General features: G+C 43.3%; 1 protein-coding gene across 1 annotated transcript; it reads right to left on the bottom strand.

Annotated features, from left to right (window-relative positions):
* Window positions 1–5720: 5720 nt before the first annotated feature.
* On the bottom strand, window positions 5721–65977 carry SFRP1 (secreted frizzled related protein 1). The gene is made up of 3 exons (XM_058194152.1): window positions 65089–65977; window positions 49315–49392; window positions 5721–17226 (listed from the first exon to the last, which is right to left on the bottom strand). The coding sequence occupies exons 1-3, from the start codon at window positions 65654–65656 to the stop codon at window positions 16904–16906; spliced, it is 969 nt and encodes a 322-aa protein (XP_058050135.1). The 5' UTR covers window positions 65657–65977; the 3' UTR covers window positions 5721–16903.
* Between the last annotated feature and the right edge of the window lie 51523 nt (window positions 65978–117500).

Below are 117500 nucleotides of genomic sequence, written 5' to 3'. Positions count from 1 at the left end.
TATATATTATATATATATACACACATATATATATACATATACATATATATACATATATATATACACACACATATATATAAAGGTAAAGGTTCCTCTTGCATATATAGGTGCTTTGAACTGCTAGGTTGGCAGAAGCTGGGACAAGTAACGGAGCTCACCCTACGTGCACTAGGGATTCGAACCACTGAACTGCCGACCTTTCGATCGACATATACATATACATATATACATATATTTGTTTTCTGAGGTTTGTGATTGCAGCTGTTTCTTCCTTTTAACTGCTAGTGGGGGTTGAACTGATTGGGTGGGAGCTTGGCTGTGCTCTGATTGGATGGGGTTTTTGTGCTCTGATTGGCTGGGGATATGTCCTGTTTGGGTGGTGAAGCCTGAAGATGACGAATGAGACTTCATCAAACATCGCCAAGACACTTCCAAGTTTACGCGGAGAAAACCCAATAACCAAAGACAGACAGACAGACAGACAGACAGACAGACAGACAGACAGACAGACAGACATACATACATACACATATACATATATGGGGTTTTTTAATGACCCCATAATCCCTTACATCGGGGTGGAGTTGGGGCAACTCAATGCAGCTGAGTGTTTAGTGGCTGGATGCCCTTCCTGTTGCCAATGCAGAGTTCAGCGCAGCTAAGTACCCATTGTGCCCAGAGAGAGAAATAATATCTGCTGCTATCATCATCTTTTTATTTTTAGAATAGAATTTTATTGGCCAAGTGTGATTGGACACACAAGGAATTTGTCTTGGTGCATATGCTCTCAGTGTACATAAAAGAAAAGATACGTTCATCAAGGTACAACATTTACAACACAATTGATGATCAATATATCAATATAAATCATAAGGATTGCCAGCAACAAGTTATAGTCATACAGTCATAAGTGGAAAGAGATTGGTGATGGGAACTATGAAACGATTAATAGTAGTGCTATTAAATTATTAAATGCACAAAACACAAGATCCGTATTCAGGATTAAAAATGGGAACCAATTACAAGATTAAAAATATGGGAACCCATAAAAAAAATACTAAGCAAAAGGGAGTCAGAAAAGCTTCACAGAAATGTGTGTGTGGTTGCACATACGTATGACTGCTTCTGTGATCTTAAAGAAATATACAAGTATTTCCAATATCCAGCTGAGGCTACGAAGGTCATGATGATCGCAATTGCCCAAAAGGAAGATTGCTTTGAATTTAAGACACTCTCCCATTTAAAAACATCTAAAACATCTAACCTAACATTTAGGTTAGACATCTAAAAAATGTCTCTGCTTTGTATCTCATTCTTCACCTAGAATTTGTTTAGGCAGGATCACTTTGAAAAGAGAAAAGGGGTTGGAGAGAGAAAGATTTATTGTGCTACAACTTTGCTCACCTGGTTTGCTCCGTTTTGTGCGATGCTCTATTAAATCGGCACCCTTTTATATTGATCATTCCTTATCTTTCAGGCTGCCTGTCTGCCCTGTAGCTAATCTGCAGCCAATCTGTCTACAGTCCATGGACTCTTTCAAATACATTTCAATTCTTTTCATTCTTCCCCCAGTTTAAAAATACTTCTCCTCCCCCCTCCCCACCCGCCATACTGTCACGTTCCATCTAGCCGACCAACCAAAAAAGAACCATATGGGTTTTAAACGGGGATCTTTAATCCGAGTCTGGGATAGCAGATAACCTTGGGAACAAAAAATACAAGATTACATTTCCAGCCAGACTTACAATGAGTTAGTTAAATCCGAGTTTCTTTAAAACGTTTCCTTGCCAGTCTCTCACACCTATTTGTAGTAAGCGAGCCTTTTTTTGTTGCATTAACAAATTTGTATTTTGTTGTCTAACTATTGTGCATAACGCAAATGCATTATATGCTTTGTTTTTAATTGCTGTATAAGCAGTACATAAAATACTTCCCGGGGAGCTAAACCTATCAATGAGCCAATCCAATAAGCCAACTAGCCCAGAAAAGCAGACAGTCAAAAGTGATGGATTTTACATTTGTACGAAGGTATTTTTTAAACAGTTCTTTGAAGTTTGAAGGTCAACTCAAACTGTTGGCAACTTGCTCTAAAACCATCTATGGCAGGGATGGCAAAACTTTTCGACACCGAGCATCCAAACCGGAATGCGCAAAATGTCTGAAAAACAGCCTAGTTTGGGGTTGTTTTTCGGGCTGTTTTCCAGCATTCCAGCACTCGCAAAGACCTGCTGTTGATGGCACAAGTGCCCACAGAGAAGGGTCTGTGTGCCATCGCGCATCAATGGCATGGCAGTAGGAAATATCCAAACCGCCTTGCTAACAACGATTGTGTCCATCTAGTGCATGATAAACTTCTCCTCAAACTAAACTCCTACGGCATTTCGGGACCTCTTCACAACTGGATAAATGCCTTCCTGTCAAACAGACAACAAGTGGTCAAAATTGGCAAAGCTATATCTAATCCTGTTCCTGTCAAAAGTGGCGTTCCCCAAGGTAGTGTTCTTGGACCAACGCTCTTCACACTATACATAAATGATCTCTGTGACCTTATTTCAAGTTATTGTGTTCTCTTTGCTGACGATGTCAAACTATTTAATACCACTAACAATACTTCTACCCTTCAAGAAGACCTCGACTTTGTTTCCGATTGGTCTAAAACTTGGCATCTCCAAATCTCAACCAGCAAATGCTCAGTCTTACATATTGGAAAAAAGAACCCTATCAACAAGTGCAAACTTCATGGTCATTACCTTACTGATGACCTCCACCCTGTCAAAGATCTTGGAGTTTTCATATCAAATGACCTAAATCCCAAAGCCCACTGCAACTACATAGCAAAAAAGGCTCTAAGAGTTGTAAACCTAATTTTACGCAGCTTCTTTTCAGCTTTTTTATGAAGCAAAGCTGGCTGAGGAACTCTGGGAGTTGAAGTCCACAAGTCTTAAAGGGACCAAGGTTGGAGACCCCTGATCTAGTGAGTCAATCAGTAAGAACTTGTTAAAGCTTCTACTGTGAAAGCAAAGGAGAAATAGGTGGACCAAAAACCAAGTCTCTTCATGAGTAGCTTTTGCAACTTTTGAGCTTGCTGTCCCTGGAGGGATGCCCAGTCCTATCAATGAACCTTTTGACGCTCCAAAAAGCCCTTAAGACCGTTCGATTTTTCAGTGAGAGGGAGGTCATGTCTTTGGCCCAGATGAAACATTTAAAAAGCCATAGCCCTTTTTTTCCTGAGTGGTGGTGCAGTGGTTATAATGCAGTATTAAAATGCCCACTGCCAGGAGTTCGATCCTGACTGGCTCAAGGTTGACTCAGCCTTCCATCCTTGAGGTCATTAAAATGAGGACCCAGATTTTTGGGGGCAATAATCTGACTCTGTAAACCACTTAGAGAGGGCTGTAAAGCACTGTGAAGCTGTATATAAGTCTAACTACTATTGCTATTCCTTCCTTCCTTCCTTCCTTCCTTTACGTGCTTTCGAACTGCTAGGTTGGCAGAAGCTGGGACAAGTCACGGGAGCTCACCCCGTTACGCGGCACTAGGGATTCAAACCGCTGAACTGCCGCCTTTCGATCGACAAGCTCAGCATCTTAGCCACCACGTCCCTATTTGTAAGGCTACACAAGTCTTAATCCTTATTTCAATGTTTTCTCAGATTCCATCCACAAGCGTTTTCTTTTTTTCAAACTATTTAAATATATATATATATGGTGGGAGGGAGTTGACAATCTTCAATTTGGCTCTGTTGCTGTCCAGATTTAGTTTTAAACAGCTGATTCAATCACTCCCTCTTAAAAGGCCATGCAGGTTGTTCAAAAGACAACAAACTCGAGATAGAAAACATTCATTCTCTGAAGGGAAAACAAACAAAGCCATCCAACTCCCCCCCTCAAAAAAAAAAAGAATTCATACAGGCCAGGGACTGGTTAATTCAGTAACTTTAGTTAAATGAATACATAATTGAGGAAACGCGCTCGAAAAACAAACACACATACTTGCGCTCTCTAAAGTTGTACGCAGAAATGGCAGATAAGCAGTTTGAATTCGGTACAAATATGCATTCTTGTTATGGAAGATGAAAAGCAGGAGATTTATTTCCCAGGGTTGACACAGTATAAGAAGAAGTTGATCCAGACTCTCTATTGCTTTCTTGGCAGCTAAACATGCTGTTGATATCTGATTGGTGTAGTAGTTGTTTTCATTAACACGGTGGAGAAGGGAACCAATGAATCAAATCACAAGCCGTGGGCATCAAGAATAAAGGTAAAAAGGTTCCCCTCACACATATGTGCTAGTCGTTCCCGACTCTAGGGGGTGGTGCTCATCTCTGTTTCAAAGCCGAAGAGCCGGCGCTGTCCAAAGACGTCTCCGTGGTCATGTGGCTGGCACAACTCAATGCCAAAGGCACACGGAACGCTGTTCCCTCCCCACCAAAGGTGGTCCCTATTTTTTCTACTTGCCTTTTTTACTTGCTTTCAAACTGTGAGGGTGGCAGAAGCTGGGACAAGTCACCGGAGCTCACCCCGTTACGCGGCACTAGGGATTCAAACCGCCGAACCGCCGACCTTTCGATCGACAAGCTCAGCATCTTAGCCACCACGTCCCTATTTGTAAGGCTACACAAGTCTTAATCCTTATTTCAATGTTTTCTCAGATTCCATCCACAAGCGTTTTCTTTTTTTCAAACTATTTAAATATATATATATATGGTGGGAGGGAGTTGACAATCTTCAATTTGGCTCTGTTGCTGTCCAGATTTAGTTTTAAACAGCTGATTCAATCACTCCCTCTTAAAAGGCCATGCAGGTTGTTCAAAAGACAACAAACCCGAGATAGAAAACATTCATTCTCTGAAGGGAAAACAAACAAAGCCATCCAACTCCCCCCCTCAAAAAAAAAAAGAATTCATACAGGCCAGGGACTGGTTAATTCAGTAACTTTAGTTAAATGAATACATAATTGAGGAAACGCGCTCGAAAAACAAACACACATACTTGCGCTCTCTAAAGTTGTACGCAGAAATGGCAGATAAGCAGTTTGAATTCGGTACAAATATTCATTCTTGTTATGGAAGATGAAAAGCAGGAGATTTATTTCCCAGGGTTGACACAGTATAAGAAGAAGTTGATCCAGACTCTCTATTGCTTTCTTGGCAGCTAAACATGCTGTTGATATCTGATTGGTGTAGTAGTTGTTTTCATTAGCACGGTGGAGAAGGGAACCAATGAATCAAATCACAAGCCGTGGGCATCAAGCACCTTTTGCAAGAATAAAGGTAAAGGTAAAGGTTCCCCTCGCACATACGTGCTAGTCGTTGCCGACTGTAGGGGGCAGTGCTCATCTCCATTACAAAGCCGAAGAGCCAGCGCTGTCCGAAGACGTCTCCGTGGTCATATGGCTGGCATGACTCAATGCCAAAGGCGCACGGAACGCTGTTACCTTCCCACCAAAGGTGGTCCTTATTTTTTTCTACTTGCATTTTTTACATGCTTTCGAAACTGCTAGGTTGGCAGAAGCTGGGACAAGTAACGGGAGTTCACCCCGTTACACGGCAGCACTAGGGATTCGAACCGCCGAGCTGCCGACCTTTCAATCGACAAGCTCAACGTCCTAGCCACCACGTCCCTATTTGTAAGGCTACACAAATCTTAATCCTTATTTCAATGTTTTCTCAGATTCCATCCACAAGCGTTTTCTTTTTTTCAAACTATTTAAATATATATATATATATATATATATATATATATATATATGGTGGGAGGGAGTTGACAATCTTCAATTTGGCTCTGTTGCTGTCCAGATTTAGTTTTAAACAGCTGATTCAATCACTCCCTCTTAAAAGGCCATGCAGGTTGTTCAAAAGACAACAAACTCGAGATAGAAAACATTCATTCTCTGAAGGGAAAACAAACAAAGCCATCCAACTCCCCCCCTCAAAAAAAAAAAGAATTCATACAGGCCAGGGACTGGTTAATTCAGTAACTTTAGTTAAATGAATACATAATTGAGGAAACGCGCTCGAAAAACAAACACACATACTTGCGCTCTCTAAAGTTGTACGCAGAAATGGCAGATAAGCAGTTTGAATTCGGTACAAATATGCATTCTTGTTATGGAAGATGAAAAGCAGGAGATTTATTTCCCAGGGTTGACACAGTATAAGAAGAAGTTGATCCAGACTCTCTATTGCTTTCTTGGCAGCTAAACATGCTGTTGATATCTGATTGGTGTAGTAGTTGTTTTCATTAACACGGTGGAGAAGGGAACCAATGAATCAAATCACAAGCCGTGGGCATCAAGAATAAAGGTAAAGGTAAAGGTTCCCCTCGCACATACGTGCTAGTTGTTGCCGACTCTAGGGGGCAGTGCTCATCTCCATTACAAAGCCGAAGAGCCAGCGCTGTCCGAAGACGTCTCCGTGGTCATGTGGCTGGCATGACTCAATGCCAAAGGCGCACGGAACGCTGTTCCCTTCCCACCAAAGGTGGTCCCTATTTTTTCTACTTGCATTTTTTACGTGCTTTCGAAACTGCTAGGTTGGCAGAAGCTGGGACAAGTAATGGGAGTTCACCCCGTTACACGGCAGCACTAGGGATTCGAACCGCCAAGCTGCCGACCTTTCAATCGACAAGCTCAACGTCCTAACCTCTGAGCCACCGCATCCCTTTTTTGCAAGAATACTCTACCCCTTTATAAGTTGACTCACTTCTCCTTCCCCCCTGGAATTTCTGCAGACACAAGTGTGATTCCTTGAATGCCAAGTTAGAGTCAAGCCTAGCTTTTGATTCATGCCCTCTTCCTGTGCCCCTTTAAATGTCACACACACCCTTTCTTAGGACAATCTGGCTGCTTTGGCTTCGATATGCCAAGCCTCCTTCTATCTCACCCCTCTTTGTGTACCCCAAAAACATACTATCACACCACAAGAAAGGGTCAAAAACATTGTGGTGATGATTACTTAGAAGCCAAGAGGATCGGAATTTCATCTGGGCATGCAGAAGTCAGGAAAAAAATAACCATAGATTCGCCTTGGAGTTCAGGCAGTCTCTTCAAATGTGTATCGTTGTTGGGACCCTCCAGAAGTGGCCTGGGATCAGGAGAAACTAGAGATCCATCCTGGGAGGCAAAGTTATTTTAGACAAAACCACGTTTCTCATCAGGAAGCAATGATTCAGGAAGAACGGCTTGGTCAAAGAATAGGGGCAGGCAAGGTACTTTCTTTCATGTCTGGTGGTTATGCCCCGAAGCGAAAAAGTATTGGACCAAAATACAAGGTTGGCTACAAGATTTAATAAATTGCCAAATTGAGTTAAATCCGGAAACATTTCTCCTGGGAATATTAAAAACTAAATTTGACTTTTAAAAAAAGATATCTGATTCTACATATTTTAACAGCAGCAAGAATTGCGTTGGCACAATATTGGAAAGAACATAACTTACCCCCTGCCCCCCGAGGGATTGATTATCCAGAAAATATTTGAATGTGCCGAAATGAATAAACTAACTTTAGAATTAAAAGAAAAAGATGATTTGGAATATTATGCGGTTTGGGGAGAAATTGTATAGGTGGATAGACAACAGAAATAAAAATAGGTAACATTCATAAGGAAGTTGAGGATGTATATAGATGTATATAATGTAGAGTTTACTTGAACTGTTAATCCAAAGTATATAAAAATGACACTGTCTGTTCGACTATGTATTAGAGTTATGGAAAAGAAATACTACAATAAAAATTATTTATTAAAAAAAGAAGAATAGGGGCAGGGAAAACCAACCCTTTGTGTGGAACATTTGCTGAAATGATGGCATGAGATCTCATCAGCATTCTTGACTGGATCCATGATTTGAATCAGATCCCTAGCCCCTAATAGATATTAACCAGAAGGAGTCAGTTGGAAGAAGGGGAGGCCATCAGAACTGACCATGCTGGAGTTGTTGTGTGGCTTGCTGGGAGAAATGAGATTGCCGCCTGTATGTATGTTTTTCTTCTTCTGAAGGTCATTTGATAGTCAGTGCTGGGAGCCAGAGATTACATATCTTTCAGGTAAACTGGAAACTTGGACCTCTCAATATTTGTACTACAGGGAAAGGAAGGAGGGCAGGGGTGGCATCCCAGAAGCAGATTCCTCATCAGTGGCATCTCTTATGAAAATTGGAGTCCTTAAGGCTGTAGTCCCATTCATTTTTACTTGGAAGGACTTTCTGAGATGAGTCTCGTTTAACAAGAAGGACCAAGGGAGACATGATAGCAGTCTTCCAATATCTCAAGGGCTGCCCCATCCTTTATAAGGTAGATAAAATGAGGACCCAGATTGTTGGGGGCAATAAAAAAAGTTGACTTTGTATATAATATACAAATGGATGAAGACTATTGCTTAACACAGTATAAGCCGCCCTGAGTCTTCAGAGAAGGGCGGGATATAAATTCAAATTAAAAAAAAAGAAGAAGAGGAAAGTCAAGCTATTCTCCAAAGCACCTGAGGGCAGGACAAGAAGCAACGGGTGGAAATTCATCAAGGAGAGAAGCAACTAAGGAGAAATTTCCTGACAGTGAGAACAATTAACCAGTGGAACCGCTTGCCTCCAGAAGTTGTGAATGCTCCAACACTGGAAGGTTTTAAGAAGATGTTGGATAACCATTTGTCTGAGCCACAGACAGATTAGGGAACTGCATGTTGTATGAATCCAACCTACATGTGACAACATGGAGATGGTTGATTTGTCCAATAAAACAGGCCATTCCCACTGGACCTGAAACAAATTCAACTCTCTAACCCATATCATCCATTCAACACACTAAACCTTTATCTGGTTAACAAATCACATTGGTTGTGTATCCTTAATACGTTAATACCCAAAGAAACCATTATTTGGCACGTTGAGATGGTCTGAGAAACCTTAAGGGAGCGCTAACAATGGTAGATTCCCATAAGTAAGGTCAACTACTACCTAACTCCATTGTAGTCTAGTCTAGCAGTTGTGTGAATCTACTATGCACAAGACTAGTAATAAACTTTCTTAAAAGAAAGCAAGAATTAGGAAAAGTTCTTAATTTTATAAAAATGGGCCATCGATCGGGAAATAAGCTTCATTGCAGCAGCATCAAAAAAGAAGAACTTTTGAGAACGGGAAGTTTTATAATCTCAACATTTAAGAGGGAAAGCACAAGCAAAGATGCGAAGTTATAAGATGGAAACGCATTGATGAAGCCGGAAACATCTGCACTAACTTTTCTACATCGTGGCTTATTTGGAAAAACAAGGAATTTTGTGTCCTTCTGGGGGGAAAGAGCGGAAGTCATTGTCTGGGAAACACGACATTGGCAGGGAGTCAGAAAACGGCAAAAGTAAGGATCTGGCAGCAAAACATAATTCAAAAAATTGTTATGTTGGCTTTAGACTCATCGCTTTCTCAGCTTACAGTTATGAGCCAACTTCCTGTTGTTCCCCACTATCCATGATGGATAGCACCTGACAGTATTTCAAAATGAAATTGGAAAACAAAGTTGTTGTTGTTGTTGTTGTTGTTGTTATCTCTTTTATTCATTGAACATGAAACTCAAGTCAACTGAACATTTAAAAATGTATCACAAATATCATTGACTGGTGCTGATGGTTGATACAGGTTGCTGCCAGCATCCTAAGTATCAACCAGGTTGTTGTTGTTGTTTTGTTATTATATTTTTTTCCATCATTGGCCTTCTGCAGAGGATTAATTTACTGCAATAGAATTTGAAAACCTCACCACTGGTTATTTTAGAACTTCGTGCAAAGACAGCAGAATGGTCTAAAACGAATGCAAGATTCCTTCAGGATATATTCGCCTCCTTTTTCAGTGTGGCTATCTTTAGAGAAAAGGGCAGAAATATGGAAACAGAAGAGAACAGAACTTCTTAAAGGCACAAACTGCAGTCCACTCGCACCTCTCAAGATTTATCATCTCACATTTACCCACAAATTATCCGCTAAGAAAGAGGCACATGGAAACAAGGGAGATGGAGATACCAAGAAAACAAGCAAAAAAGAAAGCTACCAAATACAAAATCCAGATAGAGTCATTCACGGAAAGGACTAAGGATCTTGTTCCTTTCTATAATCTAACTCCATGTAAGGCTGAAGGATAGTAAAAGGTAAAGGTAATGTGCTCGTCATTCCCGACTCTAGGGGGCAGTGCCCATCTCCATTTGAAAGCCGAAGAGCCAGAGCTGTCTGAAGACGCCTCGGTGGTCATGTGGCCGGCATGACTAAATGCCAAAGGCGCATGGAACGCTGTTCCCTTCCCACCAAAGGTGGTCCCTATTTTTCTACTTGCATTTTTTAGGTGCTTTTGAACTGCTAGGTTGGCAGAAGCTGGGACAAGGAACGGGAGCTCACCCCGTTACACGGCAGCACTAGGGATTCGAACCGTTAAACTGCCGAACTTTCAATAGACAAGCTCAGCATCTTAGCCACTGAGCCACTGTGTCCTTTATAGAGAGATAGAGAGAGATGATAGATAGATAGATAGATAGATAGATAGATAGATAGATAGATAGATAGATAGATAGATAGATAGATAGATAGATAGATGATAGATAGGCACAACATTTTACATCGTAAGTAAATGATTGAACAGAGATGGCTATCATGAGCCATGTGAAATCTCATTGTAGTTCTATCAAATTATGGCCAAATATCAGCATTTGTAGCAAAAATGAAAATACTGCCAGGTATGAGGAATACCTGAGGAATACCAATTTTGAGGTTGCCTTTTGGGATCCCTACATTTTCCACATTATGGCACACAACGTGTTCCATTTCTGGGGGCAGGGCGGTCATGCCAGATGGATCACCTTGCAAAAGGTGAAAGTTTATACAAGCAATTACGGTATATTTCTGCTGCTAACCCATTCAATCCAGGATGAGGTTGGGTAAGCCTATGTCAAGGGCCACATTTTTCATGAAAAATGTTATGTAACTCTATAGGTGGGGTTAGGTAAGCAGTGGGCAGGAAGAAAGATGGTGGGATTGCCCATCTTTTATTTTCCTGACCACCCAAAGTCTTTCCTACCTCTTCCATTTTCTTGTTCAACTCACACAGCCCCCAAACCCAGTTTAATTACAGAAACTAGCCAAATGCTTGTGTGAAAGTAGTCTGAGGTCTATAGAATTAAGTCTCAGTGTCACCAGGTACCCCTGCCCATGGATCGTTCCTCCCCCATTTCTAGGGGACTAGAGCAGAGGTGGGTTTCAGCAGGTTCTGACCAGTTCTGGAAAAGTGGTAGCGGAAATTTTGAGTAGTTTGGAGAACCGGTAGTAAAAATTCTGACTGGCCTTGCCCCCATCTCTTCTCTGCCTTCGGAGTCCCAGCTGATTGGGAAGAAATTATCCTTCCCCTGGAGTGGGATAGGAATGGAGATTTCACAGTATCCTTCCCCTGCCATGCCCACCAAGCCACACCCACCAAGCCACACCCACAGAACTGGTAGTAAAAAATGTTGAAACCCACCACTGGACTAGAGACTAAAACATGAACGGTTGCAGGAACTGGGCATGGCTGGTCTAGTGAAGAGAAGGACCTGGGGAGACATGATGGCAGAATTCCAATATTTGAGGGGCTGCCACAGAGAGGAGGGGGGTCAATCTGTTTTCCAAAGCCCCCAAAGGCCAGACAAGGAATAATGGATGGAAACTGATCAAGGAGAGATTCAACCTGGAAATAAGGAGACATTTTCTGACAGTGAGAACCATCAACCCATGGAACAGAAGCTGCCTTCAGAAGTTGTGGGAGCTTCATCACTGAAGGCTTTCAAGAAAAGACTGGACTGCCATCTGTCAGGAATGGTGTAGGGCAGTGGTTCCCAACCAGTGTGCCGCGGCACTAAGGGGTGCCGTGAGATCTTTTGAGGGTGCCGGGAACTTTTGAGCTACAGAGATTTTAAATATCTATTTCCTTATAAGGGTGCCGGGAACTTTTGAAAGGCTTTCCAAGGGTGCCTCAAACAAGAAAAGGTTGTGCCTCAAACAAGAAAAGGTTGGGAACCACTGGTGTAGGGTTTCCTGCCTGGGCAGGGGGTTGGACTAGATGACTTGCAAAGTCCCTTCCAACTCTGTTAATCTGTTAGGGAATGGAGTTGCCAGTACCGCTGCTGACTGATAATACAGTATGGTGTGCCTTTTCCAGCCTCCCATGATTAAATGCTGTTCATAAGAGTGCTATTCAAAATGCTTCTAGGTAATATTAGAGTGAAGAGAAGAGGAATAAAGATGATTAGGGGTCTGGAGGCTAAACCATACTATAAACGATTGAGGGACCTAGGTATGTCTAGTTGAACAAAAAGAAGGACTAGCGGTGACACGATAGCAGTCTTCTAGAACTTGAGGGGCTGTCCGAAAGAAAAGGGATTTAATTTATTTTCTAAAGAACCTGAGGGTGGGACAAAAAAGTACCAGATGGAAACTTAGCAAGGAGAGATCCAAGCTAGAACCAAGAGGAAATTTCCTGATGGTGAGAACTATCAGTAGGATGGCTTGTCTCCAGAAGTTGTGGTTTACTCCCTCACTGGAGGTTTTCAAGAAAAGATTGGACAACCATTTGTCCATAATGGTATACAGCCTCCACTTGAGCAACAGGTTGGACTAGAAAACCTTCAATGACTTTTCCAACCCTGTTATTTTTTGCTTATTTTCTTTTATTGAAAGAACAAGCTTTTCAATGACATTCTCAGTAGGATGTTATTTTGGACGTCCCTCATTAAGGCTTCTAAAGTTTTTGGCCAGCCATTATGGAAGTCAAGATGGATTATGTTGTGGTCCGCCAGCAGCCTGCGGAGCTGGCAACCGAGTCGGACAGCGATGAGGCTGAGGAAGAACATGGGCCAGTCCTGGAGGCTGAGGAAGGCCCAGATGATGGCTCTGCGTTGGAGGTTGAGGTGGGGCCAGGGCCATCGGGAAGTGATGTGCGGACTCCGAAGCCTCCAGAGGCTGAAAGCAGTGAGGCAGAGGAATAGGAGGAGCCTGTTCCTAGTGCATGCATGAGAAGAGCTGCCAGAAGGCAAGAGCAGCTAAAGCAAAGAGGACGACACAGGAGTAGGGCCAAGAGATGATTGGCCCCTCCCATAAGGTTTAAAAGACCAGCAACAGTGCTTAGGCTCTTTGCCAGAAAACAACATTGATAGATTTGTCTTGCTGCATTTGTTTTGTATCGGTGTCTTCTGAACTTTTGCCAGGAAAGGCCTTTGGCAGTTTACCTAATTGGACCAAGGTTGGTGGTAGGACTGAGAAATTGTGTTGGGAGGAATTTGCCTTAATTTAGTTGAACTACGCTGAGAATGAGTTAATTCTTAGCTGTTATAATAAAGTTTGTTTTTACACTGACTGAGTTTCCTACTACCTACTTGGGCCTGGGTCAAAACAGATTATTTGTGAGTAAATAATCTTTTGATATGCTCTTGGATTCCTTTTTTTTTTTTTGAAACACAATATCTTCCCTTCAAAATCCTATTTCTAGGGGAACGTTCTAAGCTGACCTTCCTCAAAACTTGGATTCATCCATCCCTTTTCTTTGGTATAAATAGCTGACAAAAAGACAGCTTTGCAGATGCCAGGATTCTGTGCATAATTTTGAGTAGTTTCTGCTACTTCTTGTCTCGAAGGACCTTTGGAATTCATTCACCTGTTATCAACTTGGGGAAAAGTTTCTTAGAACAAAAATGCAGTTCTTGAAAGATCAATACAAATATATTGTAAACAAATGCGAGAAGCCAGGGGTTCAGTTTAGGATGGGTTGAAGAGGAAGAGTGAATCTAAAAACACCAACCTGTCACTTTACACTTAGATCCTTCTCTCACATAGGCAAAAATCCCACATGGTCATAATATCAACTAACTCTAATGAAATATCAACTTTCTTGAGAGTTCATAGGCCGAGCAGCTGACCCTGGAGGAGATCCCTGTGCAAAAAGGTTTCTCTGAATTTAAATGCCCTGCAATAAAATTAATCTGTTGAAATACAATCCCGTGAACCAGGGGTGAAATGTTCCCAGTTCGGACCAGGTCGCCCAATCCAGTAGTGATGGCGGCGGGTGGTTCGGAGAACAGGTAGCAAAAATCCCTGCCCCACCCACATGCCCAGCTGAGCCGCACGATCATCAGAGGGTTTTTTTTTTAACTTTTAAAAGCATTTTTTCTTTGGCTGAAAAAATGCTTTTAAAAGTAAAAAAAAAAGCCTCTGATGATCGCACGGCTCAGCTGGGATTGTCAGAGGAGCCTTTTAAAAGCATTTTTTCTACGGTCTTCTCTTCGGTCGAAGAGGTTGTAGAAAAAATGCTTTTAAAAGTAAAAAAAAAAGTTGGCCACACCCACCCAGTCACATTAACCCCCCCAAGCCACACCCACAGAACCAGTAGTAACAAATTTTACATTTCACGAGTGCCATGAACTATCCTTTTATGACTCTTTCCTCTTTTGTTTACTGGGTTATTGAAGAAACTGAATGCTCCTCTCAATTTTCTCTCTCTCTCTCCCCTTCCCTTATTTGGGGGTGCAGAAAGAAGAATTAGGGATTCAATGATCTATCTCCAGATCTCTACAAATTTTCAAGAGGTTCTGCCTACAGGTTTGTGTTAGCAATTTCTGCTCAATAGGCAAAAATACCATTCATCTAAAAAAAAAAAAACCCACCTTCCTTGGGATAAAACCCACTAGTATTATATAAATGAATACTTCGGTAGTCCTAGTAATTATAATAATAATAACAGAGTTGGAAGGGACCTTGGAGGTCTTCTAGTCCAACCCCCTGCCCAGGCAGAAAACCCTACACCACTTCAGACAAACAGTTATCCAACATTTTCTTAAAAACTTCCAGTGTTGGAGCATTTACAACTTCTGGAAGCAAGTTGTTCCACTGGTTTTTTGTTCTAACTGCCAGGAAATTCCTCCTTAATTCCAGGTTGCTTCTCTCCTTGATTAGTTTCCATCCATTGCTTCTTGTTCTACCCTCAGGTGCTTTGGAGAATAGCTTGACTCCCTCTTCTTTGGGGCAGCCCCTGAGATATATTGGAAGACTGCTATCATGTCTCCCCTAGTCCTTCTTTTCATTAAACTAGAAATACCCAATTCCTGCAATTGTTCTTCATATGTTTAGCCTCCAGTCCCCTAATCATCTTTGTTGCTCTTCTCTGCACTTTTTCTAGAGTCTCAACATCTTTTTTACATCATGGCGACCAAAACTGAATGCAATAGTCCAAGTGTGGCCTTACCAAGGCATTATAAAGTGGTATTAACACTTTATAATTTTCTTGCTGAATCCTTTAGAGCCGAGTTGAAACAATCTAAGGATTTCTTTTCGTTTCTACGGTGTAGACTTTTTGGCAATTCTTGCAAAAAATACCAGTCAAATAAGATTTACTGTACATTGTCTTTTGTATCATTGTAACACAGCGGCATCATTACATAACCGAATCCAACAGGCTACGTAGCATTGTTCACATCATCATGCCTTTTATCACATGTTTCCTGACAAAGATGGACCATCTACAATGAACTAATCCAGGAAAAAGGGATGAATCAGAAGTTGGGGAATGGTCCCTTAAGAAGAAGGGGGGGAAAAAACAGGTGAAAAGTGATATATACTATTTTTTTAAAAAAAAGTCAGGTTTATATATATATATATATATATATTTATATATAAAAACAGAAAGCTACAATAGCTGTGCTGCACATGGCTGAGTTTTCTAATTGGTTGTAGAGAGATCTGGGAACAACCCCCCACAAAAAAAGGATATAAATATATTTGCATATTTTGAACATTCCCTAATGAGGATATAACTAGGACAGAAGCATTGAGGAGGGGTGCGGGCAGTGGTGGGATTCAGCCAGTTCGCACCACGTCGGGAGAACCGGTTGTTAACTTTCTGAGCAGTTTGGTAAACTGGTTGTTGGAAGAAATCATTAGGGCAGAGAACCAGTTGTTAAATTATTTGAATCCCACCACTGGATGCGGGGAAATCAAAAAATAGCAGTGGCAACTACATGAGTGAAGCCCTATCCAGGGGTGAAATGCTCCCAGTTCGGGTGAGTAGGTAGTAAAAAAAAATGCTTTAAAAAAGTAAAAAAAAAGAAAAAAAAAAGGTTCCGACAATCAGCTGTGCCGCGCGATCGTTGGAACCATTTTTTTAAACTTTTTAAAAGCATTTTTTAAACTACCTATTCGCCCGAGCGGGTAGTAAAAAAAAAAATGCTTTAAAAAGTTGTTTTTTTAAAAAAAAAAAAAAAAGGTTCCGACGATCGCGCAGCACAGCTGATTGTCACAGCCGATCATTGGAATTTTTTTAAAAAACTTTTTTTTTAGTTAAAAAAAATGCTTTAAAAAGATTTTTTTAAAAAAAGTTGGCCATGCCCACCCAGTCACATGTCCCCCCCACCAAGCCACACCCACCAAGCCACGCCCACAGAACCGGCAGGGGGAAAAAAGGAACTTCACCACTGGCCCTACCCCCACTTTTTTTTAACGTCACACAATGTACGTCCGAAAAGAGGTGGACTTTGATCACATGATCACAGACGCCATCTTGACTTCTTTGCCCACCCTCTTCCTTCCCTGGTGGGTGCCCTTGAACTGGGGATCGGGGGTGGGGGGGGTAGAGAGAAACAGGCAAGAAGAACGCGAGAAAACTCTAAAGGCACAAATTGGAAAAGAAGGCCGAAAAATCAGTATCCGCAAAGGTTTGAAGAAGCCAAAATGTTACGTGAACTACCCAATCAGTCTGTGTGCAAGTTCAGGGCCTGTTTTATATATATATATATATATATATTTGTTATATATATATATATATATATATATATATATAATATTAAAAAAAATTAAAATTTTATTAATGAAAAATAAAATGAAAACGTGTCCCCTTTTCCTCCAGCCCCAGCCGATCATTTGAAGACGGACTGGAACGTGGAACATTCTGGAGTCTTCATCTTCTTCATGAACTTTTTGAATTCTTTGTTCTTTTTATCCCACTTGTGGATGGCCGTCAGCAGGTACTGGGTTTTCACCTTGCGGCCCATGATGAGAAACTGGTGGCTGAGGTTGTCCAGCTGGTGGCAAGGACAGTCTGCCCCATTCTTGAGGTACAAGACGAGTTTCTTCAGTTCTTTCTTCTTGATGGTGCCCAGTTTCAAAGCCTTCTTCTTCCTGGGGATGATCTTCTTGTCCCTGTTTTCTTTCTTCACCTCCTTTATTTTCATCTTCAGGGCTGGAAGGCAAAAGACATTTATAAACGGGAGAGCCAAAGTTAGTCAGTGACAGAGACAAAGAAATCCACCTGGAAGCAGGAAACTACCGTGTTTTTTTCAGAGTGTAAGACGCTACAGACTATAAGACGCAACCTACCTTTTTTTGGTGAGGAAAACAAGAAAAAGAAACCTGCCCCCCCAGCAAATTTGCCTCGTTGCGGCAAAAACAACCTGTTTTACTTTCATTTTCGTTTTCAGCATAGTTTGATTAGCACAAAAAGAAGAAAAAAATCTGCTCCCAGCAATTTACTTCCTGGCAGCAAGCAGCAGAGGCCCGCGTAGCAATAGGCCATGGCAATCCCTGAAGCCTGAAACAGCTGAGAGTCGGGAGGGACAATCAACTTGTGCTAATCAGGCTGTGCTGAAGCTGAAATGGGCTGTTTCTTCTTGCTGCTTGCTGCAACGAGGTAAATTGCTGGGAAGCAGATTTGTGTGTGTGTGTGCTAATCAGGTTGTGCTGAAGCTGAAATGGGCTGTTTGCTGCTTGATGCAAGGAGGAAAATTGCTGGGAGGCAGAGGCCGAAGGGTGGGGGCCAGTGGGTGGGCGGGGCTACATTCGGTCTATAAGATGCACCCAAATTTTCACCCCCTTTTAGAGGGGGAAAAGGTGTGTCTTATATTCCGAAAAATACAGGTAGATTGCAGCCAAGTTACAGCAGGGGAAGGAAAGTTTGTTTAAAATCAGCTTCCATGATCAGGTATCCTCCAAACGGCTTACATTTCCGCTCTCATAATCTCCAGGAAGATTATGGCAACATACCAACCCAGGAAGCCAATTTAAAACAAAACAATACATGAAGTTGGGCTTAAAACTGTCTGAGCTGGAAAAGAAACTGATGTTAATAACAGAATGTGAGAGTTGGACGGGACCTTGCTGGTCTTCTAGTCCAGCCTCCCGCTCAAGCAGGAAACTCCTATTGCATTTCAGGTGAATGGTTGTCCAATCTCTTCTTAAAGACTTCTTAAAGTGTTGAGCTTGTCGATCGAAAGGTCGGCAGCTCAGCGGTTCGAATCCCTAGTGCTGCCGTATAACGGGGTGAGCTCCTGTTACTTGTCCCAGCTTCTACCAACTTAGCAGTTTCAAAAGCATGTAAAAAAGGCAAGTAGAAAAATAGGGACCACCTTTGATGGGAAGGAAACAGCGTTCCGTGCGCCTTTGGTGTTGAGTCATGCCGGCCACATGACCACGGGGACGTCTTCGGAGAGCGCTGGCTCTTCGGCTTTGAAACAGAGATGAGCACCGCCCCTTAGAGTCGGCAGCAACTAGCACATATGTGCAAGGGGAACCTTTACCTTATGATGTATTTGACATCACATCAATTCTTTCCCCAGATCTTGCAACTGCAACTCCCCTATAATTCCTAAGGAGCAAGAGGGGCATGCTGGCTGGAATTATATAAGTCAACGTCATCAGTTTGACACCAGTTTGAGAAAGGATCCTACAATCGCTCTGGCTTTTTGTACAACAGGGTTACAAAGCACCAGCCAGCAAAATCACGGAAGGAGTTTCTCAAGAGCAGCTGTTCACCCTAAAAGCCAAATAAAACCTCCAGCTGCAAAAGCAGTTGGTCTTAGGGACTGTCTTCAGAGATAAGGCCGAAGGACTCATAATTTAGGAGGAAGCCCAGATTAGCATCCAGAAAAGTATCTTCACCTGGATTGGCAAGAGCATAGACCCAGAAGCTCGAGTTTGAAATACTCAGTAGGGATTTTTTTTTTCTTTAAAAAGATAAAGGTAAAGGCTCCCCTTGCACATATGTGCTAGTCGTTCCTGACTCTAGGAGGCAGTGCTCATCTCCGTTTCAAAGCCGAAGAGCCAGCGCTGTCCGAAGACGTCTCCATGGTCATGTGGCTGGCATGACTAAACGCCAAAGGCGCACAGAACGCTGTTCCCTTCCCACCAAAGTTGATCCCTATTTTTCCACTTGCATTTTTTATGTGCTTTCAAACTGCTAGGTTGTCAGAAGCTGGGACAAGTCACAGGAGCTCACCCCATTATGCGGCGCTAGGGATTCGAACCGCTGAACTGTCGACCTTTCGATTGACAAGTTCAGCGTCTTAGCCACTGCACCCTTATATATTTTCATTAGTTTAACGTAATGAAATCGGTTGAGAAAGGAAAACAAAAGCTGGATTTGTGGGGTCTCAAGCTAAAATGGAGCAGGTCATTCTGAAACTCTCCAATGGAAATCCTTGCACTTAGTAGACAAATGGTTGAAATGGGTCTAAAACAGTCTTCCAAATTCCTCAACATTCCCCGTGGCTTCATCTGCTTCCCAACTCTTTCCAGATGCCTCTTCAGAGGCTTTAGGGTTGTATTGTCTGCGCTTTTCAATAATCTAACAGCTGGCGAGATTTCAGGTCATCACACTTCGTCCAACTCTTGGTAGGTGATGTTGCCAACTCAAGAAAAACTGACCGATCTGTTGGCCATGCAAGCAGTCATGTTGAGAATCCATGGAGGACTCTCAAGCGTCCCTCCAAATACACGTAGTTACAAAAGCTTCATGTCTTGTCATCACTCTCCAAAGCGATGTCAGTCCCTCAACTTCACTGCCTGCCATTAGCAGGATTTTCACATCCTGCTAAGCCAAGATTTGCTTGGCCACTCGCATTGAATAAGCCAAAACGAATGGGATTCATGTAACATGCTAAACCAAATCAAGCCAGGTACATCATGTTAGGGTAGGGTAGGGTAGGGTAGGGAAGGGTAGAGTAGGGTAGGGAAGGGAAGGGAAGGGTAGGGTAGGGTAGGGTGGGGAAGGGAAGGGTAGGGTAGGGTAGGGTAGGATAAGGAAGGGAAGGGAAGGGTAGGGTAGGGTAGGGTAGGGTAGGGTAAGGAAGGGAGGGGTAGGGTAGGGTAGGGTAGGGTAGGGTAGGGTAGAGTAGGGTAGGGTAGGGTAGGGTAGGATAGAACAGAAGAGAACAGAAAAGAACAGAATAGAAATAGAAATAGAAATAGAAATAGAAATAGAAATAGAAATAGAAATAGAAATAGAAATAGGCTAGGCTACGTGCCAAGACCAGCTGGCCGGCGTGTATGCACACACTGGAAACTGGAAGTTCAGCTTCTTCGCAGGTGTATGCACACCAGGGAGCTGCTGTTCGTTTTCTGGCACTCCTGCGCATGCGAAGACCAGCTGGCTGGTGCGCATGTGTGCGCTGGAAGCCGGAAGAACAATGGGTGACAGCTGGCATGTCCAGAGTGACAGCTCTGCGTGGCACTTCTACCATGCGTGCACAGGTTCGCCATGACGGATCTAGAGTATCTGGTAAGAATTCAGCCATTGTAGCTGGGAATTCAGGGAAATACAGCCTGGGGTGAAATCTAAATATTTTACTACCGGTTCTGTGGGTGTGGCTTGGGGGGGTAATGTGACTGGGTGGGCGTGGCCAACTTTTTTTTTTTAACTTTTAAAAGCATTTTTTCTACAACCTCTTTGGCCGAAGAGCTTGTAGAAAAAAAATGCTTTGAAAGGGTTCTGACAATCCCAGCTGAGCCGCGCAAACATCGAAGGCTTTTTTTTTTTTTTTGGCTTTTAAAAGCATTTTTTCGGCTGAAGAAAAAATGCTTTTAAAAGTTTAAAAAAACCACCTCTGATGATCATGTAGCATGTGGGGGGTGGCAGGGATTTTTGCTACCGGTTCTCCAAACCACCCACCGCCATCGTTACTGGATTGGGCGATCCGGTCTGAACCGGGAGCATTTTACCCCTGATACAGCCCCAGCACATCTGGAGGCTACTAGGTTGACCAAAGAAGAATTAAGCACTGGGGGCACCAACGACCATTACATAACTGTCCATGGAAAACAGTCTGGAACTTTCTCCTGGAAACATACCACAGCCCGCTCCCCAATTCATATCTTAGGAGGGACAGGACAGGGTTTCAATCCGATCAACAGAGACTGGAAACTGGCATTTAGCCCGGAATTGCGGCTGCCAAAACAAATATCTCTCTTCTGCTGGAACCCAACTTTCCCATCAGTTCAACACCCGTTGTCAAGCAACTTCTCCCAGGTGGGACCCAATGTACAAGCGATGGAATAGAACGGGTCCCAGTCGGACCTGTGGCCATTTATCCGCTTCTCTGGAGTCCAGTCTTCAATCATCTCCCTTATCTAGACCGTTATTCACCCACTTCAGCAGATTTACAGCATCCCAAAATAAATCTATAGGAAATTTCCAGCTGGGTGGAATGAGAGAAAGAGAAAGCTGTGCATGTCGACATGAACACAGAAAGCCAGAATGACAAGAGTTGGAAGGGACCTTGGAGGTCATCTAATCCACCTTCCTGCATGAGCAGGAGTGGTGATGGCTAACCTTTTGGCTGTCATGGGCCAAAAGTGGGGGGACCGTGGGTGGGGTCATGCGTGAGTGCCCACACCCATAATGCAATGCCCTTGTTGTGACTCCAGCCTCCGAACCTGGCCCCATGCCTGCAAGTGACTCAGCGAGTGAGGGGGAAGGGCCAGTAAGGCTTACCTCGGGAGCACCGATTCCTTTGGCTCGGCTCCAGGAGCCAGAACCAGACCAGTCAGAGGATGTAATGAGGCCATCATCCCCTGATTCCTCCCTTCCGCAGGCTACGCCTTCAGACCCAGCTGATAATAATCATCAAGCTTGGCTTGACCCGTGCTTCAGAAGATTAGAGAGGTGGCGTCATCAAAAGGAAGGGTGGGGCAAGAGCCCCACCCCACAGGATATATAAGGAGCAAATGCACATACATGCTCATCACTGCCCTATAACATTATCATATTATATACTATTATAACTGGTAAGACAGTCTGTTATTAACAGCAGCTGCCTGCAATTACTGCAGGTTCAAGCCCCACCAGGCCCAAGGTTGACTCAGCCTTCCATCCTTTATAAGGTAGGTAAAATGAGGACCCAGATTGTTGGGGGCAATAAGTTGACTTTGTATATAATATACAAATGGATGAAGACTATTGCTTGACATAGTGTAAGCCGCCCTGAGTCTTCGGAGAAGGGCGGGATATAAATGCAAATTAAAAAAAAATCAATGGAAAAAAAGTAACATTATATTGCCAGACGAGAAACCAATCTGCAAATTCGAGCCATTTTCTTCTCACCTGGCTGGGGAATTCTGGGAGTTGAAATCCACAAGTCTTCAAGTTGCCAAGGTTAGTGAGAAGGAGAAGAAAGGATTGCTGTGAAAAGGAAAAGATGAAATGGAAGAAAGGCAGCCCTGAATATATTTAAATATATTAGGATAAAAATTGAAATAGTTAAAAAAAAAAAACCAGAATGAAAGAGAATGAACACTAATAAAAATGGAGAAATTAGAACTTGAGGGCAAAAGAAGATGCGACTGAATGAAATGAGCAAGGAAATATTAGGAAACGGATAAAAATTATGAAAAAAGAATATTCTGGCAAAAATTATAACTAAATATATGTCAACGTTCCAGAAAACCCCTGCCCCTTCCACTCGCTGCCAATATATTTGAATATATTGAATTGTATATGATATGGCCAATACTCTGTTCATAAATCATGTACTGTATGTGTGTAAGGGGGGAAACTAAAAAATCAATAAAAACTTGTTGTAAAAAAAAAATTGCCAAGGATGGACATCTCCAATTTGGAGGAAAAATTGCATGTCCAACCGCTCAAGCTTCCCACGAATTGAAAACTGCCAAGGAGAGTGTCAGTTTTGGAAGGCAGTTTTCTTTTTTGCTTCTTCACTGCCACATATTTTAGCTGGGGAAGTTGGGAGGGGGTTGTTGTTGGAGCGGTAGACAGTTAGTCATAACAACATTCCGTATTCAAGGACTTTTGCCTGCGCTCTGATTGAGACTGCCTGAAGATTGTATCCAGTTGAGTGTGAAGAGTTGATTGGACAATGCGATGAACTTGTGGGTGTGGGGGCAGGGCTGTGAACTGTCAACTGGGTGTGGAAAACCTGGAAGCTTTCAGTTTCGGGTTTTCCCAGCTGTGCCAACATGACATCTCTAATAAATTGGAACTTTGAGGAACTTCAAGCCTCAGAGCTTTATTTCATTGGGGGTGTTCCCTGGAACCCTGACAGAGGGGGTCTGCATTTACATTGACAGGTATCCCTGGGGGTACCACAACAACTTCAACCTTTCTAGTCCATCTGTCCTTTGCTTCTGCCATCAACGTTTGCAAGTTTGAGGGACAAGTCCGACGCTCCTTTTTAAACCCATGGTCCAAAAGCCAATGAAAGACGAGCCAGCTGGTTCCCAAGCAGCCCTACTCGGCTCACGCTAAAACTCAACTTCTTGCTTAGGAAAAGACTGTTTTCTATCTCCAGATGTACAGTATAAACACCCGGTTCTCCCAAAGGAAGTTTCTTGTCCACCAAAACCCAACGAATGAAAAATCATTAACTCCCTGGAATGATCCATCACACAGAAAACAGTCTGTAATTGTTGCCATTTTTCACAACCAAGTCCTGACACGAACATTTTTCAAAGCCACCTCTTCTTTTTTTTTTCCCCCTGCTGAATGCACTTTGGCCATTCCTGGGGCTTTTTTTCCCAGCATTTCAACAGGGGGTCTCCACAGGCAAGTCTTAAGGCAAGAGGATGGCCAAAATGACACTTTCTGACTTGCCTGCATGACATCCAGGACTACTAGCTACTGGATCTGTATGGATACCATGGAGTTTCCAATACTACAGACTAATGAAATCCATATCTTAAAAATGGGAGGCGATCAACAGTTTTTTCTCTGGAGTAAAGGCATCTACAGTCTCTCTCTCCCTCTCCCTCTCCCTCCCCTCTCTCTCTCTCTGTCTGTCTGTCTGTCTGTCTGTCTCTCTCTCTCTCTCTCTCTCTCTCTCTGTTTCTGTCTATCTCTGAGAGAGGGAGTGGGAGGGAGGAAGGAGAGAGAGAAGACAGAGAGAAAAGAGAGAGGAGAGAGAGAGTTGGAAGGAGGGAAGGAAAGAGAGGGGGAGGAATGGAGAGAGGGGGTGGGAGGGAGAGAGAAGAGAGAGACAGGGAAGAAGGGAGGGAGGGAGAGGGAAAGAGAGAGAAGAAAGAGAGGGAGGGAGAGAAGGAGAGAGAAGAGAGAGGGAAGGAGAAAGAGAGAGGAGAAAAGAGACAGAAGAAAGAGAGAGAGGGAGGGAGAGAGAAGAGAGAGACGGGGAAGGATGGAGAGAGAAGGAGGGAGAGAGATAGAGAAGAGGGGGGAAGAAGGGAGGGAGAAGAAAGAGAGGGAGGGAGGGAGAGAAGGAGAGAGAGAAGGGAGAGACAGGGAAGGAGAGAGAGAGGGAGGGAGGGAGGAAGGGGAGAGAGAAGAGAGAGGGAAGGAGAAAGAGAGAGGAGAAAAGAGACAGAAGAAAGAGAGAGAGGGAGGGAGAGAGAAGAGAGACGGGAAGGATGAGAGAGAAGGAGGGAGAGAGATAGAGAAGAGGGGGGAAGAAGGGAGGGAGAAGAAAGAGAGGGAGGGAGGGAGAGAAGGAGAGAGAGAAGGGATAGACAGGGAAGGAGAGAGAGAACGAGAGAGAGAGAGAGAGAATGTCAGCCACAACTACATGTGCAGAATATGTTTTTTAAAAAGAGCATGGCTTTGCTTGCACAGATATTAACAGGTGCACACCTCCCAGTTGCCTCTGCTCTGGAGATCCATCTGCTTTTACGGAAACTTTACCAGGTGACATCTCTGCTAGAGATCAGAAGAGACAACCTGGAGAGCTACCAACTCATTCAGCGATTCCACCGACCGAACCCTTCCAAATATATATATATATATATATATATAAAACAACAGAGTTGGAAGGGACCTTGGAGGCCTTCTAGTCCAACCCCCTGCCCAGGTAGGAAACCCTACACCATCTCAGACAGATGGTTATCCAACATTTTCTTAAAAATTTCCAGTGTTGGAGCATTCACAACTTCTGCAGGCAAGTTGTTCCACTTATTAATTGTTCTAACTGTCAGGAAATTTCTGCTTAGTTCTAAGTTGCTTCTTTCTTTGATCAGTTTCCACCCATTGCTTCTTGTTCTACCCTCAGGTGCTTTGGAGAACAGCCCGACTCCCTCTTCTTTGTGGCAGCCCCTGAGATATTGGAACACAGCTATCATGTCTCCCCTAGTCCTTCTTTTTGTTAAACTAGACATGCCCAGTTCCTGCAACCGTTCTTCATATGTTTTATCCTCCAGTCCCCTAATCCTCTTTGTTGCTCTTCTCTGCACTCTTTCTAGAGTCTCAACATCTTTTTTACATCGTGGGAACCAAAACTGGATACAATATTCCAAGTGTGGCCTTACCAAGGCATTATAAAGTGGCACAAACACTTCACGTGATCTTGATTCTATGTGTCCTGACTACCCACCACAAACCTAAGCTAAGTCGGACTTGGGCCCACAACAGAGAAGAAGCAAAAGACGTCATGGGCAGAGTCACACACAACACGTTAGCCTAAGCTAAAACGGAGCTGGAAAGGTTGTGGTTCGGGTTTCTGTGGAAATCCAAGCCGCAGCCTTTCAGCAAAGGAAGCATTTTCAACGGCGGAGGCGTGTAAGTCATTTCTTTTTTTTCTTTTTTTTTTTTTTTTGGGGTGACTGGTGACCCGTTTGCTTGTGTTGGATTTGAGCGCCTGGGCAAGCCATCCAAAGAAGGTAAGTATGTTAATCAAGTCCAGTCCTGGACCATCAGCCTTGGCCCTGCCAGCGGGGGCTGCGATGGATTCAAACTTAATCGCAAACATCTGGAGGGCCAAGAAGACTAAAAGCTTAAGTCTTGGCATTTGGGAACGGCAGAACCGACTCAGCAGAGATTACAGATTTATTTATTTATTTATTTATTTATTTATTTATTTTTATTTATTTATTTATTTATTTGTTTGTTTGTTTGTTTGTTTATTTATTTATTTATTTGAATTTTTATACCGCCCTATCTCCCGAAGGACTCAGGGCGGTGTACAGCCAACTAAAAACATAAGAATAATACAAATAAAAACAACAATTAAAAAACTTATTAATTAGGCCGAAATTAAAATATCACTAAAATAGTATAAAACCCCATTAAAACTAAATTTAAAACGAAAAACCCTAGGCTAGCCCTGCGCAAATAAATAGATGTGTCTTAAGCTCGCGGCGGAAGGTTCGGAGGTCGGGAAGTTGGCGCAGCCCTGGGGGAAGCTCGTTCCAGAGGGTGGGAGCCCCCACAGAGAAGGCCCTTGCTCTGGGTGTCGCCAGTCGGCACTGCCTGGCGGACGGCACCCTAAGGAGTCCCTCTCTGTGAGAGCGTACGGGTCGGTGGGAGGCAATCGGTGGCAGTAGACGGTCCCGTAAGTAACCCGGCCCTATGCCATGGAGCGCTTTAAAGATAGTAACCAAAACCTTGAAGCGCACCCGAAAGGCCACAGGTAGCCAGTGCAGTCTGCGCAGGATTGGTGTAACATGGGAGCCACGAGGGGCTCCCTCTATCACCCGCGTAGCTGCATTCTGAACCAACTGCAGCCTCCGGATGCCCTTCAAGGGGAGCCCCATGTAGAGAGCGTTGCAGTAATCCAAGCGAGATGTCACACAGAGTTGGAAGGGACCTTGGAGGTCATCTAGTCCAACCCCCCTCCCTGCCCAAGCAGGAGACCCTACACTATTTCTGGCAGATGACAGGCCAGTCAATGTTTTTTTTACTACCAGTTCGTGGTAGTAATCACCAGGGCGTGGCTTGGTGGGCGTTCTGTGGCTTGGTGGGCGTGGCTTGGTGGCGCAGCAGGGGAAGGATACTGCAAACTCCCCGCTCCCTCACTACTCCAGGGGAAGGGTACTGCAAATTCTCCATTCCCACCCCATTCTGGGACCAGCCAGAGGTGGTATTTGCCGGTTCTCTGACCTGCTCAAAATTTCCACTATCAGTTCTCCGAACTAATCAAAATTTCTGCTATTGGCTCTCCAAACTGCTCAAAATTTCTGCTACCAGTTCTCCAGAACCTATCAGAACCTGCTGGATTTTACCCCTGCCATGAAGTGTCCCGCCCCCCCAAACCCCTCATACAGGATCCAGAGAAAAGTCAAAACAGAAATGCTTTTTGGAGCAAATTTCACTCGTCCTCCTCCCCAAAAAAAAGAAAGAAAGAAAGAAAGCTGCCAAGAGATCCATTAGATCTGTAAGATAAGGAGGCTCCAGGCAAGAGGTCAAAGAAGAGAGAGAAAACAAAACCTCGTATTGATTTCCCTTTCAGCTTCCTGGGAAATTGGAGAAGGAGAAATCGCCCACCAAGTCCAGCTGAGTGGCAGGAACAAAATGAAAAAGCTGCTTCTCGTGAGGGGAGGGCAGTGGCAGAAATTAGATCTCAAAACTCGGGTTGCTGTAATGGATGAAGGACAACCCGCTCCCCCCCACCCCAATTTTTCTGTCTAACCCCCTTCCAAAAGGACCAAGCTGCAGAAGTTCTTCCCACAAGCAAGAAAAAGGAGACAGGAAGGGGGAAGGAGTAACAAATTTAGCACTTAATAGATATGCCATGCCATAAAAATACATTTTCTTTTCACTTATAGCTCAATTTCATCTGAATTAAGCCGGTTTGGTGTTACGGTGAAGACGCAGGTTTAGAAACCAGGAGACCGTGAGTTCTAGTCCTCCCTTCGGCATGGAAGCTGGCTGGGTGACTTCGGGCTAGTCACCAGGAGGCTGTGAGTTCTAGTCCAGCCTTAGGCATGAAATCGGGTGAGTGCAGTAGTGGGATTCAGCCGGTTCAGGCTTGTTCGGGCGAACCGGTAGTTAAATTGTTGGCTGGCCCCGCCCCTTCCCACCCCTCCCCTTCCAGGATTCCCCATGCGCCTCATTTTGGCTCCCAGGTAAGTGCAGGGAGGCCTCCTAGGCCCAAAAAGGGCATGGGGAGATGCAGTGCGGCCCCCTGCACCCCATTTTCACTCCTAGGAGGCTACAGGGAGGCCTAATAGGCCCAAAACGGTGTGTGGTGGGATGCTGCATTTTCCGCGTGCCCCATTTTTGCTCCCAGGGGGGTACAGGAGTCCGAGTGCTGCCTGTCACATTCTCTGGCCATGCCTACCATGGCCATGCCCACCCATTAGGGTAGAGAACCGGTTGTTAAATGATTTGAATCCCACCATTGGGTGAGTGATTTGGGGGCAACCATCAGGACATGGTGAGTTCTAGTTCTGCCTTGGGCAAGAAAGCTATCTGGATGACTTTGAGTCAATCATCAGGAGACTGTGAGTTCTAGTCCCACTTTGGGCATGAAAGCCAGTTGGGTGACTTTCGGCTTACTCCTTTCTCAGCCCAGCCCACCTCACAGGAATAGAATAGAATAGAATAGAATAGAATAGAATAGAATAGAATAGAATAGAATAGAATAGAATAGAATAGAATAGAATAGAATAGAATAGAATTCTTTATTGGCCAAGTGTGATTGGACACACAAGGAATTTGTCTTTGGTGCATAGGCTCCCAGTGTACATAAAAGAAAATATATGTTTGTCAAGAATTCTAAGGTACAACACTTAATGATAGTCTTAGGGTTCAAGTAAGCAATCAGGAAACAATCAATATCAATATAAATCATAAGGATACAAACCACAAAGTTAAAGTCATATGTGGAAGGAAATGGGTGATGGGAACGATGAGAAGATTAATAGTAGTGCAGATTTAGTCAATAGTTTGACAGTGTTGAGGGAATTATTTGTTTAGCAGAGTGATGGCGTTCGGGAAAAAAACTGTTCTTGTGTCTAGTTGTTCTGGTGTGCAGTGCTCTATAGCGTCGTTTTGAGGGTAGGAATTGAAACAATTTATGTCCAGAATGTGAGGGGTCTGTAAATATTTTCACAGCCTTCTTTTTGACTAGTTTCAAGGCTTCGCTAAGTGGGTTACATTCCCAAATATCAGAATGGTATCATGCACCAAACCAACCGCATCACGGTTATATTCGCCTAATCCACTAAATCATCGTATTCTTCTGGATTTGTACACTATTTTGGCCCTGACAAATCAAACTGGAGGTGCAACCAATCACTAAGCAAATAAACCCACAACCAAACCTGATCAGATTTAGCATGTTATCCAAATGCTGCTGCTGCTCTTTAACAGGCTCAATTGAGTGTGTTGTATGAACACAGCCAAGGTTCTTTTCCAGTTGGAAGAGACATTAAGACTGGGGCTTGTTTCTTTAGCTGCATAATTCAATAAAAGTGTTTCTACTGCCTTGTTTGACGCAGGATTATTTTCCCGGCTCCAAGTCCAATTCCCCTGAGCTCCATCCTAGGAATTCATACTGTTGCTTTCATTTACATGTTCTGAAACTGTCTACCGAACTGCTGCATCAGAGGACCAAATCAATGCCCAGTCCAGGGGTAGGATTCTATTGGTTCAGACCGGTTCGGGCGAACTGGTAGCTCTGACGGTCAGCTGGGAGCAAACCAGGGGTGAAATGCTCCCGGTTCAGACCGGATCGCCTGATCCGGTAACGATGGCGGTGGGTGGTTCGGAGAACCGGTAGCAAAAATCCCTGTCCCCCCCACATGCCCAACTGAGCCGCGTGATCATCAGAGTTTTTTGGGTTTTTTTACTTTTAAAAGTAAAAAAAAAAGCCTCTGATGATCAGCTGAAGAGGTTGTAGAAAAAATGCTTTTAAAAGTAAAAAAAAAAAAGTTGGCCATGCCCACCCAGTCACATTACCACCACCACTACCACCAAGCCACACCCACAGAACCAGAAGTAACAAATTTTACATTTCACCACTGGAGCGAACCGGTTCGTCCCGACGATCAGATGGGCCCACCTTCCCGCCCGCGTTTTTTTCCTACCTTTACCTTCTCAGCTGATTCGTGCAGCAGAGTAGATTGCCGCTCCTCAGCTGTGTTTCTCCTCCGAAGAAACACGGAAGCGAAGATTTCTTCAAAATTACGCACATGCGTGCAGCACGCATCCGGCGCGCATGCACACATAGCGTGTGCAACATGCAAAGCGCGTGATCACCGAACCGGTTGTTAAACCAAGAGGATCCCACCGCTGGCCCAGTCGATTGGCCAACGAGCCCCTCAAAACAATGAGCAAGCAAAAGACCAAGAAACAGGATACTTGAAATTGTGGGGGTACTCATGTCAAGAAGAACAGCCCTGATCCTTCTCCCACCCACCCACCCCCCAAAAAATCCTGACCTTTATCAGCCACCTTCTGCAAATTTGACTTGATCTGAGCTGGTTAGCGATGATGTGAATTGTGGGTCCCGCATCTGGAAGGCCTCAGATGGGGAAGACAATCCTACAAGGGACGCATTGCTTATTGATGAATCACATTATATATATATATATATATATATTTATCCTATCCTTTCCAAAATATCCTGGCTTCTCTTTTCCATCAGAGCTATGGCGGCTTTCCAACAGCAGTCAAAGATATCTCAATGTTTTGTCTGAAAAGGGCCTCCGGGCTTCCATCATAAGCCAAACCAAGAGGCACCAAGCACAGTTTCTCACACCGCACACACCCTTTGTACAATCGGATTTGAGTGGCTCCCAAAAAGCAGGCAAAGTCCATTTGACTCATTATTGGGGGATACTCTCCAAAGGGGGACAGGAAACAGGGGAGGCAGACAAAATCAGTCCCTGCCAACTTCCTCCCCGTTCCTAACAATGTAATCTCTCGTTGCACTGATTTGGCTCCTCGCCCCAGAAAATTTTTACCTGCCAGTTAACATTGTTTACCTTGCTGGAAACTCATGCGAATTGTGAGTCTGAATAGATTAAAAGTTGAGGGCAGCGCCAGACGTAATTTTTTGCCTAATTATACTCCTGCCAGGAGATATCATTTGATTAAAGATGTGACAAAAGAATTAGACCAAGTCTTCCTGTATGGCCTCCCCCTAAAGTTGAAGACAACCTTGTTTGTGGGATGAGGAAGACATGGCGAAGACAACAGCAGCCTATATACTGGAGTCCCTTTTTATGGGCTATGGCAGTGGTGAGATTCAAATAATTTAACAACCGGTTCCGCGCCCTAATGACCAGCTGGGTAGGCGTGGCTTGGTGGTCATTTGACCGTGTTGACGTGGCCAATTAAACGTCACTCACATCGATGATCGGTTCACCTTAGCTGTTACAATATAATAAGGGTTAACCAGAGAGGCAGTTTCTGTAAGCAGGACGATAAAGATTAGGCTAGAAACAACACCAGAATGTTTCAGTTCCTTACAGGATTAGCCCTGTAAAGTGGGAAAAAACAAAATAAGATTTCTTCCAACAACGGTTCTCCGAACTGCTTAGAAAGTTAACAACCGGTTCTCCCGAATAGGTGCGAACTGGCTGAATCCCACCACTGGGCTATGGTTGTGGCAGTCCCATGCTATTCAGAAGCACAATAGTCAATGTATTCTGTACATGAGCCCAAGCAGCTCTACTACAAAGGTTGTGTGTTTTCCACAACTGCCAATATTGTTATTGTAGGCTATAGTGTCTGTGTCTTTGTCTCTCTTTCTCTTAGTTTAATTCTCTTTTGCAAATGTCCATCTTTCTTTCATATACTCTACAGTAGTGGCCAAAATTGTGGAAACCTTTTGAAAAGTGTGTTTTCTAAAACTAGCTAATAACACCACTTTTTTTGGAGTAGTACCATAAAATTATATATCAATGGAAAGATAATTTTACTAAGAATCTCATGCAATAACTTTTTTGAAGGATTTGCTATTAGAGTAGCAGTTACAGTATAAAGAAGAAAAGTGAAACACATAGAAAAGAGGAGATATACAAAAATTATCACCACGTCAGTGAATATTTAGTTGGGTAACCTTTAGCATGAATTATGGCCTTACAACTTCCCATGGAGTGGGATGTTCTGCAGCTGTTATAATGTTAAACCAAGATTGATTGAATGATTGCTTCCATTAACTGGGTTTTATTGCTGGCTCACTTCTAACTAACAAGTTTCTTTAGTTGGCTCCATAGATTTTCAATTGGGTGAAGGTCTGAGCTATTCCCAGGCCATTTCAGCAGAGAAATATGATTATCTTGAAACTCAAAAAAAAAAGTGGTGTTATTAGCTATCAAACCTCAAAAATACACTTTTCCCAAAATGTTTCCACAATTTTGGCCACTACTGTACATTTCATGGAGCCTGAAAAATAGACATTCCATTACTACCTAATAAGCCCATCAGAGAAACCTAAATCAAGGCTAACACTGCTCTTGTCACCATCTTGGATTTTTTAGCCACTCAGCTAAATTTCACAAGCACTTATCTTCTAATTCTACTGATTGGTTTACGGCAACCTGGGAACATTACCCACCTTCAATCTTCCAACCTATGAGCACCTTCCACAATACAAAAGAGGTAACTTACTTTCTAAAGACTTAAGGAGCCCAAATCCCTATCCTGACCAAATGAAGGGCTGTCACATGATGTCATAGGAAGGTGAGGTGAGCTTGAGAGGGAGAGGTTTGGAAAAGATTGGGTTATTAAGAGGGAGAATGGGATGAAAATGGGATGCATGTTTTGGCTGATTGCGTAAAAGACAGCTAAGAACAAACTTTGACGCAAGTTAAAACATGGAGCTTATTGAATGTACAGGAAGCAAAACATGATTATTGTGATCATGTATTGGAAACATGAATAGAATCCTGGAAAGGAAAAGCATTACATAATCAGTTTCTATAAAAGATCTAGAGAGGGGGGGGGGAGATAAAACCCAGCTATTGCTAGAACATAGAAAAAGAAACTGAAGGCTTGATTTTGGCTGCACAACAGCAATCTAATTTAAATTAATACGATCAAGGCCAAGGGGAGGGGAATCATCAAATGACTCAAAATGCAGATTGTGCAAAGAAACAGAAGAAAGAAGCAGATCATACACTCAGCTCATGCAAGAAGATCACACAAACTGGTTATAAACAACGACATAACACAGGTGCCATATGGAAAAACACCATATGAAACAGAATTGCTACTCAACACGGAAGCTCGGATATTGCAATGGAGTTTGGACAGAACAAATGTGCTACCTTTACTATTTATGCATAGTAAATGGGGTGGGGGGGACATAGTGAAAACTGAAAAAATCAAGATGCCCTAAGGCAGAGGTGTCAAACTCGCGGCCCATAGCCCATATGCTTCCCATGCTGTCCCCGGCCCCACCTGGTTTAGCGAAGGGGGGGCAAAGTCCCAATACGTCACATGATGCCGCCATGACATCGCGAGTTTAATACCCCTGCCCTATGGAAATAAAATCAGGAAACTAGGTGAAGATCATTGCAGATACCTTCCAAGCTGAATTATCTGAAGTATACTGAAGTCAAGAAGGTTAGAAGTGAAGTCATGAGAGTTAAGGAGATCTTAAAGATAAACTCAGTGAAGGAAAAACTATCAAGACCATTAAGAACTGGGCAATTTCAGTTGTTAGAATAGTGGACTGGAATAGTGTAAGACTAAAAGGTTTGGATAGGAAGACGAGAAAAATAGTAACAATATTTCACGATAGGGGAAATTAATGCATTGGCTGTTAAGTTTGCCCTGGGGATGACTGTGAGTAGATGAGAGTCGTGGTGAGGCAGTGGTTAGAGTGCAGTACTGCAGGCTACTTCTGCTGACTGCCGGCTGCCTGCAATTTGGCAGTTCAAATCTCACCAAGCGCAAGGTGGACTCAGCCTTCCATCCTTCCTAGGTGGGTAAAATGAGGACCCAGATTGTTGGACGCAATATGTTGACTCTGTAAACCACTTAGAGATGGCTGTAAAAGCACACTGTGAAGCGGTATATAAATCTAAATGCTATTGCTAGTGGCAACAGGGCACCTGAGTCATGGTGGCGCAGTGGTTAGAATGCAGTACTGCAGGCTCCTTCTGCTGACTGCCGCTTGCCTATAATTTGCCAGTTCAAATCTCACCAGGCTCAAGGTTGACTCAGCCTTCCGTCCTTCTGAGGTGGGTAAAATGAGGAGCCAGATTGTTGGGGGCAAGAGGCTGACTCTGTAAACTGCTTAGAGAGGACTGTAAAAGCACTATGAAGCAGTATATAAGTCTAAGTGCTATTGCTATATTATGTTGTCTTCTTTTGAGCAATCTGTGAAAGAGAAGAGAAGACTGTCAGTGCAGATGGTAGAAGGATCGGGATTGCTCATGTGTTAGTATTTACCGCAATATACTGCAATTCACAGGAAAAGTCAGTTAACTCACACCTATCTATTCCTCTGAGGAGAAACACATAGTTCATCCATTTCGTAATGCGAAAGACATTTGATCAGTTCCCACAAAGGATCAACACGAGATTACGTTTGGTTCTTGTAGGCTTAAATTCAGCCGTTGCGTTGGAAAAGCCACAAAATAAACTCCTGGGGCATCACTGGACATACAACAGAAGTTTCCTTTGCAAAATATCTCTGGACGTACATTCTTACATGACAGGATATTACTAAAATTTTAAAAAGTGGAGGGGGGAAGAGCCACTATGGACGTATAACACATAGGTAAGAGAAGGCAGGAAAGAACAGCTGTGGCGCCCCAAGAAAATAAAGGCTCCGTGCAACGAAGGAGGCCATCAGTCACAATTCAGTCTGACTGAGTGTTCGGTGACTACAATAAGCACAATTTAAACCCCCCAACCAGGGGTGGGCTTCAAAAAGTTTAGCAATCGGTTCTCTGCCTGGTTGCTGGATGGGCATGGCCATGGTGGGTGTGGCCTAGTCATCCTCCTGCACCATGGCGGGGTGGGGGTGTTTTTGCCCTCCCTGGGCTCTGGAGGCTTTCTTCGAGCCTTCAGGAGGGCGAAAACATCCTCCCCAGGCTCTGGAGGCCCTATGGAGCAGGGGTCTCCAACCTTAGTCCCTTTAAGACTTGTGGACTTTAACTCCCAGAGTTCCTCAGCCAGCTTTGCTGGCTGAGGGACTCTGGGAGTTGAAGTCCACAAGTCTTAAAGGAACCAAGGTTGGAGACCCCTGCTCTGGAGGCTGAAAATGGGCCCATTTCCGGCCTTCCTGAACTATCGGTAGGCCTGTTTTTCACCCTCCCCGAGCCTCCACACTTGCCCTGCACTTACCTGCATCCAAAACGTATCACATGGGGACTCTTGGGACGGGAGGGGCAGGGTGGGCAGGGCCAGCCAGGAGTGGGATTTGGGGGTTCTCCGAACTGCACAGAATCTTAGCTAGAGGTTTCTCCCGAACCCCTGCAAACCCCCTGCCCCCAACTCAGATACAGGACACCTCCTTCAAAGGGATGCCCATTCTAACAGGTTTTCCAACCGAATTACACCAACTCTTGATTTACGAGAGCACCGTTGAATAGATTTTGGATGCAAGAAGACAAAATCTGGACGCCCCTTTCTCTCCTACGAGTCTGATAAGCCAAGGTTTACTTTATGGAAAGAAATTGATATGGGGGAATCCATATCAGAAAGAGTGCAGAGAAGAGCAAGAAAGATTATTAGGGGACTGGAGGCTAAAACATATGAAGAACGGTTGCAGGAACTCGGTATGTCTAGTTTAACGAAAAGAAGGACTAGGGGAGACATGATAGCAGTATTCCAATATCTCAGAGGTTGCCACAAAGAAGAGGGAGTCAAGCCATTCTCCAAAGCACCAGAAGGCAGGACAAGAAGCAATGGGTGGAAACTAAGCAAGGAGAGAAGCAACCTAGAACTAAGGAGAAATTTCCTGACAGTTAGAACAATTAATCAGTGGAACAACTTGCCTGCAGAAGTTGTAAATGCTCCAACACTGGACATTTTTAAGAAAATGTTGGATAGCCATTTGTCTGAAATGGTGTAGGGTTTCCTGCCTGGGCAGGGGGTTGGACTAGAAGACCTCCAAGGTCCCTTCCAACTCTGATATTATTATTATTATTATATTGACCAGACAATCTCAATAGACTCAATTAGTGCTATGACGTCTAGAAATTGGACTAATTAACGACAACATGGTTTCCCAGCAGAACAGCCCCTTGACAATATCGTATGATGGTCTGATTCACCCAACACGGTAAAGTCAACAGGTGGGTTGTTATTACACAATGAATGATAAACTCCAAACTGATGTTTGCTTAGCTGAAAGGCCTGGGCCCAGGGGTGAAATGTAAAATTTGTTACTACTGGTTCTGTGGGCATGGTTTGGTGGGGGGGCGAATAATGTGATTGGGTGGGTGTGGCCAACTTTTTTTTTTTTTACTTTTAAAAGCATTTTTTCTACAACCTCTTCAGCCGAAGAGGTTGTAAAAAAAATGCTTTTAAAAGCCTCTCATGATCAGGCAACCAGAGGAGCCCTTTAAAAGCATTTTTTCTACAGCCTCTTCAGCCAAAGAGGTTGTAGAAAAAAAGCTTTTAAAGGGTTCTGATGATCCCAGCTGAGCAGCGTGATCATCAAAGGCTTTTTTAAAAATTGCTTTTAAAAGCATTTTTTCGGCCAAATAAAAAAATGCTTTTAAAAGTAAAAAAAAAAAAAACAACCTCTGATGATCATGCGGCTCAGCTGGGCATGGGGAGCAGGGATTTTTGCTACCAGTTCTCAAAACCACTTTCCACCATCGCTACCGGATCGGGTGATCTGGTCCGAACCGGGAGCATTTCATCCCTGCCTGGGTCCCTTCCGACTATTGAGGTACCTAACCATGATAACAAAAAAGAAAAAAGAAAAAAAAATGACAACAGATGAAAACTAGATAATGTGGAGGTGCACTCTCACAAACACATTTATATACACATGTCAAATAAAATGTAATTTCAATAGGGTTTAACCAGAAGTGACCAACCTTGGCGACTTTAATACTTTTATTTATTTATTTATTTATTTATTTATTTATTTATTTATTTATTTAATTTTGTCATAACAATATACACAAGCATAACACAAAAGATTATATAATATATAAACATATATATGAGGAGAAACAAGGTAGTATAAGCATATATATATATAGGGGAAGAAACAATAGGACAGGAACGGTAGGCACGTTTGTGCTCTTATGCACGCCCCTTAGAGTCCTCTTAGGAATGTGGTGAGGTCAACAGTGGATAGATTTTGAATAAAGCTTTTGGGGTTATGAGAAGAGACCACAGAGTCAGGTAATGCATTCCAAGCATAGATAATTCTGTTACAGAAATCGTGTTTTCTGCAATCTAAACTGGAGCGGTTGACATTAAGTTTAAATATGTTGGTAGCTCTTGTGTTATTGTAGTTGAAACTGAAGTAGTCATTGGCAGGAAGGACATTACAACGGATGATTCTATGAGCTAAACCCAGGTCCTGTCAAAGGCGATGAAGTTCCAAGTTTTCTAGACCCAGGATATCAAGTCTGGTGGCATAAGGTATTTTATTGGTTACGGAGGAGTGGAGAACTCTTCTCGTAAAATACCTTTGGACACACTCAACTGTATTGATATCAGATATATGGTATGGGTTCCAGACAGGCGAGCAGTAATCAAGAATTGGCCTAGCAAATGTTTTATATGCTCTGGTCAGTAGCGTGGTGTTTTTGGAAAAGAAGCTACGTAGAATTAAGCTACGTAGAATTAAGAATACTTAATTAAGAATACTACGTAGAATACTTGTGGACCTCAACTCCCAGAAATCCCCAGCCAATATATTGAAGTCCACAAGTCTTACAGTTGCCAAAGTTGGATACCCCTTGTTTTAAAGGGAAAAAATAATAGCCTATGTCTAGATTAGGAGGCCTCCTATCCACCCCACTTGGATTGGACTTCATTGTGTGCAATGGCCCCAAAGTCAAAGTCTGCCTCTCAATTTTAATTCAGTCGGAGAAATCATGTCTCTTTTAGCGATGAAAAGTTGGAGATCCACTTACATAAAGCTCCATGACCTGCAAATTAACTGCCTCTACTTTCTAATCTTGGATCTGGCAACCTGCACTCCCCGAATGACAAACTACCCAATGTTCAGATACCTTAAACTAATTAAAGAAGCATTTCCGGATTTGCAGGCGCATGCTGGGTTTTTGGCAAGCTCACACTGTTAAAACTATGACTCCTGGCCAAAGCTGGAGAGAGAAAAAAACAGCGGGGAAGAAAGCCCATTGTCTGATGCATGGCTTAGCAGGGGTCTGCTGCTTCCCCTCACCAAAAATCAATAGAAGCTATCAAAAGAAAAACAATGCCGAATAATTCCGAACAGCCCTGTCTGGAAAAGGCTCGGGCCAAGAGCAATTAGAAGCAAAGACGGGGCGAAGCACCACCACCAGATCCTGACACACAGAAATAATTTGGCTTCAATCCTCAACTCACTCATGATGAAGCTACCCCCTTCCTCGCCTTCCTCAGTGGCAACATTACTCTGGAGTGGAAGTTCTTTCAGCTGTAGGAGAGAGAGAGAGAGAGAGAGAAGACAGAAGAAGGGAGGGAGGGAGAGGGGGGAGGGAAGGAGGGGGAGAGAGAGAGAGAGAGAGAAAGATAGGGAAGGAGAGAGAGAGGAAGGAGAGAGGGGGAGAGAGAGGGAGAGAGAGAGACAAAACAGGGAGGGAGGGAGGGGAAGAGAGAAAAGGGGAAGGAGGAGAGAGGAAGGAGAGAGAGGAGAGAGAGAGGGAGAGAGGAGAGGAGGGAGGAATGCGAGAGAGGAGGAGGCAGGAAGGAGGGAGGAAGGAGGAGATAGAGAAAGAGAGGGGAAGAAGGTAGAGAGGGAGAGAGAGGAGAGAGAGAGAGAGAGAAGACAGAGGAAGGAGGAGAGAGGGGAAGAGAGAAAAGGGGAAGGAGGAGAGAGGAAGGAGAGAGGGAGAGAGAAGAGAGGGGAGAGAGAGAGGGAGAGGGGAGGAATGAGAGAGGAGGAGGCAGGAAGGAGAGGGGAGGAAGGAGGAGATAGAGAAAGAGAGGGGAAGAAGGTAGAGGGGAGGAGAGAGGAGGAGAGAGAAGAGAGAGAGAGAAGACAGAGGAAGGGAGGGAGGAGAGGTGGGAGAGAAGGAGGAGAGAGAGAGAAAGAGAGGAAGGAGAGAGAGGAAGGAAAGGGGAGAGAGGAGAGAGAGAGAAAAACAGGGAGGAGGGAGGGAAGAGAGAAAAGGGGAAGGAGGAGAGAGGAAGGAGAGAGGGGAGAGAAGAGGGGAGAGAGGAGAGGAGGAATGCGAGAGAGGAGGAGGCAGGGAAGGAGAGGGGGAGGGAAGGAGGGAGATAGAGAAAAGAGAGGGGGAAGAAGGTAGAGAGGGGACGAGAGAGGAGGAGAGAGAAGAGAGAGAGAGAAGACAGAGGAAGGGAGGGAGAGGGGAGAGAAGGAGGAGAGAGAGAAAGAGAGGAAGGAGAGAGAGAGGAGAGGGGGAGAGAGGAGAGAGAGAGAGAAAAACAGGGAGGGAGGGAGGGAAGAGAGAAAAGGGGAAGGAGGAGAGAGGAAGGAGAGAGGGAGAGGAGAGGGGAGAGAGGAGAGGAGGAATGCGAGAGGAGGAGGCAGGAAGGAGAGGGGAGGAAGGAGGAGATAGAGAAAGAGAGGGGAAGAAGGGAGAGAGGGGAAGAGAGAGGAGGAGAGAGAAGAGAGAGAGAGAAGACAGAGGAAGGGAGGGAGAGGGTGGGAGAGAAGGAGGGGGAGAGAGAGAGAAAGAGAGGGAAGGAGAGAGAGAGGAAGGAGAGGGGGGGAGAGAGGGAGAGAGAGTGAGAAAAAACAGGGAGGGAGGGAGGGGAAGAGAGAAAAGGGGGGAAGGAGGAGAGGGGAGGAGAGAGCGGGAGAGAGAAGAGAGGGGAGAGAGGGAGAGGGAGGAGAGAGGGAAGGCGAGAGGGGGAGGCAGGGAAGGAGAGGGAGAGGAAGGAGGAGAGAGAAAGAGGGGAAGAAGGTAGAGAGGGAGGAGAGAGAGAGAGAGAGAGAGAGAGAGAGAGAAAAACAGGAGGAGGGAGGGAGGGAGGGAGGGAGAAGGGGAGGGAGGAAGGGAGGGGGAGGGAGGGGGAGGGAAAGGGAGAGAGAAAAGAGGGGGAAGGAGGGAGAGAGGGAAGGAGAGAGAGGGCAGAGAGAGAAGAGAAAGAGAGAAGGGGGGAGAGAGGGATGGGGGAGAGAGAGAGCACCTTTGATGCTCCCACAGCTTGGTTGTTTGCTTGCAGTCATTTCGTTAAATCTCCAGTCATGTCGATTTTATGGGCGATGCTTATCTCCATTTCTTGACCGAGGAAACTAGCATTGTCTGAAGACAATTTCCATGGTCATGTGGCCAGCATGACTATACATCACGGCACGCGGAATGCTGTAATGTTCCCACTGAAGTGGTACCTATTGATCTACTCACATTTGCTTGCTTTCAAACTGGTAGGTGGGCAGGAGCTGGGGGGGAAAGTAACAGGAGCTCACCCCATCAAGCGGCGCTTGGGTTTCAAACATGGGCTGTCAGCTTTCCAGCTGGCAAGTTTAGCATCTTGAACCACTGAACCATCAAGCCCTTCAACCTTTTATTACCCAGCTAGGTAACAGCATCAGTGTTTTCATGATGTTACCCAGAAGGGTACTGTAATGAAACGTGAAACTTAATGAAATCAAGAGGTGTTACCAAGTTGACACCAAGCTTGCAAAGATACACCAAGTATAATCTGATTCCTCTCTGGTCAGAATTTTCTTCCTCCTCCGATATTTCACTGTTGGCTAATTTTAAAACCTGAAACAAACTTTGCAATGATCTCCTCTCCTCTTCTTTTATTTTTAACAAGATGTTCTTTATTGGACGTATCTGTTGCACCAGTTCAGCTTGCTCCTTCTTTAATTGGTTTGCAGAGTTATGGATATTGTTTGAAGCTGGAGTTGTAAACTTCCTTGAATAATTCAAGGAAGTTTACAACAATTCTACTTCAGCTTCAGTCGCAATATTACAAGAGCAAAAAATAGATTCAAGCTTAATGTCAACCACTTCAAACTTGATTGCAGAAAATGTGACTTCTGCAACAGCGTTGTTAATGCTTGGAACTCATTACCTGACTCCATAGTCTCTACTCAAAATCCCAAAATCTTCAACCAAAAACTGTCCTCACCCCATTCCTAAGAGGACTATAAGGGGCATGCATAAGAGCACAAAAGTGCCTACCGTTCCTGTCCTATTGTTCCCTTTATTATATCAAATTAATATAGCTGATGCATATTCTTTACTTATATATATATATATGTTCTTCATGATATGTTTTTTTACTTACGACAATGTTTGTGTATACTGTTGTGACAAAATGAAATAAAATAAAAATAAATAAAAAATTTAACGCAAATGGAAGTATGTCAATATTCCAAATGCATTAAGGGTGAGTAGCATTAACTCTGAGCTGTATAATTGTGAGACATCCTCTTTGACAGAGGGACTCATTGATTTATTTTTGCAATTGGCCTGAGTGCTCATGACCCCTGCTTCCTTCTGCTGCCCCATCCCAAGATCCTAACATAAGATGGTCAGTAAGCTAGCTGCTTATTCTGCAACAGGAAAAAAAACAAAAAACATATGGTTTCACTTATATAGTTTCCCGAAGGCCAGCCAGTAACAGGTTCCCATGGCAGCCGAAACAAAAAATGGATTAGAAAGAATGTATATACAATATACATGCATCGATCCAGGATATCTGGGAATAAATCAATATGTAACAGCAATTCTGAATCACAATATACGTCTCTCAAAATAAGATCTTTGCGGGTCTTGTGGAAAAACAAACAACCACACTGCCATCCAAGTGTGGAGCCACCACAGGTGAGAAGCTGCTCTTTACTCTCCAATTGTGAAAAAGATTTTAAATATAAGAGCCTCTTCTGAAGGTATCCAAAAATGGTGTTTTACATCCATCTACCTCAGGGTGAAAGAAACCATAGATAGATACCCCAATTTCTATTTAGATGGGAGACAAGTAGCAATAGCAACAGCACTTAAGACTTATATACCACTTCACAATGGTATATAAGTCTTATAGCCTTTTCTAAGCGGTTTACAGAGTCAGCATCTTGCCCCCAACAATCTGGGTCCTCATTTTACCCACCTCAGAAGGATGGAAGGCTGAGTCAACCTTGAGCCAGTCAGGATCGAACTGCTGGCAGTGTGCAGAGGGAGGGAGAGAGGGAGGGAGGGAGGGAGGAAGGAAGGAAGGAAGGAAGGAAGGAAGGAAGGAAGGAAGGAAGGAAGGAAGGACAATAGCAATAGCACTTAGACTTATATACCACTTCATAATTCTTTACAGCCCTCTCTAAGGAATTTACAGAGTCAGCCTCTTGCCCCCAACAATCTGGGTCCTCATTTTACCCACCTCGGAAGGATGGAAGGCTGAGTCAACCTTGATCCGGTCAGGATCGAACTCCTGACAGTGAGCTGAATTAGCCTGCAATACTATATTCTAACCACTGTGCCACCACAGCTCCTGTAGGAAATCCCAGGGCTGCAGAATAGGATGAGATATCAAACAAAGTAGCGAGAATATGGACAGAATGGTTTCTGGAGCAATTTTCAATTCCTGTACTAGCAGTGGTCATATCTTTGTGCATGCGGACACTTCCCTGCTTCTACCCCCCACACCGACACCCCCCCCCCCAGATGTCAGTAGTGGCTGCCCTGTGGATGTTGCCGTTTTCAGGTCCTGAGAAAGCATTAAAATGTGGGAGAAAAAATGTGTTTAAGAATGTACATTGTGAGATGCAGATCTGTGTGGATATGAGGGACAAGTTGGGTTAAGTTTTAAACGAAAGCCGAAGGCAACTGGAAGAAAAGGAACAGAACGATCCTACAACCGAATAGATGAATAAGTGGCTGCAAAAATGTCTTTAATTCATCTTCCCTTTGGTTTGATGAGCCAATACAGAAATTCCCAGCAGGGCTGGGATTGAGACCTATCAAATCACAGCACCTGTCTTTTGCCACTCTTGCAATCCAGACTCTTGGGTCCTACGAGGTCTCCCAGTATTTAGTCTGCCATGTCCACCAATTAGCTCCTTGGATCCTTTCACCAAAGTCCTGCATAAACCATCAGCAGATGGCTTGGCTGCTGAGGTGTAGTAGTTGCTCTAAAGCCATACTAGCTGGGGTGGGGGTGGGGGTTTCTGGGAGATGGAGTCCACATGGCTTAAAAAGTTGCTAAAGTTGAGAAGCGCTGTGCCAAAGCTACATGGAAAGAAAGGAGAGCTGGATCAAGTCAAGGAAATGGCTGAGCAGTTCAGAGAACCAGTAGCAGAAATTTTGATTGGTTTGGAGAACCAACAAATGCCACCTCTGGCCGGGGAGCCAGAGTTGGGAGGGAATGCGGATTTTGTAGTATCCTTCCTCTGGAGTGGGGTGGGAATGGAGATTTTGCAGTATCTTTCCCCTGGAGTGGGGTGGGAATGGAGATTTTGCAATATCCTTCCCCCCCAGGAATGGGGAGGGAATGGAGATTTTGCAGTATCCTTCCCCTGGGGTAGGGCGAGAATGGAGATTTTGCAGTATCCTTCCCCTGGAGTAGGGCGAGAATGGAGATTTTGCAGTATCCTTCCCCTGCCACGCCCACCAAGCCACATAACCAGTAGTAAAAAAAAGTCGGATTTCACCACTGGTAGAAGGCTTAAGTCACTTCTGCAGGAAGAGACGGTTCCATGAAAAATGGAGCTGACAACATGGCAAAGAATGAACAGGTAGTGAGTAGACTGCCTTTTCAAAAGTCTCTGGACAAAGACAGGAGAGGAAATAACCCACAAGGGCTCCGGATAATTGTTTTGAATTTTTTTTAAAAAAGAACATAATAAGATTTTAAAAATTGGACACTAGAGGGAACTAAAGTTTTCAATTAAAGGAGAAGTCATAAATGTGGATAACAGCTATAGAATGGCGCAAAATATTCAAAACACTGGAACTACTGAAAGACCCTTTGGAAAAATAGAGTCAAAGATTACTATTAACAACATCAATAGCGATATCTGGCTCTATGGATAGACTGTGCCGCTCTAAAAGATGTTATGGAAGAGGAATACATTTTACGTTACAAGACGAAGACTGAGTCGAAGGTGGATTTACAAATGACAAGCTACAAGAATGACATGGAGTGGGGAAGTGTTACACTGAGTGTTAAAAGAAACTGGTTGGTGCTTTAATAATTAAGAGGGAAATATAAACAATACATCAAGAAAGGTGTCTGGAGAATTTCACCTTGTTGCCCTTACAAATGAGACTTTTTACAAGTTTTGAAGAATCTTGTGAGAACAAATAAAGAAGAAATGGGAAAAAAATAAGTTCTACACAGCTGCTGGGTGTTTGCAGGGGTTTGGGATATCTGTGCAATTCGGAGAACCCCCAAAATCCACTCCTGGCTGGCCCCACCCACCCCGCCCCTCCCAGGAGTCCCCACATAGCCAGTTTTGGATGCAGGTAAGTGCAGGGCACTCGGGGAGGCTCGGGGAGGGTGAAAAATGGGCCTATGGCAAATTCAGGAAGGCCCAAAACAGGCTCATTTCGGGCCTCCAGAGAGCCTCCGGAGCCTGGGGAGACCATTTTCACCCTCCAGGAGGCTCAAGGAAAGCCTCCAGAGCCCGGGGAGGGCAAAAACATCCCCCACCCCCCGTGGTGCAGGAGACTGACTAGGCCACACCCACCATGGCCACGCCCACCCAGCAATCAGGCAGAGAACCCCTTGCTAAAATGTTTGAACCCCGCTCCTGGTTCTCCGACATTATTTGGATGGACTAAAAGTTAAGACGGTTAGAAGGAATATAAAGCTGGTTTATTTGATCGTTTTATTTATACCTCAAAATGCTTGTTGACCAAACATTAAAAAAAAAATAGTACAGTCTTCAGACAGCAGCAAGTTAGACATATGTTGTCATTTAAGAGGAGGGGAACTTTGGAAGTCAAGTTTTTCTTCGCTATATATTTTTTTCTTTCTATTTTTTTTCTTTTTACTGTCTCGGTTTTGCTATCTGTATAAATATGTTTTTTAGTGTTGTCATTACAATTTTTGATAAAAATTACTTTTTTAAAAAAAAAGAAGGTGGCCTAAGTCTCAGATCATAAAACCTTACATTTTTTAATAAAACGGGTGAGTCAGAAGGAGGGCTGCCAGACTCCTGCGGATTTTTCAATTAGCCTGGGTCACCTTAGATCAACTGAGGCACTGAGGCAGTTTGCATTCCGGAGATGCTCGGAGTGACTCTGAGTGACCACAGGTTGGGCTGTTCCCATGACTGAGATTTTCTGCAACTCAGCAATCTGAGGGGCAGTTTGTCCCAAACGTTCTTTTTTCCAAGAGGACTTTCTGGTTTTTCTTTCGAAGACGTTTCGCTTCTCATCCAAGAAGCTTCTTCAGCTCTGACAGGATGGTGGGGAATGGAGGGATTTCTATTCAATGACTCTCTCCAAGGATACAAAATGTCCAGCTGTCTGCAAGGAATATAAATCCTTCCGTTTCCCAAAGGCCATCACTCTGCTAAACAAATAATTCCCTCTACACTGTCAAACTAGTTACTAAGTTACTAGTTACTACTACTAATCTCCTTCCACTTATGACTGTATGACTGTAACTTTGTTGCTTGTATCCTTGCGGTTTATATTGATATTGATATTGTTTCCTGATTGCTTATTTGTAACCTATGACTATCATTAAGTGTTGTACCTTATGATTCTTGACGAATATATCTTTTCTTTTATGTATACTGAGAGCATATGCACCAAGAAAAATTCCTTGTGTGTCCAATCACACTTGGCCAATAAAAAAATTCTATTCTATTCTATTCTATTCTATTCTATTCTATTCTATTCTATTCTAAGCCTGCATTATTATTAATCTTCTCATCGTTCTTATCACTCATCTCCTCTTACTTATGACTGTATGACTGTAACCTTGTTGCTTGTATCCTTAAGATTTATACTGACTGTTTCCTAATATGATCTGATTGCTTATTTGTTCCCTATGACTATCACTAAGTGTTGTACCTTAGAATTCTTGATGAACGTATCTTTTCTTTTATGTACACTGAGAGCCTATGCACCAAGACAAATTCCTTGTGTGTCCAATCACACTTGGCCAATAAAGAATTCTATGATTCTCTGGGGCCAACCAGAGGTGGTATTTGCCGGGACTCTGAACTACTCAAAGTTTCCACTACCAGTTCTCCAGAACCTGTCAGAACCTGCTGAATAGCATCCCTGGGTTGATCCTGGGAGCTTCTGTATCTCGTGAACTTCAGATAGCAAACAGGATCAAGCTAGTAAATCCAAGGGAACGCTCTACTGCTTTTTGTAGCGGTGAGATTTGGTTGGGGCATGGAACTATCAATCTCTTACAAGACCTGGTCCCATGCCCAACCCATCCTAATATATACACAAAGGCTGCACAAGCAATGTGTTTGGTCTACTCTTCAACCCTAGACAAAATGGAGAAGAGTGAGTTGCTCAGTGATCAAACCAGATGGAAACAGGCATTTAGAAGATCTAAGAGACCAATAGCAACTGGACAATTCCCAACTATGTCAAGTCCCAACATAGTTGAATAAGACCAAGGAGGCAAGAATTCAACAGATTTCTGTATGACGCCTTTAATCCTCGTCTGGGGAAAATATGGAGGCTTGGAAACTATCTTAGGAATTTTCCAACCTCACTTACAGTGAATCCATTAGGGCAAGTGTCTTTGTGTACTTTAAGATCTTTCTTCCAGATCTTTCTTCATTTGGACCGAGTTCCATTTATGAGATGAATTGTGAAATGACTCCTCTGCTACCTCTGAACTATTGATATCTATATTCTCTTCCATTCCTTTCTCTGCCCCCTCCCCACAATCTCTTATAGCCACTGGCTGAGACATCATCAACGGTATTACCAAGGCACTGTAGATGGTCCATAGCAGGGGTCTCCAACCTTGGTCCCTTTAAGACTTGTGGATTTCAACTTCCAGAGTCCCTCAGCCAGCAAAGCTAGCTGAGGAACTCTGAAAGTTGAAGTCCACAAGTCTTAAAAGGACCAAGGTTGGAGACCCCTGGTCCATAAGGTAAGATTTGGGTCAGAGGAAGAAAATGACTGTTCACATCAAAAAAACTGGAGCCAATTCTAGCCTGACACAGCAGAGGTGGGCAAAGGTGGGCTTCAAAAATTTTAGCAAGGGGTTCTCTGCCCGGTTGCTGGGTCGGGGTGGCCATGGTGGGCGTGGCCTAGTCGGCCTCCTGCACCATGGTGTGGGGGGCATGTTTTTACCCTGCCCGGGCTCCGGAGGCTTTCCTCGAGCCTCTGGTAGGGCGAAAACAGCCTCCACAGGCTCCAGAGGCCTTCTAGAGGCCAGAAACGGGTCCGTTCTCAAACTTCCACTAGGCCCATTTTTCGCCCACCCTGAGGCTCTGTGAGCTCCCTGCACTTACCTGCATCCAAAACGGGCGGCATGAGGACTCCTGGGAGAGGAGGAGAGGGGTGGGTGGGGCCAAACTGCACAGAATCTTAGCTAGAGGTTCTCCCGAACCCCTGCAAACCCCCAGCAGCCCACCCCTGGAGGTGTGGGGGGGGATGAAACAGAGAGAACATCATAAAAGGTGTGTTATGCCTCAAAATGATCAGCCTCAATAATGGCTGGCAATTTAAAAAAAAATATATGAACAGGGGCTTCATGCAGGAACAAATTAGATGTATGGATGAGCGATCAAGGGAAAATGAAATAAGATTTGGTTTGACTGGATTTTTCAAGCACCTTCTGCCAATTAGTAGCCTGCAAGAAATTCAAGACTTCCATCCCAACGGTCGTCATGCAGCATCGGCAATAATTAGCATTTGTCCAATTATATCTCCAAAAGGGACCAGAAATCTCCATCTATCTTTGTGGGCAGGAAAGGTTCATCCCTATTCTAACATAAAAGGAAGAGGGGCAAATGGTTAGGTACATTTATCTCCATATATGGTCAAACAGAATAGTAGTCAGTGAAATTTATGCCCCACTAAATTTGTTAAGACTTTGAAGCGCACTCAAGCTTTTCCTTGGTTTTGAAGATTAACTTGATTAATCTGGAGTACGGTTTAGCGGCTTCAAATGTTTACCAAATGTCTTGAAAGATTTTAGGATTGAAAGCTGATATGAAGCTCAGTGGTTATCCACATCCAAATACACACACACACATCCAAATCCTCACAATAGATATCAACATTCTCAGGGTAAGTATGAAAAGGTGCCTGTTCTGTCCTCCCTCGCCTCCGTCTGAGCAATGGCTTAATTAGCCGGCACTATCAGCCCTGGCAGCAAAAGAGCGAGCGTCTGCCAAGTGGCTCTGTTATCTCCCTCGACGCTGATAAGTCAAACAGTACTTCAGCTCTTAGTTCAGCAGTTAATTTGCCTGCTACGAAGAGGCACAGCAGCTCTGGCTGCCTTTATATCCTGTGGGGTGTGGCTCCATGACTCAGCGCTTCCTAGGCCTGCCCTACCCCTGCTTCTGTTGTTCCCTCCTCTCCTGCCTATGAAACCTAGGGTCCAACCAAGCCTGATTGCCATCAGCTGGGTCTGAAGGCATGGCCTTGGGTGGGGGAAGAGTCAGGGGATGGAGGCCTCATTATCTCTTCCACCTGGCCTGCTTCTGGCTCCTGGAGCTGAGCCAGGGAAGCCGGTGCTCCTGAGGTAAGTCCTGACGGCCCTTCCCCCTCACTTTCCAAATCACTTTCTGGCAGGAGGCCCGGCTCGGGGGGCGCAGACACAACAGTGCCATTCAGGGGTGAAATGCTACCCGATCGGACTGGATCGCGCGATCCGTAATGATTGTGGCCAGTAGTTCAACGATCCGGTAGCAAAGGCGGAGCAAAGCTCCGCCCACCCGCCCAGGCATCATTACTTCCTCGTTTTAACCAAGAAGTAATGTTTTTTTTACCTTAGAAGGTTTTGCGCATGTGCAGGTCTGCGCACACATATGACGCACCCGAGCGCCAGTGAAGTCAGCACTTGCGCATGGCGCGTGCACTTCCGAGCCAGTAAGGAAGGTAAACAGATCTCTGGGAGTTGAAGTCCACAAGTCTTAAAGTGACCAAGGTTGGAGATCCCTGGATTAAAGGGTTGTAAAAAGGGAGGGTATTTTTTATGGAGAGGAGACCACTCCTGGGAACTATTGGAAGAGTTCCCACTATTCTGGAAGGATTTCTGGGACTGGTGGACCAGCACATCCGGAGCACGTCAGGCAAGAGGACGGTCAATTACTTCGGGTCATCGAGAACTTCCGGCTCGAAGCGTATTTAAAATAAGGGAAAGAAAGAGTTTCCTTACCAAACTCACTGGCGCACAAGTGCTCCAGGATGGCCTCCGATTTCATTTCATTGTCGCAAGGAGGACACACAGCAGTGCCTGTCAAGAGAAGGGGGACACATCAAGCAAGGGAAAGTAACAACAGCATGAAAGAAGAAGAACAAAGACCCGTATAGGCAGATATACTACATTTCATTGCTAATACAGGGGATACGGTGGCTCAGTGGCTAAGCTTGTCGATCGAAAGGTTGGCAGTTCAGCGGTTCGAGTCCCTAGTGCCGCGTCATGGGGTGAGCTCCCGTGACTTGTCCCAGCTTCTGCCAACCTAGCAGTTCGAAAGCACGTAAAAAAAATGCAAGTAGAAAAATAGGGACCACCTTTGCTGGGAAGGAAACAGCGTTCCATGCGCCTTTGGCGCTGAGTCATGTCAGCCACATGACCACGGAGGTGTCTTCGGACAGCACTGGCTCTTCGGCTTTGAAACGGAGATGAGCACCGCCCCCTAGAGTCAGGAATGACTAGCGAGGGGAGCCTTTACCTTTAACTGCCAATAAGCCATGCTCATTCGTTTCACAAGAGGGGCCCCCCGCAGCTCCTATCGGTGTCCTTCTTCTGGGCAGGTGCAATGAGAGCATTGTGTTTAAACCAGAGTTTGTTATTTTGTACTTCAGTTTAGAACAGAATAGAATAACAGATTTGGAAGGGACCTTGGAGGTCTTCTAGTCCAACCCCTCTGCCCAGGCAGGAAACCTGCCTCTGGTGGCTCAGACTGCTAAGACAGTCTGTTATTAACACAGCTGCTTGCAATTACTGCAGGTTCAAGCCCCACCAGGCCCAAGGTTGACTCAGCCTTCCATCCTTTATAAGGTAGGTAAAATGAGGACCCAGATTGTTGGGGGCAATAAGTTGACTTTGTATATAAATATACAAATAGGATGAAGACTATTGCTAACATAGTGTAAGCCGCCCTGAGTCTTCGGAGAAGGGCGGGATATAAATGCAAATAAACAAAAAGCTGACTGCAAAAGATTACCCAACGTGGAATTCTTTCGGGCTCGCGGGGAAACCTGGAAAAGCCACATCCACAGCCGAGATCTTTGTTCTGTTGAACTTCAGCTACAAAACCCAGATGCCGGCCACCTCCCTTCTCTCCTTTGGCGCACTTTGCCAAGATCAGCAACAAGATTCCAAAAGCTAAATCGGGTTTTGTTTTGTTTTGTTTTGTTTTCATCTGCCTCCTGACACTGGAATAGTTTTCCCTCTCCACAACTCACTCCCCCGTTCGTGTTTGGCTTTCATCTCTGTTCCGTCCTCCTAAGCTGTTTACATAGCACCTGAAGTCAGCCATAAGAAATGTAGTGGGAAGCTATGAGGTTTGCTAGGTAAGGAGTTCCAAAGAAAACATCCCTTCCTAGTTGGAAACTTAGCATTCAAGCTGCAGCGAGTGGAGTGGAGAATGGAGTCTGATATCTGAATCCTTCTTTGTGCGTGTTTGCAGGTGACTAGGGTGGGTGGGTGGATGGGTGGGTGAGTGGATGGATGGGTGGGTGGGTGGATAAATGGGTGAATAGATGGGTGGGTGGATGGATGGATAGGTGGGTGGGTGGGTGGATGGATGGATGGGTAGGTGGGTGGGTGGATAGATGGGTGGGTGAGCGGGTGGGTAGGTGGATGAGTAGGTGGATGGGTGGATGGATAGATGGATGTGTGGGGTGGGTGGATGGGTGGGTGGGTAGGTGAGTGGATGAGTAGGTGGATGGGTGGGTGGATAGATGGATGGGTGAATGGGTAGGTAGATGGCTGAGTGGGTGGGTGGGTGGGTGGGTAGGTGGTGGGTGGATGGGTGGATGGATAGATGGATGGGTGGGGGTGGGGTGGAAAGATGGATGGTGGGTGGGCAGGTGAGTGGATAGATGGGTGGGTGGGTGGTAGGTGGATGAGCAGGTGGGTGGGTGGGTGGATGGATAGATGGAAGGGTGGGGTGGAAAGATGGATGGGTGGGTGGGTAGGTGGATGAGTAGGTGGGTGGGTGGGTAGGGAGGGAGGGAGGGTGAATAGATGGGTGGATAGATGGATGGGTGAATGGGTGGTAGGTGGCTGAGTGGGTGGGTGGGTGGGTAGGTGAGTGGATAGATGGGTGGGTGGGTGGGTGGGTGGATGGGTGGATGGATAGATGGATGGATAGGTGGGTGGGTGGGTAGGTGGATGAGTGGGTGGGTGGGTGGGTGGATAAATGGGTGGGTGGATGGGTGGGTGGATGGATGGATGGATGGGTGGGTGGGTGGGTGGATGGATGGGTGGGTGGGTGGGTGGATGGATGGGTGGGTGGGTGGGTGGATGGATGGATGGGTGGGTGGTGGGTGGGTGGGTGGGTGGGTGGTAGGTGGGTGGATGGATGGGTGGGTGGGTGGGTGGGTGGGTAGGGAGGAGGGAGGGTGAATAGATGGGTGGATAGATGGGTGGGTGGGTGGTAGGTGGGTGGGTAGGTAGGTAGGTGGATGGGTGGATGGATGGATAGATGGATGGGTGGGGGTGGGGGTGGATAGATTGGTGGATAGATGGATGGATGGATAGATGGATGGATGGGTGGGGGGTGGAAAGATGGATAGATGAGTAGGGTAGGAAGGTAGATAGGGTAGAGACAGAGACAGAGAGACAGAGACAGATGAAAGTTGATGAGCAAAACAATGGGGTCATAATAAGTTCGATTTCTTATTAAGTATAATAAGATGGAAGCTACTCTCCTATCTTGAAACTAATCAAGGAGAGAAATGACCTAGAACTAAGGAGAAACATCTTGATAGTTAGAATAATTAATCAGTGGAACGACTTGCCTCCAGAAGTTCTGGAGGTTTTTAAGAAAACGTTGGACAACCATTTGTGTGACATGATATAGGGTTGGACTAAGAGCAAAAATGCAGCTCCCCAACCTTCCCAAGGGCCACAGAAGGATGGGGTGGGAACAGGAAACCCTCCCAGAGTCAAAGAATTTCCATTCCCACCCTTAAAATCCCCCCCTATCCCCCCACCAAAAAAGTCTGATGTTGAAATCCAGATGTTTAGCTGCAGAATTTCGGCAGGGTGGTCTTGCAACACCGAGGAGACCCTGGAGTGGGAGATGCAGGCCCATCACCTACTCACTCTTCTCTGGGCCAACACTGTATGGGAGAGTCTTAATCATAATGTATGTAAAATTATACTAATAGTTCCTGTCTTATAATCACCATTGAGCCCAAAATTTTCCTTGCTAAGCAAGGCAGTTTTTTAAATGAGTTATGTCCCAGTTTATGGCTCCTTTTTTTGCCACAGTTGTTAACCTAGCCATTATAGTTTAAGAACTGCTACAACAATCATGATTCAGAACAATGTGTAAACCCAGTTATATAGTGTTTAACCATTCTCTCTCCTCCACCCATTGTTCCTACCGTTTACTTAACTATAACAGAATAACAGAGTTGGAAGGGACCTTAGAGGTCTTCTAGTCCAACCCCCTACTTAGGCAGGAAACTCTACACCATTTCAGACAAATGGTTATCCAACATTTTCTTTAAAAATTCCAGTGTTGGAGCATTCACAACTTCTGGAGGCAAGTTGTTCCACTGATTAATTGTTCTAACAGTCAGGAAATTTGTCCTTAGTTCTAGGTTGCTGCTTTAGAACAATTAATCAGTGGAACAACTTGCCTCCAGAAGTTGTGAATACTCCATGGATTTCATATATTATCATCCATGGATTCATCCATGAATGATAATTCATCCATGGATAATAATTCATCCATTGATTCATCCATGGATGATAATTCATCCATGGATGATAATTCATCCATGGATAATAATTCATCCATGGATTTCATATATTAAAAAAAAATGAAATATTAGAAGAATTTGCTGTGGAATTTTATTGTGAAATCATTGTACCATAAATAAAAAAAACCTCAGACAAAGATCTGAACTTTCAAAAAAGAAGAATTTCTTTCAAATTCACTTATTCATTCATTCCAGCCTGGCCTCTACCAGGTGCTTTGGATTACAATTCCCATCAGCCCTGACCACAAATTGTGCTGATCTGGGCTGATAGGAATTGAAAGAAAACACACACTTATGTCTGTAAGTAAATATAAATAGATGTCCTTCCTGTTGAGGAGGGCGGAAGGCAGATTTATCACTTTTTCATTTAGTACATTTTTGTGGCAGATGTAACCTCCAACCTTGGCAACTTCCAGACTTGTGGACTTCAACTCCCAGAATTCCTCAGCCAGCTTTGCTTTATTTGCATTACCTATTAAATAATTAAGATAAATATATTTCTCTAAAAGGAGCAACAAGTTACCAAGTTCGCTTGGTCCGCCAGTTGCGTCCCTTCCTTGACCGGGATGCCTTATGCACGGTCACTCACGCTCTGGTTACATCTAGGTTGGATTACTGCAATGCTCTCTACATGGGGCTGCCCTTGAGGTGCACCCGGAGGCTATAGTTAGTCCAGAATGCAGCTGCGCGAGTGGTAACGGGAGCCGCTCGTAGCTCCCACGTAACACCACTACTCCGTAGCGTGCACTGGCTTCCTGTGGTTTTTCGGGTGCGCTTCAAGATTTTGGTTACCACCTTCAAAGCGCTCCATGGCTTAGGACCCGGGTACTTACGGGACCGCCTGCTGTTACCTCATGCCTCCCACCGACCCGTACGGTCTCACAGAGAGGGTCTCCTCAGGGTGCCGTCCGCCAAACAGTGTCGGCTGGCGGCCCCCAGGAGTAGGGCCTTCTCTGTGGGGGCATTGACGCTCTGGAACGAACTTCCCCCTGGCTTACGTCAAGTGCCGGATCTTCGGACCTTCCGTCGTGAGCTAAAAACACACCTATTTATTCAAGCAGGACTGGCATAATAGTGTTAAATTTTAATTCGGGGTTTTATTAATATTTCTAAAATTTTAAAACTAAATTTTTAATTATCAGCCTTTTTGTAATTTGCTAGGTTTTAAATGTTTTAATTGTATATATTTCGTGTTTTATCTTTGGCTGTACACCGCCCTGAGTCCTTTGGGAGAAGGGCGGTATAAAAATTTAATAAAATAAATAAATTTAATAAAATAAACATTTTCTTACATTAGTATAAGCTTCGCCCACAAATGGTTTGCTAATAGTTCTTGTTAGGGGGATAGTTTTGCATTGCTCATTTGATTGATTGCACTTTCATTGCTTTGTCTCTATTAAATAATAAAATTATTTGAAAGGCTACGGTGCAATTTACACAAAGTTGACTGGAGATGATTAACACTAATGCGTGAATAACTTCAACCTTTAGAAATAAAGACGTCATTTACATCAACATTAGCTATCATCTCTAAAATGTTAATGTTGATACAGTAAGTTGTTTAGATTTTACATCTAACCTAACTATGACATTAATAAACAACTGCAATATGCATTTAATTATTTGCTATCCAATAAAGCTTTTGGGCATAAGTTTAATGCTCATAATCAGGAATAGCCAACACTCCAGAAGATAGGCTCAAGATACAGAAGGATCTTGACAGACTTGAACATTGGGCGCTAACTAACAAAATGAAATTTAACAGTGAAAAAAGTAAGGCAAAAAACCCAAAATGCACAGGTACCGTATATGTGGTACCTTGCTCAATAGTAGTAACTGTGAGAGGGATCTTGGAGACCTAGTGGACAACCATTTAGATATGAGCCAGCAGTGTGCAGCAGCTGCCAAAAAAGCCAACACAGTTCTGGGCTGCATAAACAGAGGGATAGAATCAAGATCACATGAAGTGTTAATACCACTTTATAATGCCTTGGTAAGGCCACACTTGGAATATTGCATTCAGTTTTGGTCGCCATGATGTAAAAAAGATGTTGAGACTCTAGAAAGAGTGCAGAGAAGAGCAACAAAGATGATTAGGGGACTGGAGGCTAAAACATATGAAGAACGGTTGCAGGAACTGGGTATGTCTAGTTTAATGAAAAGAAGGACTAGGGGAGACATGATAGCAGTGTTCCAATATCTCAGGGGTTGCCACAAAGAAGAGGGAGTCAAACTATTCTCCAAAGCACCTGAGGGTAGAACAAGAAGCAATGGGTGGAAACTAATCAAGGAGAGAAGCAACTTAGAACTAAGGAGAAATTTCCTGACAGTGAGAACAATCAATAAGTGGAACAACTTGCCTGCAGAAGTTGTGAATGCTCCAACACTGGAAATTTTAAAGAAAATGTTGGATAGCCATTTGTCTGAAATGGTGTAGGGTTTCCTGCCTTGGCAGGGGGTTGGACTAGAAGACCTCCAAGGTCCCTTCCAACTCTGTGTTATGTTATGTTATGTTATCATCTCCACCGTGTTCTTATCTGTCATGTTTGTGCTCCATCTTGAATTTCTGTCTTACTCTGCTGCTACAAGGTTCCATAATATCTCAAGACCTAAAACGGACACATCAAAAATGTCACCAAAAAAGCACAACAAAAAATGTTCTTTCTGCGCCAACTCAGAAAGCTCAGACTGCCCAAGGAGCTGCTGATCCAGTTCTACAGAGGAATGATTGAGTCTATCATTTGCACCTCTGTAACTGTCTGGTTTGGTTCTGCAACCCAACAAGGCAGACACAGACTTCAGAGGATCATTAGAACTGCAGAAAAAACAATGGCTACCAACCTGCCTTCAATTGAGGATCTGTATACTGCACGAATCAAGAAGAGGGCTATGAAAATATTTACAGATCCCTCACATCCTGGACATAAACTGTTTCAACTCCTACCCTCAAAACGACGCTATAGAACACTGCACACCAGAACAACTAGACACAAGGACAGTTTTTCCCCGAACGCCATCACTCTACTTAAGAAATAATTGCCTCAACACTGTCAAACTATTTACTAAATCTGCACTATTAATCTTCTCATCGTTCCCATCACCCATCTCCTCCCACTTACGACTGTATGACTGTAACTTTGTTGTTTGTATCCTTACGATTTATATTGATATTGATTGTTCCCTGATTGCTTATTTGTAGCCTATCACTATAAGTGTTGTATCATTAAGTGTTAAATTTGTACCCTGTGACTATCATTAAGTGTTGTAAGTGTTGTACCTTGATGAACGTATCTTTTCTTTTATGTACACTGAGAGCATATGCACCAAGACAAATTCCTTGTGTGTCCAATCACACTTGGCCAATAAAAAAACTTCTATTCCATTCCATTCCATTCCATTCCATTCTATTCTATTCTTTTCTAATCAGTGGAACAACTTGCCTCCAGAAGTTCTGAATGCTTCAATGCTGGAAGTTTTTAAGATGATGTTGGACAACCATTTGTCTGAAGTAGTGTAAGGTTTCCTGCCTAAGCAGGGGGTTGGACTAGAAGACCTCCAAGGTCCCTTCCAACTCTGTTATTCTATTCTATTCCATTCCATTCCATTCTACTTTTCTAATTCATTCTATTCTATTCTATTCTATTCTATTCCATTCCATTCCATTCCATTCCATTCCATTCCATTCCATTCCATATTTTCTATTCTATTCTATTCTATTCTATTCTATTCTATTCTATTCTATTCTATTCTATTCTATAGTTCCACCGAGTATTTCTTCCCCTGCTTTCAGGTGCTTTGGGGAATAGGTCACCCCCTTCTCAAGATAGTAGATTAACAAAAAAGTGAAAATAAAATAGGACAGTTTTCTTAGTTAATAATAAATAACTGGCTGCCCAGGACTTCCCACTCAAACCCACATCCATGAAAAGGCCTGAGATTCTCCCACCCAAAAGGGTGACGCTAACTTAGTTTCTGGTCTGCTAGATGCTGAAACAAAACAAATTTACGCATCAATAACTCACCCCTTCAAAAAAAAAGCCCTCCACGTGTTATCCAAGCCATGAAAAAAAAAACAGAAAGCCCTGATTTCTTTTAGGTCCCCCCCCTCCGTCAAAAACACCACAATTTGTGTTTCTTCCCCACGAAACACACGTTGGATGAGGCCTTTGACAGCCCTTTCCTTTCCATCTTTTGCAAACTATCGCCTTACCCGTCGTATCCTGTTCTAATTTGGCACCAAAATTTTAATCAGGGAAAATATTCTCTCAAAGGACTGGATTTGTAAAAATTGGCAGCGTATACCTGAAAACCAATACGAGTGGGGAGGGGTGGAGCGTTTTGTGCGTTTTTGCGTGTTTTGTTTTAAAGGAGATTTTGGTGCCTCTATGGCTGAGACAAACAGCCAAAGCAAAACTGCCCGTCAATCAACTCCTGGTTTCCAACTACGGAGCAGTTATGAAAATAACTTTTTCTTCCCTAGAGATTAGTTTGGAGTGGGGAGTGGGGAAGTAGAAGTAGTTCTAAACATGGCCTTCTACTATGGAATGCAAAGAAGGGAGGAGGGAAAGGTTTAAAGGAGAGGGCAACACTTGAGTGCCAAAGTATTATTTTACATTTGGACCCTGATGTCAGCTTATTCAGAAACCTTGGATGGTTTAGGAACGTTAACTTTTTTAAAGATGCACAGATTTCCTGCCTAATGGGGAAAACGAAGAGGCCGATTGTGAAGATGTTCTCTTCAACCACTTTTCTCAACTCGGAGTTGAAATTGAGGAGTCAAAATTCAGGTCAAGGAAATTTGCAAAATTTGTTTGTCCTGGCCTCAGATCTTCAGCTCCTCATCAAAAGAGTCACGGAAATATCTGAAAAATAAGTCTTGAAGCTTAACACCTCAAAAACCCAGATCATGGTCGTCAGCAAACAATTCATTAATTTACCACCAATAAATTTGGAAGGAATGACACTAGAAAAAGTCAAAAAGATCAAGTACTTTGGTTCTAATTTACAGGAAAGCTGGAACTTGACTCCTGAAGTAAAGACAAGGATAGAGAAAGCTCGAATAGTGTTCTTCAAAATGAAAACGGTCTTCTGCAGTCGTGACATAAGCCTAAGATTGAAAAGCAGGCATGTCAGATATGATCTCTTTTTCTATCCTGCTCTATGGAGCGGAGAGTTGGTCTCTGACAGAAAACCACTTGAAGAGCCTAGAAGCGTTTGATATGTGGATTTATAGACGGCTGTTAGGTATAAGTTGGCTTGGGGCCTGGGTACTTACGGGACCGCCTGCTGTTACCTCATGCCTCCCACCGACCCGTATGCTCACACAGAGAGGGACTTCTCAGGGTGCTGTCCGCCAAACAATGTCGGCTGGCGGCCCCCAGGGGAAGATCCTTCTCTGTGGGGGCTCCTACTCTTTGGAATGAACTTCCCCCTGGTTTACGCCAAATACCTGACCTTCGGACCTTTCTCCGCGAACTGAAAACATATTTGTTTGTTCGCGTGGGGCTTTCTTAAATTGTCTAGATTTCGAATTTTAAATTTTATTTAAGTCTTAAACTGGGGTTTTTAGATTTTTAACCATTTTAATTTTCGGCCAAATTGTATAATAAGTTTTTTAATTTACTTTTAATTGTACATTGTTTCTTTTTTACCTTGGCTGTACACCGCTCTGAGTCCTTCGGGAGAAGGGCGGTCTATAAATCTAATAAAATAAATAAATAAATAAATAATAAGTTGGGTCAACAAATTCAGAAATGAGGAGGTGATAAGCCACTTGGGAAAGCCAAGGGAAATCATCAAAAACATCAAGAAGCAAAAGTTAGAATATTTTGGGCATACTTCACTTAATCTTCCAGGGAAAGATTGAAGGCAAACGAGGTCCAGGCAGAAGAAGATTTTGGTTACCACCTTTAAAGCGCTCCATGGCTTAGGACCCGGGTACTTACGAGACCGCCTGCTGTTACCCTATGCCTCCCACCGACCCGTACGCTCTTATAGAGAGGGTCTCCTCAGGGTGCCGTCCGCCAAACAGTGTCGGCTGGCGGCCCCCAGGGGTAGGGCCTTCTCTGTGGGGGCATCGACGCTCTGGAATGAACTCCCCCCTGGCCTGCGTCAAGTGCCTGATCTTCGGACCTTCCGTCGTGAGCTAAAAACATATTTATTCAAGCGGGACTGGCATAATAGTTTGATTTTAAATTGGGGTTTTATTACTATTCTTAAATATTTTAAATTTAATTTTAATTATTAGCCGTTTTTGTAATTTGCTATGTTTTAATTTGTTTTAATTGTACATATTTTGTATTTTATCTCCGGCTGTACACCGCCCTGAGTCCTTCGGGAGAAGGGCGGTATAAAAATTCAATAAATAATAATAATAATAAAGAAGAACATTGTGGCTTCAAAACCTAAGGGACCGGTTTGGATAAAACTCAGCAGCATTTTTTTTTATTGACAAAAATAGGATCGGTCAACATTATTGCCAACATCCGATGATGGATATGGCACAAGAAGAAGAAAAACGGTCTCATTCTCTACTAATAGGGAATTATGGGAATTGAAGTCCTTCCTGTATGAAGGGTGTCAAGGTGGGAAAGCTGTTTCCCCCACACATACATACACACACATGTATAATGGTTATCTCTTCTGCTACAAGAGAAACTTGTAAACTACTGAAGTTCGCAGATGACACAACAGTGATCGGTCTCATTCGAGACAATGATGAATCCGCATACAGACGGGAGGTTGAACATCTAGCCTCGTGGTCTAGAACAATCTGGAACAGAACACACTCAAAACCATAGAAATGGTGGTGGACTTTAGCAGAAACCCTCCCATACTTCCACCTCTTACAATACTAGACAACACAGTATCAACAGTAGAGAGCTTCAAATTTCTAGGTTCTATCATATCGCAAGATCTAAAATGGACAGCTGACATCAAAAACATTATCAAAAAAGCACAACAAAGAATGTTTTGTCCACATCAACTCAGAAAGCTCAAACTGCCTAAGAGCTACTGATCCAATTCTGCAGAGGAATGATTGAGTCTATCATTTGCACCTCTGTAACTATCTGGTTTGGTTCTGCAACCCAGCAAGAAAGACACAGACTTCAGAGGATAATTAGAACTGCAGAAAAAATAATTGCTACCAACTTGCCTTCCATTGAGGACCTGTATACTGCAATAGTCAAAAAGAAGGCTGTGAAAATATCTACAGACCCCTCACATCCTGGACATAAACTGTTTCAACTCCTACCCTCAAAACGACGCTATAGAGCACTGCACACCAGAACAACTAGACACAAGAACAGTTTTTCCCCAAACGCCATCCCTCTGCTAAACAACTAATTCCCTCAACACTGTCAAACTAGTTACTAAGTTTGCATTACTATTAATCTTCTCATCATTCCTATCACCCATCTCCTTCCACTTATGACTGTATGACTGTAACCTTGTTGCTGGTATCCTTATGATTTATATTAACTGTTTCCTAGTATGATTCCATTGGTCATTTGTACCCTATGACTATCATTAAGTGTTGTATTTTATGATTCTTGATGAATGTATCTTCTCTTTTTATGTACACTGAGAGCCTATGCACCAAAGGTAAATTCCTTGTGTGTCCAATCACACTTGGCCAATAAAAAATTCTATTTCTATTCTAAGAGCATATTCAAGATTGTAAGTGATCTTACAATCACTTGTTTAGCAACAGTTCCAATTACAACAGCCCTGGAAAAAGTGACTCGCAATCGGTCTTTGAACTTACAACTGTTGCAGCATCTTCACAATGACATATTCAATATTCGGCCACTTGGCAATGGGCATGTATTTACAACAGTTGAGGTGCCTGAGGGTCATTTGATCATCATTTGCAACCTTCCCAGTCCACTTCCAACAAGCAACGTCAATGGGTAAAGCAGTGGTGAAATTCTGTGGGCATGGCTTGGTAGGCATAGCAGGGGAAGGATATTGCAAAATCTCCATTCCCACCCCACTTTGGGGCCAGCCAGAGGTGGTATTTGCCGGTTCTCTGAACTACTCAAAATTTCCGCTATCGGTTCTCTGAACTACTCAAAATTTCTGCTGTCGGTTCTCCAGAACCTGTCAGAACCTGCTGGATTTCACCCCTGGGGTAAAGTCAGTTCTGTTTAATGATGGTTCTCTTAGGGATGCTTTTTTATGGATGCCTGGAAGGAGTGAAGAGACGGAGTGGAAGGCTTTGGAAGCCCCTTCCAATTCTACCTTTCCTGGCTTCTCAGTGGAAAAGTATAGGACATTCTGGAGTTGCAATCTCTTTCATCTGCTATCCTACTAACGGCTTAATTTTACATATTGTATGTGTTATGTGATCATTTACCTGCCCGAGATCCACCTCCTTGAGTTTGACCTCTTGGATTTATGTTTTTCTGCTTAATATTGTATTTTGACTATCCGTGTTTCCCCAAAAATAAGACCGGGTTGTAGATTAATTTTTGCTTCAAAAGACGCATTAGGGTTTATTTTCCAGTTAGATCTTATTTTGGGGGGGGGGAATACAGTAATAAATGCATCCATCTGACTGACAATCTTAACCGGGGCTTATTTTTGGAGTAGGGCTTATATTAGGAGCATCCTGGAAAAATCCTGCTAGGGCTTATTTTCCAGTTGGGTCTTATTTTCAGGGAAACAGGGTATGAACACAAACAAACACACATATTATCGAAAAGGATGGGGAGGAAAACCACTTTGATTGTGTTGTAGAGCCTTGCTGAGCCCTGGAATCTCTGGTATTTTGTTAAAGTTTCTGATTTTGGGTTACTTCCCTACAAGGGTATGAGAACAGTAGTCTATCTTCACAATAGCTCCGAGGTCAACTGTCTAGGACCGTGATGACGAACCTATGGCACGCATGCCACAGGTGGCATGTGTAGCCATAGCAGTGGGCACACAAGCTCAGCTCCAGTGCTCATGCGTGCGCTGGCCAGCTGATTTTCGGGCCTTCTGGGCCCACCAGAAGTAGGGAAACAGGTTGTTTCCTGCCTCAGGGGGTTGGTGGGGAAGGCCCATTTTTCTCTCTCACCTGGTTTCAGAGCCTTTCTAGGAGTCTCGGGAGGGCAAAAACAGCCTTCCCCACCTGCCCGGAGCAGGGGTGAAACATAAAATTTGTTAGTACCGGTTCTGTCGGCGAGGCTTGGTGGGGGGGGTAATGTGACTGGGTGGGCGTGGCCAACTTTTTTTTTTTACTTTTAAAAGCATTTTTTCTACAACCTCGGCCGAGGAGGTTGTAGAAAAAATGCTTTTAAAAGTTTAAAAAAAAGTTGGCTACGCCCACCCAGTCACATTACCCCCCTCACCAAGCCATGCCCACAGAACCGGTAGTAACAAATTTTACATTTAACCACTGCCTAAAAGCCAAATAAAACCTCCAGCTGCAAAAGCAGTTGGTCTTAGGGATAATAATTTAGGAGGAAGCCCAAATTAGCATCCAGAAAAGTATCCTCACCTGGATTGGCAAGAGCATAGAGCCGGGAACTTGAGTTTGAAATACACAGTAGATTTTTTTTTTCTTTAAAAAAGTAAAGGTAAAGGTTCCCCTCACACATATGTGCTAGTCATTCCCATCTCTAGGGGGCGGTGCTCATCTCCGTTTCAAAGCCGAAGAGCCAGCCTGTCCGAAGACGTCTCCGTGGTCATGTGGCCGGCATGACTCAACGCCAAAGGTGGACAGAACGCTGTTCCCTTCCCACCAAAGGTGGTCCCTATTTTTCTACTTGCATTTTTTACATGCTTTCGAACTGCTAGGTTGGCAGAAGCTGGGACAAGTCACGGGAGCTCACCCCGTTACGCGGCACTAGGGATTTGAACTGCTGAACTACCAACCTTTCCATCGAGAAGCTCAGCGTCTTAGCCACTGAGCCACCGCGTCCCTCCAATTTTTTTTTTAATTTTTTTTCTTTACCTATTAATCATACAGTAGAGTTAGATGGAAACCAACAACAGAGGCTTGCTTTATTGTCCTTATCTTTGAAATAAATTCTCTTTTCTGCAACAACAACAACAAAATACTCCTTATCAGGATTGGGAGGCTGGAGTTTAAATCTTCTTTCACCCGGGAGAGCCAACTTTAAGCCAATCAGGAATTCTCAGTCTAGTCTACCACTTGGAAAGGGCGAGGAAATACTAGATATACTATAATCGGACACACAAATCATGCTGAGTTTGCCAGCATCCAGTCTCCAAAGAAGGATCAGGGTCATTTATGGTTCAATATCCTGTGGGAAGCCAGCCATGGATTTCAGCAGGTAGTATAAACCGGGTCATCACATGATGCTAAATAGGATTGATTTGTCTGGGGGCACAGCAGGCATTATAAACAAAGCAATTATGCTTTGTTAGCCCAGGTTGAATATTAAAGCCATTGGGTTGATTAGCAGACCAGCCAGAACGAAATCCTTGTCTATGGCTGGAGTGGTTGGGTTTGAAGAGCAAAAACTCTTGTCTTTAATAAATAAGGGCCACACAATTGTTTGCTTGTTGTTCTTGTTGTTGTTGTTTTGTTTTGCTCTCGCATTCTGAGAACACAAGGCGAAGCTGAAGCGCACAAAACGGCAACGGAGCCAGGAGAAGAGAAATGTTTGCAGAAGTCCCCGAGAGTGACTAAGATTCCAAAATTACTCAACTGCTGCACAGACGCCGCTACAGAAATGGGAAATTGTCCCTTCTCTCCCTCCTGCCTGCTTTTGGGGGGAGCAGAACTGCGTGAACCTCATTGAGCCGAGCTCTCAGGAAGCTGCCAAGTCAAATAAATTAATCCTGTTGCTATTAAGCAATGACTGCCATAATTGCAATTAGTTACTGACATCATCAGCTTTCTGGAGTCTGGAGCAGAAATTTTGTCCGGGACTCTTACTGAAATCCTCAAACAAGCAGACTCTGTCCTTAATCACGCAGCTCCAGCTGTTCCCCTTCTTAACCTCCCACACACCCGAACTCAATTTAGAATGGGTGGGCTACTGGGTTACTCAATCCAGAAGAGTCTTCTCCACCCAGCCACCCAGCCACCCCCTTCCAACTTTGATGTTCTTCAGAGATGTAGACCAACTTGGTGTAACCACTGCTGACAGTTCTGGGAACTAAAGGCCAAATAATCAGAAAGCGGTTGAAGTTCTGGAAGAATGTTCTTATTCCAGTGTTTCTCAACCTTGGCAACCTTTGAGACATGTGGACAGGCCGGCTGGGGAAGTCTGGGGAGTTGAAATCCACACGTCTTAAAGTCGCAAGGTCGAGAAACACCGTTCTATTCATTACTAAAGACCTTTAAGTGGAAATAGCGATAGCCCTTAGATTTATATACCGCTTTCATAGTGATTTGCAGCCCTCTCTAAGCGGTTTACAGAGTCAGCTTCTTGCCCCCAACAATGTGGGTCCTCATTTTACTGACCTCGGGAGGATGGAAGGCTGAGTCAACCTTGAGCCGGTCAGGATCGAACTCCTGGCAAGGGGCAGAGTTAGCCTGCAATGCACCACTCTAACCACTGAGAGGGAGGGAGGGAGAGAGGAAAAAAGGAAGGAAGGAAGGAAGGAAGGGAAGGGAAGGGAAGGGAAGGGAGGAAGATAGCAATAGCACTTAGCCTTATATACCACTTCACAATGCTTTACAGCCCTCTCTAAGCAGTTTACAGAGTCAGCATCTTGCCCCCAACAACATGGGTCCTCCTTTAACCACACTTGGGAGGATGGAAGGCTGAATCAACCTTGAGCCGGTCAGGATCAAACTCCTGGCAGTTGGCAGAATTAGCATACAACATTCTACAACGTGAGGGAACCCAGCTGGCTCATGATATTATGGGTTCTCCTCCTCCCACAACCTCCAGGCGGCCTTCTTGGGTCTTGCTCTAAGTTGGCCACCAGGCGCTATCATCTCAACCCGCCTTCCCAAGCGGGGGACCACCTCTTGAGTTGACTCAAGAGACGAGGGACTGGCCTGAGAGGGACTACCGGAGCTTACCTTGGGGCTTGGAAGCCTCGGTAGCGTTGGGGGCGGTCATGGCGATGCAGACATCATCCTGGGGAAACTGGTCGCACTTGAGCATCTCGGGCCAGTAGAATCCAAAGAACTGCATGACGGGCTCGCAGGAGTCGCGCACGGCCTCGCAGAGCCACCGGCAAGGGTAGATGGGCCGGTCCAAGCAGATGGGGGCGAAGAGGGAGCAGAGGAAGAGCTGGGTGCCGAAGTGGCAGTTCTTATTGAGCAAGGGCACCCAGCTGCTGGCTTGCTGCTTGACCTCGGCCATGGTCTCGTGGTCCAGGAGGTTGGGCAAGACCATCTTATCGTAGCCCACGCTGTGGCAGAGCCGCAGGTCCGCCGGGATGGCCACGCACTGCGGGGGCTTGGTGTAGAAGCGTCCGCTTTGGTAGGAGCTGATGTCCGACTGGAAGCTGACGTAGTCGTATTCGTTGGCTCCGGCCGAAGCGGGCAGGAGGAAGAAGAGGATGAAGAAGCCCCAAGCTGGCCAGAGCATCCTTAGGGCATCCCAGCTGGGACTTGGCGGGGGAAGCAAAGCGGCGATGCCCATGTTGGAAGAAACGGGGGAGAAAGATGGGAAGGAGCGATGGGGTCCGGATTCCGCCCGCCTGTGGCTTCTTCGTGGCGCTGGGCAGGGCTGCCAAAAAGAAAAGAAAAAGAAAAAAAGTGGGGGGACCCTCAAGAACCCCAGAGGGAGCAAACGGGGGACCAACCCCGCCCAAAGCGTCCGCACAGTGAGAGTCCGACGCGTCCGCAGCCGCGCCGCTGAAGTTTGTCTCTTCGGTCGGAGGGCAGCCCCAGCCCAGCCTGCAGCCTCTCTGCCCGGCGGATCCCGGAGCAACCCGAGCGCGGCCACCGAAAAAAAGCACTTTTCTTTCCCCCCCCCACCTCCCCACACGCCCCCCAAGGAGTTTCGGAAGCCCTTTTTCCTCCGCCAGCCAATCCGCGGCCAGCTGAAAAACTCCCCACTCTCTCTCTTTTTTTTCAGCCCTCCGTCCCTCCTTCTTCCATCCCTCCTTCCCTCCCTCCAGCCCGGGCTACAAGTGTCACTCCGTTAGCCAATCGCCTCTCCGACGTGGGACCCCTCCCCTCGGCGCTGGAAAGAGGGAGGGGGGGTGTTTGAGGAGCTGTGGGGGGGGGCTGGGCTGGGGGGGGGGCTGGTGAGAGAGAAAGCCGACCGTTTTTCAGCCCGGCCGGAGGCTCCGCTTGAGGGGTGTCCGCGATGGGGCCAAGCGGGAGCGAGCGCGGGGTTTGGGGGAGCCTCCGATGGCACGGAAGAAAGTCCCCCCCCCTCTCCTCCTCCAGCGAGTTTGCACGCTTTGTGGCCGGGGTGGGGGGAAATAGTCGGGCTTGCCCCACCCTCATTCCCACCCCACTCCGCCCGAGCTCTCTCCTTTCTCCACAGCTGGCTGCCTCGGAGGTCAGCCCAGGGAGCGCCTTTCGGGAATGGAATGGAATGGAATGTGGAAAGGGACCTTGGAGGTCTTCTAGTCCAGCCCCCTGCTCAAGTAGGAGAACCTATGCTATTTCAGAAGGGGTAGGGAAGAGTCGAGCCGAGCCTAGAATAGAATAGAATAGAATAGAATAGAATAGAATAGAATAGAATAGAATAGAATAGAATAGAATAGAATAGAATAGAATAATAAATATGGAATAGAATAGAATAGAATAGAATAGAATAGAATAGAATAGAATAATAAATATGGAATAGAATAGGACAGGACAGGACAGGACAGGACAGGACAGGACAGGACAGGACAGAATAGAATAATAAATGGAATGGAATGGAATAGAATAGAATAGAATAGGACAGGACAGGACAGGACAGGACAGGACAGGACAGGACAGAACAGGACAGGATAGAATAGAATAGAATAATAAATAGAATGGAATGGAATGGAATGTGGAAAGGGACCTTGGAGGTCTTCTAGTCCAGCCCCCTGCTCAAGTAGGAGAACCTATGCTATTTCAGAAGGGGTAGGGAAGAGTCGAGCCGAGCCGAGCCGAGCCTAGAATAGAATAGAATAGAATAGAATAGAATAGAATAGAATAGAATAGAATAGAATAGAATAGAATAGAATAGAATAGAATAATAAATATGGAATGGAATAGAACAGGACAGGACAGGACAGAATAGAATAGAATAGAATAGAATAATAAATATGGAATAGAATAGAATAGGACAGGACAGGACAGGACAGGACAGGACAGGACAGGATAGAATAGAATAATAAATATGGAATGGAATGGAATGGAATAGAATAGAATAGGACAGGACAGGACAGGACAGGACAGGACAGGACAGGACAGGACAGGACAGGACAGGATAGAATAGAATAGAATAATAAATATGGAATGGAATGGAATAGAATAGAATAGAATAGAATAGAATAGAATAGGACAGGACAGGACAGGACAGGACAGGACAGGACAGGACAGGACAGGACAGGACAGGACAGGACAGAATAGAATAGAATAGAATAATAAATATGGAATGGAATGGAATGGAATAGAATAGAATAGAATAGAACAGGACAGGACAGGACAGGACAGGACAGGACAGGACAGGACAGAATAGAATAGAATAGAATAATAAATATGGAATGGAATGGAATAGAATAGAATAGGACAGGACAGGACAGGACAGGACAGGACAGGACAGGACAGGATAGAATAGAATAGAATAGAATAATAAATATGGAATGGAATGGAATAGAATAGAATAGAATAGAATAGAATAGAATAGAATAGGACAGGACAGGACAGGACAGGACAGGACAGGACAGGACAGGACAGGACAGGACAGGACAGGACAGGACAGGACAGGACAGAATAGAATAGAATAGAATAATAAATATGGAATGGAATGGAATAGAATAGAATAGAATAGAACAGGACAGGACAGGACAGGACAGGACAGGATAAGATAGGATAGGATAGAAGCTGGAAGGAACCTTGGAGGTTTTCTAGTCCAGCCCCCTGCTCAAGCAGGAGAACCTATGCTATTTCAGAAGGGGAAGGGAAGAGCACAGCACAGCACAGCATAGAAGCCGGAAAGGACCTTGGAGGTCTTCTAATCCAGCCCATTGCTCAAGCAGGAGAACCTATACTATTTCGGATAAGTGACTTGTCTAGCGTGTCTTCTTAAAAGCCTCCAGTGATGAAGCGATGAGAAAGTGAGAGCATCCTACAAGTTGAACCTCGGTTTGCTCCGAGGAGAGCCTTCGCCCGAGTTGGGCTCTGTTTGCTTCGCTGGGGCAGAGTAAATGGCCCGAGACGGCCTGCGATGGCTTCTTGTCTTCCCCTCACACGCGGAGCCATAAATCCTGATTGTAAAACAAGGGCCAGTCCGAGGCCACCACCCCATCCCCAAAAACAAAGCTGAGGAGGGCTTAGTAAGAGGTGTTAATTTACTAAGTAGAGTTCCCTGCTAATATAAACTGACTTGACTTCTGAGGATTCCTTAAAGCTAGGTTTCTGTAAGCCCAACCCTATGTAAGTTTGAGCCAGGGGTGAAATGCTCCCAGTTTGGACCGGATCACCCAATCTGGTAGCGATGGCAGTGGATGGTTCGGAGAACTGGTAGCAAAAATCCCTGCCCACCCCACCCCCCATGCCCAGCTGCACGATCATCAGAGGTGGCTTTTTTTTTTTTTTACTTTTAAAAGCATTTTTTCTTTGGCCGAAAAAATGCTTATAAAAGTTTTTTTAAAAAGCCTCCGATGATTACGCAGCTCAGCTGGGATCGTCAGGGGGTTTTAAAAGCATTTTTTTCTGCAACCTTTTCGGCTGAAAAGTTTGTTTAAAAAAATCGCATTTTAATAGATCCTCCAATGCCGATTGCAGGCCCTGCTTGGGAAAAAAAGAGACGGCCAGATATTCCAACTGGTTTTAGAAAAGGCTGAGGAACACAAGACAACATTGGTGATGGATGCTAGATGATGCAGAAAGCCAAGACATGGCAAAAAGGAGTCCCTCTGCATGTCTTATAGAAAGGCCTTCAGCTGTGTCATAGGATACAAATAAGCAATCAGGAAACAATATCAATATGAATAGAATAGAATAGAATAGAATAGAATAGAATAGAATAGAATAGAATAGAATAGAATAGAATAGAATAGAATAGAATAGAATAGAACTCCTGAGTCTTCTTAAATAAATAAATAAATAAATAAATAAATAAATAAATAAATAAATAACAGAATAGAAATTTTATTGGCCAAGTGTGATTCGACACACAAAGAATTTGTCTTGGTGCATTTGCTCTCAGTGTACATAAAAGAAAAGATACCTTCATCAAGGTACAACACTTAATGATAGTCATAGGGTACAAATAAGCAATCAGGAAACAAGATCAGCATAAATCATAAGCAACAAAGTTACAGTCATAAGTGGAAGGAGATGGGTGGTGGGAACAATGGGAAGATTAATAGTAGTGCAGATTTAGTCAATAGTTTGACAGTGTTGAGGCAATTATTTGTTTAGCAGAGTGATGGCCTTCGGGGAAAAACTGTTCTTGTGTCTAGTTGTTCTGGTGTGCAATGCTCTGTAGCGTCATTTTGAGGGTAGGAGTTGAAACAGTTTATGTCCAGGATGGGAGGGGTCTGTAAATATTTTCCCAGCCCTCTTTTTGACTCGTGCAGTATACAGGTACTCCATGGAAGGCATGTTGGTAGCCATTGTTTTTTCTGCAGTTCTAATGATTCTCTGAAATCTGTGTCTGTCTTGTTGGGTTGCAGAACCAAACCAGACAGTTATAGAGGTGCAGATGCCAGACTCAATCATTCCTCTGTAGAACTGGATCAACAGTTCCTTGGGTACAACATTTAATGATAGTTATATGGTACAAATTAGCAATCAAATCATACTAGGAAGCAATCAATATAAATCGTAAGAATATCAGCAACAAGTTATAGTCATACAGTCATAAGTGGGAGGAGATGGGTGATAGGAACAATGAGAAGATTAATAGTAATTATTGCTTTGGCCAGCAATTAAGGATCATCTTACTCTAATTGTAGCTGTGAACAGGAAAGAGAAATAAAACTCAACTTGCCTTTCACTTAGAACTGGATTTAATCCTTTAAAAAAATTGACCAGCGTCTAAGTTAGTTGGATGTTGATTTGAACTCCCTGCGAGGGGCAGATTCTTTAGGGCAGGGGGTTCAGCTCCCAGAATTCCCCAGCCAGCATGGGAGTTTGAAGCCCACAGGTTTTAAAGTTGCCAAGGTTGCGGACACCCCCTGCTTTAGGGGATGTTTTGCTTTGTGTTTGCCGGCTAGCTTTGGGGGAAAAGGTCATTCCGTTCAGCAGCTGCCCGTCCCATCTTCTCCCAAATCTCTGTGAGGTCCTGACACTCAGCCAGTCCAGGGAGTGTCAGGCAGAGTGTTAGTCCTCCCCCCCCCCATCCCGAATTCAGAAGCCTGCTGGGAGGTCTTCCTTCCGCTCGCACCCCACAGCACCAACTTTCCACTTCTGCTTCTGCTTGGAACGCTCGTTCGGGACACATCTGGGAAAGTTGGCTTGAGTTGGTCGTGCATCCAAGAATTGGCAAGGGCCGTGAAGCAGACAGGCTGCTGCGGCTGCTACTACTCCTGCAGCAGCAGTTGTGGCAAAAAAAAAATATCTGAGAAATTCAGAAAGGCAAAGCGGAAGCTGCAGGAAATGATCTCAGGGGTGTGTTTGTGTGTGTTTAAAGGTTCCCCTCACACATATGTGCTAGTCGTTCCCGACTCTAGGGGGCGGTGCTCATCTCCGTTTCAAAGCCGAAGAGCCAGCGCTGTCTAAAGACGTCTCCGTGGTCATGTGGCCGGCATGACTCAACGCCAAAGGCGCACGGAACGCTGTTACCTTCCCACCAAAGGTGGTCCCTATTTTTCTACTTGCATTTTTTACCTGCTTTCGAAACTGCTAGACTGGCAGAAGCTGGGACAAGTCACGGGAGCTCACCCCGTTAGACGGCACTAGGGATTCGAACTGCTGAACTGCCAACTGGAGGATAAACAATCTTTTTTTTTTTTTTCATTTATATCCCGCCCTTTTCCGAAGACTCAGGGCGGCTTACACTATGTCAAGCAATAGTCTTCATCCATTTGTATACTATATACAAAGTCAACTTATTGCCCCCCAACAATCTGGGTCCTCATTTTACCTACCTTATAAAGGATGGAAGGCTGAGTCAACCTTGGGCCTGGTGGGACTTGAACCTGCAATATTGCAAGCAGTTGCTGTTAATAATAGGCTGCATTAGCCTGTTGCGCCACCAGAGGCCCCCTTATAAGATATATATATCTTATAAGATATGGGATTTATTTTATCAATAGCTAGATAAAAAAAATAGGTTGAAGTTTGACAGGGATATTTATAATGTAAGAATGGTTGAAATAAACAAAGTATAATGTAATATCATTGGTTTGAATTAAGAAAAGGAAATGAATGATACAAATATAATTAACGTAAAATCTAGTACCTTTTATATGAGGCTAGGGAAGAAACATTCATAGTTAAACAAAAGATCAATTGATTAAAATATTTGGACGTATATTAGATTGGTAAAATGTAAAATAAGATAAATTACATTTTATGAATACGGCGACATTGCACGAAAGCTTTGTAACCAACCGACCGACCCACTGTTTGTATTTTGATTGAAGATGTTTTTTATGTATGTCTGTTTTAGAAAAATAAAAAAAAATTCTCAAAAAAATAACGACCTTTTGATCGACAAGCTCAGCGTCTTAGCCACTGAGCCACTGTGTGTGTTTGCACGTGTGTGCAAATATTGCTGTGTCATTTCATGAGGTTAAATCTACGCCAGCAGCAGTAGTTTGTCAGTCGTGTCCCATTGGCTAGCCTTTGACTTCATCTTTTTCCAACAGAGGGAAAGCGCAAGGGAGCTTAGCGAGCCAACGTGTAGCCAGCCAACTCTGGTTTATTCGATGGAACGTGGTTAAAGAATTCCTAGCTTGGCACGCTGTACGTACCCAGCTGCTAAGACAAATCCCATCCAGACTTAGGGCGATGCAGGAGTTTGGGTCCATCTGGCTGGCGGCGGTGATCCTCCAGAATTTATGCAGGAATTTTCCAGTCCTCTGGAAATACAAACCTGGAAACTGCGACTTCTCGCGTGCCAACATGCATTCCATCCATTGAGCCTCAATCAGGGTATACAGTTGAGTTCCAGGCTTTTTGGACATCATCTTCCATCATTTCTTCTACCAGCATTTCCTTTGGCGAGCAAGGCATTGGGAAGAGAATCCAAAATAACTAACTGCTCTCCCATTACATTCGTCCGTCCCATTAGAGAAGCATGGGGAGGGGGCCTCTCGGTCAAAGAGGGTCATCTTGTGGAACACAGGAAGTGGACCTTTTGCAAACTCAAAAGACGTGGATGTCCCAAAGGTGCTTTTTCTGGAGGCAACTGGACTTTCTTGTTTTATTTCGTTTTCTCTTGAAGACCCTCTAGGGGCCTCTGTGGCTCAGACTGCTAATGCAGTCTGTTATTAACAGCAGCTGCCTGCAATTACTGCAGGTTCTAGTCCCACCAGGCCCAAGGTTGACTCAGCCTTCCATCCTTTATAAGGTAGGTAAAATGAGGACCCAGATTGTTGGGGGGGCAATAAGTTGACTTTGTATATAATTATACAAATAGAATGAAGACTATTGCTTGACATAGTGTAAGCCGCCCTGAGTCTTCAGAGAAGGGCGGGATATAAATGCAAATAAAATAATAATAATAAAAAAATACGGTTCGCTTCTCATCCAAGAAGCTTCTTCAGCTCTTGACTGGATGGGTGGGGAATGGAAGGATTTATAAACTTATTTTTTTAAAAAAATTTATAAAAATGATGTATTAAAAAAAATCAGAACACAAAATACAAGCTGGGTGGATATGACCTAACAGACGACCCTCGCTCTGTCAAAGACCTTGGAGTCCTCATCTCAAAGGATCTAAGTGCCAGAGCTCAGTGTAACAGCATTGCTAAAAAAGCATTAAGAGTTGTTAACCTAATCTTGCGTAGCTTCTTCTCCGGTAATATTGAACTGCAAACTAGGGCATACAAAACCTTTGCCAGACCAATTCTTGAATACAGCTCTTCTGCTTGGAACCCGAACTGCATATTGAACATTAATACAATCGAACGAGTCCAGAGATGTTTCACGAGAAGAGTCCTCCACTCCTCTGCTCGCAACAAAATGCCTTATGCCACCAGACTCGAAATTTTGGGCTTAGACAACTTAGAACTTCGCCATCTTCAATCTGACCTAAGCGTAGTACATAAAATCAACTGCTACAATGTCCTGCCAGCCAATGAATACTTCAGCTTCAACCACTACAATACAAGAGCACACAATAGATACAAACTCATGATCCAAACTAGGGTGCAGAAAATACGACTTCAGTAACAGAGTGGTCAATGCCTGGAATGCACTACCTAATTCTGTGGTTTCATCCCCAAACCCCCAAAACTTTAACCTTAGACTGTCTACAGCCTGCCTTCCATCCAGTGGTGGGATTCAAGTAATTTAACAACCGGTTCTCTGCCCTAATGATTTCTTCCAACAACCAGTTTGCCAAACTGCTCAGAAAGTTAACACCCGGTTCTCCCGAAGTGGTGCGAACTGGCTGAATCCCATCACTGCTTCCATCCCTGTCCTAATGTTTTCTTTTATGCATATCCTTTTCATGTATTTATAGTTATGCTTACACTTGTATCTGTCATAAAATATATGCTTGACAAATAAATAAATAAACAAACAAACAAATAAAATAAAATAAAATAAAATATATTCCTTGCAAGACAGCTGGCCATCTGCATCCTTTTAGAGGGTCGTTGAAACACTTGGAGGTTATCTGTGTCCTCGGGGTCACAGAGTTCTTGGATGAGAAGCAAAACATCTTCAACAAAAAAACCCCAGAAAATCCAGTTGCCATCTGAAAAAGCACCTTCGGGACAACCATGACCTGGAATACTGAAAATCTATAGAAGTGGATGTGTTTTCAGGTGTGAGGATTGGAGGCCCTGTGGTGCGGTTATTGCTTATCTACATAGAGTTGACTCCTTGGTTGTTGTTTATTAAGTTTGAATAATAAATAATAAATAAAAGTTTGAATAATAAATAAATCTTTATCCTTCTCATCTTTCCTATTACCTACTCCTATTGGTATCTTATGAGTATCGCTTTGTTGGTCATATCTTATGATTTATGGTTTATCACTTTGCTGCTTATATGTACACTGAGATCTTATACACCAAAGAGAAATTCCTTTGTGTGTCCAATCACACTTGGCCAATAAAGAATATTCTATTCTATTCTATTCTATTCTATTCCCTTCTGTTATGTTATTGCATTGTTTTTTAATGTTGTAAGATGCCCAATTTAGGGAGGGACGGAAAGAAGGAAGGAAGGGAGGGAGGGAGGGAGGGAGCGAGGGAGGGAGGGAGGGAGGAAGGGAGGAAGGCAATGGGAGGGTGGGAGGTAGGATAAGGGGCGTGCATAAGCGCACAAACATGCCTACCGTTCCTGTCCTACTGTCTTCCTATATATATGCTTATACCTCCTTATATTTACTCATATATGTGTTTATATACTACATAATCTTTTTGTATGATACCTACATATATTGTTGTGACAAAATAAAATAAATAAATAAATAAATAAATTTGCAAGGGACCAGTTGCCAATGACTGGCTATAATTCTCTCAACAGGAATGAATAATAGCAGGCCTGCCCTATTTAAACTGGAAACATCTGAGTAGCAACTTACACAGCAGACTCTGTGGCTGTTGCCATCGAGTGGGCCGTCTAGATTTTTGCAGCTCCAAAGCTACTAGATTTTATCTCATCAGCCTTATAGTTCTGCAAAGAAAAAACAGATGCCAAAAGAAGGCAAACATACATGTCCCAGGATAATGTTGCATGATCCAATCTGGCTGAGTCACAGTGGTGGGATTCAATTTTTTTTTTTACTACCGGTTCTGTGGGCATGGCTTGGTGGGTGTGGCATGGCTTGGTGGGCGTGGCTTGATGGGCGTGGCAGGGGAAGGAGACTGCAAAATCTCCATTTCTTCCCGATCAGCTGGGACTTGGGAGACAGAGAATCGATGGGAGCGGGGCCAGTCAGAATTTTTACTACGAGTTCTCTGAACTACTCAAAATTTCTGCTACCGGTTCTCCAGAACTGGTCAGAACCTGCTGAAACCCACCTCTGGTTGGTCACCTTTGACTAGAGGTTTTATTTATTTATTATTTATTTATTTATTTGTCAAAAAGTACAAAGAAACAAGTAATGGTATAAACATAGACATGGACACATGAAAAAAAATGGGCACAAATAAAAGGATATAAATAGGTAAAACATAGCCGTAAACACATAGAATGATTACATATAATTGGGAACAGTAGGACAGGGACGGTAGGCACGCTGGTGCGCTTATGCACGCCCCCTTAGGGACCTCTTAAGAAACATGAAAGATCCATGGTAGACAGTTTACGGTAAAAGGTAGTGGGATTAGAGAGACTAACAACAGGATCAGGTAGAGTGTTCCAGACATTAACTACTCTATTGCAAAACTCAAATTTCCTACAATTAAGATTAGAGCGAATTACATTGAGTTTAAATCTATGGATGGCCCTTGTATTATTATGGTTGAAATTAAAGTATTCATTTACAGGTAGAATGTTTTGGTAAATAATTTTATGAACTATGCATAGGTTGGAACGTAAACGACATAGTTCGGGACTTTCTAGACCGAAGATTTCAAGCCTGGTGGTATAGGGAATTTTATTTCGAGCAGAAGATTTGAGAACTCTCCTAGTAAAATATCTCTGGACCCTCTCTAATGTAATGATGTCTGAAATACAGTGAGGGTTCCAGGCAGGTGAGCAGTATTCAAGTATAGGTCTGGCAAAGGTTTTATATGCCCTAGTTTGGAGTATAGCGTTACCAGAGAGAAAACTTCTTAAAATAAGATTGACAACTCATAATTATAGTGACCAGACGTCCCGCTTTTGGCGGGACAAACCCGCTTTTTAATAATTTGTCCCCCGTCCCACGGCAATTCCCAAAAATCCCGATTTTTTTTGTTTCACTCCCATTCTGAAAATGGGAGGCAGCAACGCAAGAGGAGGAGGCGGAGAAGGGGGAGTGGCGGAGAAGGGGGCGCGAGAGGGAGGAGAGATGCCGCTTGACTTCACCCGAGAGGAAGAGAAGAGCCGAGAGGAGAGCCGAGCCTGCCTGGAAGAGTGGAGAAGCAGCAGCCGCTCCTCCTCCTTCAGGCAGGTGGCAAGATTCAGCACGCATGCGCAGTGCCCCCCACCCCTCACCCCCCCATCCCCGTCAATGGTGTCCCGCTTTGCCATTGCTGAAATCTGGTCACTTTACTCATAATGCCCTTTTTGCAATGATGTTACAATGAGCTCTGGGACTTAGATCCTTTGAAGTGAGTACTCCTAGGTCTTTGATAGAGTGTGGGTCAACTTTTAGATCGTTTCCAGCCAGCAAATATTTGATGTTCTTATTTCTATTGCCAATGTGCAGGACTGAGCACATTTTTGTCTTCCATGCTTTCAGACTCCTGCTGGAGTCCATCCATGGGGAATTTCTCTCTGGCTAGTTCCCTGAAGATGAATCCAAAAACTCGGAAGACAAAAATCTCTGGTCTAAGACCCAGATTGGATCCTGCAAGGAGGGTTTAAGAACAACATAAGAACAAGCAGAAATTGCAATCGACTCCGTGACTAGCCATGGAGAACAGTTACGCTAAATATTGCCATTAATTCAAAACAGATGAGCCTTGAGCCTTACACACCCATAGCCACAGTTGACCTGACCTTTGCAACTCGCTGAAATTTACCAGAAGCATTGCAACTTCTGTAAAAGATTTCAGATTGATTTAGGGCAGGCCCATAAATAATATTGGTTGGGGGTGGGGTGGGGTTTTTTCCTCTGCCAATCTAGCATATGAATTTGATTTAGTGGCAAGGGGCGAGAGCCGTGTTTGAATGTCAGGCCGACGTAATCTGGGGAATGGGAAGATATTATTAGAATTTCTTGCTAGTACCCATCTTCCATTGAGCTGGCGGCATAAATACAGTACAGCCAGGGGTGGGCCGCTGAGGGTTCGCAGGGAGAACCTCTAGCTAAGATTCTGTGCAGTTTGGAGAACCCTCAAATCCCACTCCTGGCTGGCCCCACTCACCCTGTCCCACCCCTCCCAGGAGTTCCCACACGGCCCATTTTGGATGCAGGTAAGTGCAGGGCGCACACAAAGGCTTGGGTAGGGCGAAAAACGGGCCTACTGGAAGTTTGGGAAGGCCAGAAACGGGTCTGTTTCTGGCCTCCAGAGGGCCTCCGGAGCCTGGGGAGACCGTTTTCGCCTTCCCGGAAGCTCGAGGAAAGCCTCCAGAGCCCGGGGAGGGCAAAAAGCCCTCCCCCCATAGTGCAGGAGGCCAACTAAGCCACGCCCACCATGGCCACACCCATCCAGAACCCCTTGCCAAAATTTCTGAAGCCTGAGTACTTCCCATCTACAGAAGGTTTTAATCTTCTGTATGGGGAGGGCAATATTACTTTTGCTCTCTAACGTGTGTGTGTGAATTTCTACTTAGCATTTATATGCAATAAAAAGAAAAAGTTTTCTTGCCTTCCCTTAAACTTTCAGTCTTTCCTATAAAAGAAAGAGCGCAAGTTTCATTTTTTCGGACGAAGGAGGAAGCATTAATTCAGTTGGACGTCCTCGGCTCTTACTCTCTAAGATGACTTATTTGTCTGGTTGGGGAAAAAAATAAAAGATTTCTGAAAAGGAGCCATTGAAAGCTGCAGCTAATTATGCTCCTGAAGTAATCTGGAGTAAATAGTTTTGATTTCCTTATGCCTGCTGCATGTCCAGGAAATTAATCTGGACTAAGGGCACTTTTAAGCAAAACTCTTGATCTGCAACTCTTGACCAGTTCAGCATCGGCCATTACAGGGGGATCTGGAAGACGTCTCATAAAAAAAAAAAAAAGTCAAAACAGCAGCGGTGAGCATGTAATTGAAATTCGTCCCCATCCTCACATATAGATATTTAAAAAGTGGAGTTATTACACAGTTGCAGTGTAGAAAGTCAACACACAACACAGCCAGAAGAATGAAATATACAGGTCCTCAATGGAAGGCAGGAATTCTGGGAGTTGAAGTCCACAAGTCTTAAAGTTGACAAGGTTGGAGACCCCTGTTCTAGGCCTACCCCCTGCTCAAGCAAGAAACCCTACACCATTTCAGACAAACGCTGTCCAGTCTCTTCTAAAAAAAACCTCCTGTGTTGAAGTTCCCACAAGCTGTTCCACTGATTCATTGTTCTCACTGTCAGGAAATTTCTCCACAATTTCTAGATTGTGAATATGACCCATTTTTAAAACCGCAAGAATATGTTGCAACAATAGTTTTGGGTCCTGTATTTTAAAATGCTATGCTCTGGTATATATTGGTTTTTAATACTACTGTTTACCACCCAGTGGCTGTTGTGCAAAATAAGTGGTAGCTCTATTACATTTTTAAAAATGTATACATAATGAATAAAAGAGGGACGCAGTGGCTCAGGGGCTAGGACATTGAGCTTGTCGATCGAACGGTCAGCAGCTCAGTGGTTCGAATCCCTAGTGCTGCCGTGTAATGGGGTGAGCTCCCTTTACTTGTCCCAGCTTCTGCCAACCTAGCAGTTTCGAAAGCACGTAAAAAATGCAAGTAGAAAAATAGGGACCACCTTTGGTGGGAAGAGAACAGCGTTCCGTGTGCCTTTGGCGTTGAGTCATGCCGGCCACGGAGACGACCACGGAGACGTCTTCGGACAGCGCTGGCTCTTCATCTTTGAAACAGAGATGAGCACCGCCCCCTAGAGTCAGGAACGACTAGCATGTATGTGCGAGGGGAACCTTTACCTTTACCTTAACAAATATAATCTTCAATTCTCCTTGAGGAGAGACTTCAAAAGCCAACTCTCTTCAAATGTGATGAATAATAATAGGGAAAACGTAGAAGGTTTTTTTTAAAAAAGAATGATCGTCTCTGTATTGCATTTTCTTTGGTTGGAAGATAAAGCATCCAAGGATAAAATTTTGAAGCCTTCTCTAACTTTCCATGTCACCCACCCACCTGGATGATTAAAATAAACATCTTTCCTATACTTTGCCTTTAATGTGTGCCAAGTAACCGGTAATATTTATTTTATAAGGCTTCTCCTTCTGCCAGAGGTAACCATTCATTCTGATCTTTATAGAGAATGAAATGCAGCTGTTCGAAAACTCAGCAAAGTCATTCCAGTCTAATAATTCAACTTCTCTACCTTTTCTACTATCCGTTTACCTATTGATTTCATGATTTCACTTGAATTTAAAGGAGAGTCATCAAAGGATTTATACTTCAGTTGATTGTCTTCTTCTTTGTCTTTGTCTTCATCTTCTTTACTTCTTCTTCTCTTCTTCTTCTCTGTTTGCTCTCTTCTTCTTTTCTTCTCCTTCTGGAATTTAAAGGAAAGTCATCAAAGAAGTTATACTTCAGTTGATCGTCGTCTTCTTTTCTTCTCCTCCTCCTCCTCTTCTTCTACTTCTCCTCCTCCTCCTCCTCCTTCTGCTTCTTCTTTGTCTTCTCTTCCTCCTCCTCCTCCTTCTTCTTGAATTAAAAGGAGAGTCATCAAAGAAGTTATACTTCAGTTGATCGTCTTCTTCTTTTCTTCTCCTCCTCCTCCTCTTCTACTTCTCCTCCTCCTCCTCCTCCTCCTCCTCCTGCTTCTTCTTTGTCTTCTCTTCCTCCTCCTCCTCCTTCTTCTTGAATTAAAAGGAGAGTCATCAAAGAAGTTATACTTAAGTTGATCGTCTTCTTCTTTTCTCCTCCTCCTCCTCCTCTTCTTTTTCTTATTTTTTTGTCTTCTCTTCCTCCTCCTCCTCCTCCTTCTTGAATTAAAAGGAGAGTCATCAAAGAAGTTATACTTCAGTTGATCGTCGTCTTCTTCTTTTCTCCTCCTCCTCCTCCTCTTTTTCTTCTTTTTTTGTCTTCTCTTCCTCCTCCTCCTTCTTGAATTTAAAGGAGAGTCATCAATGAATTTAATTTCAGTTGATTGTTGTCTTCTTTCTTTCTTCTTCTTCCTCCTCCTCCTTCTCCTTCTGCTTCTTCTTTGTCTTCTTCCTCCTCCTCCTCCTTCTTCTTGAATTAAAAGGAGAGTCATCAAAGTTATACTTCAGTTGATCGTCTTCTTCTTCTTCTCCTCCTCCTCTTCTACTTCTCCTCCTCCTCCTCCTCCTCCTCCTCCTCCTTCTTCTTCTTCTCCTCCTCCTCCTCCTCCTTCTGGAATTTAAAGGAAAGTCATCAAAGAAGTTATACTTCAGTTGATCGTTGTCTTCTTTTCTTCTCCTCCTCCTCCTCCTTCTACTTCTTCTTTGTCTTCTCTTCCTCCTCCTCCTCCTCCTTCTTGAATTAAAAGGAGAGTCATCAAAGAAGTTATACTTCAGTTGATTTCTTCTTTTCTCCTCCTCCTCCTTCTCCTCTTCTTTTTCTTCTTTTTTTGTCTTCTCTTCCTCCTCCTCCTCCTCCTTGAATTTAAAGGAGAGTCATCAATGAATTTAATTTCAGTTGATTGTTGTCTTCTTTCTTTCTTCTTCTTCCTCCTCCTCCTTCTCTTCTCCTTCTCCTCCTTTTTCTTCTCCTTCTCCTTCTCCTTCTCCTTCTCCTTCTCCTTCTCCTTCTTCTTCTTCTTCTTCTTCTTCTTCTTCTTCTTCTTCTTCTTCTTCTTTTCCTCCTCTCAGTTCAACCCTAAGAGCTTGTAAACTGTTTCTTTCTATTTTTTTAACTTTGCAATGGACCTGGATGTTATATAATTCTTTACAAGAGAACTCTGTATGAACATTTTATGCACCGTATTAAGGATGATACGATATTAAAGTGGTGAGACTCCACGGGATCATTTTTGTGCATTTCTTGGGATATAAAATTTTTGGTCCCTCTCCAACTTAAATCAAAAATAGACTTTGGGGATCAATTAATAAGAGATAGGAGGAAAGGAGCAAGCATTGAATTTGCAGATGGAGGAATTCTTCCATTTTCAAAGAATTCAAAGCTTGACATGTTTCTGTTTATTACAGATTAGTCCGAGTACGAGGTTAAGACTCATAATCTTTTTATCAGTGCCAGTCTCTTTTGGCTCTTGAAACATGAAATAACAGCACACACACACAAGTTAAAGGAACGTAGAGACGGTGGAGGTTTTTAAGAAGAAATTGGACGGTCATTTGTCTGGAATGGTATAGGGTTTCCTGCCTGGGCAGGGGGTTGGACTAGAAGACCTCCAAGGTCCCTTCCAACTCTGTGATTCTGCGATTCTGTGAGTGTTTTCCATTGGCCACAATGTAGTTACAAATTCCCCCAGCAAGATATAGGATGTCTTTCTCAAAGAATATTATTACTCAGGTTTTTCAGTCTGATGTCCTGCAGATTTGCTGCCTTCATATCCCATCCTTGCCAACCAACCTGGGCTGTGAAAGACATCTGTTTACACAACGTAGGTTTATCAGTGGTCATGTACCTAGCAATAGGACAAAGTGGGACACCTTGCCACAGGCAACTTGCTGAGACCAACTATCACAAATAGAATAACAGAGTTGGAAGGGACCTTGGAGGTCTTCTAGTCCAATCCCCTGCTTAGGCAGGAAACCCTACACCACTTCAGACAAATAGTTATCCAACCTCTTCTTAAAAGCTTCCAGTGTTGGAGCATTCACAACTTCTGCAGGCAAGTTGTTCCACTCATTAATTGTTCTGACCGTCAGGAAATTTCTCCTTAGTTCTAGGTTGCTTCTCTCCTTGATTAGTTTCCATCCATTGCTTCTTGTCCTGCCTTCTGGTGCTTTGGAGAAAAGGTTGGCCTTCTTTGTGGCAACCTCTGAGCTATTGGAACGCCGCTATCATGTCAATCCTAGGCCTTGTTTTCATTAAACTAGTTACACCCAATTCCAGCAACCACTCTTTATATATATCTTTATATATGTTTATAACTCGCCATGGCCAACTCAGCATGGACAAGGTTGCTGCAGGACAACTGACCATGGCCAAGTCACCATTGCCAATTGACCATGGCCAGTTTGCAACTCTCTGTGGCACAATTTAACAATTCTATTTAATGCTTTAAAATAAAATTATTTTAATTTTTGCCATTCACTTTTGACTGCGTCCTTCCTTTTGCATCCTTTCTTTAATTTTTTTTTTAAAGACAATTTTTTTTTATTTTCCATAATAGTTCCCACAGTTTAACCAGTGTACAATACAATCACTTATACAACAATCGATCCTATACTCAAATTATGCTCAATCCGGGCTGCTCGACCGCCACTCCCTCCCTTAATCCTTTCTACCCTTCTCATCCTTTCAACTTTCCCCACCATCCTTCTCCTCACTTTTCTACTTCCCCTCCTCTTCCCCACTTCTCACTACCATCCTTTCTAACCCTCTATCTTCTCCTCCTTCTTCTCCTCCTATCCTTTCTTCTCCCTCCCTTCTTTCCTACCTACCTACCTACCTACCTACTTTCTTCCTTCTTTACTCCTCTTTCCTTACCCTTTCCCTTCGGGAGTGGTTACCGAGCAGCCCCGACTTTACACCATTCCAACTTGTTTAATTCTACCATTATTTCTGTACAATGGCAGTCAATCAATTTATAATCTTCCCCTTCCCCCTCCCCCATTCCCCCCCCCCGAGACTTCCCAGAACAGAATACAGGGTATTGTAACTAACAAACATAATCTAAAATATAACATAGAACATATTCCATTTCACACCATCACACCATCACACTATCAATTCCCTTCTTTCTTAAACTCTAATACATGTCAATTCCTAACTTCACTCAAAAACTAATTGATATTTTTTAATCTGATACCTATTTTGAATATAATCAATCCACTTTCTCCATTCCAAAATATATTTTTCTTGTGTACCGACAATTGGAGAATGGATTAGTAAAGTATCAAATTTAGCAGAAATGGCAAAAATTTCTGCCTACTTTCTTTAATTATTCTGTTCCACCATTTCTTTGATATGAATAGAAAACTCTTGTCCCGCAGTGAGTTGTCCTGTAGCGAGTTGGCCATGGTGAGTTGGCCATGGTGAATCATCATAGACCCCAATAGGAACAGCTACATTGCAAGTCAAGAGAGGTTAGTGATTTAGGTGTTCCACTATGACCAGAGAAATCTAAGTTCAAGGCTACCTTCAACCATAGAATCTCACCAGGTAGCTGGGTCACAAATAAATAAATAAAACCATCAGCTTTATTCAGACAACATGACATAACCAAGTCGATTAAAAACTTAACAGCTGCATGCGAACTGTGCTTAAAAAAAAAAGTTTGTGAAGTTGGGGGCACAATTCTTTAACAACCGCCTTGCTTAGCAATGGCAGTTTTGTTCCCAATTGTGGTTATAAGTTGAGGACTGGTCAGGCACAAAGGATCAGCACTATATGTTAAGATGCTGTACAAATGCTTTATTTCAAGAATCTAGTGAACATTAAATTGGCGCCAGATAAGAGTCAAAGTACAAAGAGAACCAGTATAAAATGTTTTATTGCTGGCATTTGGCACCCTCTAGATTAGCTAAAATATACTCAAATTTAAGCCCGAACTGTTGGAAATGTGCTCAGAAGAAAGGTACCTTCTACCATACATGGTGGTTATGCCCCGAAATGAGAAAATACTGGAAGAAAATACACAAGTGGTTACAGGAATTAATAGGACTTCATCCCAGAACTATTTCTTTTAGGGATAAACAAACAAAAATATGACAAAAGAATAATATATATTATCTTACATATAATAACCGTGGCAAGATTAGCTTTCACACAATGCTGGAGAAATACAAACATACCTTCCGAAGGTTTAATAATTTAAAAAATATTTGACTGCGCAGAAATGGATAAACTGACAATTGGTTTAAAGGGATAAACAGATTCGGAATATTACATAATATGGGAGAAGTGGTACGATTGGGTTGAGAACAGAAAAATGAAAAAGAAACATAAAAGACAGAGAATCAAAATGTATAGTAAAAATGTATTCAAATTAGAATGTTATGCTATGTAAATGGTTGCAGATATGCTTAAGATGTAAATTAGATTTGCTTACTTGTAAAAACTCAATAAAAATAAAATTTTTAAAAAAGAATAAATAAAAAAGAGATCGGGGGGAGGAAAGAGTCAATGGAATTCCAGGTGGGGTTGGATTTGGAACTTTTGTGGTAATGTAATGATTCTAAGCTGATGAGTCACTTAATTCCACTCGCCCAGCTCTGCCTACTCTTCCCCTACAATACTACTTGTAAAACTCTCCTGTAACACTTGACAGGAAAACTCATGGCTGAAAGCAATGGGGTGAGGAGGTCTGCTTTACTAGATGTGTTCAAGCAAAGGCTGGACAGCAATCTGTCAAGATATTTTAATTTGCATTCCTGAACTAAACAGGGGGTTGGCTTCAATGGCCTGAAAATGAACAGAATAATAGAGTTAGAAGGGATTTTACAGATTAACAGAGATGGAAGGGACCTAATAGGTCATCTAGTCTAATCCCCTGCTCAAGCAGGAGACCCTACACCATTTCTGACAAATGGCAGTCCAATCTTTTCTTGAAAGTCTCAAGTGATGAAGCTCCCACAACTTCCGAAGGCAACTTCTGTTCCATTGGTTGATGGTTCTCACGGTCAGAAAGTTCCTCCTCATTTCTAGGTCGAATCTCTCCTTGTTCAGTTTCCATCCATTATTCCAAGATTTGGAAAACAGCTTGATCTTGGAGGTCTTCTAATCCAGCCCTCTATTCAAAAAGCAGACTCCTTACTATTTCAGCAAACGGCTGTCCAATCTCTTCTTAAAAGCCACCAGTGAACAAATTCAGAGAAGAGTAACCAAGATGATTAGATTAGAATTTTTTATTGGCCAAGTGTGATTGGACACACAAGGAATTTGTCCTTGGTGCATATGCTCTCAGTGTACATAAAAAGACAAGATACATTCATTAAGAATCATCAGGTACAACACTTAATGATAGTCATAGGGTACAAATAAGCCATCGAATCATACTAGGAAACAATCAATATAAATCGTAAGGATGCAGCAACAAGTTACAGTCATACAGTCATAAGTGGGAGGAGATGGGTGATAGGAACAATGAGAAGATTAATAGTAATAGTAATGCAGACTTAGTGAATAGTTTGACAGTGTTGAGGGAATTAGTTGTTTAGCAGAGTGATGGCATTCCGGGAAAAAACTGTCCTTGTGTCTAGTTGTTCTGGTGTGCGGTGCTCTGTAGCGTCGTTTTGAGGGTAGGAGTTGAAACAGTTTATGTCCAGGATGCAAGGGGTCTATTATGAACCTTCTTCCTGCCCAGATTTTAGCCGTGTGGGTGGAAGAGATTTGAATTCCCAAAGTAGATTTTAAGATGGCCATTGTTTTTCTCCTCTCTCCCTTCCTCACCCATCCTGGATTCCCTGCTGGTCCTTATCTTGTGTGGGGTGGGGGGAATTTGCCCCTGGGACATGAGATTTCCATCTGAGTGCCCCTGAAGTGAATGGCTGTGTTTTCAGGGGCCATGCTACAAAGTTCTTTTGGAAATCACTGGAGCAGAGTGTCATTAGGTAGGAGCACAGGGGGAGTTATACAAAGAAGGACTTGCCAAATTACTAATCGGCAAAAAGCCCTCATCCATCTTAATGAGATGGGGTTTTTTTTAAAAAAAAAAAATAGCAACCTAAGCCGGACACAAAGGAAGCCTTTCTGAGCTGTTTGTTTATTGTGCTCGTAGTAACTCTAAAGTTGGTGAACGAGGTCAGTGTAAAATCTGTAGGGAGGCTCTCCCCAGAGAAATAGGTATTTCACACCATGCCCAAATCACGGGGACAAAAAATTGAGAGAATGGAAGAAACGATCTTTGGGGTTTTACTTATCTTGTCAGGGCAAACAGAGGACAAAAAGTTGCAAAAGACCTCGGTTCAACGTCTTCATCCTGTTGTAAATGAAACAGCCTTCTTGACTCAAGGGTCCATAAAACCGGTAGTCTTCTTCCAGGCTCGGCTATTATGATCAATATTCATGCTAACTCTTCTAGGAGTCGTACAGATTTCATGGGTAAGAACAGGGGTGAAATCCAGCCGGTTCCGACAGGTTCTAGAGAACCGGTAGCAGAAATTTTGAGTAGGTCAGAGAGCCGGCAAATACCACCTCTGGCTGGTCCCAGAGTGGGGAGGGAATGGGGATTTTGCAGTATCCTTCCCCCAGGAGTGGGGAGGGAATGAAGATTTTGCAATATCCTTCCCCCAGGAGTGGGGAGGGAATGGAGATTTTGCAATATCCTTCCCCCAGGAGTGGGGAGGGAATGGGGATTTTGCAATATCCTTCCCCCAGGAGTGGGGAGGGAATGGGGATTTTGCAGTATCCTTCCCCTGCCATGCCCACCAAGCCACACCTCGCCCACCAAGCCATCCACAGCACCGGTAGTAAAAAAAATTGAATTTCACCACTGTTCTGTGTAGCTGAGGATGAAATGTGGAAAACACAGAAGCTGCAAGCAATCTAATGTTCCAGAAAATTTTACCTCAGAGTTGTCCAACCTTGGCAATTTTAAGACTTGTGGACTTTTGACTCCCAGAATTCCTCAGCCACCATTGGCCCTATTTTTACATAATGAAGGGAAAAGCTACCGTAGATCCTTAATTAATAGAATCTCCCTGTACATTTAAATTTTTCAGGGACCTAGTGTTCTGATTTGAAATCCCTGTCGTATAAAAAAAAAAAGAAATCACAGATTGTGTGAACTGATCTTTTTGCATTCATTTTTATAAATTGCCATGAATAAGAGACAATGAATTATCCATCTCAATGGTTGGTCATCTAGTGTTCATATTTAGAATAAGTCCAGAGTGTTTGCAAGCCATCTATGGGCAGACTGACTTGCTCAGTGAAATGATACACACTCCAATCATTTTCGTGCTATGATTTTCAGTTTAAAATGTAAGTTAGTTTGGTCTAGTAATGGTTAAGGCATCAGACTAGAAGTCCCCAGGAGATTGTGAGTTCTAGTTCTACTTTAAGGCATGAAAGTCAGCTGGGTGATTTTGGGACAGTCACTCTCCCTTGGCCCAATCCATCTCAGAGGACTGCTATTGTGTGGAAAATAAGAGGACGAAGGAGTATGTTTCCCATCTTGAGTTATTTGTCTCTCTGTGTGTATGTGATCAGTGGTGAGATTCAAAAAAATTTATTACCGGTTAAGTGGGCGTGGTTTGGTGGGTGTGGCATGGCTTGGTGGGCGTGGTTCGGTGGGCGTGGCAGGGAAAGGATACTGTAAAATCTCCATTCCTTCCCCACTCCAGGGGAAGTTTACTGCAAAATCCCCATTTCCTCCCGATCAGCTGGGACTCAGGAGGCAGAGAAGAGATGGGGGGCGGGCCAGTCAGAGGTGGTATTCTCCGAACTACTCAAAATTTCTATTACCGGTTCTCCAGAACTGGTCAGAACCTGCTGAAACCCATCCCTGGTATGTGTGTTTGTAGACCAAAGTGATACAGTTTTGTTAAGAGCACTTGGGACTGTGGCTCCTAAAATGGAACACTGGCTCCAACAAGATGAAAATCTATGGAGCCGACTAAAGAAACTTGTTAGCCAGAAGTCACCCAGCAATAAAACCCAGTTAATAGAAGCCATCATTCCATCTTGGTTTCATATTAGAACGGCTGCAGAACTCAAATACTTGGTTCACTCCATGGGAAGACGTTGTAAGGCTGTCATTCAAGTTAAAGGTTACCCAACGAAGTACTAACTGACATGGGGATAATTTCTGTATATCTCATTTTTTTTCTATGGTGATAATTTTTGCATATCCCGTTTTTTTCTAGGTGTTTCACTTTTCTTCTTTATACTGCAACTGCTATTCTAATATCAAATCCTTCCTAAAAGTTATTGCATGACATTCTTAATTAAATTACCTTTCCATTGATATATAATTTTTATGGTACTACTCCCAAAAAAAAGTGTTGTTATTAGCTAGTTTTAGAAAACACACTTTCCCCAAAAGGTTTCCACAATTTTGGCCACTACTGCACCACCGATAGTGGTGAAAAAGGAATGTATGTATATGTATATATGTATGTATCAGCCGCCGATTCGGACCGGTTCACAAGAACTGGTAGTAAAACCAGCAGGAGGCTCCACCCACTGACCCGGACGTCATTAGGAAGGGCCCGTTGCAAACCGGTAATAAAGGTAAGTAGAACCCACCCCTGGTATGTATGTACATATTATTATTTATTAAATATTTATGTATCTCATCTCACTGTGTGAGAGAGAGAGAGAGGGAGAGGGAGGGAGGGAATATCTTTGGTGTTCTCTGGGCTTGGGTATTTGCTTGCAAACATTGCATTCAGTTTTGGTCGCCACGATGTAAAAAGGATGTTGAGACTCTAGAAAGAATGCAGAGAAGAGCAACAAAAATGATTAGGGGACTGGAGGCTAAAACATAGGAAGAACGGTTGCAGGAACTGGGTATGTCTAGTTTAATAAAAAGAAGGACTAGGGGAGACATGATAGCTGTGTTCCAATATCTCAGGGGTTGCCACAAAGAAGAGGGAGTCGGGCTGTTCTCCAAAGCACCTGAGGGTAGAACAAGAAGCAATGGGTGGAAACTAATCAAGGAGAGAAGCAACTTAGAACTAAGGAGAAATTTCCTGACAGTGAGAACAATTAATCAGTGGAACGACTTGCCTGCAGAAATTGTAAATGCTCCAACACTGGAAGTTTTTAAGAAAATGTTGGATAACCATCTGACTGAAATGGTGTAGGGTTTCCTGCCTGGGCAGGGGGTTGGACTAGAAGGCCTCCAAGGTCCCTTCCAACTCTGATATTATTATTATTGTTATTATTATTGTTGTTGTTATTGTTGTTGTTGTTATTATTATTATTATTACATTTCATCACCTGAGTTGGTAACATTGTCAATGCTATTAACAGTCGGATTAGAGCTGTTCCATTGGTTAATTGTTCTCACTGTTGGCAAATTTCATTTTAATTCCAGGCGGCTTCTCTCCTCGATTATTTCCATTGTTTCTTCTCCTGACTTCTGGTGCTTTTCTGATGCTTTGGAAAATAATTTGGCTGCCTCCTCTTTGTGGCAGTCCCTCGAACGCTGGAACACTGCTATCATGTCACCCCTAGTCCTTCTTTTCCCTAGACTGGTCCTGCCTGATTCCTGCAACCATTCTTCATATGGTTTTGTCTCCGGGCCTTTAATCATTTTAGTTGCTCTTCTTTGCACTTTTGGGGTGGGGGGGAGGAGTGTGGGATTTGCTCCCTGTTTACATGCAGTAGCTCTCCCTGCCATTGTTAGTGGGGATGTGATTTTCTCCATGGTAGGTCCTTGATTAGGGCATTGTCTTCTGCTTGATTGTTTATCTGGTGTTAATCCTCGCTTATCTTAGTGTGGGCTAATGGTTGAGGATATCTCTTGGCTTTTTTGTTGGAAAATCAAGAGATATGGGAGCCAGAATCCCTCCCCTAATCCATATTTGTGGCTTCTTTTAAAACATTATTTCTTTTCCTCCTTCGCAACACGGACCAAAGATTCATCAGCTGATGCCTCAACCTGCCTTGTGCTGAACCTCGGACTTTTAATATCAGAACGGGAGGAAACGGCATTTCCAAGAAAGCAAGTTTGCAGTATAAATGGTCACTCGCAAGCACTTTTCTAGGCGAGTCGAAGCCAAGCAAGAGCAGGGCTGAGCTGGGTGGGGAAGGGGGAGGGGACTCCATATTCTTTAGCTCTTAATCATTAGAATGGGAAAATGCATCCTTGTCACATTCTGGGCTCCCAAGAGCTGGCTCCATTCAGGCCTTTCCAAAAACAGGGTCAGACATGTTTTTTGACCTCCAACTTCTGTTTCCCTGGTCTCCATAATTATCTTCTACAGCGCTCTTCACTGTTCCCCAGCACAATGAAACAATTTGTCACTTCAATTGTCCATCAGTCAACAGTGGAGACCTTTTTCAACGGGCTCAACGCATGGGGTTTTTTGGTGATTTTTTTTTTTGAGGACTTGTCAGCAAGACCTGTCTAGCCAGACACTATAACCATGGAAAAATGAACGCTTTGTTAATTCTCCGTCTTAGAAAAAGTAAATTCATTCGCTTTATCCTCTCGCCAAAAACCACCTCTCTCCCATTCTTCCATTCTTCTTTTCTCTCTCTCTCTCTCTCTCTCTCCCCCCGGGGCCTTCAGTTCAGTCTTGAATCGTTTCCTGATCCTTAAACGATTGGTCAAAGGATTTGCATGAGGAAGCAGAAATTAATTATTCTTTTCTTTGGCTTGCATTTTCTCCCCCCCCTTTCTCTCTTTTCTCATCCCATAATTGTGTGGTGCCCAAATGAGATGACATTATAGAAGGGCGCAAAAGATCTATGGGGGGAACTGCTTTGCATTTATTTAGCTTCTAGATAAGGTCCCAAGCTAATCATTCTCAATTCTTTTTTCTTAGAATTGTTCCTTTTCTCTTTTGATACCAACTATTAAACAAAAATCTAGACTTTGTTACACAGGAATTTTCTTGCCAAATGTTCAGCGTAGATGGGGGAGTGTTTGTATGGGGTTGACAGTTCGTCCTGGCAATGACACAAAAATGCCACTTGCACTAGGAAATCATTACACGCATGGCAGAAATAAACCCAATGAAGATCATTTCATTCAGAAAAACGGGTCTTATCTTTCTGGTGAATTTTTGCCAATAATTTTGTGCCAATAGGTTCTTATTCCAAGAAGCAAGGGTTTGAGGAGACGTGCTTCCCATGGATGTTTTTCCAAGTGTTTTCCTACGGTGTTTCCCCTGTCTTATATTTTTTTGAACCCTGAGGCGCTTGGCCTTATTTTCGGGGAAGTCTTATTATTTTGGGGTACATGGAGCTCCTCTTGCCATCTCACCTGATTTCCAGCTCTGTTTCTCTAACTCAGTGGTTCTCAACCTTTATAGTGCTGCGACCCCTTTAATACAATTCCCCACGATGTGGCGACCCCAACCGTAAAATTATTTTCATTTTGAATTTATCGTGCCTGAAGCTGTATTGGCTAGCGATCTGAACTGCTTGCGATTGCCTTGAGGACGGAGGCATTAAAGCGGAGACTCCTCCCCTATTAAGTTTATCGCGCCTGAAGCCAGATTAGGCTAGCGATTGGGAGTGATTGCAGCTGGCTTGAGAGGGAGACATCAGAGCCAAGATTTCTCTCTTTTTTAATTCATCGCGCCTGAAGCCAAATTCGGCTAGTGATTTGAAGAGCCTGCAGCTGGCTTGTGGAGTCAACTATTGGAGCGCGATTCTTCGACTCGCAAATATACTTCCCATATTTCCGATGGTCTTAGGCGACCCCTGGCAAATCGTCATTCGACCTCCAACGGGGTCCTGACCCACAGGTTGAGAACCGCTGCTCTAACTCTAACTGGAGGAAATGGTGGGAACCAGCTGCGCATGCAGTTAAATATTTTCAGGGAGGGCTTATTTTTTGGTAGGGGGCTTATTTTAGTGCATGTGCTCAAACAGAATCCTTTGCCTTGGAAAAGTATTGAGTTTAAACCAGAAATATTCTTGTTGGGGATCTTACCTGAAACTTATAACAAAGAAAATATATATTTAATTATTCATGTATTAACAGCAGCTAGAATTGCATTTGCACAATATTGGAAAGGTGAAGAGATTCCTACTGAAGAGAAGGTGATGAGGAAAATATTAGAATGTGCAGAAATGAATAGACTAAAACTAGCAATTAAGGAGAAAGAACGAACTGATCATTATATGATATGGGAGGCGTTTTATCAATGGTTAGAGGGGGAAAAATGGAAATTGGAAATAAAGGAAGAAGACAATAAGAATAGAAAATATATTAAGATAGAGATAAGAATAAAATGGCAGTTGATAACATGAGTATGATGAGAATTACCATGTTTAATGTTATTATTGTATTTTTATTAGACGATACTTTATGAAGGAAATGAAGAGTTACACAAGGTATAATTGTTCAATGTATATAATATGTGAAAGATGTTCCCAGACAATACTTCAATATGTTGGAAATGCAAGAAAACTCATGGAACATACTACCAATATCTATGGTGGATGTGCCCAGCGGCAAAAAAAAAATGGGCAAATATAAAGAAATGGCTAGAAAAAGTAACAATAATAATAATAATAATAATAATTTAATTTTTATACCGCCCTTCTCCCGAAGGACTCAGGGTGGTGAACAGGCAGATAAAATGATACAATATATTACAATAAAAACACTCTTTAAAAAACTTATTCAATAAAGCCTAAATTTAAAATACAATACAAAATATAAAATAAACCCCAATAAAATCCATGTTTAAAAACCCTATTAAGCCAGTCCTGCTCGGAAGAATAGATATGTTTTAAGCTCGCGGCGAAAGGCCCGGAGGTCAGGAAGTTGACAGAGTCCAGGTGGAAGCTCATTCCAGAGGGTAGGTGCCCCCACAGAGAAGGCTCTCCCCCTGGGGATCGCCAGCCTACACTGTTTGACTGACGGCACCCTGAGGAGACCCTCTCTATGGGAGCGTACCGGCCGGTGGGAGGCATGTGGTAACAGAAGGCGGTCCCGAAGATATCCCGGTCCTATGCCATGGAGCGCTTTAAAGGTGGTAACCAACACCTTGAAGTGCACTCGGAAAACCACAGGTAGCCAGTGCAGCCTGCGCAGGATCGGTGTTATATGGGAGCCACAAGTGGCTCCCTCTATCACCCATGCGGCTGCATTCTGAACTAACTGAAGTCTCTGGGTGCACCTCAAGGGGAGCCCCATGTAGAGAGCGTTACACTAGTCCAGCCGAGAAGTGACGAGGGCGTGAGTGACCGTGCATAAGGCATCCTGGTCTAGAAACAGAGCAACCAACTGAAAGTAAACCAGAAAGATTCTTATTAGGAATTCTCAGGAGAACATACACCAAAGACATAAAATATCTAATTTTACATATTATAACAGTTGCACAAATAAACATACGCACAAAATTGGAAACAGGAAAGGACACCAACAGATGAAGAAGTGATAGGAAAAGTTTTAGATTGTGCCGAGATGGACAAATTAACAAAAGAAATTAAAGAGAAAGAAGAGACAAACTATTATATAATCTGGAATAAATGGTATGAATGGCTTGAGGCTAGAAATAAAGAATAAAAAATAAAGGAGAAATGTATAATACGTATATAACAAATGTATAAAAATGTATAAAACTAAATCTATTAATTTCAGATAATTTAATGTAAATAAAGTAAACGGGACAAGAAAGAAAATAAAATAATAAATGAGATATGGGGGAAAATGTATAAAAACGAAAGAAGACCACTAAGAAACGTTGTTTAAAAATAGGATATATTTATTTGTTGTATGCTGTGTGTTTGTCATATTGTGTGTTATAATAAAACAATAAAGAAAATTTAAAAAAATATGTGAAAGGATGTTGCACAGAAATATTTGTATTCAGACAACCCTCTGCTTAAGGAGAGATGAAATGTTTATATATATATTTTTAAAAATGGAAAATAAATTTAAAAAAATATAAAAAAGAGATAATCCTTTGCCTTGCAGCAAGATACAAATATAATAAATAAATACCGCAAAGCTGCAAGCCAATTCCTGATGGGCAGATCATATTTGAAGGTATTAAGGGAGATGATTACTCCAGATCGGCCTAAATCTATCTGTCTTTCTCTTGGGAGCCTTGTTCCTCTTGAATATTGTTCTCAAGCTGCTTTGGAATTCCTCTTTTGAGTGTTTTGGAGCATTCCTTTTGAAATGTTCTTTCTTTTCCTGTCTTTTCCCATGGCTGGGAATGGAAGGTGTGCTACGAACTATGTCATCTACGTTCCGACCAGTGGTGGGATTCAGCCAGTTCGCACCACTTCGGGAGAACCGGTTGTTAACTTTCTGAACAGTTTGGCAAACTGGTTGTTGGAAGAAATCATTAGGGCAGAGAACCGGTTGTTAAATTACTTGAATCCCACCCCTGGTTCCGACCTATGCATAGTCCATAAGATTATTTACCGAAACCTTCTACCTGTAAATGAGTAGTTTAATTTCAACCATAATAACACAAGGGCTATCAATGGATTCAAACTCAATGTAATTTGGTCTAATCTTAATTGTAGGAAATTGTATTGACTTCTGCAATAGAGTAGTTAATGTCTGGAACAATCTACTTGATCCTGTTGTTAGTCTCTCTAACCCCCATACCTTTCACCGTAAACTGTCTTCCGTGGACCTTTCATGTTTCTTAGGAGGTCCCTAAGGGGGTGTGCATAAGCGCATCAGCGTGCCTACCGTCCCTGTCCTACTGTCCCCAATTATATGTAATCGTTCTATGTGTTTATGGCTAGGTTTTGCCTATGTATATCCTTTTTTTTGTGTGCCAATTTTTTTCATGGGTCCATGTCCATATTTATGCCTATACTGTTACTTGTTTCCTTGTTCTTGTTGACAAATAAACTTTTCTCTCAGGCTTCCAACCTGGGAAAAGCCTTCCCTTGGAAGGCTCAGCTGTGATCGTTGCAACTTTTTTTTTCTTTTTTAAAGCATTTTTTTACTACATATTCGCCCGAACCGGTAATAAAAACATGCTTTAAAAAAGTAAAAAAAAAAAAAAGTTGGCCATGCCCACCCAGTCACATGACTGCCCACCAAGCCACGTCCACCAAGCCACGCCCACAGAACCAGTAGCAACGAATTTTACCTTTCACCCATGATTGATTGATTGATTGATGATTGATTGATTGACCCTCAATCAACCCATGGAACAGAAGTTGCCTTCGGAAGTTGTGGGCAGTGGCGGATTAAGGCTCACTGGTTCCCTAAACACTGACAAATCTTGGTGCCCCCTTTCTTTGACCATACTGTACAAATGAAGCCAAGTTTAGGCTCCATAAAATATTTTGGGCCTGGTGCCCTAAGCACATGCTTAATGGTTAATACACTACTGGTTGTGGAAGCTACATCACTGGAGGCTTCCAAGAAGAGACTGGACTGCCCTTTGTCAGTAATGGTGTAGGGTCTCCTGCATGGGCAGGTGGGGGGGCGGGGGTTGGACTAGATGGCCTACAAGGTCCTTTCCAACTCTGTTAATCTGTAAATCTTTAACCCATCGAAGCCCGCCTGGTACAGTATGGCTAGAAAATTATTCTCTTGTGCTTCGTGCAAGAACGTGCCTACCGTTCCTGTCCTATTGTTTCCTTTCATTATATCCAATTAATATAGTTATTACATACTTATGCATATATATATGCTTATCTATTATATAGTTATTTTCATGCTTATGCTTATGTATACTGTTGTGACAAAATAAATAAATAAATAAATAAGGACATAAAATGTTTCAACTCCTACCATCAAAACGACGCTACAGAGCACTGCACACCAGAACAACTAGACACAAGAACAGTTTTTTCCCAAAGGCCATCACTCTGCTAAACAAATAATTCCCTCAACATTGTCAAACTATTTACACTACTATTAATCTTCTCATCATTTTCATCACCCATCTCTTTCCACTTATGATTGTATGACTATAACTTTTGGTTGCTATCATTAAGGGTTAAATTGTAACCTATGACCATCATTTGTGTTGCAAATGTTGTACCTTTGATGTAGGTTTTTTCTTTTCTTTTTTCTTTTTCTTTTATGTACACTATATGCACCAAAACAAATTCCTTGTGTGTCCAATCACACTTGGCCAATAAATTCTATTCTATTCTATTCTATTCTATTCTATTCTATTCTATTCTATTCTATTCTATTCTATTCTATTCTCCTTCAACATGAGAGATCTGTGTATACATTGTGACCAAACGCAGGGAATTAAGGAAAGAGAGAAGAAGAAGAAAAAGGAAGGTGTTTGTTAACCCAAGTTAAAGTGTTAACCCAACCCTAGTTAAAGTGTGAAATCTGCAGGCATCCAAAGTGGGGGTTGGCTTCTAATTTAGATGGTTTGGAAAGAGGATTATGCAAATCCAAAGAGAATCAACAGCTGTCAACTTTTGTTCGGTTCCACACACACACACACACACTTCTTCCTCTTGATTTGTGGGCACCGTTCCTTAAATACCACCATCTATTAAGTAGCAAGAGGGAAAAAGAGGCCGTCCTCATGAGTACTCCAGCGCTTTTTGGTTAGCACACCTGGGCAGGTAGATGGATCTCTGGACTGATTCTGTAGGATCCAGACATCGACATGGAAATAAGAGCCCGTATTTCATTTTTTTTCCTCCCTGGATTTTTAAACACTGATGCTTTCCAGATGTACTTGTCATATCAAGCCGGCTTTGGATCCACCCATCATTATCCCGGCCTGCAGAGAATAGAATAGAATAGAATAGAATAGAATAGAATAGAATAGAATAGAATAGAATAGAATAGAATAGAATTTTTTATTGGCCAAGTGTGATTGGACACACAAGAAATTTGTCTTGGTGCATAGGCTCTCAGTGTACATAAAAGAAAAGATACCTTCATCAAGGTACAACATTTACAACACAAATGATGGTCAATATATCAATATAAATCATAAGGATTGCCAGCAGCAAAGTTACAGTCATACAGTCATAAGTGGAAAGAAATTGGTGATGGGAACGATAAGAAGATTGATAGTAGTGTAGATTTAGTAAATAGTTTGACAGTGTTGAGGGAATTATTTGTTTAACAAAGTGATGGCCTTCGGGGAAAAACTGTTCTTGTGTCTAGTTGTTCTGGTGTGCAGTGCTCTATAGCGTCGTTTTGAGGGTAGGAGTTGAAACAGTTTATGTCCAGGATGTGAGGGATCTGTCAATATTTTCACAGCCCTCTTCTTGACTCCTGCAGTATACAGGTCCTCAATGGAAGTCAGGTTGGTAGCAATTATTTTTTCTGCAGTTCTAATGATCCTCTGAAGTCTGTGTCTTTCTTGTTGGGTTGCAGAACCGAACCAGACAGTTATAGAGGTGCAAATGACAGGCTCAATAATTCCTCTGTAGAACTGAATCAGCAGCTCCTTGGGCAGTTTGAGAGAAGGTTGACATTCAGGCACTCTGCTCTTGATGGAGTTTTCCTACTTTCCCTTCGTCTTGTTGTACCAAACAATTGCAGATCTCATTTTTCCCCAGCCAAAATTCACTGTGTAATATGATCCAAACCTTCTGGGGAGCTGTGCCCTCTTCTCTTATTCCCTGGAGCTTCTTTGGCTGGAGTCTGAATGTCTGTCTGCAGGAAACGTTGGCTATTAACCAACATTTGAGATGACCCTAAGATGACAAGAGGGCTGCAACATTGGTCTGGATCAACCTGGAGCTGAAACAGACAAAAATGACAGCCAAGGTCTCCAGATTCCTTTTTCAAACCTAGTGCCCTTCAAAGGCACTTGGACTATTTTTATTTTTATTTATTTATTTTTGTCAAGCATGTATTTTGCGACAGATACAAGTGTAAAAATAATTATAAATACATGTAAAGGATACGAGTAAAAAGGGAACATTAGGACAGGGACGGTAGGCACGCTGGTGCGCTTATGCACGCCCCTTACAGACCTCTTAGGAATGGGAGGAGGTCTACAGTAGATAGTCTAAGGTTAAAGTTTTTGGGATTTGGGGAAGAAACCGCAGAGTCAGGTAGTGCATTCCAGGCGTTGAAAACTCTGTTACTGAAGTCGTATTTTCTGCAGTCTAGTTTGGATTGGTTTACCATGACTTTGTATCTCTTGTGTGCTCTTGTATTGTTTTGGTTGAAGCTGAAGTATTCATTGGCTGGTAGGACATTGTAGCAGATGATTTTATGTACTATGCTTAGGTCAGACCGAAAACGGCGAAGTTCTAAGTTGTCTGAGCCCAAAATTTCAAGTCTGGTGGCATAAGGTTGCGAGCAGAAGAGTGGAGGATTCTTCTCGTGAAATATCTCTGGACTCGTTCGATTGTATTAATGGAGAATTTGCAATATCCTTCCCCCAGGAGTGGGGAGGAAATGGGGATTTTGCAGTATCCTTCCCCTGCCATGCCCACCAAGCCACGCCCATCAAGCTACACCACACCCACCAAGCCACGCCCATGGAACCAGTAATAAAAAAAAATTGGATTTCACCACTGCCACCAAGAGTAGCCAAGTGGATTTAACCAGGGGTCTCCAACCTAGGCAACGTTAAGCCTGGCGAACTTCAACTCCCAGAAATCCCCAGCCAGCTTTGATTTGAGTTGAAATCTCCCAGGCGTAAGTAATGGTTGCCAAGGTTGGAGACCCCTGGTTAAGTCCACTTCAGCCTCCCCATCACTTTGATTGTGTCCTTTGAGAAACCATCTTCTCTGAAGCACTTTTGGAACACGTATTCCGCCACGTAACTTCCTTCAAAAAATGTACTTACTACTGATTCTCCTCCTTTTCCTTTCCTCCCTCCCTCCCTCCTTCGTCTCCTCCCCTCCCTTCCTCTTCCTCGCTTGATCTGAGACAAAGGAGTACCTGCAGCCACGAAGCCCACCCACCCACCACCCACCTCATCAAGAAAAATATCCCTGTTTTTTCTCTTCTGCTGGAGTGACAGGATTTTCTTCATATCTCTGAAACCTCCGCATAAGCTCACCCACCTTCCACCTTCCACCCACCCCATATATAAAATCTCATGAGCTATGAGATAAACATGTCTAATGATACGGTTTAAAAAAAAAAACTTGTCTGACATTACATTGGTGCCCTCTTATCTGACCTCTCTCTCCCTCTCTCTCTCTTTCTCTCTTTCTCTGTCTCTCTGTCTCTCTCTCTCTGTCTCTCTCTCTCTCTCTGGTTTAACAACATCCAGCCTGAAGAAAAATCTTGTAAAACTTTGCAGCACAAGGTAGGCCTGATAATAATTGATGGATGGCACATTTTGGGGAAGCGAAAATATGTCCTCCAATCTAGAGAATTCTCATTTGGCTGCACAAGCAAATTCTCCGTCTCGTTCGGGATCTGGATCAAAGCGCCTCCGGATATAACAGACATAAACAACCAAGAGATAAAATGGAAATCTGTTGGAAGCCTATCTTACCTGAAGGGAAACTTAGCCCCAGTTGGGGAGCTAAGGGAGTTGGGGAGAAATCGGGAAAGAAACATTTCAAATCACTCAATGAAAGTCCACCAGGGGTGAAATCCAGCAGCTTCTGACAGTTTCTGGGGAACCGGTAGCGGAAATTTTGAGTAGTTCAGAGAACGGGCAAATGCCACCTCTGGCTGGTCCCAGAGTGGGGAGGGAATGGAGATTTTGCAGTATCCTTCCCCTGGAGTGGGGTGGGAAGGGAGATTTTGCAATATCCTTCCCCCAGGAGTGGGGAGGGAAGGGAGATTTTGCAGTATCCTTCCCCTTGAGTGGGGATTTGGGGAAGAAACCATAGAATCAGGTAGTGCATTCCAGGCGTTGACCACTCGGTTACTGAAGTCGTATTTTCTGCAGTCTAGTTTGGATCAGTTTACCATGAGTTTGTATCTATTGTGTGCTCTTGTATTGTTGTGGTTGAAGCTGAAGTATTCATTGGCTGGCAGGACATTGTAGCAGATGATTTTATGTACTATGCTTAAGTCAGACCAAAGAAGGCAAAGTTCTAAGTTGTCTAAGCCCAAAATTTCGAGTCTGGTGGCTTAAGGTATTTTGTTGTGAGCAGAGGAGTGGAGGACTTTTCTTGTGAAATATCTCTGGACTCATTTGATTGTATTAATGTCCGATATGCAGTTCGGGTTCCATACAGACGAGCTGTGTTCAAGAATTGGTCTGGCAAAAGTTTTGCATGCCCTAGTTTGCTGTTCAATATTACCGGAGAAGAAGCTACACAAGATTAGATTAACAACTCTTAATGCTTTTTTAGCGATGCTGTTACAGTGAGCTCTGCCTCATCCTTCCTTTTCTATAGCAACCTGGTCTGATTTGATGGGCTCCAACGCAGCAGCTCTTCAACCCTGAACACCAATATTTTGCGAGGAAAGTAAAGCGGCCGTCAGCTGCATCTCCTGCTGCTATAAGAGGAGGCCTAATTTGGAAACCAGCAGTTCAGTCCCAGCCTCCTGCCCTGCCTCTCATCAGGGGGTTGAGAAAACAAGGCCCCAGCAAAATCCCAACATCACCTTGAGAGAGAAGTGACAGCCTGAGAAAACAGAACCCAGCTCCTGCTTCAACAGTTGCTGCTGGAAAGAGGCTCAGGCTTCTCCTTTCAGTCCTAAAGACTGAAACAAAAGCCAAAAGGAGGTTTTTTCTTCCAGAAATTTGTTTGTTGTTTTTTTTTTGCGACTGGAGTGCCTTTGTGTTATTTGGGTACAAGGATTGAATAGAATAGAATAGAATAGAATAGAATAGAATAGAATGGAATGGAATGGAATGGAAATGAAGAGAAGAGAAGAGAAGAGAAGAGAAGAGAAGAGAAGAGAAGAGAAGAGAAGAGAAGAGAAGAGAAGAGAAGAGAAGAGAAGAGAAGTTTTTAAGATGATGTTGGATAACCCACTTGTCCGAAATGGTGTAGGGTTTCCTGCCTAAGCAGGGGGTTGGACTAGAAGACCTCCAAGGTCCCCTCCAACTCTTGTTATCCTAAAATCGCTTACTAAATAAGCAATCAACATAAATCGTACTAGGAAACTAAATAAAACAATATAAATCGTAAAGATACAAGCAACAAAGGTAATAGGAAGGAAGAGAAGATTAATAGTAGGGCAGACTTAGTAAATAGTTTGACAGTGTTGAGGGAATTATTTTAGGAGAGTGATGGCATTCAGGAAAAAACAGTTCTTGTGTCTAATTGTTCTGGTGTGCAGTGCCTTATAATGTTGTTTTGAGGGTAGACGTTGAAACAAGTTATGCCCAGGATGTGAGGGGTCTGTAGATATGTGGTCTCTAAGTATCAACAATGAGAATGAAGAGAGGAAAGAAGAAAGGAAGGAAGGATGGAGGGAGGGAGGGAGGGAGGGAGGGAGGAAGAGAGGGAGGGAGGAAGGGAGGAAGGAAGGGAGGGAGGGAAGGAGAGAGGGTGTCTTCAACTTCCAGGTTGATGTCAATGCCTCTAATCTGGATGGAAGGTAGAGAAGAAATATCAGTCAGGAAGAAGGTATTTCTATCTGGGGAAGCAAGGACAATTTATGCATGAAACACATACTTTCATTCTTTCTATTGGTTCACCGCATTCTCCTTCTGCCAGGTCACAGTGGGAAGAACCCGACTCTAAAATCAGGAATGAATTACACATATTTTTCTGGAATGCTTCTACATCCCCTTGCTTCTCCACCCTACCTCACCCCGCACCCCCACGCCCAGTTTTTTTCTGCAATTTCATAATGCTTCCTTCCATCAGGGCTTGGTTCCCATTCTTTGAAGCCTTTCGGGTGCAACCACAAGGACTAGAAACTTTTTTTTTTCCCCTTCAAAAGAAGCCTCACAGCAGTGGATGTTCCCGGGAGGGGGAACAGCGAGTCCTGCATTCTGCAGCTGTGTTTCCGCAACCGAGCTCTGGAAAAAGAAAGAAACGGGGAAAAAAGCCATATTGGAAAGGAAGGTTCTGTATATAACCGAGAAGACTATCAAAGCATAGTTCTGATGTTTTCAGAGGAGATGTAATGCCCTGACTTCTTCAGCAAAGCATTTCGCTTCTAATTGTCTCAGGAGAAATTGTTCTTGTTGTCAGACTTAACAATGGTGACCTCTGGGGGGGAAAAAACACTTGCAGCTGGAGGAGTCAACATACGGTTGTTTTTCTAGTATCCGTTAGCACATTTTGAGAACTAGCAGAAATTTGGGCTCAAAAATGGACACATTCGCATGCAAACTGAAGAGATGTGTTCCCGAATAAAAGTCTCCTTCCTTCCTTCCTTCCTTCCTTCCTTCCTTCCTTGCCTGCCTGCCTGCCTGCTTTCTTTCTTTCTTTCTTTCTTTCTTTCTTTCTTTCTTTCTTTCTTCCTTTCTTCCTGCCTTCCTGCTTGCCTGCCTGCCTGCTTTCTTTCTTTCTTTCCTTCTTTCTTTCTTTCTTTCTTTTTCTTTCCTTCCTTCCTTCTTTCCTTCCTTCCTTCTTTCCTTCCTGCCTGCCTGCCTGCTTTTTCTTTCTTTCTTTCTTTCTTTCTTTCTTTCTTTCTTTCTTTCTTTCTTTCTTTCTTTCTTTCTTTCTTTCTTTCTAAGAGTTGGTTTGGCCCAATGGTGGGATTCAATAATTTTTACTACCGGTTCTGTGGGCGTGGCTTGGTGGGTGTGGCTTGATGGGCGTGGCAGGGGAAGGATACTGTAAAATCTCCATTCCCACCCCACTCCAGGGGAAGGTTACTGCAAAATCCCCATTTCCTCCCAATCAGCTGGGACTCGGGAGGCAGAGACTAGATAGGGAGCGGAGCCACTCAGAGGTGGTATTTATCGGTTCTCCGAACTATTCAAAAGTTCCGCTACCGGTTCTCCAGAACTGGTCAGAACCTGCTGAAACCCATCTCTGGTTTGGCCTCTTTAATGGGAGCCTCTGTATTTCTCTATTCAACACCCAATAGAATACATGTTTTTGCACAGGAACAGGAAGTTCAAGTGCAAAGCCCAAGAGAAGGTATAAGTATCCCTCTCTCTCAATGCCATGAAAGTCAGCTGCCCAGAACCACCCGTGTGCTTCTGCTTCTTCATTAAACCATCTTTCCAACCAGCCTCCATGTTTCCGGTGTCTTTTTCCCAGCTTGGAACTGAACCAGATGGATATTTCCTCCAACAGATGTCGTTATGGATCCGTTATATCCACTTGGTTGCTAAATCGTACGAATAACGTCAAGAGTAATTCAATCTTTATCTACCGAAGAGTGAACTTTTTTTGTGTGTTGTGCTGAAGTTGCTACGCTTCGTTTGTTTTTCCCCGTTCCCTGGAATTGGTCTTCCTGAGCTAAGAATATTTCTCACCTCTCATTCTCAGGCTATATGCTGCGTCCAGCTCCTTCGGGATCTATTTCCAGAAGAGGGAAACCTTTTCTTTTCTCCATCTCCTTTATTTATATTTATCTATTTACTCTATTTTGAGGCATAGCTTTTCTCAGATGATAAACCTCAGGCCACGGCCTATCGCTCTTTATCTGGGTAAAGTGCTTTGTCTGCTCTTTGCTCTCACTTAATGCATATGATAAAAGGAATGACAAACATATGTGATGGTTGACATTGAGCAGGGAGTCTTCAGATGGTTCTGTGCCATGTCAGGAGCCCTGATGTCATGGTTCTGCTCCAGGACTCTTATCACATCATTGGTATCAATTTGTTTTTTTAATCAAGGAAGGTTGACAACTAGTCGCCTCCTGGGGACCATTTATTTATAAAAATGTATTGGCCGCCCATCTTACCATAGGGTAACTTCGATTGGCTTACAGTCATAAAAAATATATCTATAAAGGTACAGTTCAAGGATAAATAATTGTACATGTATTCTATTGCTGGTCGATGAGCGTAATAAAAATTATATTCTATTCTAGTCTATTCTTGTACATGTGTAGGTAAAACTGCATTCAGTTTTGGTCGCCATGATGTAAAAAAGATGGGGAGACTCTATTTATATATATATATAATTTTTTATTTCCATTTTCCAACATCATATTTATGTACAATCTGTTATCCATCATTAATCATTAATTTTTATTTATTGCTGATTCGGGCCTGCCCGACTGCCACAAGATGTGGAGACTCTAGAAAGAGTACAGAGAAGAGCAACAAAGATGATGAGGAGACTGGAGGTCAAAACATATGAAGAACGGTTGCAGGAACTGGGTATGTCTAGTTTAATGAAAAGAAGGACTAGGGGAGACATGATAGCAGTCTTCCAATATCTCAGGGGCTGCCACAAAGAAGAGGGAGTCAAACTATTCTCCAAAGCACCTGAGGGCAGGACAAGAAGCAATGGGTGGAAACTAATCAAGGAGAGAAGCAACCTAGAACTAAGGAGAAATTTCCTGATAGAACAATTAATCAGTGGAACAACTTGCCTCCAGAAGTTATGAATGCTCCAACACTGGAAGTTTTTAAGAAGATGTTGGATAGCCATTTGTCTGAAGTGGTGTAGGGTTTCCTGCATAAGCAGGGGGTTGGACTAGAAGACCTCCAAGGTCCCTTCCAACTCTGTTATTCTGTTCTGTTCTGTTCTGTTCTATTCAGATATAAAATGTCCCTCAAGTAACGGGGATCCATGGCACGAAGGACTTTAAAGGTGATCATCTTGAATTGTACCTGGACGTAGATCAGTAACCAATGCAGCTCACGGGGCAGTAGTGTTATTCCGGCCATTCTAGCCCCCCCCAAAAAAAATGCCCAGCAAAATAAGCCCCCTCACCAACTACTTATAGGCATGCGCAACCTGTCTCACTATTTCCTCTGGTTGCTTGCAGCGCAAACAACATGAGGTAAGGCAGCAAAGCCAGGGGGGTAAGGGGGGGACATGACCCACGCACCCTTACTGTGCAAAACGTCCCATGACCTGCGCCCCACTCCTTAGCGCAGCGGTTCTCAACCTGTGGGTCGCGACCCCGTCGGGGGTCGAATGACGATTTGCCAGGGGTCGCCTAAGACCATCGGAAATATGGGAAGTATACTTGCGAATTGAAGAATCGCGCTCCAATGGTTGACTCCACAAGCCAGCTGCAGGCTCTTCAAATCGCTAGCCGAATTCGGCTTCAGGCGCGATGAATTAAAAAAGAGAGAAATCTTTGCTCTGATGTCTCCCTCTCAAGCCAGCTGCAATCACTCCCAATCGCTAGCCTAACCTGGCTTCAGGCGCGATAAACTTAATAGGGGAGGAGTCTCCGCTTTAATGCCTCCGTCCTCAAGGCAATCGCAAGCAGTTCAGATCGCTAGCCAATACGGATTCAGGCGGGATAAATTCAAAATGAAAATAATTTTATGGTTGGGGTCGCCACATCATGGGGAATTGTATTAAAGGGGTCGCAGCACTATAAAGGTTGAGAACCACTGCCTTAGCGCCAAGCTGGTGGCCGCTGCACAAAGAGCGGCAAGCCAGCACCGTGCCTTGCGCTCCACTCCTTAGCGCCAATTTAGCTTATGGTAGCAAAGAGAAGTGAGGGAGGGAGGGAGGGAAGCGACCAAGTCTGTCAACAGTAGTTTTGGATTGCCCAGAGGAAAGAAAAAAGCAGGCCTTATAAGTTAAAATATTTGTATATCTGAATGTATCATAAGTTTATTAAAATATGCATGGTTTACATTATAGCCCTAATGTAAACAGTGTGCATTCAATTTGTCACTGCTGGTGGCTTTACTGTTTGGCTGCTGTTCAATACTGCTGTTATTGTTGCGTAATAAAGTTTGTTTTTCAAGGGGGTCTTGTTGGTAGTTGCCTTTTTTTAATGCCATTTGGAGAATTGCCTCCTAAACATCTTTGAAATTAACAGAAAGGATTCAGGAGTTATTTAAAGGGACAAAAAAAAATCAGTACGAACTTGATTTTAATATGCGAGAGGAAAAAGGCAGCTTATTTAATATTCTAGGTATTAAATAACTGAATCACAAAAGCAAAACTTTACTGCCAAGAAGATCCATTACAGAACAAAAAGCTATAAAAGTGAACATTGCACCTAAGGTTACATTTTGAATTTGCATCTTGCCTGTATTCCAAACAATTTTCTTTCCTTACAAAAGAGGGTTTTGTTTTTATTCTTTTTCTACCTTCTCGTGAGTCTTGAGAATTTTGTTGGAATTTTTTTTCTCCAAGGAGAAAAGAAAACGAAAATATATCTAGAAGGGACTTCCAATCTTTATCACGAGGAGTATAAACAAATTTAACAACTCTTCATCCCTCTACCGTTAAATTGCTATCTCTTCATCCCCATAACCCATCCCTTATCTTTTAGCAAATCCATAAAATATCAACTTTTCAATCCTTTTCAGTAAAAAAAGTCCTTAGAGGGATGTGTGTGTCTGCCTTATGAGATAAACCGGACAGTAAACATGAGCATTTGAGCTAATTCTCCTTTATTGTCAAGTCATATTAACAGAATCTTGCAAGTCTGGAAGCATTTCTCTCCCTCGCCCCACATTTTTTACAAACTAGGGAGGGTCATCCTATCACTGCTTGGGCTAATAATTCCAATTAATCAGTGGAACAACTTGCCTCCAGAAGTTGTGAATGGTCCAACACTGGAAGTTGTTTTTTTAAAAAAACATTTTTTTTTATTTTTAAGACACACAAACATACATTTTTTCTGAATAGAGCATTGACCGAGTCAAAATTCATACAGCTTATTTTCTCCAAATTTACTATATATATATATTTCAATTTCTTCCAATGTATTCTACTTTCCCCTTTTAACTCTAATTTATATTTACTATATAATATATAATCAATATTGCCATCCGCCCTAACTTCCTTATCTTAGCCTATTTCATATTATTCTCTTATTTCTCCCTTTATCACATATATTTTCCAAAAGTTTTATTCTATTGAAACCCTTTACTTTAAACACAATCATTTAATCAATTTTTCACAATTATTTCTTAATCTCGGTTGTTTTCCTAATGTGGACCAGTTTATCATATTATACTTCCTTATTAATCATTTTACCATTTTAACCATATATTTCTTTATGTTTATTTTATATCACCTTTATCTAATAATTTGTCATTTTACCAGAAACAATACAATCTTCATATTTGTTTTTGTATCCCCTATATTAAATTATTTATATTATCATTTAAGTTCAATTTTTACAATTCCAATATTAATATAATTCATTCAAATCTATTCATAATAATAATACACTTATTCCATTCTAATTTTATTTAACTTTCCATCTCTTAACCCCTCCTAAATCAAATAATATAATCACCAGTATTACTCCTAATACCATTATTAATCAGACTAGCAACACTGGAAGTTTTTAAGAAGATGTTGGATAACCATTTGTCTGAAGTGGTGTAGGGTTTCCTGTCTAAGCAGGGGGTTGGACTAGAAGACCTCCACGGTCCCTTCCAACTCTGTTATTCTATTCTATTCTATTCTATTCTATTCTATTCTATTCTATTCTATTCTAAATCTGATTTTTTTATCTGACTGTTTCTATAGTTGCATCTCATTCTCATTGTTTCCCAGTGTCATTTCTGCATAGCATTACAGGTTACCAGAACATCTGACATTTACTGTACTTCAAGTTCTCCGCGGTCTTAAACTCGCAATTATTATTATTTTTCTTTTGTTCAAATTGAAGATAAGCTCACCTGAAGATGACTTTCCAAACTTGTCACTGAATGGTCTCTAAAAGCTTTCAGATGGTCTAAGGGACTGGAGGCTAAAACATACGAAGAACAGTTGCAGGAACTCGGTATGTCTAGTTTAATGAAAAGAAGGACTAGGGGAGACATGATAGCAGTGTTCCAATCTCTCAGGGGTTGCCACAAAGAAGAGGGAGTCAAGCTATTCTCCAAAGCACCTGAGGGCAGGACAAGAAGCAATGGGTGGAAACTCATCAAGGAGAGAAGCAACCTAGAACTAAGGAGAAATTTCCTGACAGTTACAACAATTAATCAGCGGAACAATTTGCCTCCAGAAGTTGTGAATGCTCCAACACTGGAAGTTTTTAAGAAGATGTTGGATAACCATTTGTCTGAAGTGGTGTAGGGTTTCTTGCCTAAGCAGGGGGTTGGACTAGAAGACCTCCGAGGTCCCTTCCAACTCTGTTCTTCTAATAGGCAATTTCGTAAAGTAATTGCGAAGTGAGGTTTGCAAACATAAGAGTCCTTTAAATGTCTCCACCACCGTTGGAAAAAAGATGATCAAACCCATCCTATCCTGGCACTCAAACTGCTATTGTGAGGTCTCCTCATGGGGAACAGATGTCCAAAATATATATACGGACAATCCTCTCCTTATCTGGAGAAATTCTGAGGAACCGTCTATGCACAAGTTCCTTTGTCTTAGTCTGGGGCTCTGTCACAATCATTCTCTCAAAACGCTTTTCGTCTGTTTCGTTATCATTTGAAGAATTGCCAGAGTTAAACAGGGAATAACAATAAAGGGGAATAAAAGAGATAACACAATTCACCATTTAAATCCATCTGGTTTACTGAAAGATAATTGGAAGAAAGACAAAAATAAGAGGCATGAGGATGGATGGATAGACTGAGACAGTCTCTACAGGAATTATGGCTAGCCGTTTACTCATGTGGGAAATTGGCAGTTATATCTAGGAGTAAAGGTGAAATCTGTCCAATGTTCCTAAAGACTCTTGCTATTAAAATCCATAAAATATTGTACTATAGGGTTAATATTAATGTTAAGAATTGAGGCTTTTGAACTCTGGTGCTGGAGAAGACTCCTGTGAGTCCCTTGGACTGCAAGGCGGTCAAACCAGTCAGTCCTAGAGGAGATCAACCCCAACTGCTCTTTAGAAGGCCAGATCCTGAAGAGGAAACTCAAATACTTTGGCCACCTAATGAGAAGGAAGGACTCCCTGGAGAAGAGCCTAATGCTGGGAACGATGGAGGGCAAAAGAAGAATGGGACGACAGAGAACGAGGTGGCTAGATGGAGTCACTGAAGCAGTCGGCGTAATCTTCAATGGACTCCAGAACAGGGTCTCCAACCTTGGTCCCTTTAAGACTTGTGGACTTCAACTCCCAGAGTCCCTCAACCAGCAAAGCTGGCTGAGGAACTCTGGGAGTTGAAGTCCACAAGTCTTAAAGGGACCAAGGTTGGAGACTCCTGCTCCAGAAGATGGTAGAGGACAGGAAGGCCTGGAGCAGAGGTCTTCAAACTTGGCAGCTTTAAGATTGTGGACTTCAACTCCCAGAATTCTCCAGCCAGCATAGCTGAAGTCCACAAGTCTTAAAGCTGCCAACTTTGCGGACCCCTGTCCTGGAGGAATGTGGTCCATGGGGTTACAATGGGTCGGACATGACTAAAAACAACAACAACAACAACAGGGTTAAAATATCATTTCACCGATATTTCTTTAAAAATTGGAAAGTTCATTTAATCAGACCTGGAGTTGGTTAAGGAAAAACTGCAAAACTTCCTTTCCTCTGCTTTCCTACAAAATAGAAATAATTCCATTAACTGTTTTGCCCTGTATGGCTTCACTCAAGACATTTTCAAGTTCTACCCATAAAGGGCAGGCTTCAAGAAAGCAAAGCAATTTCCCATTCTTTTTTTCCTCCTTTATTTTTAACCATGAAAGATGCAGGGGGGGGGGGAGAAACCCCGATAGCAAATCATTCACCCTGTCAAATCTTCTTCCTGGAGCTGGGGATCATCTGCAGCTCCCTTCTTGCAAAATGCTGCGATCCCAGAAATCGGGGCGCAAAAGGAATTTAATCTAACTGAACATGTGCTCGGACTCTGAAGTCTAGACAGTTTGAGGATAAAGGAGATAAAGGGTGCAATCTGGCCCAGCGTGGCTGCTATATACATAACATGGAGAGGAATCCTGCCCAGTGTCTCCTGCAAGTAGAGATACTGTCCCCACCTCGTGTTGAATTACTTTCAACTCCTAGGGGGAAGAAACTTGACCTTAAATGTAAACTATAACCCTGAAATTCTACAAGCAGTCAGATCATTAGAAATGATAGAAAATATGTGTAGCTCGGGTGAAAGTATGTAGAGATTCTCAGTCATCCAGATCATGGTTGTCCCAAAGGTACCTTTTTCAGGAGGCACCTGGACTTTCCCATTTTTTTCTTTTGAAGATGTTTCACTTCTCATGCAAGAAGCTTCTTCAGCTCTGCGTTGTGGTCCACCAGCAGTCTGTAGAGCTGACGGCGGAGTCGGACAGTGAGAAGGCTGGGGAGGACAATGGGCCAGTCCTGGAGTCAAGGGAAGGCCCAGATGAGAGCTCTGCGTCGGAGGCAGAGATGGGGCCAGGGTCATCTGGGAGCGATGCACGGACTCCGGAGCCTCCAGAGGCGGACAACAGAGAGGCAGAGAAACAGGAGGAGCCTGTTCTTAGTGTACGCATGTGAAGAGCTGCCAGAAGGCAAGAGCAGCTGAAGCAAAAAGGATGACTCAGGAGTAAGGCCAGGAGATGATTGGCCCCTCCCATAAGGCTTAAAAGAGCAGCAACGGCTCTTGGGCTCTTTGTAGGAAAGCAACGTTGTAATATTGGTTTCTAGTCAGCGTCTCTTGTTTCTGAACTTCATGCGGCTTTGCCAAGAAAAGCCTTTTGTGATAAGGCCGAAGGACTTTTTCTGAAGGATTTGTTTTGAAATTAATTTGGACTAAGCTGGGAATGAAGTAATTCCCACCTGTTATAATAAAATAGGGTTGTTTTAAGACTAAGTGTCTCTTTTATGCCTAAGTGAGCCTAGGTCACAATACTCTGACAGGATAGTGGGGAATGGAAGGATTTATGCTCCTTGCAGAAAGCTGGTCATTTGCATCCCTTTAGAGGGTCGTTGAGGCTACTTGGAGGTTTATCTGTGACCTGAGTGGTGCAAATGGTTCCTGTAGTCTGCAATTTTTCCTCTGGAAATCCATTCCTACTCCCACATCATTCGAAGGGGGTTTATCCCAAATTGCATAGCTAAAAGTCTGCAGAGATTCTCAGTCCTCCAGGTCATGGTTGTTCCAAAGGTGCTTTTTTTCAGGAGGCAGCTGCACTTTCTTATTTTTTTTCTTTTGAAGACGTTTCACTTCTCATCCAAGAAGCTTCTTCAGCTCTAACTGGATGGTGGGGAATGGAAGGATTTATCCTCCTTGCAGACAGCTGGTCGTTTGCATCCTTTTAGAGGGTTGTTGAAGCACTTGGAGGTTTATCTGTGTAGGTCGGGTAGTAGATGTTGGTGGTGGTTTGTTCTCCGAGTTTGCTAGTTAGCATCCAAATGTTTTGTCCCCAGGCTAGGTGACATCTTCAGTGGAACTTTACTTTCCTGGCTTTACTCCCAAGTTGTCCTTTTTGTTTGAGCTGCTCTTGCCTTCTGGCAGCTCTTCTCATGCGTGCATTAGGAACAGGCTCCTCCTGTTCCTCTGCCTCACTATTATCAGTGGCTGGAGGCTCTGGAGGCTCTGGAATCTGCACCTCATTCCCGATGGCCCTGGCCTCACCTCAGCCTCATTGCTGTCCGACTCCATTGCCAGCTCCTCAGGCTGTTGGAGGACCACAACAGAGTTCGCTATTTAGCATCCGAACGTTTTGTCCCCAGGCTAGATGACATCTTCAGTGGAACTTCGATTGAAGCATCTTGTTTCAGTCCTTCGCCACTTTTATTGGTCTCGTGATCATGTGGTCGGTGGGTTGTGTGACTGACTAGTCATGCCACGGGATCTGTCAGGTCCAGCTGGTCATGAAGTTCACCAAGTGAAGAAGCGGTCGGTGCCATTGTTGGCCGGTTGCTTGATTGATAAAGCCGAAGGGTTCGCAGGCTACTTCCAGATTGACATATTTGTTGATGGATCCATTGGTTAAATATCAAGCTTCGATGAACTCATGTTCGTGGTGTGTGTCGACATTTTAGATATAGATCAACCGAGTTGGAAGGGACCTTGTAGGTCATCTAGTCCAACCCTCTCCTTGCCCATGCAGGAGACCCTACACCACTTCTGACAGATGGTAGTCCAGCCTCTTCTTGAAAGCTTTCAGTGATGACAACCATGACATGGGTGACCGAGAATCTCCATAGACGTTATTCTGGGACATATTCAATTTCATGTGGTCCTTGCAGAGACTTCCACGAACTTCTCGGGTATCCTCCAGAATGGAGACCAGCTCCCACAATCTTCTGCAATGTCCATGCATGATGTTTGGGGATTTGGGGGAGTTGAGCAACCCTTTATCAAAAGGATCAGATTATAAGGGTCCACTTGTAGGATGCACTTCAGACAGCAGCAAAACGTTTACAAAACAAACAAACAACAAAAACAAAAACCCAGCCAGGTTTTTAGACTTCAGACCAAAGACTGGACACCACACTTAAACTCAATGCATTCAATTCCGTTGCTTTCGGACTGAATCTCAAGACGAACACTTGTCGAATTCCTCTGAAAATTGTGGACAGGCTTAAGGGACTCCCTAAGATCTTTGAAGGAAACCATATCCCCATATTGGTTCACCTGTTCCATCCAGCTTTCTTTCTTTCTTTCTTTCGTTCTTTCTTTCTTTCTTTCTTTCTTTCTTTCTTTCTTCCTTTTGAGATTGAGGCCTTCTTTTATGTTTTACCTTTTCCCGAAGAATAGCTAGATGAGAATGAAGAAAAATAAGTCTTCTGTGGTACCAACAGACTCTGGCATTGAATTAAAAGTCATTTCCCCCTTCTGGATTAATCTGCTTGTTTTATTTACTGTGATTTTACTCTGGCTGGAAGCTTTTCCATCAATGTCAGGGGGTATAAATCCAGTGGTGAAATTCAATTTTTTTTTACTATCAGTTCTGTGGGCATGGCTTGGTGGGAGTGGTGTGGCTTGGTAGGCATGGCAGGGGAAGGATACTGCAAAATCTCCATTCCCACCCCACTCCAGGGGAAGGATTCTGCAAAATCCCGATTCCCTCCCCACTCCTGGGGGAAGGATATTGCAAAATCCCCATTCCCTCCCCACTCCTGGGGCGAGCCAAAGGTGGCATTTGCCGGTTCTCTGAACTACTCAAAATTTCCGCTACCGGTTCTCCAGAACCTGTCAGAACCTGCTGGATTTCACCCCGGTATAATTTTAATGAGCAAGCAACCCCTTAAAACAGGGTTTCCCAAATAATCAATTACCATACCAATTCTACAGAGGAATTTTTGAGTCTGTCATTTGCACCTCTATAACTGTCTGGTTCGGTTCTGCAACCCAACAAGAAAAACACAGACTTCAGAGGATAATTAGAACTGCAGAAAAAATAATTGCTACCAACCTGCCTTCCATTGAGGACCTGTATACTGCATGAATCAAGAAGAGGGCCGTGAAAATATTTGCAGATCCCTCGCATCCTGGACATAAACTGTTTCAACTCCTACCCTCAAAACGACGCTATAGAGCACTGCACACCAGAACAACTAGACACAAGAACAGTTTTTTCCCGAAGGCCATCACTCTGCTAAACAAATAATTCCCTCAACACTGTCAGACTATTTACTGAATCTGCACTACTATTAATCGTTTCATAGTTCCCATCACCAATCTCTTTCCACTTATGACTGTATGACTATAACTTGTTGCTGGCAATCCTTATGATTTATATTGATATATTGATCATCAATTGTGTTGTAAATGTTGTACCTTGATGAACGTATCTTTTCTTTTATGTACACTGAGAGCATATGCACCAAGACAAATTCCTTGTGTGTCCAATCACACTTGGCCAATAAAAAATTCTATTCTATTCTATTCTATTCTATTCTATTCTATTCTATTCTATTCTATTCTATTCTATTCTATTCTATTCTATTCTATTCTATTAGATAAAAGTGGAAAGAAACCACTACGCAAACCCAACAGGGTACATTTAAATAAGGACTTTCGGATCAGCAGTTCGGGGTAACGAAGGAAAAAATTTGGAAGCAGTGCCTTAAAAAGATGCGAGCCAACTTTAAGAATTTTCTTTTTATAAAAATTTGAAAAAAAGCTGCCTTGGTTGGATAGCACATACAGCTGTGGAGTAAAGGCACTCCTATATAATTTTTATAAGCTTTTGACTCTTCCACTTATCAGGAATGATCCCTGTACTAAAATGTTATCACTTCCCTTCCTAATATATACAAATTTCAACTCCAAAGAAGATTACCAGAGGTATCTACAAGGATTAAAAAAAAAAAAATTATGAGGAGCTCCACAAGCAAATGACCCAAAAGCAGTAGTGGGATTCAGCCGGTTCACACCACTTCGGGAGAACCGGTTGTGTCGTGTCCCACTCCTCCGCTGACGGCCGGGTCAGGGAAATCCGAATCAGGCTTGCCTCTGCAGCTCTGCCCAAAGTCCTAGCAAAGTCCTCAGAGCAGGCAGGAGATCAGTAAGTGACTTCAGCAAGATAAGTTCGACTTTTGCCTGACTCAGAGACTGCCAGAAAGCAGATCCTTTATATAGGCCATGGGGTGTGGCTCCATGACTCAGCACTCATTAAGGCCTGCCCCTCCCTTCCTTCTGTTGCCTCCGCCTATCCAATCTTCTGATGCGAGGGTCACTCCAATCAGCTGTTGGTAATAAACCCTCCTCAGGCTCACATGCTGTGGAGGAGGGGGAGGGGTCTAGCTGCTCCGTTTGCCTGGGCATGGAGTCAGGGCTGGGGCCGGGAGGTGCTCCTTCTTCTGCAGTTTGTCTGGGCATGGAGCCAGGACTGGGGCCGGGAGGCATACATTCCTCCGTGTTCGGGAGCAGATAAGAAGGCCCCGGCTGCTCTGAGGGCGGGCAAGACACAACAGGTTGTTAACTTTCTGAGCAGTTTGGTAAACTGGTTGTTAGAAGAAATCATTAGGGCAGAGAACCGGTTGTTAAATTATCTGAATCCCACCACTGCCCAAAGCCCTTTCCTTTGTATATCTGCACCCCAGGAATTGGGTTCCCTGTCTAAAATGTCAACACACACCACGAACCTGAGTTCATCGAAGCTTGATATTTAACCAACAGATCCCTCAACAAACATGCCAATCTGGAAGCAGCCTAAGAACCTTTCGGCCTTATCAATCAAGTGACCGACCAACAATGGCACTGACCATTTCTTCACTTGGTGAACTTCACATGCCATGACCAGCTGGACGTGACAGATCCCGTGGCATGACAATCAATCACACGACCCACCGATCACATGAGACCAATAAAAGTGGCGAAGGACTGAGAGAAGATGCTTCAATCAAAGTTCCACTGAAGATGTCATCTAGCCTGGGGACAAAACGTTCGGATGCTAAATAGCGAACTCTGTTGTGGTCCTCCAGCAGCCTGAGGAGCTGGCAACGGAATCGGACAGCGATGAGGCTGAGGTGAGGCCAGGGCCATCGGGAATGAGGTGCAGATTCCAGAGCCTCCAGAGCCTCCAGACACTGATAGTAGTGAGGCAGAGGAACAGGAGGAGCCTGTTCCTAATGCACGCATGAGAAGAGCTGCCAGAAGGCAAGAGCAGCTCAAGCAAAAAGGACAACTTGGAAGTAAAGCCAGGAAATGATTGGACCCTCCCATAAGGCTTAAAACAGACCAGCAACAGCATTTGGGCTCTTTGCCAGAAAACAACGTTGATAGCTTCGTCTTCTTGCATTTTGTGTTGTATCGGTGTCTTCTGAACTTTTGCCAAGAAAGGCCTTTGGCAGTTTGCCTAATTGAACCAAGGTTGGCGATAGGACTGAGGAATTTGTGTTGGGAGGAATTTGATTTAATTTAGTTGATCTATGCTGGGAATGAAGTAATTCTCAGCTCTTCAAATAAAGTTGTTTTTTTTTTCACTGACTGAGTTTCCTACTACCTACTTGGGCCTGGGTCACAACACCAAGGTCGGGAAACATTGTCCAAAGGTTTCCCGCAAATGAACCAAGGCAGTATGTCTTTCCAATAGAAAGTCTGAAAATTCCTACACGATGGGTATTTGTTGATTAGCCAACTCATTTAATTGATGGGGGTTTCCAAATTTTAGGGAAGCAGAGGCCTCCATATCTGGGAGGACTTTAAAGTGATGAGCGGTTCTGTGTCTCTGACCAAAAACCAACATGCTGCATGCATCAGAAACAAACATCTCGAATACCTAGCATGACTTACTATTTTTATCTACCAGTAATAAATTGCTATTTTATTAGAGCCCTTAAGCAGGACATCAAGTTATCCAAGAAACACTACACGGCTTTCTTTTTGTCTATTAATTTAAAAAAAAAACAACCACCGAGGGCTACCTCCTCCGCAGACAGAAAGGTTAAAAAAGATTAGACATTTGCAGGTTGGATGGTTTGAGATTTCATTCTTGGCCCCGGGCACAGGAAGACCTGGTGACCAATATATTCATTGCTGGAAGAAGGTTGCCAAGAAAATCTATCTCAGTAGCCTAGTAGTAAATCCTAGTAGTTAAGCCTATTCTGGAATAAACTGTTCTTATTTTGGTATGCTTGAAGAGTGTGAGGTCCACCAGATACTAGTGAAGCGCCACACCTAGAATTCCTCACCACGTTGACTGAGATGCTAAGAAAGTTTGGCCACCCATACTTGCAAGTCTGTGCTTGTTGTGACCCAGGCCCAAGTAGGTAGTAGGAAACTCAGTCAGTGTAAAAACAAACAAATGTTATTAGAGCAGCTGAGAATTAACTCATTCCCAGCATAGTTCAACTAAATTAAAGCAAATTCCTCCTAACACAATTCCTCAGTCTTATCACCAACATTGGTCCAATTAGGCAAACTGCCAAAGGCCTTTCTTGGCAAAAGTTCAGAAGACACCGATGCAAAACAAATGCAAGAAGACGAAGCTATCAACGTTGTTTTCCGACAAAGAGCCTAAGCACCGTTGCTGGTCTTTTAAGAGAAGGGCCAATCATCTCTTGGCCTTACTCCTGAGTCATCCTCTTTGCTTGAGCTGCTCTTGCCTTCTGGCAGCTCTTCTCATGCGTGCATTAGGAACAGGCTCCTCCTGTTCCTCTGCCTCTCTGCTGTCCGCCTCTGGAGGCTCTGGAGTCTGTACATCACTCCCCGATAGCCCTGGCCCCATCTCTGCCTCTGACGCAGAGCCCTCAACCGGGTCTTCCCCAGCCTCCAGGATTGGCCCACGCTCTTCCTCAGCCTCATCGTTGTCCAACTCCGTTGCCAGCTCCACAGGCTGCTGGCAGACCACAACAATGCTTCCCCAGATTTGCTGGTACAGATTTTACTTTATTGCTTTAGACTGGATTCCAATCTTCCATTCTAATTTATATTCAGATGCCAGGAGAGAGATTAGAGGGTGAGATTTTAGCTCCTCTGATACAATAAAGAAGGATGATGATGAGGCTAAAGATGAGATAATGCCCCATATGGACTAAGGCAAGGAGGTTTGCACAGCTATTTAATAAGAACATGGCTGCCAGTTTTACGGTAGAAAATCTGATTTTGGGGCTAAAGGGTGTGTTATAAATCCTGCTCTGCTGCTTAGTGATCTACTATGGGGGTGGATAATCTGTGGTTCATAATCCTGAAAGTCCCACTTTCTTTCCTTCCTTCCTTCCTTCCTTCCTTCTTTCCTTCCTTTCCTTCCTTCCTTTCCTTCCTTCCTTCCTTCCTTCCTTCCTCCCTTCCCTTCCCTTCCCTTCCTTCTTTTTGTTGTGACTGAGGCCCAAGTAGTGATTACCAAATGCAATTCAGTTCTGAACAAACATATTTTATTAAAACAGCTCAAAATTAATTCATTCTCTTTTCTCTCTCTCTCTCTTTGTCTCTGTATGTGTGTGTCTCTCTGTCTCTGTCTGTCTGTCTGTCTGTGTCGCTCTCTGTGTGTCTCTGTGTGTCTCTCTTTC

The sequence above is a fragment of the Ahaetulla prasina genome, chromosome 9 (assembly GCF_028640845.1).
Source record: "Ahaetulla prasina isolate Xishuangbanna chromosome 9, ASM2864084v1, whole genome shotgun sequence".
NCBI lineage: Eukaryota > Metazoa > Chordata > Lepidosauria > Squamata > Colubridae > Ahaetulla > Ahaetulla prasina.
The sequence above is the reverse complement of the archived record's forward strand: the minus strand, read 5'-3'. Positions and strand labels throughout refer to the sequence as shown.

Coding starts and splice junctions, on each gene's coding strand:
- SFRP1 (XM_058194152.1), bottom strand. CDS start 65,656: ATGGGCATCGCCGCTTTGCTTCCCCCGCCAAGTCCCAGCTGGGATGCC. Junction 49,393..65,088: donor CGAGGCTTCCAAGCCCCAAG/GTAAGCTCCGGT, acceptor TTCTCTTGACAG/GCACTGCTGTGTGTCCTCCT. Junction 17,227..49,314: donor CTTGTGCGCCAGTGAGTTTG/GTAAGGAAACTC, acceptor TTTGCCTTCCAG/CCCTGAAGATGAAAATAAAG.